This window comes from Mirounga angustirostris, unplaced genomic scaffold (genome assembly GCF_029215605.1).
Source record: "Mirounga angustirostris isolate CCGP_5_RB_7025 unplaced genomic scaffold, mMirAng1.0.hap1 SCAF_7, whole genome shotgun sequence".
NCBI lineage: Eukaryota > Metazoa > Chordata > Mammalia > Carnivora > Phocidae > Mirounga > Mirounga angustirostris.
In genome coordinates this window covers 1,776,382-1,919,146 of record NW_026991715.1, presented here as the reverse complement: position 1 = coordinate 1,919,146, position 142,765 = coordinate 1,776,382, and the positions used below count along the sequence as shown (strand labels likewise).

Below are 142,765 nucleotides of genomic sequence, written 5' to 3'. Positions count from 1 at the left end.
AAATGGATAGATCCCTAGAAAGGGGTGAACTATCTAAACTGACCCCAGTAGAAATAGAATGTCTGAATAGACCTATTACAAGAGATTGAATTAGTAATTTTAAGATGTCTCAGAAAGAAAAACCTAAGACCAGATGCTTTTGGGGGTAAATTCTACCAAACATTTAAAGACGTAATACTCATTCACAGACTCTTCCAAAGATAGAAAATAAGGGAGTGTTTTCAATTCATTCCTTAAGGCTAGTATTTTCCAGACCAGACAAAGACCACAGAATAGAGATCTACAGACCACTATCTCTTATGATATAGAAACAAAAGTCTTCAATAAGCTACTATCCAACTGAATCCAGCAACAGAATAAAAGCATTATACACCACCACCAAGTGGTATTTGTGCTAAGAATGGAAGGTTGGGTTAAGATGCAAACTTCAATGTAATAAACTATATTAAATAGACTAAGGACAAAATCCACATGATCATCTCAATACGTGCAGAAAAAGCATCTGAAAAAATCAACACCCTTTTACAATAAAATACTCAACAGACTAAGAATGGGAGGGACTTCCTTGACCTGATAAAGAGGATCTACAAAAACCCCACAGCTAACATTACTGGTGAAAGACTGTGCTTTTTCTGTAAGATGAGGAACAAGACCAAGATGTCTGACCTCACCAATTCTATTCCACTCAACATTGTGCTCGAGGCTCCAGCCAGAGAAATTAGATAAGAAAAGAAATAAAAGACATCCAGATTGGAAAGTAAGAAATCAGATTATCTCTACCTGCAGATGACATGACCTTGTGTATAGAAAACCCTCAGGAATTCCACTAAAAAATAATTAGAATTTGTAATAGTTGCAGGATACATCGATATGTAGAAATTAATCAATTTCTAGCAATGAACAGTATGAAATGAAAGTAATAAAACTATTCCATTTACAATAATACCAAAAAGAATAAGATATTTAGGAATAAATTAAACAGAAGATGTGGAAGCTTTGTGCACTGAAAACTACAAAGCATTGTGGAAAGAATTAAAGAATATCTAAAAAATAGAAAGAGGTTCAATGTGCATAGATCAGACGCTTAGTATTGTCAAGATGGCAAGTTGATCTACAGAGTCAGTGAAATCCCTATAAAAATGCCAGCTGCCCCCCTTTGCAGAAATAAACAAACTGATCCTAAAATTCATATGGAAACTCAAGGAGTCCAGAGCTGCGAAACCAATCTGGAGAAAGAACAAGGAAGACTTGTATTCCTGATTTCAAAGCTACTCAGTTACACCATGACAGTGTGGTGTTGGCATAAGGATATACATAGAAATCAATGGAAAACAAACCCAATTATCTGTGGTCAAGACAGTTTAATGGGAACAGAATAATCTTTTCAATAAATGGTGCTGGGACACTGAATATCCACCTGCAAAAGATGAATTGGACCCCTATCTCACACCATGCTTAAAAATTTTAATTCATGGATCATAGGGGTGCCTGGCTGGTTCAGTTGGTAGGGCAAGCAACTCTTGATCTCGGGGTCATGAGTTTGAGCCCCAAATTGGGTGTACAGATTACTTAAATAAATAAACTTTAAAAAATGGATCATAAACCTAAATGTAAGAGCTAAAACTATAAAACTCTTAGAAGAAAACATAAGGGTAGATCTTTATGATTTGAGATTAGGCAATGTTTTCTTAGATAGGATATAAATCCCACTTCATCATGGTATATAATCCTTTTCATGGTTCCCTTTATTAAATGCTTTTTGGATGCAAACTCGTGCAGCCACGGTGGAAAACAGTGTGGAGGTTCCTCAAAAAGTTAAAAATAGAGCTACCCTAAAATCCAGCAATTGCACTACTAGGTATTATCCAAAGAATACAAAAACACTAATTCAAAGGGATACATGCACCCCAATGTTTCTAGCAACAGTGTCCACAATAGCCAAACTGTGGAAAGAGCCGAGATGTCCATCGACAGACGAATGGATAAAGAATATGCGGCATATACATACAATGGAATATTACTTGGTGATCAAAAAAATGAAAGCTTGCCATTTGCAAGAACATGGATGGAACTAGAGGCTTTTATGCTAAGCAAAATAATTCATTCAGAGAAAGACGAATACATATTATTTCACTCATTATGTGGAATTTAAGAAACAAAACAGGTGAACATACAGGAGGAGGAAAAAAGAGAAGAGGGAAGCAAACCATAGAGACTCTTAATTATTGAGAACAGACTAAGGGTTGCTGGAGGGAGGTGGGTGGGGGATGGAATAGTTGGGTGATGGGTATTAAGGAGGGCACTTGTTATAATGAGCACTGGGTGTTGTATGGAAGCGATGAACCACTAGATTCTACTCCTGAAACTAATACTACACTGTATGTTAACTAACTAGAATTTAAATAAAATTTTGAAAAAGAAGAAAAATGCTCCTTGTGTCAAAATTTTGATTAATTCCTAAAGTTCTGAGAAAGTTGGTTTTGACAACTTTCGAAGTTGTTTAATGGAAAAGTGGATTTTTGGGGACGTGTGATTCTAAAGGGGTGGTGTGTGGTGATGGGCAATGGAGAAATTCCACACTGTTCATGGGATCTAGCTGCACAGAGCTGCACATATGTAGGTTTTTAAAGGTAAAAACTTAGTAAGGACCAAGGTGCATGGGGCTCTCTGTACTTTGCAGTTTGCACCTTCTTGCACGTTTATAATCATTTCAAAGTAAATGTCTTTTTAAAAATGCCTGTGTTAGAAAACAAAGTAAAAAAGTGAACAAAGGGAATATTTTTAAATTTGCAAAATATTTAAAGTTCATAAAGTGGCATCAGCTTAAGCTCATACTATTTGTGAGATTAAAAGAGAATTTGGTTAAATTCAGAGCAAAAAAACATGATCTCTTATGTTGCCAACATGTGTGCATAAAATACATAAAATAAGCAGTTTTTATTCTGATTTTGGGTTTTTTACCTGTGGATCATAAGCATATAGGCTAATTGCTAAGGGGGGGGGGAGGATAACCCGAATTATATAAAAACTTGTGCTTAATTTCAAGAACTTAAAGTAATCCCATAAAATTAGAAAATCCTTCCTATTAAAAACGAGGTACCAGTAATAGGAGAAATCATGAAATCTTTATAAAGAATGTGGAAGCATAAATGCCATTGGAAATGGCAAATGATGCTTTTACGGCTCCTTCCTGCCCTGTAACAGTCAGTACGTCATTGTGTGTTTTCCCGCCGTTCATTGCTTCATGTGTAGGTAGATCGGTACAGATATTTTTTTTTTTAAGATTTTATTTATTTATTTGAAAGAGAGAGAATGAGAGAGCACATGAGAGGGGGGAGGGTCAGAGGGAGAAGCAGACCCCCCGCCGAGCAGGGAGCCCGATGCAGGACTCGATCCTGGGACTCCAGGATCATGACCTGAGCCGAAGGCAGTCGCTTAACCAACTGAGCCACCCAGGCACCCTCGGTACAGATATTTTAATGCTGCAGGTCCTGTCCCAGTGAATGTTGGTGCCGTATGCCGAGTGGTGAAGCACACACGACATGCCGTGTGTCCTTTTAGCCCCATGTAAGTGTACTGCATGGAAGTGCCGTACCCACCGTCACCACCATCCACGTCCAGCCCGCCTCCTCGCCCCACAGGGAAGCTGTGTGCCCACTGACTGGCACCCACTACCCTCCGCAGCCCCCAGCAACCTCTCTCCTGCTCTGCGTTGAGGCATCAGGCTCCCTCAGAACGCCATGGACCTGGGCTGATACCGCGCTTGTCCTTCTGCGTCCGGCTTATTTCCTGGAGCATCGTGTTTCCAAGCACGGGATCTCCCTCCACGCTGAGCTCGTTCCCTGGGGTGTGTGCAAGCTTCAGCTGTGCCATAAACGAGTGCACGGACACCTGCTTGTTTGCCTGTTTCAGGCCTTCTGGGCACACACCAAAAGCAGAAGCGCTGGCCACACCGTAGTTCTAGGCTCGATGTTTTGGGGAGCCACCGGAACGTTTCCACAGCAATGGCCAGCAGTGCACTGGGCCCCAGTTTCCCTGAATCCTTGCCAACACTTGCCAGTTTCTGTTGTATTTTTCATAAAAGCCATCTGCTGGGTGTGAGCTGCCTCTCATCCTGGTTCTGATCGTTTCCCTGACGATCCGCGATGGAGAGTGTCTTTCCGTGTGCCTACTGGCCACCTGTGTGTCTTCTTTGGAGAAATGTCTGTCCAGGACAGGCCAAGCTACAAGGACATCTAGGACATGTGTGGGGACAGGGAGATCTAGGACAGATCTTGGGGACAGGGAGATCTAGGACATGTGTGGGGACAGGGAGATCTAGGACAGATCTTGGGGACAGGGAGATCTAGGACATGTCTGGAGACAGGGATATCTATAACATGTCTGGGGACAGGGATATGCAGGACAGGTCAGGAGACAGGGAGATCTAGGACATGTCTGGGGACAGGGAGATCTAGAACAGATTGGGGGACAGGGACATCTAGGACAGATGTAGGGGACAGGGACATCCAGGACATGTCTGGGGACAGGGAGATCTAGGATAGGTCAGGGGACAGGGACATCTAGGACAGGCTGGGGGACAGGGACATCTAGGACAGATGTAGGGGACAGGGACATCCAGGACATGTCTAGGGACACGGAGATCTAGGACAGGCCAGGGAACAGGGACATCTAGGACAGGCTGGGGGACGGGAACATCCAGGTCAGGCCTGAGTGGTGGCAAGGGCTTGTGTTCGGTTGGAACTGACAGAGAGCGGCAGGAAGGGTTGGGACCCAGGGCCCTCAGCCCTGTCCTCCTTTCCGTCCTTGCACCTAGAGGGGACACTTGATAAAGTCTGGGTTTTGTGGGCAGGACTATGGAGGCTGGAAGTCTGAACGCTAGGTTCCCAGGGAAGTTAGAGAACTTTCTCCAAGAAGCAGAGGCTCCAGCCGGAGTCGCAGGAGGCCCAAGTGCGGGTCAGCCAGGAGCCGAGTCTGCCCAGACCAAGAAGTCCTGGTGTCCAGCTGAGCCAGAGCCACTCCAAGCAGCTTGGCACCTAGATCCTGTCTGCTGCGGAGGTCCCGTGACCGCAGGACTGGAGGAGGGTCCCCGGGGGGAGTTCCCTGCTGGGCTAGGGCAGAGCTGAGCCCCTCCCATCCCAGGGGCCGGGAGCCAGAAGCAGCAGGGGAAAACAGGAGGCCCAGACCTTGGTGGAGAGTGCCTGCTGGTGGGGGCCGGCCAGCTTGCCCCTGGCGCACTCACCTCCATCCCATGGGGTAGGGGGGGACCTGCAGGGCAGGGAACACACCTGACCCACACCATGTGATTGCAAGGGCAGCGTCCCACTGGCCCCTGTTCCTGGGCACGGCACCCCACCTCCCTCAGGACACCCTCCATGTGCTCAGGGTCCCCTGGGGGCCACTCTGTGACACAGGCAGGGCCCGCCCCACTGGGGCTCCTCCCCTGAGCCCTGCAGGTGGAGCCGTCCCTGGAGAGTGTGATGAGAAGGAGCAGGGTCAGCCAGCGGCCTCCCCCAGGAGAGGGTCGCAGCACAAAGGGATGTTCTGATACAGCCCCCCGCGGCGGGGCACCCGAGGTCAGCCCTGCACCCGGCCCTGGTGCATGGCTGTGGGGGCCTGCCCCTGGCCAGGGACTTCCAGCAACACTGCCTGCTGCTGGGACTGTCCGTTCTCCTGCGGGACTGGTCCCACCTCTCAGGCCCACAGCTCTGGGGATCTGGGGAGACCCCTGTGGAAGTGGTAAGTGCCACGGAGCATGCACAGGTGTGCTCAGGATCCCTCCACGGACGTCCACCTGCTCGGTCACCCCAGTAAAGTCATCAATGCCACGTCTACAAACAGAGCCTCATTCTGCGAACCAGCTGCTAATATATGAGCTTAACTGACCCTACAGGCCTGTTCCTTCACCCCCGTCCTCCTATATCCCCTACAAGACTGTCCTCACTGACCTGCTCCTTCACCCCACGTCCTCCTGTGACCCCTACAGGGCTGTCCTCACCGACCTGCTCCTTCACCCCACGTCCTCCTGTGTCCCCTACAGGGCTGTCCTCACCGACCTGCTCCTTCACCCCACATCCTCCTGTGTCCCCTACAGGGCTGTCCTCACTGTCTTATTCCTTCACCCCACGTCCTCCTGTGTCCCCTACAGGGCTGTCCTCACTGACCTGCTCCTTCACCCCACGTCCTCCTGTGACCCCTACAGGGCTGTCCTCACTGTCTTGTTCCTTCACCCCACGTCCTCCTGTGTCCCCTACAGGGCTGTCCTCACTGACCTGCTCCTTCACCCCACGTCCTCCTGTGTCCCCTACAGGACTGTCCTCACCGACCTGCTCCTTCACCCCACGTCCTCCTGTGACCCCTACAGGGCTGTCCTCACTGTCTTGTTCCTTCACCCCACGTCCTCCTGTGTCCCCTACAGGGCTGTCCTCACTGACCTGCTCCTTCACCCCACGTCCTCCTGTGACCCCTACAGGGCTGTCCTCACCGACCTGCTCCTTCACCCCACGTCCTCCTGTGTCCCCTACAGGGCTGTCCTCACCGACCTGCTCCTTCACCCCACGTCCTCCTGTGTCCCCTACAGGGCTGTCCTCACCGACCTGCTCCTTCACCCCACGTCCTCCTGTGACCCCTACAGGGCTGTCCTCACCGACCTGCTCCTTCACCCCCACGTCCTCCTGTGTCCCCTACAGGGCTGTCCTCACTGTCTTATTCCTTCACCCCACGTCCTCCTGTGTCCCCTACAGGGCTGTCCTCACTGACCTGCTCCTTCACCCCACGTCCTCCTGTGACCCCTACAGGGCTGTCCTCACTGTCTTGTTCCTTCACCCCACGTCCTCCTGTGTCCCCTACAGGGCTGTCCTCACTGACCTGCTCCTTCACCCCACGTCCTCCTGTGTCCCCTACAGGACTGTCCTCACCGACCTGCTCCTTCACCCCACGTCCTCCTGTGACCCCTACAGGGCTGTCCTCACTGTCTTGTTCCTTCACCCCACGTCCTCCTGTGTCCCCTACAGGGCTGTCCTCACTGACCTGCTCCTTCACCCCACGTCCTCCTGTGACCCCTACAGGACTATCCTCACCGACCTGCTCCTTCACCCCACGTCCTCCTGTGTCCCCTACAGGGCTGTCCTCACTGACCTGCTCCTTCACCCCACGTCCTCCTGTGTCCCCTACAGGACTGTCCTCACCGACCTGCTCCTTCACCCCACGTCCTCCTGTGACCCCTACAGGGCTGTCCTCACCGACCTGCTCCTTCACCCCACGTCCTCCTGTGTCCCCTACAGGACTGTCCTCACCGACCTGCTCCTTCACCCCACGTCCTCCTGTGTCCCCTACAGGACTGTCCTCACCGACCTGCTCCTTCACCCCACGTCCTCCTGTGACCCCTACAGGGCTGTCCTCACCGACCTGCTCCTTCACCCCACGTCCTCCTGTGACCCCTACAGGGCTGTCCTCACCGACCTGCTCCTTCACCCCACGTCCTCCTGTGTCCCCTACAGGGCTGTCCTCACCGACCTGCTCCTTCACCCCACGTCCTCCTGTGACCCCTACAGGGCTGTCCTCACCGACCTGCTCCTTCACCCCCACGTCCTCCTGTGTCCCCTACAGGGCTGTCCTCACTGTCTTGTTCCTTCACCCCACGTCCTCCTGTGTCCCCTACAGGGCTGTCCTCACCGACCTACTCCTTCACCCCACGTCCTCCTGTGTCCCCTACAGGACTGTCCTCACCGACCTGCTCCTTCACCCCACGTCCTCCTGTGTCCCCTACAGGGCTGTCCTCACTGACCTGCTCCTTCACCCCACGTCCTCCTGTGTCCCCTACAGGGCTGTCCTCACCGACCTGCTCCTTCACCCCACGTCCTCCTGTGACCCCTACAGGGCTGTCCTCACTGTCTTGTTCCTTCACCCCACGTCCTCCTGTGACCCCTACAGGACTATCCTCACCGACCTGCTCCTTCACCCCACGTCCTCCTGTGTCCCCTACAGGACTGTCCTCACTGACCTGCTCCTTCACCCCACGTCCTCCTGTGTCCCCTACAGGACTGTCCTCACCGACCTGCTCCTTCACCCCACGTCCTCCTGTGTCCCCTACAGGACTGTCCTCACCGACCTGCTCCTTCACCCCACGTCCTCCTGTGACCCCTACAGGGCTGTCCTCACCGACCTGCTCCTTCACCCCACGTCCTCCTGTGTCCCCTACAGGACTGTCCTCACCGACCTGCTCCTTCACCCTCATGTCCTCCTGTGTCCCCTACAGAACTGTCGTCACCGACCTGCTCCTTCACCCCACGTCCTCCTGTGTCCCCTACAGGGCTGTCCTCACCGACCTGCTCCTTCACCCCACGTCCTCCTGTGACCCCTACAGGGCTGTCCTCACTGTCTTGTTCCTTCACCCCACGTCCTCCTGTGACCCCTACAGGACTATCCTCACCGACCTGCTCCTTCACCCCACGTCCTCCTGTGTCCCCTACAGGACTGTCCTCACTGACCTGCTCCTTCACCCCACGTCCTCCTGTGTCCCCTACAGGACTGTCCTCACCGACCTGCTCCTTCACCCCACGTCCTCCTGTGTCCCCTACAGGACTGTCCTCACCGACCTGCTCCTTCACCCCACGTCCTCCTGTGACCCCTACAGGGCTGTCCTCACCGACCTGCTCCTTCACCCCACGTCCTCCTGTGTCCCCTACAGGACTGTCCTCACCGACCTGCTCCTTCACCCTCATGTCCTCCTGTGTCCCCTACAGAACTGTCGTCACCGACCTGCTCCTTCACCCCACGTCCTCCTGTGTCCCCTACAGGGCTGTCCTCACCGACCTGCTCCTTCACCCCCACGTCCTCCTGTGTCCCCTACAGGACTGTCCTCACCGACCTGCTCCTTCACCCCACGTCCTCCTGTGTCCCCTACAGGACTGTCCTCACCGACCTGCTCCTTCACCCTCATGTCCTCCTGTGTCCCCTACAGGACTGTCCTCACCGACCTGCTCCTTCACCCCACGTCCTCCTGTGACCCCTACAGGACTATCCTCACTGACCTGCTCCTTCACCCCACGTCCTCCTGTGTCCCCTACAGAACTGTCGTCACCGACCTGCTCCTTCACCCCACGTCCTCCTGTGTCCCCTACAGGGCTGTCCTAACCGACCTGCTCCTTCACCCCACGTCCTCCTGTGACCCCTACAGGGCTGTCCTCACCGACCTGCTCCTTCACCCCACGTCCTCCTGTGTCCCCTACAGGGCTGTCCTCACCGACCTGCTCCTTCACCCCACGTCCTCCTGTGACCCCTACAGGGCTGTCCTCACCGACCTGCTCCTTCACCCCACGTCCTCCTGTGTCCCCTACAGGACTGTCCTCACCGACCTGCTCCTTCACCCCACGTCCTCCTGTGTCCCCTACAGGACTGTCCTCACCGACCTGCTCCTTCACCCCACGTCCTCCTGTGTCCCCTACAGGACTGTCCTCACCGACCTGCTCCTTCACCCCACGTCCTCCTGTGTCCCCTACAGGACTGTCCTCACCGACCTGCCTCTTCACCCCACGTCCTCCTGTGTCCCCTACAGGACTGTCCTCACCGACCTGCTCCTTCACCCCACGTCCTCCTGTGTCCCCTACAGGGCTGTCGTCACCGACCTGCTCCTTCACCCCACGTCCTCCTGTGTCCCCTACAGGACTGTCCTCACCGACCTGCTCCTTCACCGCACGTCCTCCTGTGTCCCCTACAGGACTGTCCTCACCGACCTGCTCCTTCACCCCACGTCCTCCTGTGTCCCCTACAGGGCTGTCCTCACCGACCTGCTCCTTCACCCCACGTCCTCCTGTGTCCCCTACAGGGCTGTCCTCACCGACCTGCTCCTTCACCCCACGTCCTCCTGTGTCCCCTACAGGGCTGTCCTCACCGACCTGCTCCTTCACCCCACGTCCTCCTGTGACCCCTACAGGGCTGTCCTCACCGACCTGCTCCTTCACCCCACGTCCTCCTGTGACCCCTACAGGGCTGTCCTCACCGACCTGCTCCTTCACCCCACGTCCTCCTGTGACCCCTACAGGGCTGTCCTCACCGACCTGCTCCTTCACCCCACGTCCTCCTGTGACCCCTACAGGGCTGTCCTCACCGACCTGCTCCTTCACCCCACGTCCTCCTGTGTCCCCTACAGGGCTGTCGTCACCGACCTGCTCCTTCACCCCACGTCCTCCTGTGTCCCCTACAGGACTGTCGTCACCGACCTGCTCCTTCACCCCACGTCCTCCTGTGTCCCCTACAGGACTGTCGTCACCGACCTGCTCCTTCACCCCACGTCCTCCTGTGTCCCCTACAGGACTGTCCTCACCGACCTGCTCCTTCACCCCACGTCCTCCTGTGTCCCCTACAGGGCTGTCGTCACAGACCTGCTCCTTCACCCCACGTCCTCCTGTGTCCCCTACAGGACTGTCCTCACCGACCTGCTCCTTCACCCCACGTCCTCCTGTGTCCCCTACAGGACTGTCCTCACCGACCTGCTCCTTCACCCCACGTCCTCCTGTGACCCCTACAGGGCTGTCCTCACCGACCTTCTCCTTCACCCCACGTCCTCCTGTGACCCCTACAGGGCTGTCCTCACCGACCTTCTCCTTCACCCCACGTCCTCCTGTGTCCCCTACAGGGCTGTCCTCACCGACCTGCTCCTTCACCCCACGTCCTCCTGTGTCCCCTACAGGGCTGTCCTCACCGACCTGCTCCTTCACCCCCACGTCCTCCTGTGTCCCCTACAGGACTGTCCTCACCGACCTGCTCCTTCACCCTCATGTCCTCCTGTGTCCCCTACAGAACTGTCGTCACCGACCTGCTCCTTCACCCCACGTCCTCCTGTGTCCCCTACAGGACTGTCCTCACCGAACTGCTCCTTCACCCCACGTCCTCCTGTGTCCCCTACAGGACTGTCCTCACCGACCTGCTCCTTCACCCCACGTACTCCTGTGACCCCTACAGGGCTGTCCTCACCGACCTTCTCCTTCACCCCACGTCCTCCTGTGTCCCCTACAGGGCTGTCCTCACCGACCTGCTCCTTCACCCCACGTCCTCCAGTGACCCCTACAGGGCTGTCCTCACCGACCTGCTCCTTCACCCCACGTCCTCCTGTGTCCCCTACAGGGCTGTCCTCACCGACCTGCCTCTTCACCCCACGTCCTCCTGTGTCCCCTACAGGACTGTCCTCACTGACCTGCTCCTTCACCCCACGTCCTCCTGTGTCCCCTACAGGACTATCCTCACTGACCTGCTCCTTCACCCCACGTCCTCCTGTGTCCCCTACAGGACTGTCCTCACCGACCTGCTCCTTCACCCCCACGTCCTCCTGTGTCCCCTACAGGGCTGTCCTCACTCTCTTGTTCCTTCACCCCACGTCCTCCTGTGTCCCCTACAGGACTATCCTCACTGACCTGCTCCTTCACCCCACGTCCTCCTGTGTCCCCTACAGGGCTGTCCTCACCGACCTGCTCCTTCAACCCCACGTCCTCCTGTGTCCCCTACAGGGCTGTCCTCACTGTCTTGTTCCTTCACCCCACGTCCTCCTGTGTCCCCTACAGGACTATCCTCACTGACCTGCTCCTTCACCCCACGTCCTCCTGTGTCCCCTACAGGGCTGTCCTCACTGTCTTGTTCCTTCACCCCACGTCCTCCTGTGTCCCCTACAGGGCTGTCCTCACCGACCTGCTCCTTCACCCCACGTCCTCCTGTGACCCCTACAGGGCTGTCCTCACCGACCTGCTCCTTCACCCCACGTCCTCCTGTGACCCCTACAGGGCTGTCCTCACCGACCTGCTCCTTCACCCCACGTCCTCCTGTGACCCCTACAGGGCTGTCCTCACCGACCTTCTCCTTCACCCCACGTCCTCCTGTGACCCCTACAGGGCTGTCCTCACCGACCTGCTCCTTCACCCCACGTCCTCCTGTGTCCCCTACAGGGCTGTCCTCACCGACCTGCTCCTTCACCCCACGTCCTCCTGTGTCCCCTACAGGGCTGTCGTCACCGACCTGCTCCTTCACCCCACGTCCTCCTGTGTCCCCTACAGGACTGTCCTCACCGACCTGCTCCTTCACCCCACGTCCTCCTGTGTCCCCTACAGGACTGTCCTCACCGACCTGCTCCTTCACCCCACGTCCTCCTGTGTCCCCTACAGGACTGTCCTCACCGACCTGCTCCTTCACCCCACGTCCTCCTGTGACCCCTACAGGGCTGTCCTCACCGACCTTCTCCTTCACCCCACGTCCTCCTGTGACCCCTACAGGATTGTCCTCACCGACCTGCTCCTTCAGCCCACGTCCTCCTGTGTCCCCTACAGGGCTGTCCTCACCGACCTGCTCCTTCACCCCACGTCCTCCTGTGTCCCCTACAGGGCTGTCCTCACCGACCTGCTCCTTCACCCCCACGTCCTCCTGTGTCCCCTACAGGACTGTCCTCACCGACCTGCTCCTTCACCCCACGTCCTCCTGTGACCCCTACAGGGCTGTCCTCACCGACCTGCTCCTTCACCCCACGTCCTCCTGTGTCCCCTACAGGACTGTCCTCACCGACCTGCTCCTTCACCCCACGTCCTCCTGTGACCCCTACAGGGCTGTCCTCACCGACCTTCTCCTTCACCCCACGTCCTCCTGTGTCCCCTACAGGGCTGTCCTCACCGACCTGCTCCTTCACCCCACGTCCTCCAGTGACCCCTACAGGGCTGTCCTCACCGACCTGCTCCTTCACCCCACGTCCTCCTGTGTCCCCTACAGGACTGTCCTCACCGACCTGCCTCTTCACCCCACGTCCTCCTGTGTCCCCTACAGGACTGTCCTCACTGACCTGCTCCTTCACCCCACGTCCTCCTGTGTCCCCTACACGACTATCCTCACTGACCTGCTCCTTCACCCCACGTCCTCCTGTGTCCCCTACAGGGCTGTCCTCACCGACCTGCTCCTTCACCCCCACGTCCTCCTGTGTCCCCTACAGGGCTGTCCTCACTCTCTTGTTCCTTCACCCCACGTCCTCCTGTGTCCCCTACAGGACTATCCTCACTGACCTGCTCCTTCACCCCACGTCCTCCTGTGTCCCCTACAGGACTGTCCTCACTGACCTGCTCCTTCACCCCACGTCCTCCTGTGTCCCCTACAGGACTATCCTCACTGACCTGCTCCTTCACCCCACGTCCTCCTGTGTCCCCTACAGGGCTGTCCTCACTGTCTTGTTCCTTCACCCCACGTCCTCCTGTGTCCCCTACAGGGCTGTCCTCACCGACCTGCTCCTTCACCCCACGTCCTCCTGTGACCCCTACAGGGCTGTCCTCACCGACCTGCTCCTTCACCCCACGTCCTCCTGTGTCCCCTACAGGACTGTCCTCACCGACCTGCTCCTTCACCCCACGTCCTCCTGTGTCCCCTACAGGACTGTCCTCACCGACCTGCTCCTTCACCCCACATCCTCCTGTGTCCCCTACAGGACTGTCCTCACCGACCTGCTCCTTCACCCCACGTCCTCCTGTGTCCCCTACAGGACTGTCCTCACCGACCTGCTCCTTCACCCCACGTCCTCCTGTGACCCCTACAGGGCGGTCCTCACCGACCTTCTCCTTCACCCCACGTCCTCCTGTGACCCCTACAGGATTGTCCTCACCGACCTGCTCCTTCACCCCACGTCCTCCTGTGTCCCCTACAGGGCTGTCCTCACCGACCTGCTCCTTCACCCCACGTCCTCCTGTGTCCCCTACAGGGCTGTCCTCACCGACCTGCTCCTTCACCCCCACGTCCTCCTGTGTCCCCTACAGGACTGTCCTCACCGACCTGCTCCTTCACCCTCATGTCCTCCTGTGTCCCCTACAGAACTGTCGTCACCGACCTGCTCCTTCACCCCACGTCCTCCTGTGTCCCCTACAGGACTGTCCTCACCGACCTGCTCCTTCACCCCACGTCCTCCTGTGTCCCCTACAGGGCTGTCCTCACCGACCTGCTCCTTCACCCCACGTCCTCCTGTGTCCCCTACAGGACTGTCCTCACCGACCTGCTCCTTCACCCCACGTCCTCCTGTGTCCCCTACAGGACTGTCCTCACCGACCTGCTCCTTCACCCCACGTCCTCCTGTGACCCCTACAGGGCTGTCCTCACTGTCTTGTTCCTTCACCCCACGTCCTCCTGTGTCCCCTACAGGACTGTCCTCACCGACCTGCTCCTTCACCCCACGTCCTCCTGTGACCCCTACAGGGCTGTCCTCACTGTCTTGTTCCTTCACCCCACGTCCTCCTGTGTCCCCTACAGGGCTGTCCTCACCGACCTGCTCCTTCACCCCACGTCCTCCTGTGTCCCCTACAGGACTGTCCTCACTGACCTGCTCCTTCACCCCCACGTCCTCCTGTGTCCCCTACAGGACTGTCCTCACTGACCTGCTCCTTCACCCCCACGTCCTCCTGTGTCCCCTACAGGACTGTCCTCACCGACCTGCTCCTTCACCCCCACGTCCTCCTGTGTCCCCTACAGGACTATCCTCACTGACCTGCTCCTTCACCCCACGTCCTCCTGTGTCCCCTACAGGAATGTCCTAACCAACCTGCTGCTTCACCTGCACGTCATCCTGTGTCCCCTACAGAACTGTCGTCACCGACCTGCTCCTTCACCCCACGTCCTCCTGTGTCCCCTACAGGACTCTCCCCACCTACCTCCTCCTTCACCCCCGCATCACCCTGCACCCCTACGTTCCCCTGCCTCCCCTGCTCTCTCCCTGTCCTGGAGACCCAGTCCACCCACACTTGGTCTTTGCCCCTTACCCAAGCGTTGCTCTGGGAAGGTCCTAAATTAACAGAGCCAGGCCACACTTAGGCGATCAGGAATGGGGGCCTGGCCCTCACCTGGGCCTAGGGTGTCCGCCGTAGATTATGGGGTCCTGAGTGTAGGCTCAGCTCACGCATGGTCATCACTGTGCTTCGTGCCTGAGCTTGGTCTAGTCTATGCTCTGGCCCTCCCCTGCCTCCTCTCTGCAGCCCCCTCAGGCCCAAACCACCCGTCAAGCCCTGGGCAGCCTCTGTGGCTCTCACCCCAGGCTCCCCCATCAGCCGAAGTTGAATCCTGAGCTGCAGCCCTGTCCTGATCCAGCACCCCAGGCCCTGCAGAAAGCTGGGTGAGGCCACCCTAGCATCCAGCTCAGCCCCTGGGTCATGCGAAATGAGGCTTGCTGCTGGTTCAGCGCCCCAGTCGGGGGGTGGGCGTCATGCAGCAACAGCTGACTGATGGGTACTTAGTATCAGCAGCAGGGTACCCTGTGTCCCTGGGTTGGACTGGACTCCCGGGCCGCCGTGGTTCACTGCCCACACCACGACTGCCATCCTTCCTGGAGTGGCCCTATGTTGACAGCCCGAGAATAATCCTGCACTACAGGACGGTGTCCCCTTGAGACCCGGGATGGGGAGGAATGCACAAGCCCCAGCGGAGGCTGAGGGCACCGGGAGACATGGGGCACGTGGGGCCAGACACAGACAGGGGGGAGGCCTGCGGACTCAGGGCCAGCTCAGCCTGCGTGGAGGGGCCCGGGACGCGGGGCTGCCCTGGGCCTCAGTTTCCCCTGCTATAAAAGGAGGGGCTCACCGGGTCTGCCCTGGGAGGTGGTATGAGCAGGGAGTACGTGGCCTGTTCTTCCAGGCAGCCTCCCCCTCCCACAGCTGGTTCCCATTAGAGCAAGGCTTGCTCCCCCAGCTAAGTGAACTTGTCAGGCAAATGAGGAAACCGGATCCCCCCAGGCTCATCCCACATTCCAGCCCTGGGAGCAGGCAAGCAGCTCCTCCTGCCTCTTCAGCCCCGCCGACCTCACTCTCAAGTGGCTCTAGAAGGCGGACAGGGGCTCCTGGGAAGAGAAGGCCGGAGGTGGCCGTTCCATCAGGAGAATTGTTTACAGAGACCCTATTGCACCGCCTGGCTTACGGGCTGCTGGGGCCCTGAGCGGGGCCAGGGAACTCCACCCCTTTCCAGGGCCAAACACCAGCCCTTCCCGGATCCCCCCTTGGAGGGCAGGGTTCCCAGGGTGCTAGAAGTCCCCCACCCCTCACCCTTCAAAGACCCACCCAGCGAGAAGGAAGAGCAGAAACTGCCCCAAGACTCCCAGCAGCCCACCCTGCCTGTGTGCCTGGGGCGAACCCTGCATGCTAGGACCCCACATCTCCACCTTCCCCGTCTGTGTCCTGCGCACTGGGCCGGCTTGGCCCATGTCTGCCCCTGGCCTGGCCCAGCCCTGGGGCCCAGTCTCTTGACCTCCTCTCCCCAGTGGCTTTGCTGTGTTGGGGGCTCCTTGGCATCAGACAGACCAAGGTTAAAGGGACAGAGAAGGACGGATCCTTGGGGCGCCCATGTGTGTGTGTGTGGGGGGGAACACGCCCTGTGTGCTCTTCCTGGGGGCACCTCAGACGGACCAGGAGCGCTGAGGCCCTGGTTCTCTCCCCCTTGGCTGATCCTGAGGAGGGGGAGGCTGACACAGTCTTGCCCCTCCTGCAGGCAGAGGCCTCAGCCCACTCCCGCTTAGGCCCATGAGGGAAGCTGCCATGAGTCTTCACTCTCCAGAGCAGGAAATGGAGCTTGTGTTCCCGGCTGGACAGACAGCCCACCCTGTGGACCTGGCCTGGCTCCTGACCCTGGACCCTCTTGGTGGGGCCTGCTGGGAGAAGGGTGGGCAGGGGAGGGGGCACTGGGCTTCTGCTCCAGGCCCAGACTCACACCAGGGTCTACTCCTCATGTTCCCTCCTGCCCTGCGGTGCATGCCCTGGGGCTTCCTGACCTGGCAGGGCTGGTTGGGGTGGCACCCTCCTCCTCCTGGTCCCTGGACTCTCGCGATTGGAAGGGGGGCCCGAGGCAGCAAAGGCAGGGAACCTGGTGGGCCTGCGACCAGTGCCAGCCATGCTGGGCAGGCAGAGTGGCCCAATGCCAGCCAAGACCAACAGGGACCCTGGAGGCTGCCCTGGTTTGGCCCACCCTGCTCCATGCTCTGGGAGCTGCCAGGACCCCTTCTGGAGCAGGACTGTCCTGCCCAGGTCCAGCCCAGTCTTGGATCTTTGACTGCAGGATACCTGGAAACAGGCAGGCAAGGTCTCCTATCAGGTCCTGCTACTTCCCTACCCCGCCCACCCCCCCACACCCCCGCCGCCAAGGGTCCAGAGGACTCTGGGGTCCTGGGCCCAGGAGGGGGGGAGCAAGAAAGACAGGGCCCAGCCCCTTGAGGCAGTAGGTCACCCACCACAAGGGCAGCCACCCGAGGTCACATCACAGAAGTGGGTGGGCTTGGGTCTATGCCCAGGGCTGGGTGTCAAAGCTGGGCCTTCACACGGGCACACACAAGCTCCCCATCAAGTGCTGCATGCCCGGAGCTGGGGCTGCCCCACGACCCCAGGGCTCTGATGCAGCCACACTCCTGGATGGGAGGCCCAGGGATGAGGGGTGGTGCACCTGGGCTTTGGGCTGTGGGCATGCAGCAGGGGCTCAGGCCCAGCCCCTCAGGAAAGGACTTGTTGCATGGAGGTGGGTGGAAGACAGGAGGAGAAGGACCCAGTGCCCCACATCAGTGGGGACACCGCCCGGGACAGACCCAGGTGCGGCCCACAGCTGCAGTGCCTTCAGAGTGAGGCTAAGCCCCCATCCTGCAGATGGGAGACTGAGGCCCAAGTAGGGACAAGGAATGAGAGGGAAAGCTGAGCGGGGCTCGGACCCAGACACCCAAAGGGGAAATGGGGGTCAAGGTGAGGCCAAGGGAACAGTGTGGTGGAAATGCAGGGGCGGGAACATCCTGGTGGAGCTGGAGTCCAGGGACACATCCAGGCATCTGGAACTTTCAAGAGAAAGGAACAGTCTCACCCAAATGGTGCTGGAGCGACTGTGTAGACCCCTGCCTCAAATTAATGCCCCAGATGAACCAAAATGCATCAGAGACTTAAAACCGTAACACCCTTAGAAGAAAATCTTCTAAGAAGGGACAAATCTTCATGACCTGGGATTTGCCAATAGATTCTTGGATGTGACACCAAAAGCACAAGCAATAAGAGAAGAACAGGCCAGTTCGGCTCCATCAGACTGAAAGCTTTGTCCATCAGAAGACATAATCAGGGGAGTGAAAAGACAATGTACAGAATGGAAGAAAATGTGTGCACATCATATATCTGAAGACTCTAGTTTGCAGAATATAAAAAGAATTTTTACAGAGCGACAAGAAGACAACCCAGTTTCAAATGGGCCAAGGACTCAACAGACATTCAAAGACGTAAATGGCTAGCAGGTGCACGGAAGGACGCTTGTAACGATGGGTCTGATGGGTCGTTAGGGAAACGTCAGAACCCCTTCGCACCTGCTGAGGTGGCTGGGCTCAAACATGCCAGTGGGAGGGCGCGCTCACTGGTAGGAGGACGACGAAATGGTACGTCCACGGTGGACACAGTGGCAGTTTCCCAGAAGGCTAAGCACAGAATTACCAGAGGACCCAGCAATCCAATGCCTCGGACGGAGCAGAGTCGCAAACAAACACGTGCACAGCCCTGTCCACAGAAGCCAGAAGGTGGAACACCTGTCCAGCAGGGCATGAATGGAATGGCACTCCTCCACCAGAAGGGACGAAGCGCTGTCACCTGCCGAATGAAAGAAGCCAGACACAAAAGGCCACGTTGACATGGCATGTCCAGAGTGGACGAATCCAGAGCCTGCAAGCGGGTTGGTGGTTGCCAGGGGCTGGGGAAGGGGGCCAGGATATGGGGTTTTGTTTCAGGGTAATGGAATGTTCCTGGGCTAGACAGACATGGTGATGTGAATGCACCAAATATTGCTTCCCTGTCCACTTAAAAACAGTTGATTTCATGTTTCGTGAATTTTGCCATCCCCCATCTAGGCCTGCCCAGCCCCATCCCCCACCCAGGCCTGTCCAGCTCCACCCCCCTCCCAGTCTGCCCAGCCCCATCCTCACTCCAGGCCTGTCCAGCTCCACCCCCCTCCCAGGTCTGCCCAGCCCCATCCTCACTCCAGGCCTGTCCAGCTCCACGTCCCACCCAGGCCTGCCCAGCCGCATCCCTCACCCCAGGCCTGCCCAGCTCCATCCCCCTCCCAGGTCTGCCCATCCCCATCCCCCACCCAGTCTGCCCAGCCCCATCCTCACTCCAGGCCTGTCCAGCTCCATCCCCCTCCCAGGTCTGCCCAGCCCCATCTTCACTCCAGGCCTATCCAGGTCCATTCCCCACCCAGGCCTGCCCAGTCCATCCTTCACCCCAGGTCAGCCCAGCCCCATCCCCCGCCCAGTCTGCCCAGCCCTATCCTCACCCCAGGCCTGTCCAGCTCCACGTCCCACCCAGGCCTGCCCAGTCCATCCCTCACCCCAGGCCTGCCCAGCCGCATCCCTCACCCCAGGCCTGCCCAGCTCCATCCCCCTCCCAGGTCTGCCCATCCCCATCCCCCACCCAGTCTGCCCAGCCCCATCCTCACTCCAGGCCTGTCCAGCTCCATCCCCCTCCCAGGTCTGCCCAGCCCCATCCTCACTCCAGGCCTGTCCAGCTCCATCCCCCACTCAGGTCTGCCCAGCCCCATCCCCCGCCCAGTCTGCCCAGCCCCATCCTCACCCCAGACCTGTCCAGCTCCACGTCCCACCTAGACCTGCCCAGTCCATCCCTCACCCCAGGCCTGCCCAGTCCATCCCTCACCCCAGGCCTGCCCAGTCGCATCCCTCACCCCAGGCCTGCCCAGCTCCATCCTCACTCCAGGCCCCTGTAAGCTCAGTGGTGCTATCTCAGTGCTTCTGACCATCCCTCAAACTTCAGAGTTGTCCACACTGGACAGCACCCTGAGGCCCTCCTCTACTCCCAGCCCCTGGACACACTGCAGTATTTACCACTGCCTTCCTCGAGCCCTCTGCCACGCTCCCAGGCCCTCAGCCATGCCCTCCAGACCCATACATGAGTCCTGGGCCAGGATACAGTGCTGTGACAGGCAGCCACTCCCCGGGTGTGTGGGTCCTGTGGAATGGCCGCACTATCTGGTCGGGGGGAGGGTCTCAGTAGCCAGATACAGTCTTCTGGAGAAGGGTTCACATGTCTACAGGCTTCAGGGTCATCGGGCTACAATGCACACCCCGGGCTCCCCGGAGTTCTGGCCCCAGCCTGTTGGAGGGCCCGGGAATCTGGATTTGTACCTCGCAGTCCAGGTATAGTGGGGAGTGGTCAGAGTCCAACCAACCCAAAAGGAGTGAACCCAAGGGGCTGGAGGGGGTCTGGCCTGAGGGGGACCCACCTTCCCTGAAGCCCCCTCCCTCTGTGACCCCCACACCCCCTGCTGACATGCTGGTCCTGCTGAACCTCCTCCCTCAGCTGGCTCTTGGGTGGAGGATGCCCAGAAAACCACCCCTCACCTGGAGACATGCCCTGAAGCCCTCCCGGGCCAGGCAGACCCTCTGCAGGGGGCCCCTTGCAGCAAGTCAGACCCGAGCCTTCACGCCCTCACACAGGTTACTTCTGGGAAAATCTTTTGCAAAAAGAGTTGTCTACCCTTGGTTTTCAAATCAGTAGTTTCAACTTTCTTTCTGTATTTAGAGGCCACGATGTGCATTTGAGGGTGTCAGGCAGGGTGTAGGAAAAGCACTGTGGGGCAGGGCCTGACCTGGCAAGGCCTGTGCTTGGAGATAAGGTGCCTCCGGCTTCCAAGGAGCTTTGCAAGTGGGCTGGAAAGCACATTCAGATGCAGACACAAGCTTACACGTGTGTATCCAAATACCATGCACATATGGGTCCACGCACACACAGATATCCACACACTGCTGCAGGGTCACTCTCCTCCTTCCTGAGCTGGGCCCTCAGGAAGCCCACACTCTGAATCCCAGCTACCCTGCCCTTGAGGCCTGTTGAGGATGTCTAAAGTCACCTACTTTGAGACCCCACCACTCAGGACTTTGAAGAACTTCCAAGTGACAGTTCAGAACCAGAGGCAGCAGCCCTGGATGAGACCCTGCAAACCAGCCAATTTCTTTCCAGCCCTTCCAAGGGATGGAGCTCTGGGGGCCAGGGAGTGGGGAGGCTCTGTGAAGGAGCAGCCTGAGCTCTGAGAGAAGGAGCCATCCTGGTGGTCTGGGGTGTGTGCCAAGCACGGATGGCAGGAGAGGACAGGAGCAGGGGGCCAGGAGCCAGCGGCGGAGAGAGGCAGGGCCCCTGCTTGAGAGGGGTTGAGCATTTGGGGGATGGGGATCCCAGGCAAGCATGGGCAGGGCCTGGGCAGGACATGGTGGCCCAGCTGGGGCCGCAGGACCACCTCAGCCAAGGATACAGACTCTGGGGGCGCCTGGTAGACCCCAGCCCCTGGCTGCCCCAGGCCTGTTCAGGCCTCTCTTCTGCCTGTATGTGGGTGGTGCTCATTCATGTGAGACTCACCCATTCAGTTCAGGAGACTGACCCCTGTCCAGGGACAGTGCAGCCAGCCTGGGGCAGGGGCACGGGGACCCCTCTAAGAGAAGGGGAGGCAGGTTAAAGGAAGTGATGGGTGCGTCAGGCCCAGCCAGCTCAGAGGTTGCCAACCTGTGCAGAAATCCCCAGCTGCAAGGCCGAGGCCTGACTGCCCTGGAAAGTCCATGTCCCGGGGCCCAGGACATCCAGCAACCAAAGGTGGGGTTGGCTGCAGGCCCTGGTCGACCCGCCCCACCCCGTGAGTGACCTCTGATGGCCGGTGCTGGGGGGACAGGACGGTAGCTCCATTCTTCCTGAAAGCAGCAAGGCCAGTCTAGCTCTGGGGACGCCGTGAGGATTTTCTAAACTATGCTTCCACGTCCAACACGTGGGTCAGAGCAGGTCATGATGGGGAGGGGGAAGGCCCCTGTCCTCCCCCTGCGTGCAGCCCAGAGCCCAACATCCCACCCCTGCTTCTCTGCCCCACAGGGCTCTCATCTGGAGGCCCCAGTCTGGATCCTGCCAAGAGGACCTGGGGTTCAGGGCAGCCTCCCGCACCCGGGGCCAGGCTCCCCTCCTGCCGCCGTCCACAGGATCTCCCGCACGTCCTCCCACACTGAGATGCCCCTGCCATCCCTGCCCAGCCCATCATGTCCCTGGGCCTTAGCAACGCTCTGTGGGCATATGGGGCTGTGTGGTGTGATAAGCAGAGCATCCTTCAGTGCCGGCTCAGAGCCCCACCCAGGTCTGGACACCCCAGGCTTCCCCTCCCCGGAAACAGAAACCCCGTCACTGGAGAGAACACGGCTGGGAGTGTGTGCAGAGCCCCGGCTGACTGTGGGCCTCGGTACAGAGACAAGCATGCCCTGCACCTGGTACTCGGGCTGTGGGCGCTGCCGTGTGGCAGAGGGTGCACTGTGTGCCGCAGGGGTGAGTGAGCCCTCCTTGCGCCTCACACACAGATCTTACGTGTCAGTGAGCAGTGGGGCACGCGTGTCCGGGGCTGGGGGGTGCCTGGCGGTGGGAGCCACAGCGGGTGTCTCCTGGAGGAGCGGTAGCTGGAGAGGGCTGTGGGGATGTGGGGAGGGGGCCGCTGGTCTGTCCGAAGGTGGAGAGCTTAGGGCGTCTGTGCAGACTGACGAGAGGGTCTAGGACAGGGGAGGGCGAGCGAGGTGGCCCCGTCTTGTGCATGAGGGCAGCCACACCCCTTTGTTTCTGCGCGGTGGCTGTCTGCTCCCGCCGTTCGCCGGCAGGGTTGCGCTCTTGCAGCGGGGACCCTAATCAGCTAGACTAGACAGGGGGGCTATTGGACAGGGGATGGGAAAGTTTACATGACCTGCCTCCGTTGCCGCGAGAGGAAACGGTGCAGTTGGGCAGGCTTCGGCAGACTCCACCAGGTGGGACAGCTGAGCTTGCTTCCACCCGTCCCCGGGAGGCCGGAGCTGTGACCCCCACACAGCCTGCCGATGCTCAGACTCTGAGCTGCCCCTCTCTGGGGATGAGGTCACATGTGAACCCATGCAGGCCCTGGCCCTTGTCCTCTCCTGGGCTGCTCCACTCCCTGGACTGCTCCATCTCCCTGGGCTGCTCCACTCCCTGGGCTACTCCACCTCCCTGGGCTGCTCCACCTCCCCTGAGCTGCTCCACCTCCCCTGGGCTACTCCACCTCCCCTGGGCTGCTCCACCTCCCCTGGGCTACTCCACCTCCCCAGGCTGCTCCACCTCCCCTGTACCAACCTGAGGCTGAGTCTCCAGCTTGCTCATCAAGTGCTTCTGGATAAAGTCCCAGGGCTTATAGGTTTTACATTACGTTGTTGGATGAGGAAAATAGGATGCAAGAAACCTCAGATGCTATGAGTTCTATAAAGACTGTGGTTGGGTCCTGATCATGCACCTGCCCCACGAGCATCCTGGTCACTGGGTGGGGTTGCTTCCCTTCCTCTTCAACTTTGCCTGCTGCTAGGTGGCATCTATCAGGCAAGTGTGGGCACTTGTTCTGGTCTGAGATCCCGGCTGTGGTTTGCCTCCCACAGTATGAATGTGAGGCTGGCCTGTGACCAGCACAACAGCTCACTTACAAGAGCTTCCCCTTCACGGGACAGATGGCCAAGGTGGGAAAGGCCTGGAGAGGCAGGGAGATGCCTGTGGCCACATGTCCACACAGCTGTGACCGTCTCTTGGCTGCCAGCCCTTCTTCTGTCCCAGCAAACGGCTGAGATGGTGACACCAGGGGGGTCCAAACATGAACCCTCCACCCGTCTCAAAGTACTCTCTCTGATCCCCAAACCACATTTGACCCCAAAACAACAGACCCCATGGCCCAGCGATGGTCCTGGTAAATGCCAAAGCCACAGCAGTCACCTGGGGGCATGAGAGACGCCAGTCGCAGGCTGTGGGGGCAGAGTACACCCACAGAGGCCTCAGGAGGGAAGCCCGTTCCATCACCCAGAGGCACCACCACGTGCCGGGCATTGTCCTGTGCACTCACAAATGTGGCTCAGAGGGGTCCTGTGCTTCGCATGGTGATGCCGTCCAAAGACGCCAGACAGGAGCCTGCAGCCGCACTGCCCACCCGTGAAATGCGGGATAACCACACATCCCACAGCCCAGGCACATAGCGAGTGACCTAGGAGCATCATCACTGTTTTCTATTAGCTTTTTTTCCTACCTCCACCTGATGTCACTGTCCTTTGCTTTGCTTTCTTGTAGTTCATTCTCAGAGATATTTTATGCATTCTTTAGAGACTCGGGTCATAGGAAGACATGACACTGACCAGCAACCCACGTGGAGATTGGAGGCCCAGGGCATGCATGGCTCTGGGTATGTGGACTTCTGGACTCACACTCTCTGTCTGCAGTCACAGTGTTGCCTGAAAACCACCTCTGTTTCCTTATGTAGATTAAAAAGTAACTAGAGGGGTGCCTGGCTGGACCCGTTGGGTAAGAATCCAGATCTCAGCTCTGGATCGCTGCTCAGCTCTTGATCTCAGGGTCATGAGTTCAAGCTCCACGTTGGGCTCCTGGCTGGGTGTGGAGAGAAGAAAACTACTTTCCAACGTGAATCCCCCCTCCCCCACCCTCGCAAATAGGCCCACTAACGTACTTTTGGGAATGCCACCCCAAGGTGTAGTGGGAAGCAGACATCAGCTCTGGAGGGAGGCTGCACCCTCGGGGCCCCCAGTGAGAATGTGTCTGCCCAGGAAGTGCTGAAGGCAGTTCTTTGGTTATTTCTTGCAGACATCGAAGTTGCACTGTAGACCCATCCATCAATATAATAAAAATGCAGAACAATCCCAGAGAGATCTGGCGTTCAAACTGGATTTCAAGTAAGTCTGTGTGAGGAGACACTTACTACTGTGTGTTTACGCAGCCTGGGGAGGAAGAGGCTGCTTCATGGCCCAGTCTCGGCTACAACTTACTCGGAGGTCATACAGCAAATTCAGCTCTTGAGCTCTCCTTGCAATATTAAGACACATTTTAATCATCCAGAAGCTCCAGAGAAAGGACAACTCCTGCCGGCCCACAGAGAATGGGGGGCTGCAGAGGCCGTCCTTCCAGGACAAATCCTTTGGGGGTACCGTCGGGGTCTGCGTCCCTGGACACGTCAGAGGGTCATGTACCGTGTCTGCCCTGGCGCCCCCGCCCTTCTCACCTGTCCAGGTGCTGCTTCACGGGGGGCCACATGCCCTTCCAGGCTGAGCTTCGGAGCAGTCTGGTGAGCCACAGTCCCTTTCCTGTGGAATCTAACGTGAGATGCTCCCACTAAGGATGGGTGTGGCCGTGCTTGAGACGCACAGGTAAGGCTCTGAGCCTCTTTGAAGGTACTTGGCTGATGCACTGCTTCTTTACTGCTCCCTGCAGACCCTGCTCCCACTAGCTGTCCTTGGGTCCGCGGGCTGGGCACTGGCTAGGGCCAGGTGGCCGGCCTTCCGCAGGCACCGACCGCCTGGCCCACGGCTCGCACTGCTGGGCAGCCCGTGGACCCAAGGCTGTGCTCCGTGCCGACGGGGTGCAACTGGCCTGCTGCGTGGGGAGTGCTCAGAGGACAGCCTCCGGTGCCACCCAAGGGTGGAAGGGCTGCTCACCCGCATGTGAAGCCAGAGCCTACAAGCACCTGCACACACACCACGGCTGGCTCGGGGAAGGTGCGAGGCGTGACCACCCAACTCCCATCCTGCTGAGTTCCCTCTCCTGAACCACCCCCAGCAAGCAGCTGACAGGAATGTCTGCTCCATGGCTGGGGCGTGCCACCCAGACATGCCCACGCACACGCATATACTGGGATGCACATGGACGCCACACACCCAAGGCCTCACACACACACCCCTGCACACACACACTGGTAAACCCATGTACACACGTCCACACACACACATCCATGCACGCACTCATCATACATCTGTGCACCCACACACGTCCACACGTCCACACACACCCACACACATCCATGAACACATTATACACATTCCCGTGCACACACACACATACACACTGCACACACCCAAGCCCTCACACACACTGCACACACACACATCCATGCACACACTCATCATACACACACTCGTGCACACACACACCCATGTACACACGTCCACACACACCCACACACATCCATGAACACACGTCCACACACACACCTCTGCACACACACACTGGTAAATCCATGTACACACATCCACACATACACACACCCATGCACACACACACACTGTGCACACACACAAATCCATGCACGCACTCATCATACACACATCTGTACACACACCCACACACCCCCATGCACACACACACCCCTGCATACACACACGTGCAAACGTGCACACACCCATGAAAACACACACTCCCACAGACCCAAACCCGTGCACACACAACCATACACATTCACACAAACACCATGCACACACACCACTTGTCCTGTGATATGTCTCCACCCAGGACTGGGAACCCTGCTGGGAACAGCACTGAGGGAGCCGGTGAGCTACGGGGCAGAACACTCTCTCTGACTGACCCCTCTGTCCTGGAGCCATGCTAGCCCTCCCTTTCCCAGCCATGCTTCTGTCCCCATTGCACCCACAGACAGCACCAGGCATGTGTCCCTGACCAAACCAGCTCTGGAGTTGAGGGGGAAAGGCCAGACCTGGTCAGTCCCCTGTGCAGACACCGGTGACTGAGGCCCAGGCAATGGAGGTCAGGATCTGAGGAGGCCTGGGTCTGGTCAGAAGGTGGGACCCTGCATGAGGGGTCGGGAGCCTGCCCTGGTCGGCTGATGCCCACCTGGGCCGCAGGCAGGCTGTGTGTGGGAACGCTGGTCTGGAAGGCTCCCCAGTGTGGGCAGGTGCCTCTGTGTCGCTCTGTCTGTTTCCAGATCACCCCTCAGGGCTTGGAGGCCGGAGAATGTGGGTCCTTTGCTCCCCCACCCTGATGCTTACTGAAGAGCTCCCTCATATAGTTCAGCACCCATCCCCTTCATGCCTTCCACTCATGCTGGGTTCCGGCTGCTGGGGGATGTCACTGGAGATCTGCACGACCCACTCCAATCCCTGTGTGTCCCTTCCTGGACGCCCTCTGTCCACTCGGGCCCGAATCCGTGCCGTGCACCCACTGCTCAGCCCACACCCCTCTGCCCCTTCCCACTGTGGCCGTCAGCTCACTCCTGCACCTTCCCAGGGCTCTGCAGGGCAGGGTCGAGGTGTGTCACCCGCAGAGGCGTGCGGTCCACAAATGAACGAGCCAATCACTTCCTCCAGCACAGAGCGTATCTTGGCCCTTCAGCCCCACATACATAGCAGAGCTCCATTAGCCTCAATCTGCCTCCCGTTTTTATCAGACTCTGAACATAAGGAAAGAATCAGGCTTGGGAGGAGGTATCATTTCCAAATCTAAGCAGAGATTTTTGTTTTGGAAACTTCTCCTTTGAAAATCACTGCAAGCCAATGCTGACAGGCATGCTTTCCTCTGAACTGCGGAGCGGTTTATTTATTCAAGCCGTGCGCTCTCTGGGAAGGCGTCTGCAGATAGACATCTGCTTTTGGTGAGAGTGTGCGATTCCGCCGTGCCCAGCACACAGCTACGTCAGCCTTCCTGAAGTGGGAGGCTGGTGAGGGGCAGGCGCCCAGGGTGGGGCCCTCCTCCGGGGACGGCTGCACCCCCTCACTGGCCTCTTCTTTACAGGAAGGGGACCTGGACACGGCCACCCCTCCTTTCCCTGGGGCCCCACTCCAGGCTCTTGACTCTCTGCATCCTGCACCGTCCCTTGAGGCTCAAGCTGGGGGCTGCAGGGTTTAGGGCAATCCCAAGTCACTTCTCCCAGGGGCACAGGCCTCGGGAGCTGGACATCATGCAGCCACAACCCTAGGCGGGGTGTGCACCGGCCATGCGCCCCGCAAGCCCTTGTGGGTACGGACAGGCCCCTCTGGAGGGTGGAGGAAGCCGGCTGCACGTGGGCTTTGCTGATGCCCTCAGACTCTGACCAGCGCTCCGTGCCATCTCTGGGCCTGCTTGGGCCCCACGCTGGACACTGATGTCCTGCAGCCACCTGCCCTGTCTTGCAGCCTCCAGCCCGTCCTCGCCCATGGGAGAGGCCAGGCAGTGGGCAGGCCCAGAGGCTGGGGTGCTCAGGACTTGGTCTTCGTAGGCACCGCGGCCTGCATTAGCCCATGCGTCTGCAGGGCTGAGGGACCCTGTGCAGCAGAGCAAGCTCTAGAGAGACCCGACCCTTTTCTCCCCATGCACGGCTGTGCCCGCACACAGTCGCAAACTGTGATGTCCCCTCTTGGACCCAACTCACTCCCCGTGCGTGCTGAGGGGAGGCCCGGGCCCACAGTGACCTCCTGTCTGTCCTCGCTTCACTGCTGTAAACACCATGGCCACGATAGAAACCATTCCATTGAAAACACGCCAAACATGTGGAACACACTGGCACGTTTCCATGGATGGGGCTGGTGTCCCCCGGCCTTCCAGCGTCAGCTGCTGGCCGCACCTCCCTGGCCTGCTGCAGGTTCTGGTCTGGCTGTCAGCCTGCAGGCAGCTTGCCTGGAAACACAGGAGGGGGTTCCAGCAGGGCCCCCTCACCCCCCAGACCGCTGCCCCCGTGATGGGCTTCTCACGCTCCTGCTGTGTCCTCAGACACACAGGGGGCGGGCGGAAGGCAGGGGACGTCTCCAGGGATGCGGTACTAAGGGGGTCCTAGAGCAGGACAATGAGCAGAGAGGCTCTGCCCGGTTGGGACGTGGGTCCTTCAGGATCTCTACAGTACAGATGCAGAAATGGATGTTCAGAGGTGGGAAGTGACTTCCCAGACGGCAAGGAAGGGTTGCTGAGGGTCGGGGTGTCCACCCCCTGTGGGTACATGGGGAGTGAGAGCCAGGCCACAGCTCTCCTGGAAACAGGGGCAGATCCCCAGGTGCTCCCAGCACCCCTGCGCTGCTCTGCACACGGCCACTCCCAGTAACTGAACACCAATCAGATGGGGATGTGGCAGGGTTCTGCAGGTGGAGTCAAGGTCCCAGATCAGTGGACCTCCGGACACTGATGGTGGGCCTGACCTCATCACGTGAGGTCCTTTACAAGCAGACTGTTCTCCTGCTGGTCACGGGAGGGGAGTCTGAAATTCCCAGCATGGAAAGGATCTGGCTGCTGGTGTGGATGGAGGGGGCCCTGGGGTGAGGAATGCAGGTAACCTCCAGGAGCTCAGAGCAGCCCAGCCGACAGCCAGAAAGGAAAGCGGGACCTGGGCTAGAAGCCGGATTCTGCCAGCAACCTGGATGTGCTCGGAGGAGCCGGGAGGAGCCCCAGGGATGCAGCCCGGCCCACACCCTGGCCTCAGATTCTGGCCTCCGGAGCCATGAGAAAATACATCGCTCTTGCTTCAAGACCCCAGTTTGTGCTGCTTTGATCCAGCAGCCCCAGGAAGCTAGTACAGACCTCTTAGCAGGGCGTGGGGCCCCAAACTGTGGAAGTGGCTTTGGAACTGGGGAACGGCTTGAGAATCTTGAGACACACGAGAGGAAAAGCCCGGGCTGCCTTGAACAGCCCGCGGTCCAAGAGCCAATGGGCACTCAGACAGAGTCTGGGGGCCTTGTCATGGCAGCAGGGGCCTCGGCTGAACTGTGGCCTCCTGTTGGGCACAGAGGGGGACCTGGGAGCCACGGCCCCCCTGGGAGATTCCTGAGCCAGGGGTGGAAGGAGCGACACGGAGGCAAACGGAGGAAGACGCCCAGAGCAGCTCCTGATGTTTGGGAAGTTCCCCGCCCATCCGGGTCGCAGGGCTCCGGGTTGGGAGCTCTCGCCCCACAGAGACCCCGCACGTGGCTCGCGGGCACCCCCGCTTCTCCGCGGCGGAAACCAGGAGCAGTGCGGCCCTGAGGCCATGAACGTCGTCTTAGCACAAGTCCTGTCTGCTTAGATGGAAAGGGACCGAGGGAAACAGGCTGTGGACACGCTCTTCCTTCAAGAAAAGACAGTGGCTCCGAGCGGAGAGCCAAGCCCTGAGTCACAGGCCTTGAAAGCCGCTGGAGCTCGCCCTGCTGGACTTGATCTTTCCTTTCCTCCCCCGACTCGCCGCCTTCTTCAGGAGGCTCTCTTTCTCAGAGCCGTTTCAGGTCCATAGCAGAACTGAGTGGAAGGGACAGAGAGCTCCCACATATGCTCTGACCCCGCAAAAGCACAGCTATTCCCGCTGCCGATATCCCACACCAGAGGCGTGTGTTTATTCAGACAGAAGCGCCCTGTGCTAACACAGCATGGTCACCCCAAGTCCACAGCGTCCGTCGGGTGCAGTCTTGGCGCCGAGCGCTCTATGGGTTCAGACAAGTATGCCCACATTGCAGCAGTATGGTTTCACGGCCCCGGAGCTCCGCTGGGCCCCCTGAGTCCCCCAGCGCCCACCGAGGGGCTCTGTCTCGTCTCCACAGCCCCGCCTTCTCCAGAACGCCGCCGTCCACTTGGAGTCACACGGCGAGTAGCCTGCTCGGATGGGCTCCCTTCGCCCAGTAATACGGCTTCCGCCGCGTCTTCTCGTGGTGGGAGCTCGCTTCTGTCCAGCGCTGACCCCTGTTCGCCGTCTGGGGGGACCACAGTTCATTGATTCATTCGGTCCTTTGGATAACAGTCCTTTTTCAGGTATGCCTTTTGCAAAAATTCTCTCATTGTCTTGACAGAGTTTTTCCCAGAGCAGAAAATTTACATTGTAATGAAGTCCAGCTTATCCATTCTGTCTTTTGCAGGCCGTGCCTTCAGTGTTGGGTCTAAAAGGCTGTCTGGGTTTCCCCCACGTTGTCTTCCAGTTTTGTCATTGTAGGGTTTGCATCTGGGCCCAGAATCTATTTTTGAGTTAGGTTTTGTGAAGGATATAAGATCTCTGCCTAGATTTTTTTTTTTTTTTTTTGGCATGTGGATGCCCAGCACACTTGGTTGTAAGGACTGTCTGTGCTCCGTTGTTTTGCCTTTGCTTTTTTGTCCAAGATCTGTCGGCTGTATGTTTGTGGGTGTATGTTTGGGCTCTCTGTTCTGTTCCAGTGATCTACTTGTCTGTTCTTTCACCGATACCATACTGTCTTGATTATGGGGCCTTTACAGTGGGTCTTGAACAATCTCTGACTGTTCTTCTCATTCAACATTGACTTGCCTATTCTGAGTCTTTTGCCTCTAAAAATACACTTTATAATCAGCTTGTTGACATCCTCAGAATAACTCGCTGGGATTTTAATTGGGATTGCACTGAATCTATAGATCAAGGTTGGGAATGCTTACATCTTGACAGTATTGAATCTTCTTATCTGTAAACAAAGACAGTTTTCTCCCCTTTCCAATCTGTATACTTTTCCTATCTTATTGTGTTAGCTAGGACTTCCAGTATGACATTGAAAAGGAATGGCAAAAGGGAACACTTTGCCTTGTTCATGATCTGAGCAGGAAATTTTCTGGTTTCTCACCATTAAATATGATGTTAGCTATTGATGTTTTATAGATGTTCTTTATGAAGTTGACAAAGTTTCCCTCTGTTCTTATTTTACTGGAAGTTTTTTTTTTTTTTTTTTAACATGAATGGGTGTTGGATTTTGTCAAATGCTTTCTCTACATCTATTAATATGATCATATGGTTTCTCTTTAGTCTGTTGATGTGATGGATTCTATTAATTGGTTTTTGGATGGTGAACCAACCAGCCTTGCACACCACTTGGTCATGGCGTATAATTATTTTATGCACTGTTGCATTTGATTTGCTAACATTTTGTTGAGGATTTTTGCATCTATGGTCATGAGAGATATGTGCCTGTAGTTCCCTTGTAATGTCTTTGCCAGATTTGTATTAGGGTAATGCTGGCTTCTTAGAATGGGTTAGGAAGTATTCTCTCTGCTTCTATCTTCTGCAAGAGATTGTAGATAATTACTATAACTTCTTCCTCATATGTTTGGCAGAATTCACCAGTGAACCCATCTGGGCCTGGTGCTTTCTGTCTGGGATGACTATGAAATCACAGATTCATTCCTCCAGTAGATATACTTGTCTATTCAAATTTGTGGGCACAATTATTCATAATATTCCTTTATTATCATTTTAATGTCTATGGGATCTGCTCCTCTATAGGCAAGGTAAGGTGATTTTTCCCTTTTGGCTTGTTTCAAGATTTTTTTCTTTATCTTTAATTTTCTAAAGTTTGATTGTGATATGCCTAGGTTTAGGGTTTTTCACTGTTGTTTTGTTTTTGCATTGATCCTGTTTGGCGTACTCTCAGCTTCCTGAATCCGTAGTTTGGTGTCTGGAATTAATGCGGGGGGAGATTCTCAGTTGTTATTACTTTCAAATATTTCTTTTGTTCTTCTCTTGCTTCTTCTGGTTTTCCCCTCAAATGTATACTTCACCTTTTGTAGTTGTCCCACAGACCTTGGAGAATCTGGGTTCCTTGTTTTCTGGTTTTGTTTCTCTTTGCTTTCATCTTGGAAATCTCTGTTGACACATCCCCCAGCTCACAGAATCTTTCTTCAGCTGCATCCACTCTACAGATGAGCCTGTCAAAAGCATTCCTCTTTTCAGTCATGGTGTTTCTGATCTCTAGCATTTTCTTTTTATTCTCTCTTAGCATTTCTATCCCTCAGAGCACATTGCCCATCTGTTCTTGGGTGCTGTCTACTTTATCCACTAGAGTCCTTAGCTGTTTTAAATTCCTGGCTGATAATTCAAACACTACTGCCTTGCCTGGTTCTGATGCTACGGTCTCTTCAAACTGTGTTGTCTTTTAGTGTGCCTGGTGATTTTTTTCTTGATAGCGAGACATGATATACCAAGTGAAAGGAACCACTGTAAACAGGCCTTTAGTGATATAGTGAGGTGTGGAGAGGTCTCGGGCTTCAGTGAGCCGGTGCCTCCACTGTGACCTTCATCTGTGCTTCTCGGTCCCACTCGCACCCCCGCTGGTGGGGCAGATGGCTACCACAAGCTGCAGGTTATTTCCCTTCCAAATCTGATCCCCGTTGGGAAGACAGGCGGGTGCTCTGGCATATTTCACGATGGCTACTCCCCCTCCCTGCCAGGAACATGAGGGGACGCTTTCTCTAATCTTTCCTGTGAGAACCTGGTATGGCTCCCCACCCCTGGAGTCTTAACTCTCAGACTGGTCCACACTGAGCCTCCAGACACCTGTCTGTTAGAGTGTAGGCTCTGGTTCCCAAGGGGGGGTCTGTTCTAGTAGGTTGTGATTCTCTGGGTTCACCTGTGAGGTCTGTGCACGGTGAGGGGTGGGTGAGGGGGAGACCCCACCCAGGCTGTGAGGTCTGTGCATAGTGAGGGGTGGGTGAGGGGGAGACCCCACTGAGACTGTGAGTCTATGCATGGTGAGGGGTGGGTGATGGGGAGACCCCACTGAGACTGTGAGGTCTGTGCATGGTGAGGGGTGGGTGATGGGGAGACCCCACCCAGACTGTGGGTTCTGTGCACAGTGAGGGGTGGGTGAGGGGGAGACCCTACTGAGACTGTGAGTCTGTGCATGGTGAGGGGTGGGTGATGGGGAGACCCCACTGAGACTGTGAGTCTATGCATGGTGAGGGGTGGGTGATGGGGAGACCCCACTGAGACTGTGAGGTCTGTGCATGGTGAGGGGTGGGTGATGGGGAGACCCCACCCAGACTGTGGGTTCTGTGCATAGTGAGGGGTGGGTGAGGGGGAGACCCCACTGAGACTGTGAGTCTGTGCATGGTGAGGGGTGGGTGATGGGGAGACCCCACCCAGACTGTGGGTTCTGTGCACAGTGAGGGGTGGGTGAGGGGGAGACCCTACTGAGACTGTGAGTCTGTGCATGGTGAGGGGTGGGTGGTGGGGAGACCCCATCCAGACTGTGGGTTCTGTGCACAGTGAGGGGTGGGTGAGGGGGAGACCCTACTGAGACTGTGAGTCTGTGCATGGTGAGGGGTGGGTGATGGGGAGACCCCACTGAGACTGTGAGTTGGTGCATGGTGAGGGGTGGGTGATGGGGAGACCCCACCCAGACTGTGGGTTCTGTGCATAGTGAGGGGTGGGTGAGGGGGAGACCCTACTGAGACTGTGAGTCTGTGCATGGTGAGGGGTGGGTGATGGGGAGACCCCACCCAGACGGTGGGTTCTGTGCACAGTGAGGGGTGGGTGAGGGGGAGACCCTACTGAGACTGTGAGTCTGTGCATGGTGAGGGGTGGGTGAGGGGGAGACCCCACTGAGACTGTGAGGTCTGTGCATGGTGAGGGGTGGGTGGTGGGGAGACCCCACCCAGACGGTGGGTTCTGTGCACAGTGAGGGGTGGGTGAGGGGGAGACCCTACTGAGACTGTGAGTCTGTGCATGGTGAGGGGTGGGTGATGGGGAGACCCCACCCAGACGGTGGGTTCTGTGCACAGTGAGGGGTGGGTGAGGGGGAGACCCTACTGAGACTGTGAGTCTGTGCATGGTGAGGGGTGGGTGAGGGGGAGACCCCACTGAGACTGTGAGGTCTGTGCATGGTGAGGGGTGGGTGGTGGGGAGACCCCACCCAGACGGTGGGTTCTGTGCACAGTGAGGGGTGGGTGAGGGGGAGACCCTACTGAGACTGTGAGTCTGTGCATGGTGAGGGGTGGGTGATGGGGAGACCCTACTGAGACTGTGAGTCTGTGCATGGTGAGGGATGGGTGGTGGGGAGACCCCACCCAGACGGTGGGTTCTGTGCACAGTGAGGGGTGGGTGATGGGGAGACCCCACTGAGACTGTGAGTCTGTGCATGGTGAGGGGTGGGTGAGGGGGAGACCCCACTGAGACTGTTAGTCTGTGCATAGTGAGGGGTGGGTGATGGGGAGACCCTACTGAGACTGTGAGTCTGTGCATGGTGAGGGATGGGTGGTGGGGAGACCCCACCCAGACTGTGGGTTCTGTGCACAGTGAGGGGTGGGTGAGGGGGAGACCCTACTGAGACTGTGAGTCTGTGCATGGTGAGGGGTGGGTGGTGGGGAGACCCCACCCAGACGGTGGGTTCTGTGCACAGTGAGGGGTTGGTGAGGGGGAGATCCCACTGAGACTGTGGGTTCTGTGCACAGTGAGGGGTGGGTGAGGGGGAGACCCTACTGAGACTGTGAGTCTGTGCATGGTGAGGGGTGGGTGAGGGGGAGACCCCACTGAGACTGTGAGGTCTGTACATGGTGAGGGGTGGGTGGTGGGGAGACCCCACCCAGACGGTGGGTTCTGTGCACAGTGAGGGGTTGGTGAGGGGGAGATCCCACTGAGACTGTGAGTCTGTGCATGGTGAGGGGTGGGTGAGGGGGAGACCCCACTGAGACTGTGAGGTCTGTACATGGTGAGCGGTGTGTTCCTATGCTGGGCAGTGTAACAAGGGAGGACCGAGCATTTTCATGGCAGCAGATCTTGGACTGTAGGCATCCTAGGGTCAGGGTGTGAATACAGAAGGGTGGAGCACTTACTTTGCCAAACCCAAAGGTCAGAGTGAGCTTGGACAAGATGCCATGATCTCTTTTCTCATGACCTGAACACTCCTGCAAGCACATGAAGCAAGTAGGCTGCAAGTCGGGCACCTCTGGATTTGGATTGGTCTGGAGGGATCAGGACACTTGCTACCAGGGCGTCTTGTTCTGCTCCCCCAGTAATTTCTCCAACCCCCTCAGTGGCACCCTTTGTCAGGGTCATGTCCTGCATGGATAAGCCAGTCAGGAAGAAAGCTGGTCTGTGGGTTTAGCAGGCAGCCACTGACTCCAGAAGGAAACCAATTTCTTATGGGATGAGGCATACAAGGGTGGGTTTGGCTCTGCACCCTGAGCAGCCCTGGTGCCTCTGGGCCCCACCCTGCGATCTGAGCCACCTTCCCTTCCCTTCCCTACACACTGTCCTCCCTGCAGCCTCGCTCCTATTGGCCAGTTGTCACTGAGGGGGTTGGAGAAATTGCTGGGGGAGCAGAACAAGACGCCCTGGTAGCAAGTGTCCTGATCCCTAGAGACCAACCCTAACCCTAACACTAAAGTGCAGAGTGGACAGTATCTGCCAGAGGTGTCAGAGCAAGACCACACACGGTGGCAGACGTGAGTGTCTGATTCGTGGATGAAGCACTCACTCAGCACTTGGGGATGGTGCCGGGGCCTGACCTCCTGCCTGACCCCAGTATCTCATTCCCTGGCAATGACTCTCAGAGCTATTGCCACATTTGGAACCAGAGTGTCATGTCCACTGGAAAACGCAGCCTGAGGTCCCAATGGCGATATCCGAGGGATGTCATGAGGCTATACGTTCCCTGCTTTTCCTTGTTAACCTTAAAAATAAAAGTTATTTTTTTATTATGTTATGTTAGTCACCATACTGTACTTCATCAGTTTTTGATGTAGTGATCCACGATTCATTGTTTTCGTATAACACCCAGTGCTCCATGCAGTACATGCCCTCCTTAATACCCATCACCGGGCTACCCTACCCCTCCACCACCCTCCCTTCTGTAGCCCTCAGTTTGTTTCTCAGGGTCCAGATTCTCTCATGGTTTGTCTCCCTCTCTGATTCCCCCTTCATTTTTCCCTCCCTTCCCCTAATGTCCTCCATGCTGTTTCTTATGTCCCACAAATAAGTGAAACCACATGATAATTGACTTTCTCTGCTTGACTTATTTCACTTAGCATAATCTCCTCCAGTCCCATCCATGTTGATGTAAAAGTTGGGTATTCATCCTTTCTGATGGCTGAGTCATATTCCACTGTATATATGGACCACATCTTCTTTATCCATTCATTTGTTGAAGGGCATCTCGGCTCTTTCCACAGTTTGGCTATTGCGGACATTGCTGCTATGAACATTGGGGTGCATATGGACCTTCTTTTCACTATACCTGTATCTTTGGGGTAAATACCCAGTACTGCAATTGCTGGGTGGTAGGGTAGTTCTATTTGTAACGTCTTGAGGAACCTCCATACTGTTTTCCAAAGTGGCTGTACCAGTCTGCATTCCCACCAAAATTGTAAGAGGGTTCCCCTTTCCCCGTATCCTCGCCGACACTTGTTGTTTCTTGCCTTGTCAATTTTTGCCATTCTAACTGGTGTAAGGTGGTATCCCAATGTGGTTTTGATTTGATCTATAAAGAACTTCTCAAACTCAACATCCAAAAATCAAATAATCCAGTCAAAAAATGGGCAGAAGACATGAACAGACACTTCTCCAAAGAAGACATACAAATGGCCACCAGACACAGGAAAAAATGTTCAACATCACTAGCCATCAGGGAAATTCAAATAAAATAGTTATTTTATCAGCAAGAATTGGTTTATTCCGGGATAACAGAGAATTGCAATTCTGGACACTCTAACGGTTTCTCATCAGCTGGACTGAAGGGGTAGTCAATTTCTGATAGAACATGTAATGCACACCGTTTCCTTCTGGGGCCTGTAACTGATGACTCTTTCTGGTTGGGCATGCTTCCCTTGGGGTCTGTAATGACAGCTCTTCATGCTCCCCCTTCTGGCCTCCCTGGCTAGCATTGGAGTCCACTTTAGGGAGGCTCCCCTTAATTTTCACCTCCTTGCCTTAAAGTGTGGGACCAGCGCCTGTGGCTGTCCCCCCACCCAGGCCATCTGCCCCAGTGTCTCAGAACAAGGGTTCTGAGCCTCACCAACCTCCTGAGCCAGCTGCATGGCCAGGCCACTGTGGGTGGGTGGGGCGGCCCCAAGGGCAGTGGTGGTGGGCTGTTTGAGCACTTTTGGGGAAGCCTGTGAGGCCCTGACCCTCCTCCGCATCCAGCTGGGTTTCTGCACCCTGCAACCAGACGGACACGAGCCCTTTGCTCCTTCTAGGAAAGATGCCCTTTTCCTAACCTTCCCGCCTGCTCCAAGCAGAATCTGAAGGACCCTGGGGAAGCTGGTGGGGGAGGATGCCAGAGGGTCAGTGTGGAGCCACTGCCCAGGACAGCAGTTGTGCATGACGGGGCACCAACCATGCTTTGAGGACATGCTCATCCACACCTGCTGGAGCCCTGGACGTGCAGGCCAGGCCAACAGGGCACAGTCTCCACTCTGGTCCTGCAGCCCGGGGCTCCTCACCTAGCACCAGGGCCCTCCACCCCGGATACCGAGTGTGACCCCTGTGTGGCTCTCCCGGGCTGGGAGGAGCTCCTGGGATCTGCAAATCGATATCTTCGCTCTGCTCCTGTCTGCCTACGTGTGCTGAGGAAACCAAGGGACGAGACTGAGCAGCCCTTCTGGGAAGCAGGACCACCCCTGCCTCCAGCCCTGTGGCTTTTCACTTTCAAAATGAATCAGGGAAAATTACCTCCTCGACAGGCTCGCTGCTGTCCCAAGTTTCCAGATGGGTGCCAAAAGTCTGAAATATTATGTGGATGTGGAAATCAGTTGCAAATGTGAAAACTGACTACAATTTGCGTGTCTTTCAAGTTTTACTCAAGCCTATAGCTAATAATTAAACTGGCAGCAGGTGAGGATGGAGGGGGCTCCTCGCAGGTGAGGCTGATGGTCTTGTGCCAGGGTTGACGTCCCCACCAACAGAACTGCCTCCGAGAGGGCATTTTATCAAACTCCAAACCCAACCAAGAGCCCCCACCCTGACTGCATATAGTCGAGGCTTTTTGTGTGTGTGGTGTTTGCAAATGTCTCAAGGATGTTTGTTTTTTCCTCTCCTAAAATTCCTGCGTGTGCGGATTTGGGGCCTGTAGGGAAAGTCACTTGTGGAAACCAGCACCAGTCATTCCTCCCCTCTCTCCACCCCCTCCTAGGTCTGCCTTTTAAAGGGACAGGACTGACTATGTGACATCACTGCAACCTCTGAAGCTCGGGGCAGCCGAGCACAGCCCGGGAACGGGGTGGGGATCTCCCAGCTGCGACCCTGGACTCAGCTTTGCAGTTGGCTCAGGCCACACTCAAGTTTGGGGCTGAAGAGGGCAGTGTGTCGCCCTCCAGGACAGAAGGCCAAGTGCAGCCTCCTAAGGAACGCACATCCCTGGGTGGGTGGTGGGCCTGCCGCCTGTCCTACAGCTTGCCTGCTAGGACGTGTTTAAACTTCAGTTAGTTCAAAGAACAGCATCAGAACAAGAATAACATTTCATGACACACTTGAAGGTCGCAGGCGGCTTTATCCGAACACTTCAAGCCCCTTTGCTCACAAGTCCAGGCTGCTGTCTTGGAAACAGCATACCCCAGATGCTGCAACGGACATCCTACGGCTCAAAAGATGAGGTAGTTGCTTCTGGGCCTTTTATAGAAGAAGTGCGCCCACCCCTGCCCCGAACAAACTGATTAGCTCAGGACTGTTAGGTCCTGACTGAGAATCAGCAGTTTCACGTCAGCACAATGCCTGTTCCACAGCTGCAAGAGTCTTGCTTTTGGCCCACAGGTATGTCGAGTAAAAAAGAGCTCAAATCACCTTGTGTTTTAGCGAGTGCAAACACCTCGCAGGGTGACAACAGACCAACATAACCCAACCCCATCAGTTCAAGGGCAAACAGATTTTGGTGCAGGAATAAAGCACATGGGTGACCTCAGCCCCATATACAGAGTTCCAGGTCCACATTAGGAAAGTAAAACAGGAAGGAGATGCCATAGGCCCCATTCCAAACAGCGAGCTACTGCTGACCATAGTCCCAGTGTGGTCCTCCTCACACTCTCCAGAGAATCTACTCACCTGATGCAGAGAACTTAGCTCCAGCCATCACACCAATGCCTGGGCTACCGGAGGATCACAGGAGAGATCACGAGCCTGACTGCTCACCCGCTTCCCCTTGTCCAGCTTCCAGGAGCAACTCAGTGTCCACTCTCAGTTATGTTCTCTGTAGAGTCCAAAATGTGGAGGCAGAGCCAGTCCACCCAAACTAGGGAATAGTAGGAGGTGGAGTGAGCCCACATAAAGGGAAGAGTAGTAGGGATAAAGTTAGAGCACCTGGAAGGGGAGCAGTGAGGGGTGCAGTTAGAGCACTTGGGGTGCAGAGCAGAGGGGATGGAATTAGAACACCTGAGATGGGAAACAGTGGGAGGTGTGTGCAGTTAGAGCACCTGGGGTAGAGAGCAGTGGGGGCTGGAGTTAGAGTACCTGGGGTAGGGAGCAGTGGGGGGTGGAGTTAGAGCACCTGGGGTAGAGAGCAGTGGGGGCTGGAGTTAGAGCACTTGGGGTGGGAAACAGTGGGGGGTGGAGTGAGAGAACCTGGGGTGGGACAGTGAGGGGTGCCATTAGAGCACCTGGGGTGGGAGCAGTGGGGGGTGGAGTTAAGAGCATCAGGGGGGAAGCAGGGAGGGGTGGAGTAGGAGCACCTGGGTGGGACAGTGAGGAGTACAGTTAGAGCACCTGGGGTGCAGAGCAGTGGGGATGGAATTAGAGCACCTGAGATGGGAAACAGTGGGAGGTGGAGTTAGAGGACTTGGGGTGGGAGCAGTGGGGGGTGGTGTTAGAGCACCTGGGATGGGAAGCAGTGGGGGGTGGAGTTAAAGCACTTGGGTGAGGAGCAGTGGGGGGTGGAGTTAGAGCACTTGGGTGAGGAGCAGTGGGGGGTGGAGTTAGAGCACTTGGGTGAGGAGCAGTGGGGGTGGAGTTAGAGCACTTGGGGTGGGAGCAGTGGGGGATGCAGTTAGAGCATCTGGGGTCAGAAGCAGTGTGGGGTGGAGTTAGATCACTTGGAGTAGGACGGTGAGTGGTGTAGTTAGAGCACCTAGGGTAGAGAGCAATGGGGGCTGGAGTTAGAGTACCTGGGACGGGAAGCAGTGGGGGGTAGAGTTAGAGCACTTGGGGTGGGACATTGAGGGGTGTAGTTAGAGAACCTGGGATGGGAAGCAGTGGGGGGTGGAGTTAGAGCACCTGGGATCGGAAGCGGTGGGGAGTGGAGTTAGAGCACCTGGGGTGGGGAGCAGTGGGGGGTAGAGTTAGAGCACCTGGGGTGGGACATTGAGGGGTGTAGTTAGAGAACCTGGGATGGGAAGCAGTGGGGGGTGGAGTTAGAGCACCTGGGATGGGAAGCGGTGGGGAGTGGAGTTAGAGCACCTGGGGGTAGAATTAGAGCACTTGGGTGAGGAGCAGTGGGGGGTGGAGTTAGAGCACCTGGATGGGAAGCAGTGGGGAGTGGAGTTAGAGCACCTGGGGTGGGGAGCAGTGGGGGGTAGAGTTAGAGCACTTTGGTGAGGAGCAGTGGGGGGTGGAGTTAGAGCACTTGGGGTGGGAGTAGTGGGGGGTGGAGTTAGAGCACCTGGGATGGGAAGCAGTGGGGGGTGGAGGTAGAGCACTTGGGGTGGGACAGTGAGGGGTGTAGTAGAGCACCTAGGGTAGAGAGAAATTGGGGCTGGAGTTAGAGTACCTGGGGTGGGAAGCAGTAGGGAAGTGGAGTTAGAGCACTTGGGTGAGGAGCAATGCAGGGTGGAGTTAGAGCACTTGGGGTGGGAGCAGTGGGGGGGTGGAGTCAGAGCACCTGGGGTGGGAGCAGTGAGGGGTGCAGTTAGAGCACCTGGGGTGGGAAGCAGTGGGGGGTGGAGTTAGAGCACCTGGCGTGGGAGCAATGGGGGGTAGAGTTTGAGAACCTGGAGTGGTCAGCAGTGGGGGGTGCAGTGAGAGCACCTGAGGTGGGAAGGAGTGGGGGGTGGAGTTAGAGCACTTGGGGTGGGACAGTGAGGGGGTGCAGTTAGAGCACTTGGGTGGGACAGTGAGGGGTGCAGTTAGAGCACTTGGGGTGGGACAATGAGGGGTGGTGTTAGAGCACTTGAGGTGGGACAGTGAGGGGTGTAGTTAGAGCACCTAGGGTAGAGAGCAGTGGGGGCTGGAGTTAGAGTAGTTGGGGTGGGACAATGAGGGGTGCAGTTAGAGCACCTGGGGTGGGACAGTGAGGGGTGTAGTGAAAGCACCTGGGATGGGAAGCAGTGGGGGGTGGAGTTAGAGCACTTGGGATGGGAAGCAGTGGGGGGTGGAGTTAAAGCACTTGGGGTGGGAGCAGTGGGGGGTGGTGTTAGAGCACCTGGGGTGGGAGCAGTGGGGGGTGGTGTTAGAGCACCTGGGATGTGAAGCCTTGGGGGGTGGAGTTAGAGCACCTGGGATGGGAAGGAGTGGGGGGTGGAGTTGAGTACTTGGGGTGGGACAGTGAGGGGTGTAGTTAGAGCACCTAGGGTAGAGAGCAGTGGGGGCTGGGGTTAGAGCACCTGGGGTGGGGAGCAGTGGGGGGGTGGAGTCAGAGCACTTGGGATGGGAGCAGTGGGGGGTGGAGTTAGAGCACCTGGGATGGGAAGCAGTGGGGATGGAGTTAAAGCACTTGGGTGAGGAACAGTGGGCGGTGGAGTTAGAGCACTTGGGTGAGAAGCAGTGGGGGGGTGGTGTTAGAGCACCTGGGGTGGAAACAGTGGGGGGTGTAGTTAGAGCACCTGGGGTAGAAGCAGTGGGGGCTGGAGTTAGAGTACCTGGGGTGAGAAGCAGTGAGGGGTGGAGTTTGAGCACTTGGGGTGGGAGCAGTGGGGGGGTGGAGTTAGAGCACCTGGGATGGGAAGTAGTGGGGGGTGGAGTTAGAGCACCTGGGGTGGGACATTGAGGGGTGTAGTTAGAGAACCTGGGATGGGAAGCAGTGGGGGGTGGAGTTAGAGCACCTGGGGATCGGAAGCGGTGGGGAGTGGAGTTAGAGCACCTGGGGTGGGGAGCAGTGGGGGGTAGAGTTAGAGCACTTGGGTGAGGAGCAGTGGGGGGTGGAGTTAAAGCACTTGGGGTGGGAGCAGTGGGGGGTGGTGTTAGAGCACCTGGGGTGGGAGCAGTGGGGGGTGGTGTTAGAGCATCTGGGATGTGAAGCCTTGGGGGGTGGAGTTAGAGCACCTGGGATGGGAAGGAGTGGGAGGTGGAGTTAAGAGTACTTGGGGTGGGACAGTGAGGGGTGTAGTTAGAGCACCTAGGGTAGAGAGCAGTGGGGGCTGGAGTTAGAGTAGCTGGGGTGGGACAATGAGGGGTGCAGTTAGAGCACCTGGGGTGGGACAGTGAGGGGTGTAGCTACAGCACCTGGGATGGGAAGCAGTGGGGGTGGAGTTAGAGCACCTGGGGTAGAAGCAGTGGGGGCTGGAGTTAGAGTACCTGGGGTGAGAAGCAGTGGGGGGTGGAGTTTGAGCACCTGGTATGGGGAGCAATGGGTGCGGAGTTAGTGCAGCTGTGGTGTGGGAACAGTCGGGAGGTGGTGGTGTACAGCTGAGATTGGGAGTAGTGGGTTTTGGAGTTATTGCCTGGTTTCATAGGGTTTTTGCACTTTTGCCTCTGCCTTGGAGACTAGCAGTCAGTTCAACAGGTAGGTTTCTGCGCTTAGGCTCCAGGCAAATCAGTTTGGCAATGGATTTTTTGCTACTGGAAGGGTCTAAGGTGAACAAGCTAAGTCTGGGGTCAAGGTTAGTAGGTACCATGAAAAGATCCTGATGGACCTTTCTTTCTAACACTCTAATTCTGCAGAGAAAGACCGTAGTCTCTATCATTTAAGTATTTGTGGGAGAGAATGGCCTAGAGACTAGTCCTCTAAAAATGCTACAATGCCTTTGGTCCCACATACCTTCATGCCCAGTGCCGGGGGTTTTAAGCATCCCCAGGTGCTGGAAAAGGAGGCTTGTTCCGGGCAGAGTCCTGTCACTGGCCCAAGTGTGTGCAGCCCCATGCCATGCAGGTGCTGGGCAGTGCGTGTCCTCAGGACAAGTGGACGCTGGCGGGACTTCCCTAGCAGCGCCCTCCTGGGATTCAGAACAGCAGCAGGGTGGGGCAGGTCTGCTTTCCCTTTGGCTGCTCAGGGCCCTCCACAGACAGATATGGAGAGAGAGCAGGCCTGCTGGCAGTAAGTCACCTGGCCTGCTCCTTAGAAACACTCGAGAAGCATGCATACCCATAGAGATTCTGACTGAGGAACCTGGGGTCGGTGGGCGTGTGTGCGTTTTCTGAGTCCCTGGTGCAAGCCCAGAATGCGGCTGTGGCTCAGAACCGTATGTTCCACCTCTGGGAACGTCGCCATTCCTCGAGGGCTATTGGGACAAGCTGCAGCTTCTGGGCACACGGCTTGCCCCCTGCACTCGCCCTGGGCCCGGGGCCCGGGCTGCCTCTCCTCCGGCATCATCCCCCGCGCCAGGGGGTACGGTCCAGCCACCGCCTCTGGGCCCTGTGTGAGCTCTCAGTGACTGTCCTTGCTGCCGCATCCGCACACAGCGGTGCTCTCCCTGCCCTCCCCAGCGCTGGGCCTGAGCGGAAGCAGCTGCCAGGGGCTGCGACCTCTGCGATGGCTGTGCTGGACCCTCACTGTGCCAGGGAAGGCCAGGAGCAGCCACTCACACACCAGCACTGGAGTCGGAAACCCTGAAAGGACAGGCGCACTTCTCATTTGGAAGGCTGGCAAGTACAGAGCAAAGAAGGCAGCTGGAGACTAGGACCAGAATTCAGCACATTCAAAGAGTGAAGAATTAGAAGGCCCCTGGGAAGGTTCTTCTCTGGAACTGCTCCTTCCTGTGTCTTCTTGAACAGGTCAGCCTCCAGAAAGCTGAGCACTCCTAGGGGACCCCACCAAACCTCGGAATGCGACCTAGCGGAAACTGTCGCACAATGCAAAGGCTGACCTGACGAGAGAAGGGAGAGGGGGATTTGAGACGGCCACGCAGTGGCAGAGGCAGAGACTGGGGAGACGCGGCCACGAGCCCAGAACGCCTGGGTCCCCCCCTCCAGCTGGGAGAGGCAGGAGGGAGCCTCCTGGAGCCTTCAGAGGGAGCACGGCCCTGTGACACCTTGACCACAGACTCCTGGCCTCCAGACCCGGAGAGGACAATGCCTGTTGTCCTAAGACGCCCATTTGTGGTCATTCATTAGCAGCCCCAGAAAACTAGCACTGCGCCTGTGCATTTACTCTTCAAACCACCCGGGACTCAGAATGCCAATATAGGGCCTGCCAGAGGAGATCCAGAGGAAAGGCGCCTCAAAGGGACACTTCGACAAGGCCCAACGGCACCTCTCTGCGCACTGCCCTCTGGGCCGCTATTCCAAAGCAGTCTGGAGGTGGCCTGTTCTGCTATGACAAGGGAAGGGGTCATCCACTTCTCCACTCTGCCCCCATCCGTCCTTCCCTGAGGGGCCCTCCCACTAACGCACCCAAAACCAAGCAAAAGGCAGCATGAATGCCTATCTTCAAAATATATTCTAAAACTATGACTTCTCTCTTGTTTCTGGATAGAAATGGGGCAGTTAAAGAAAAAAATCAACACTTTTTAAATAGGTGCTGTGTGTATTATTTTTACACTTGGCTACAAACTGGGCAGTGAAAAGAATATTCCCAGTGTTCACAGGATGACCTCGAGATGTACTGGACTTCAGGTAAAAAGTCACAGTACAACCAAAAAGAAACCGGCCTATCAGAGAACAAAACAAGTCACAGAACAAAGTGACTATGGAGGGGCCCATGCAGAGCAGCCCCCAGAGGGGAACAGGCTCGGGCCTGTCTGTGGTCCCGGAGAAGGGGTTCTGCTGACACAGGATGCAGGGTTCAGGAGCGCAGACTCAGAAATCAGCACATTTCTGTCATAGGGATTTAAATGGCCCCTTTACACCTAGCAAGAACAGAGAGAATAAAAATTCCGCTAGTGGCCATGCTAAGCATGCAAAGCAGCCACCGAGCACTGGGGACAGCCAGCCTTGCAGGGAAGAGCCTTCCTGCTGCTGGGGACGCTCTGAAGGGCTCAAGTATGTGTGGGGAGCCGGGGACTGAGGGGAGGGAGGGGAAGAAGGGAGCCAGGGGAGAAGGCAGCGGGGCCTGTGGGGAGTGGGGAGCGGGAGGGAGGGGAGCTGGGGCCACCACGGCAGGGGCGGTGCTGGGGGTGCTCGCCGGGTCTGCAGGCAGAACTCCCCTCTCCTGGAGCTCCTTCTTCCTGCATGTGCAGTGGTCGGGATCCTCCACCCTGAGGCAAGCCTGCACCTCCTGGCCCAGGGCCTCCAACTACTAACCCGCCCTTGGAATGACTTTCCAGGTTTTTATGTGAAGGACATGTGCAGGTGTTGAGAACAAAGTACTCAGGGGAGTGACTGTCATCAAAACCAGGCACCTCTCTGCTCTTCTGTCCTAGGTCAGTTTTTTGGCACGTCGGTTATGCTTGTCGATGGTTAAGGTGGTCCGGTCGACAGCTGCAGTGATGCCGTCCAGGGCCTCGTCCTGCCTCTCCAGCTCCATCTCGGTGTCCAGGGCGAGACTCTTCAGCTTCCTCAGGATCTGCAAGAGTGGCACACAGAGCGGGAGAGGTTGCCCTTTCTTAAACTCTCAAAAACAGATGCTATTTCTTTCCATCACTTTTACAGTACTTAGGAAATTCTGTGAGTCAGTGGGGATGACAAACACTCTGTCCTCCCATCCTGGGTTTGGGTCTCAGCTCTGCGGCTAACCAGCACTGATCGCCAGGGAGCTCTGATCCCCAGGAGCATTGACCCCCCAGGGAGCACTGACCACCCCCAGGGAGCACTGACCCCCCCCAAGGGAGCACTGACCCCCAGGGAGCTCTGACCCCCCCCAGGAAGCACTGACCCCCCAGGGAGCACTGACCCCCAGGGAGCACTGACCCCCCCCAGAGAGCACTGACCCCCCCCAGAGAGCACTGACCCCCAGGGAGCTCTGAACCCCAGGGAGCACTGAACCCCAGGGAGCTCTGACCACCCCCAGGGAGCTCTGACCCCCCTCAGGGAGCTCTGACCCCCCCCAGGGAGCACTGAGCCCCCCCAGGGAGCACTAACCCCCAGGGAGCACCGAACCCCAGGGAGCTCTGAACCCCAGGGAGCACTGACCCCCCCCCAGGGAGCACTGAACCCCAGGGAGCTCTGACCCCCCCCAGGAAGCACTGACCCCCCAGGGAGCACTGACCCCCAGGGAGCACTGACCCCCCCAGAGAGCACTGACCCCTAGGGAGCTCTGAACCCCAGGGAGCTCTGAACCCCAGGGAGCACTGACCCCCCCAGAGAGCACTGACCCCCAGGGAGCACCGAACCCCAGGGAGCTCTGAACCCCAGGGAGCACTGACCCCCCCCAGGGAGCACTGAACCCCAGGGAGCTCTGACCCCCCCCAGGAAGCACTGAGCCCCCAGGGAGCATTGACCCCCAGGGAGCACTGACCCCCCCCCCCAGAGAGCACTGACCCCTAGGGAGCTCTGAACCCCAGGGAGCTCTGAACCCCAGGGAGCACTGACCCCCCCAGAGAGCACTGACCCCCAGGGAGCACTAAACCCCAGGGAGCTCTGAACCCCAGGGAGCACTGACCCCCCCCAGGGAGCACTGACCCCCCCCAGGGAGCTCTGAACCCCAGGGAGCACTGAACCCCACCCAGGGAGCAGTGACCGCCCCAGGGAGCACTGACCCCCCCAGAGAGCACTGACCCCTAGGGAGCTCTGACCCCAAGGGAGCACTGACCGCCCCCAGGGAACTCTGAACCCCAGGGAGCACTGAACCCCAGGGAGCACTGACCCCCAGGGAGCTCTGACCCCCCCCAGGGAGCACTGACCCCCCCAGGGAGCTCTGACCCCCCCAGGGAGCACTGACCCCCCATCAGGGAGCTCTGACCCCCAGGGAGCACTGACCCTCCACCAGGGAGCTCTGACCCCCAGGGAGCACTGACCCTCCACCAGGGAGCACTGACCCCCAGGGAGCTCTGACCCCCCCCAGGAAGCACTGACCCCCCAGGGAGCACTGACCCCCAGGGAGCACTGACCCCCCCAGAGAGCACTGACCCCCAGGGAGCTCTGAACCCCAGGGAGCACTGAACCCCAGGGAGCTCTGACCACCCCCAGGGAGCTCTGACCCCCCTCAGGGAGCTCTGACCCCCCCCAGGGAGCACTGAGCCCCCCCAGGGAGCACTAACCCCCAGGGAGCACCGAACCCCAGGGAGCTCTGAACCCCAGGGAGCACTGACCCCCCCCCAGGGAGCACTGAACCCCAGGGAGCTCTGACCCCCCCCAGGAAGCACTGACCCCCCAGGGAGCACTGACCCCCAGGGAGCACTGACCCCCCCCAGAGAGCACTGACCCCTAGGGAGCTCTGAACCCCAGGGAGCTCTGAACCCCAGGGAGCACTGACCCCCCCAGAGAGCACTGACCCCCAGGGAGCACTAAACCCCAGGGAGCTCTGAACCCCAGGGAGCACTGACCCCCCCCAGGGAGCACTAACCCCCAGGGAGCACCGAACCCCAGGGAGCTCTGAACCCCAGGGAGCACTGACCCCCCCCAGGGAGCACTGAACCCCAGGGAGCTCTGACCCCCCCCAGGAAGCACTGAGCCCCCAGGGAGCATTGACCCCCAGGGAGCACTGACCCCCCCCCCCAGAGAGCACTGACCCCTAGGGAGCTCTGAACCCCAGGGAGCTCTGAACCCCAGGGAGCACTGACCCCCCCAGAGAGCACTGACCCCCAGGGAGCACTAAACCCCAGGGAGCTCTGAACCCCAGGGAGCACTGACCCCCCCCAGGGAGCACTGACCCCCCCCAGGGAGCTCTGAACCCCAGGGAGCACTGAACCCCACCCAGGGAGCAGTGACCGCCCCAGGGAGCACTGACCCCCCCAGAGAGCACTGACCCCTAGGGAGCTCTGACCCCAAGGGAGCACTGACCGCCCCCAGGGAACTCTGAACCCCAGGGAGCACTGAACCCCAGGGAGCACTGACCCCCAGGGAGCTCTGACCCCCCCCAGGGAGCACTGACCCCCCCAGGGAGCTCTGACCCCCCCAGGGAGCACTGACCCCCCATCAGGGAGCTCTGACCCCCAGGGAGCACTGACCCTCCACCAGGGAGCTCTGACCCCCAGGGAGCACTGACCCCCCCCAGGGAACACTGACCCCTCCCCCCAGGAAGCTCTGATCCCCAGGGAACACTGACCCACCAGGGAGCACTGACCCCCAGGGAGCTCTCATCCCCAGGGAACACTGACCCCCAGGGAGCTCTGACCCCCCCCAGGGAGCACTGACCCCCCCCCCCCGGGGAGCTCTGACCCTCTGAGCCCTGGGGGGTCAGAGCTGAAGCAGATGAGGCATCAGCCCTCTGGCCCCGCTCCAGGCCACAGCCCCCACACCTCCTGACAAGGCCCCTGAGGCACTGCTGTTCCAGCCACACAGCATAGCAGGGGGCGGGGGGTCGGCTGGCCCAGGGACCATCCAGGACCCAATCCCTGTCTTCATTACCTGTCTGCACCCACGTACCTAGCTGCAGACGGAAGTGGAAGAAAAGCCAAACCCCTGTCCTGCCCATCTGTTGGAAACACTTCACAGATCCCTCCGCAGCTCGAGGTGACGAATCAGCTACCACAGCACAACCCTGTGGGCGCACCTGGGGCTCCTGGAGGCCAGGCCCCTTACCCCCTCTCTGGGACTCACATCACGCTTCATACGTCTCACGCACTGCTGAGAACAGCCACTTGACTGCAATCCTATCGAGACTACTCGCATTGTGAAATGTACTTTAACCACATGCGTGGTGAGCGGGCCTTTAAAAATTTAGTATCCTCAAGCTGACAACAAAAAGGAACGATTTTAAGAGCAATCTTAATGACCAACTACTTGCAATAAATGTTAATGCCTCTTTTAGGGAAAGTTTCAGATCCCTGGTTAGGTCAAGACAAAGGAACTGCAGACTGTGAATCATCAGAGGAGTCCTGGGTGCCCGTTTACCAACTCGCAGTGGATCGACCGTGTACGGCCGTGCTCCTAGTCCTCTGTCCCGTGGGAAGGATGTCAGCAGCGAGGGTCCCAGCTCTAACTGAGCTGGCAGCGCACCACGCTGCACACGGAGATCAACGTCATGGGCACGGCCAGGGGACGCTGCAGCCTGGGAGCGGCCCCAGGTCAAGGAGAGCACGCGGCACCCAGAGGAAGCGAGGGAGGGCGTGGCCACGGTGTCCGTGCGCTCAGCTCACACGAAGCAGCCTGGCACTGCCCACCACCACGTGGGCGAGCTGCTTCGTCTGGCACACGAGGACCAGAATGGAGGCAGGGAGGTGGCCAGAGGATAGTAAGATCAAGTCCGTCCTCAGGAATGGGGAGGCTCGAATGAGTTCACAAATGTGAACAAGCTGTGAAAACTATAAAGTGTGATGTGAGGTGCCCCCGCCAAGTCCCGGAAGGCTCAGTGGCAGGAGTCCCGCGCCGCACCCATGCTGGAGAGGGACCCGAGGCCATCTGCAGTCACACGTGCTTGTGACAGAGGCAGGACGCAGCCCACATCTCTCTGCAAACAACGGCATCATCCCCGGGAGCTCCGTCCAGGCGCCGAGGAAGAAATCCTGGCCCAAGGTAGCAGGCTCAGACACCAGCCTTTTGCGCCCTCCTCTGGGGGCCGCTGAGTCACTGGAAAAACTGGACGGAGCTCTGGAAAGTATACTGTGGGGTCAGTCGGCTCCGAGGGACGGGCTGGATGACCTCATACAGGAGGTCTTTTCCACCGCGTTCCTATGACCTATTATGGCTGAGGCCCAAACGGCACAATAAACAGTCGCAGCTCAGCACGGTGGGACGCAGGTCCTTGAGCGCTCCTCTGCTCAATGACCCCTCCCAGCTGGCCTGCACTTTTCCGGGCACTCACGGGGCTGCTCTGCCAGGCACGGGCACACCACAGCCCCGGGGAGACCAGCCTCTGCCGCCCGCTCGCCCCTGACGTCCCAGCCACGCGCGGCCCCCCGCCCTGTGTGGGGCAATCAGGCCACACGCGCTGTCTGCAACCTCTGCGCCCTTCTCAACTACACCAAGTGTCCTTTGGGCCCAGCAGGCTCTGAGCTGTGTCCTGTGTGGATGGCCCATCGTCCATCCACAAGTAGACAGTCAGGACACAGGACCGGAGAAGAAGGGAGACGTTGTCCCGAGCCGCATCCAATCCGTGCCCATCAGACAAGCACGGCTGGTGGCACGGGGGTGCCGTGTGCCCAGCTTCCCTCCATCGCGTGCCCATATGCTGGTACGGGGACGTGACCCTGGGGGTGGAGGCAGGCATCCACGCAGCTCTGCCTCCTGCTTCCCGAATGAGGGGGAGGCCCGTGGGGCGCCGTGAACCCGCAGACCGAATGCTTCACACATCAGGCTGACAGGACGCGCCCGAGAGCCCCAGCTAGCAGCCAGCTCACAGTACGGCCCGGACACGATGAGCCCGTGGATGACGGGCGCCACTGTGCGACGGTGTGGACAGGGACTGCACACGTTCCTTAAAAAGGCCAAAGGGCCTTCACAGGGATCAGCAAGCCATTCAGCCCCGGGCAGAGGGCGGGAGCCCGGGCCTGCTCCTGGAGCCCCGAGTGGCTATGGCAAAGGTGCCCTGTAAGGAGAGCCACACCTGCGACTTTCAATTTTCTAACGCTCACATCCTCAACAGTAAAAACAATAAGCGTTTCTTTTTTTTTTTTAAAGATTTTATTTATTTGACAGAGAGAGAGAGAGCACAAGTAGGCAGAACAGCAGGGAGAGGGAGAGGAAGAAGCAAGCTCTCCACTGAGCAGGGAGCCCGACGTGGGGCTCGATCCCAGGACCCTGGGATCATGACCTGAGCCGAAGGCAGCCGCTTAACGACTGAGCCACCCAGCGCCCCAACAATAAGCATTTCTTAAAGTTTCATTTATTTAAGTAATCTCTACATCCTCACATGGGTCTCAAACTCAGACCCCAAGATCAAGAGTCGCACGCTCCTCCGACGGAGCCAGTCAGGTGCCCCGTAAAAAATGACAAGCATCGTTAATCTTAACAGTGCCTCTTGTTTAACCGAACCAAATAAAAATATTATCGTTTCCCCATGAAATCAACATGAAGGATAAGGACCCAGATCTGTTCTTTGATAGCTGGTGAACGGTATACTCAGGGCACATCTCCGCACGGCTCTCCCACCGAGGGCCACGCTCCGTGACGGCCCCTACCGTCTCCCCGCCCACAGGAGCAGCGGCACCGGGAGGAATTCCTACGGTCCTGAGTCTATGCTTCGTACGCACAGAAGCACGGCGATAACAGGCACAGCGCTTACTTTGTGAGCAAGACCAACTGACGTAGCTACGAAAGCCGAGCATTTTATGGAGTCCGTAGCGCACACTCGGGCTCGTTCCTATGGGACTGATTGTGAAAATGTCTCACTGAGACCCCCTCCTTCGCAGCTTCAAATGCTTCCAACTGCGCTTGAAATGAGCTAATACTGCAAAAACCCGAGTGATCTGCACAGCTACCAGTCTGCAAAGAAAGTTACTGAGTAAGCTTCGAACTAGGAGTCCCTCTGGAGTGTTGGTCCAGTGTTTTTCCCTTTAAGGAAGGGACTGGACACATTAAATGCCATCATGTGCATTCCACAGAACACGGGGTGGAAAGACTGCGGAACACGAAGTCTGGCCAGACCTTCACGCAGTTGTGACTTCTGCGGCCCAGGATGACAAGCTGTCTAGTCATCAGTGTGTCACCCCGCCAGGCTCTGAAATATCAGCTGGCCGCCCAGAGGAACCTCCGACCAGGCTCCGCGCTTTCTTCCTCGAGCCCCTGCCACACCAGTAAGTAAGCCCGGTGACCAGCCATCTCGCGGACACGTCTGCCCCTACACAGAAAGTGCACCGAGCCGAGGAGAGAGAAGCACTCCTGCACACAAGCGTAGGCGAGACACCGTCTGGGAGCAGCCTCTGGAAAGAAACCGCAGAAATACTCAGCGATCTGTAGCCCGGAGGGCTGCAGGCGCTCAACCAAGTCTGCACAGGAGGCCCCGTGCCCCGCGGGCTGGGTGCGTCAGCGACTGGAGGGGGTGGGGACACACGGCCCAGGCGACCCCGGCTGGGGGCAGGGGCGCCATGTGGTTCCCAGGGCCGAGCAGACACTCCTGTGCTCTCTGCTGCTCTGGACTCAGCCTGTACCTCCTAACCCTAATCCTAACCTCCCCGAGACCACAGACACAAGCAGGTACGGAGATGTTTCCATTTTGTTTATACCAACGGAAAAACAGCTCATCCAGCAGAGGAGGTCCGCTCACCAAACACCTGTGCTTAAATGTGTGCACCTCATGCGAGCCATCACGGTGTGGGAATCGGGGAATCAGAGGCCCCGGAGCGCCCGGCTTCAGGCGTTCACCACCTAACGCGTGGGCACGGAGCCTCCTGTGCAGACTTGGTTGAGCGCCTGCAGATCACTTGGTAGCTGTGCAGATCGCTCGGGTTTTTGCACACCCTCCTCTGCTGCAGGGGAGGACGCGGGGCGCAGAGGCGCGGGCCTTGATGTCTCCAGAACGTCTGTAATGTGCTGGTGGCCTCACTTAGGGTCTGAAAGAAGAAAATGTTTTGTTCTACTTCACGATGAGACTCCAGGACTCAAGGTATTACTGTATTCACATGAAACACCTAAAGTGAGTTTAGTATTAGCTAGCCTGTCTGCCCTGATCTTGTTATTAAGCTGACTCACTGAAAAGCTGTGAATTTTCTTGCAGTGAGAAATTAGCAACCATTTAAGAACAGAGCTGGGATAAATCAAGCTGTCTGCAACTCCAAATAGTTCTACCAGTTGGGACCATTAATATGCTATAGAGAAGGTAAAGAGGGAAAAACTGGCTTCCAGCACAGCCAAAGCTCTGGAGGCTGTAAAGAACATTCTAGGCTACAATCTGTCACATTCAGCACTCACAGACCACCCCCGCGTCCCACCCGTCCCTTCTGCTGCATTCCTTGAGGCCCCAAGGGCTACCTGTGGACAGCAGCACAGGGTTGTCTTCTAGGGAGGCCCCTGCCGCGGCCCCCTCCTCCAGACCCCCTCTCTGCAGTGCAGTGGGGGGGTCTGGGAGGGGGGAAGCCGACGCACCCGGTCCCCACAGTGCTGTCCCCACAGGAAGACTCTGAGAGCGGAGTCTCCAGGGATCTGTCAGCCCTCACTCCAGTTCCCAGTGGCCTCTCAAGGTCCAGACAGGGTCAGCACATGGTAAGCACCTCCCAGGGCTAGAGGGGGACCCTGAGGACCAGCTCACTCGCTATCAGCTCACGACGGGATTCAATAGGACTCATCCCAGAATACAAGAAAACAGACACAAAGGCCTAAAAACCACACACCACACTGAAAGAAATTAAAGAAGTCCAAAATAACGAGGGATGTTCGGTGTTCCTGGACTGCAAGACTTAATACTGGCAAGACGGCAAGACGCCTCCAAGTGACCTGCACATTCAATGCAAATCATATCAAGTTTCCAGCAGCCTCTTTATTCCCCCAGAAATGGAAAAATGGATCCTCAAACCCATATGGAATTGCAAGGAGCCCTGGAGGGCCAGAGCAATGCTGAAAAAGAAGAATGAAGTTGGAGGACTCACTTCCCCTCACCCGTCACCGGCAGGATTATAAAAGGGTGAAGCCATTACGGAGAACAGCCTGGCAGCTCATCAAAAATCTACATGTGGAATCATCTAGGACCGAGCAATTCCACGCCTCGCTAGGTATATGCCCCCAGGGAGCAGAGACAGGACCCACACAGATGTCTGCGTGTGTGAACGCTCAGGGAAGCACCACGCACAACAGCTGTGGATGAACGGACACACGATGCGGGCCACCCGTATGGCGTGCACCACTCAGCTGTGAAAAGGGAACACAGATCCGCCCGAAGACACGGTAGGGAGTGAGGACAGCCAGGCGTGGAAGGACACGTGCATGACAGACAGAAGACCGCAGGGGCCGGTGCTTCACGGGACCGTGTGGGATAGCGGCACGGCAGGGCGCCCCGCACATAAGCAGTGGGTGAAATGGCAATATTTACGTTATATACATTTACTACAATAAAAACACCATTCTAAAAGATAGCCAGGCACTCAGTAGTAGACGACCAAACACCCGACGGTAACCCTTCAGGCTCACTTGCAGGCTGACTGGGACAACAGGAAAGCATCGGTTCCCCGGCCCTCGATGGGCCTCGCGCCCCTCCCTCCGCACAGCCCAGCAGCTGCTCTGGAAGGTGCGCGGTGAGATGCGGCTCGCTCTGCAATCCCGTCCGCAGTACCAGATCCTGGTGTCCTTGTCTGGCACTCCCACCCTGTTCACCTTTCCGGGACAGCGGAGGGGACAGAATGTGGTCCAGATGGACCACAAGGGAGCCGTCCCTTCACGTGGCCCATGGTCGTCCCAGCTTTCTCAGCACTGCCCCAGAGAGCACACGGACCTGCCCTAGAGTGCTGGCCACAGCCGGCAGGATGTGAGCCCCGCGGGCTGTCCAGAGATTGCGGAGGGCAGCCCGAGGGGGGTGGCACATGGAACCACGGAGGGGGCCCGGGGCAGGGGTCTGTGATGGCAGGCTCGTGGCTACCAGTGAGCAAGGCAATAGCAGAACAGACGGGCAACACCCGGGCGCATCTGGAAGGTACAGCACGACGCTGTCCCGAGAGTCAGCTTGCGTTACTCGGGTTGTTTCTGCAGCAGGCGGTGACCAGGGTCAAGGGAGGTGCGCAGGCCACCCGGGCTGTGGGGTCGACAGGGCAGGGCCACACCAGTGCCTGGACCCCAGTTCCCAGGCCAGGGCTCGTCCTGTGACGCATGTCCTCTCACTTGAAATGTCAACTGTCATGGACGTCAGAAGTTACTGGGCACCTCTTCCCCGTTACCAAGGCTCTTCTCCTGGTTTAACAGATGACACAGGACATGACGAACACTTGTTAATAATTTACAAAGTAACAGATACTGAGATGAGTGGCCTAACTCATGGCTCGTATCTGGACTGGTATCAAAGCCATAAATACAAACATAACCTCCTCCCCTTTGTACTGCGCCCCGTAAGTAACGAAAGGAATGAACAACCTGAAAAAGGGCAGCAAGAGAACCTGAGGACAGTGGGCAGAAATCCAGAATTACATCATCTGCAGTCCTTCCAAATGGCTCATGGGACCAAATCCAGCCTCCCCGGCCTGGCACGCAGGTACCGGGGGGTTCACGGACAGGTAACACGCGGAGACCAGCGCTAAATCCTGAACTGCTAAGACACGGATTTGGGCTGAAGAAATGCGCCGATTCTGTATGGAAGAAATGACAGAGGAGGAGACACGGGAACTATGACAAGCGTAAACACCACACCAGAGAAGGGACAGAAGGGCTGAGCATGAAAGGTGCTCTGGTCTTCCTACGGGAAAGAGACGGTTTCTGCAGAGTGCCACAGAACTCAGCCGGGACCAGCTCAAGAAGGCACAGGCGGGCGGCAGAGGGGACACCGCACTCCACAGCCTCCTGCCCAGCCTCCCGCCACGACCCCACCGCCTGAGTCCGCTCGGAACAACCCACCCTCACCTCGGTTAGTTGGCGAGCTCTGTGACTGCTGTTTATGAGGAATCACACACCCCGCCGAACTCAGAAGGAGCTCAGAACCGTGACCTCACACCCCGAGTCCACATGCTGCACCCCGCCGTGGGGGACCGTGACCTCACACCCCGAGTCCACACGCCGCACCCCGCCGTGGGGGACCGTGACCTCACACCCCGAGTCCACACGCTGCACCCCAGCTATGGAGAACTGTGACCTCACACCCCGAGTCCACACGCAGCACCCCCGCCGTGGGGGACCGTGACCTCACACCCCGAGTCCACACGCTGCATCCCAGCCGTGGGGGACCGTGACCTCACACCCCGAGTCCACACGCTGCATCCCAGCTGTGGAGAACTGTGACCTCACACCCCGAGTCCACACGCAGCACCCCCGCCGTGGGGGACCGTGACCTCACACCCCGAGTCCACACGCTGCATCCCAGCCGTGGGGGACCGTGACCTCACACCCCGAGTCCACACGCTGCATCCCAGCTGTGGAGAACTGTGACCTCACACCCCGAGTCCACACGCTGCACCCCGCCGTGGGGACCGTGACCTCACACCCCGAGTCCACACGCTGCACCCCGCCGTGGGGACCGTGACCTCACACCCCGAGTCCACACGCTGCATCCCAGCCGTGGGGGACCGTGACCTCACACCCCGAGTCCACACGCTGCATCCCAGCTGTGGAGAACTGTGACCTCACACCCCGAGTCCACACGCAGCACCCCCGCCGTGGGGGACCGTGACCTCACACCCCGAGTCCACACGCTGCATCCCAGCTGTGGAGAACTGTGACCTCACACCCCGAGTCCACACGCAGCACCCCCGCCGTGGGGGACCGTGACCTCACACCCCGAGTCCACACGCTGCATCCCAGCCGTGGGGGACCGTGACCTCACACCCCGAGTCCACACGCTGCATCCCAGCTGTGGAGAACTGTGACCTCACACCCCGAGTCCACACGCAGCACCCCCGCCGTGGGGGACCGTGACCTCACACCCCGAGTCCACACGCTGCATCCCAGCTGTGGAGAACTGTGACCTCACACCCCGAGTCCACACGCTGCACCCCGCCGTGGGGACCGTGACCTCACACCCCGAGTCCACACGCTGCACCCCGCCGTGGGGACCGTGACCTCACACCCCGAGTCCACACGCTGCATCACAGCCGTGGGGGACCGTGACCTCACACCCCGAGTCCACACGCTGCATCCCAGCTATGGAGAACTGTGACCTCACACCCCGAGTCCACACGCTGCACCCCGCCGTGGGGGACCGTGACCTCACACCCCGAGTCCACACGCCGCACCCCGCCGTGGGGGACCGTGACCTCACACCCCGCGTCCACACGCTGCATCACAGCCGTGGGGGACCGTGACCTCACACCCCGAGTCCACACGCTGCATCCCAGCCGTGGGGGACCGTGACCTCACACCCCGAGTCCACACGCCGCACCCCGCCGTGGGGGACCGTGACCTCACACCCCGAGTCCACACGCCGCACCCCGCCGTGGGGGACCGTGACCTCACACCCCGAGTCCACACGCTGCATCCCAGCTATGGAGAACTGTGACCTCACACCCCGAGTCCACACGCCGCACCCCGCCGTGGGGGACCGTGACCTCACACCCCGAGTCCACACGCCGCACCCCGCCGTGGGGGACCGTGACCTCACACCCCGAGTCCACACGCTGCATCCCAGCCGTGGGGGACGGTGACCTCACACCCCGAGTCCACACGCTGCATCCCAGCCGTGGGGGACCGTGACCTCACACCCCGAGTCCACACGCTGCATCCCAGCCGTGGGGGACCGTGACCTCACACCCCGAGTCCACACGCTGCATCCCAGCTATGGAGAACTGTGACCTCACACCCCGAGTCCACACGCAGCGCCCCGGCCGTGGGGGACCGTGACCTCACACCCCGAGTCCACACGCAGCACCCCCGCCGTGGGGGACCGTGACCTCACACCCCGAGTCCACACGCTGCACCCCGCCCTGGGGGACCGTGACCTCACACCCCGAGTCCACACGCTGCATCCCAGCTATGGAGAACTGTGACCTCACACCCCGAGTCCACACGCTGCACCCCGCCGTGGGGACCGTGACCTCACACCCCGAGTCCACACGCTGCACCCCGCCGTGGGGACCGTGACCTCACACCCCGAGTCCACACGCTGCATCCCAGCCGTGGGGGACCGTGACCTCACACCCCGAGTCCACACGCTGCATCCCAGCTGTGGAGAACTGTGACCTCACACCCCGAGTCCACACGCAGCACCCCCGCCGTGGGGGACCGTGACCTCACACCCCGAGTCCACACGCTGCATCCCAGCTGTGGAGAACTGTGACCTCACACCCCGAGTCCACACGCAGCACCCCCGCCGTGGGGGACCGTGACCTCACACCCCGAGTCCACACGCTGCATCCCAGCCGTGGGGGACCGTGACCTCACACCCCGAGTCCACACGCTGCATCCCAGCTGTGGAGAACTGTGACCTCACACCCCGAGTCCACACGCAGCACCCCCGCCGTGGGGGACCGTGACCTCACACCCCGAGTCCACACGCTGCATCCCAGCCGTGGGGGACCGTGACCTCACACCCCGAGTCCACACGCTGCATCCCAGCTGTGGAGAACTGTGACCTCACACCCCGAGTCCACACGCTGCACCCCGCCGTGGGGACCGTGACCTCACACCCCGAGTCCACACGCTGCACCCCGCCGTGGGGACCGTGACCTCACACCCCGAGTCCACACGCTGCATCACAGCCGTGGGGGACCGTGACCTCACACCCCGAGTCCACACGCTGCATCCCAGCTATGGAGAACTGTGACCTCACACCCCGAGTCCACACGCTGCACCCCGCCGTGGGGGACCGTGACCTCACACCCCGAGTCCACACGCCGCACCCCGCCGTGGGGGACCGTGACCTCACACCCCGCGTCCACACGCTGCATCACAGCCGTGGGGGACCGTGACCTCACACCCCGAGTCCACACGCTGCATCCCAGCCGTGGGGGACCGTGACCTCACACCCCGAGTCCACACGCCGCACCCCGCCGTGGGGGACCGTGACCTCACACCCCGAGTCCACACGCCGCACCCCGCCGTGGGGGACCGTGACCTCACACCCCGAGTCCACACGCTGCATCCCAGCTATGGAGAACTGTGACCTCACACCCCGAGTCCACACGCCGCACCCCGCCGTGGGGGACCGTGACCTCACACCCCGAGTCCACACGCCGCACCCCGCCGTGGGGGACCGTGACCTCACACCCCGAGTCCACACGCTGCATCCCAGCCGTGGGGGACGGTGACCTCACACCCCGAGTCCACACGCTGCATCCCAGCCGTGGGGGACCGTGACCTCACACCCCGAGTCCACACGCTGCATCCCAGCCGTGGGGGACCGTGACCTCACACCCCGAGTCCACACGCTGCATCCCAGCTATGGAGAACTGTGACCTCACACCCCGAGTCCACACGCAGCGCCCCGGCCGTGGGGGACCGTGACCTCACACCCCGAGTCCACACGCAGCACCCCCGCCGTGGGGGACCGTGACCTCACACCCCGAGTCCACACGCTGCACCCCGCCCTGGGGGACCGTGACCTCACACCCCGAGTCCACACGCTGCACCCCGCCGTGGGGTACGGTGACCTCACACCCCGAGTCCACACGCTGCATCCCAGCCGTGGGGGACCGTGACCTCACACCCCGAGTCCACACGCTGCATCCCAGCCGTGGGGGACCGTGACCTCACACCCCGAGTCCACACGCTGCATCCCAGCCGTGGGGGACCGTGACCTCACACCCCGAGTCCACACGCTGCATCCCAGCCGTGGGGGACCGTGACCTCACACCCCGAGTCCACACGCTGCACCCCCGCTTGGGAGAACCGTGACCTCACACCCCGAGTCCACACGCTGCACCCCGCCGTGGGGGACCGTGACCTCACACCCCGAGTCCACACGCTGCACCCCGCCGTGGGGGACCGTGACCTCACACCCCGAGTCCACACGCTGCACCCCGCCCTGGGGGACCGTGACCTCACACCCCGCGTCCACACGCTGCACCCCCGCTTGGGAGAACCGTGACCTCACACCCCGAGTCCACACGGTGCATCCCAGCTGTGGAGAACTGTGACCTCACACCCCGAGTCCACACGCTGCACTCCGCTGTGGGGGACCGTGACCTCACACCCCGAGTCCACACGCTGCACCCCGCCGTGGGGGACCGTGACCTCACACCCCGAGTCCACACGCTGCACCCCGCCGTGGGGGACCGTGACCTCACACCCCGAGTCCACACGCTGCACCCCGCCGTGGGGGACGGTGACCTCACACCCCGAGTCCACACGCTGCATCCCAGCTATGGAGAACCGTGACCTCACACCCCGAGTCCACACGCTGCACCCCTGCCGTGGGGGACCGTGACCTCACACCCCGAGTCCACACGCTGCATCCCAGCTATGGAGAACTGTGACCTCACACCCCGAGTCCACACGCTGCACCCCGCCGTGGGGGACCGTGACCTCACACCCCGAGTCCACACGCCGCACCCCGCCGTGGGGGACCGTGACCTCACACCCCGCGTCCACACGCTGCACCCCCGCTTGGGAGAACCGTGACCTCACACCCCGAGTCCACACGCTGCACCCCAGCTATGGAGAACTGTGACCTCACACCCCGAGTCCACACGCAGCACCCCCGCCGTGGGGGACCGTGACCTCACACCCCGAGTCCACACGCTGCATCCCAGCCGTGGGGGACCGTGACCTCACACCCCGAGTCCACACGCAGCACCCCCGCCGTGGGGGACCGTGACCTCACACCCCGAGTCCACACGCTGCATCCCAGCTATGGAGAACTGTGACCTCACACCCCGAGTCCACACGCTGCACCCCGCCGTGGGGGACCGTGACCTCACACCCCGAGTCCACACGCCGCACCCCGCCGTGGGGGACCGTGACCTCACACCCCGAGTCCACATGCTGCAGCCCTCGTCACGGGAAGGACAGGAGGGCTTCTGGAGTCCCCGTCGCAGTGCTCACTGGTTATCCCCGTCTGGGGTGCTGTAAGGCCGGGCGGGGCCGGACAGCGCAGTGGATCCGAAGGAGTCGGGAAGAAAAGTCGGGGATGCAGGATGCCCTCAGGGCGCCAGGAGCTGCCTCCACCAGGGAGCCGACACAGGTCCCTAACAAACAAGCAGCAGCCTGCGACGGGAAAGGCCAGCACCTCAGATGTGAGACGGTTCAGGGCGCTCTGCCAAACCCATCCCAGGAATCCGCTTCCCTTCCTGGCCGCCGCCACCTCACCACCTCCCTGTGGACGGTGGACGCTGCAGTTACGGCCACCCCGGGGGCCCTGGGGGTGCAGTGAGAGCTGGCACAGGGCGCGGAGCCCACTGGCCCCGGGGAAACCACAGCCGGTCGTCTCTCAGCATGCCACTGCAGGGTAAGTCACCAAGACCCATTTCCACGTAACGATGGTAATCGCATCTGCCACAGAAACCACAGCTGAACGGGGGGGCTGGTTCTTGCATTTCTGTTTTCCCCAGAAATTTACCTCATTCCTACTTACGCTGGAGCTTCAACTCCACAGCTAAGAATTCTTCTCCAAATATGAAACATGTGTTTTACCTCCAGAAGACGATCTCTGGTGGAATTGGGCTGTCCCTGCAGGGAGGAGGACCGGCAGCTGGCTGTTGCGGAGCCTGCTCTCCTGCGGCAGCTCTCCCCAGCCCCACCACTCAGGGGTCACCACTTCCCTGCCCTGCGGCCAGCATCCTGACTCACGGCATCCGCTGTTCCCAGCACGGACACCACAGGGCTCGCTGACCTGCTGAGGACGCTCAGGACCGACCCCACAGTCACACACTCTCATGGAGAAGGAGGGTGAGGAAGCTTGCTCCCCACACAGCGGCTCATGTCTTCATCATCGTGACCTCTAGCACCTTGGCTAGAGGGCAGAGACTGCTGGTTTAAAACCGAAGGGCCCTCTCCAACTACATGGCCACCACCAGAATTAACAGACAAAATCGTGACGTTTCCCATCCAAAAGCCACGCTGTTGCCTTGGCCTTGACACAGCGGTGGGACGCCTTTGTAGGAGGGTGAGACAAGGGTCCCAGATCCCGTCAACCTGAGGCATGTGGGCTCACATCCACCCTCAGGAGAAAGGGAGCGTTTCCTTTATAGGATGAGGGTTTCATGTTCTGGGGTCAACACGAGCATCCAAAGCTGCAGTCAGTAACCTGCAGAATTTGCTGGTTGCCGCTAGAATGCAGCGTTTCTGTGGGTCATTACTCAAAGTGACTAAGTTAGACCAGGGGAAAGAGTGACAAATCATGCATATTTAAAATATCCCATAGCAAGGATGAACGCTTTTTTCCAGAAAGGAAATGGCTAAGCTTAAAGGAGGCTATGCCTATGTGGACACGTCAGTAAGACGACTTCTTTAAAAACAGGTTTGAGAGACACACGGTCTTCCTGTGCGCCTGGTGGGGGTGTGGTGCCATGGACAACACAGCCTCTCCAAAGCAGAGCCTGGATCCAGAGACACCTTGAGCTAGGAACCAGGGAAACCAAGTCAGGCAGCTGCAAACCAAAACCTCGACAGAGAAACAACGGAGTGTTTCCACAAATGCACTGTGAAGCCAATGGAAAGCGCAGAGCGAAGCCATTCCCTAAGAGGCCCTTTGCTGAGCGGCTGGTACAGGCCTCAGGCAGGTCGTGAGCTGAACAAACATGCAGCCCAAGTCCCTGAACGAGACGGCGTATGTCTGACGAACCGGGGCGAGCACGGCGCGGCGTGGGGCTTTCTAACAGTGCTTACGTTCTAAAGGTGTGCACAGAGATGTCTGTGAAGGATGGGACACGACGTCTATGGCACCTGCTTCAAAATGACTTAAAAGGAGAAAAAGAAAAAACACTGTACTGTCCAGCAATAACACAGGAAGACAACCTAAAAGTATTTCTGTCAGATGCCGTTTAAATTTCGACTTGCCGGACACGAAGCGGCAAGCATCCTCAAGAATCCAGTGTGAAGGCCTTGAGAGAGACTTGGGGGAGTGAGCACGCTTGGTTGTACACACATCTGTGGAGTCATGCACACGCACGGACAGACTCACGCACAAGCATTCACAAAGACACAGATGAACACACGCCCAGCACACACATGAACACACATACACAGAGCACACGCATGTACACACAGACACACAGCACACACGCACATCACACTTGTACACGCGGATGATCTCACAGCACACACATGAACACACACACAGCACACGCACATACACACCAGACACACAGCACACACGTGCACACACGCACATCACACATGTACACGTGGCTGATCTCACAGCACACACATGAACACACACAGAGCACACACACATACACACAGACACACACTGCACACGCACATCACACATGTACACACGGATGATCTCACAGCACACACATGAACACACACACAGAGCACACGCACATACACACCAGACACACAGCACACACGTACACACACCGCACATGCACATCACACTTGTACACGTGGATGATCTCACAGCACACACATGCACACACACACAGAGCACACGCACGTACACACCAGACACACAGCACACACATACACACACCGCACACACACATCACACATGTACATGCGGATGATCTCACAGCACGTGCACCCAGAGCACACACACGCGTATGCACAGAAAGCCCACATGTGCCTGCACGTCCCGCACACGCACAGCCCACACGGACACGTGCATATGCACACGTTCAACACACGGATGCAGCCAGCAGGCCAACTGCGTGTGCACAGGCACACGGGATGCGTGCATGCCACGGAACACAGGTAATTGGACCGGGCACCGCTCTTTCTCTGTTCTCCAGCCCCAGAGAGCAGAACAAAGTGGCTGGGCACACGGCAGCCCCCGTAGGCGAGGGGCCAGCATCAAGCAGGGGGGAGCTGGGTGCGGCAGGGGCGAGGCGGCCCCGTGAGCGCACGTTACCTGTCTCAGTTCCCGGGCGTCCCCCTCGGAAACCAGCGGCTCGCTCATCTGCAGCGGAAGCGGCTGGCCCTCCTGGCTCCCCGGGCAGGGCTCGCAGTGCGTGGCATGGTCCATCAGCCCAGACGCTGGAACGGAAAACCAAACAGCAGTGACACCTTCCCGGAGGCGTGAACAATGCAAGAACATTCCAAACTTCACGAGGAGTGATGTGTAAGACCGTCAGGGCTCTCTGAGCAGACGCAGTGTTTTCAACTCACGCACCAGTCTGTGGCCTCCGCGCCTGCCGGGGCGGTGGAGCTGGGGGGTCCGCCGCCCGAGCTCTGCTACGCTGAACTGGGGTGGGGGCTTGCCGAGCTCACTCCGACCCCGGCCCAAGCTGTGTCCTTACCCCGCTCCGATCAGAGAGGGCACCACTGACCGTGCTCTGGGTCTGGCTCTGTAACTGCTCTCTCAGGAAAGGCCCTTTATCCGCGTGCAGCCACTTTTCTTCTCTGGGGGAGACGGCTACACGTGGGGAGATTCAAACACGCCACTTGTGGGACCTGGTGAAATGCACATAAAGCACAGTGCTGGAAGCCGCAGCAACAGCTCGCCACCCCACAGAGCGCTGTGGTTCTCCAGAGCACAGGAAATGGCCAGCTGGTCGGGCCAAGCAAAGCTGGCTGTGTGGCCGCACGGAGGTGGGGCTGAGTCAGAGCGTAGCACGTGGCCGGGCCCTGCTCCGGGGTGTTCCTAGTCACACAGCACCTGTGCCTGGGCAGGCTCCCCGAGGAGCGGAAAGGTAGCCTGGAGACGTGGTGATAGCCGAGGGGGCCTCGCACGCCCCCGTGGCGGGCCACCTGTCCTTTGTTTAAAGAGCTGACTCCAACCACAGGCCTGGCACCACAGGGCCCAGGGAAGGGCATTGGCCAGGGTCTGCTGCCTACGCTTCCCCATGGTGCAAGGCACCTCAGTGACGCAGCACAGCGCGTTCGCGTATTGGGATGCTAGAAAGCGGACAGCTGTCTGGGTACCAGCACCAGCTCCTCTGGGCATTTCTCCGCTTCCGGGGAGTGGGGGGCACAGAAGGGCCAACAGGACCCTGGCGGTGCTGAGCAGAGCCGCCCGATGAATGCGCCGTCAGGAAGGGGGAGGGACAAGGAATGCGGTCTGGGCCACAGCTCCCCACTGGGCCCGAAGAGCAGGAGCCCGGCTGGGCACCCCCCCACCCCCCAACTAGCACACACAGAAATACCGCCTCTACTCTCATTTCCCAAAATAATCTGTACAAATCAAGATTCCCTGAGGACTGCCTGGCTGAGCAACGGAAGCATGGCCTCGTCCAGGATAAACGCAGGCTGCAGCGAGGACGAGGACGAGGACGAGGACGAGGACGAGGACGGCACAGGGTTCTCAGGGTCCTGGAGTGGAACAGGGCCCAGGCCAGACGGAGGGAGCTCAGGAACCAGTGCGCGAGCCAGAGCCGCACAGAGGCAGGACGCTGGGTCCCGGCCGGCCTCTGCTAGAGGAGGCTATGTGCAGATGCCCCCATGCTCTGTGCTCCTGTGAGGGGTGCACGCAGGAGGCCAGAGAACCCCTTAGTGTGCACCGTGCACACGGACGTCTGGTTTTCTAGGTTCTTCTTTAAGAACAGCCAAAGCTGACTGCAACCCATCAGACTGATCCCACCACCGGTGGTCTACAGTCTCAAAGCCCCATCCTACTCCAGCCTCCTAAAGGCTTTTACTCAGCAAGGAATTCTCCACAGCACGCCTCACGTGCTCTGAAATGTCACCACCCAAAATGGCAAATGGTGACAAGCACTTCCCTCAGATGGCTGCAGCAGAACACCGTCAGAGCTAGCTGGAAGATACGACGGCAGAAACAGCAACGCAAACGCGTTCCACCGGCTATTATTAGCCTCCAGGAAGTCATCAGGGCTAATGCGACGACACACACTGGTCCCAGGCCCATGCACTCCTGATCCAGCCACCCTGGCACCCCGTCCTTGGACCCCTGGTATGCCATCCCCGGGGTCCCCCATCCTCGGCACCCCATCCGCACACATCACACGCACAGATGTCCTCCACTCCGCCACCCCATCAGCAACAACCTTTGCTCATCGGTCCTGGCATCGTTCCTCTTGCACACCTTTGGTGTTCATGTGCTTGGTGACGCACTGCTTCTCTGAGGCGAAGGCCCACATCGGATTCACACCGGTGCCCGGCCTGGGCTCCTTCACCACTGCTGGTTTCCATTCCAAGACCTACAGCTATCTTCTGGAGGGACAGGCTGACCTTTTTTTGAATGTTTAGCAAAGTGAGTTTTACTTAACCAGAAAGCCAAAATAGAGAATTTTTCTTCCTGGAACACACTACGTCAGGGGTGTTTTTCACAACAAGCTGTGGGGTCAGCAGGATCGTGCATAGCACAGAGCTCGGCACCTCTGGTGCTCTGTGTTGAGACCTGAGTCACTGACTCAGTTTCTTCAATGCTTTGAAACATCTTCAAAAAAAAATTAACTTCAGTAAAAAATGGTTTGTGTCTCTAAAGTCCTTAATTATCACAGTTAAACAAAATCAGCACAAATTGTTCAAGCTACAAGGGAACTTACGGATGATTTCACTTTCCAGGAACAACAGCTGGGCTGGTAGGGGCAGCTGTGGATGCCAGTGTCCTTCATGTTTCAGACGCAGACCCCGGCCTCACCAGAAGTTCAGAGCACGGACCACCAGCCCTGACCTGAGAGCAGAAGGAACCCCCCGCCAAGCCTGTCTGGTCTTGGGCACATCTTTCTCCTTGTCCCTGGGACCCAGAAGCCTCACTGATGACACAGGGAAGGAAATGCCTACTCCACCCAGGGACGGCCCCAGAAGCTTACACAACTGGGGTGGGAAGCCCTTTGCAAAAAAATCACGAAATGCCCAAGCAGGAAACCTAACAGAGAGAGGGCGATGTCAACTAAGCTCAGCTAAAGCAACGTACTTGGCAAATGTGCCTTGGGCTTGAGGGTCCTTGGAAGACATCAAGTGGGTGAGAGCCACACAGGTCCCAGGGGGCATGCGGGAGTCAGGGGGTGCCTGTATCCTAGACCCAGTAGGGGTCTGTGAGTGGTTAAGTGTGGTGTCAGCGTCCTAGTGACCACACAGGTGGAGGGTCTGTCTGTGGTCAGCGTGGTGTCCGTGTCCTAGTGACCACATGGATGGGGATGTCTGTCTGTGGTCAGCGTGGTGCCCGTGTCCTAGTGACCACACAGGTGGGGGGTCTGTCTGTGGTCAGTGTGGTGTCCGTATCCTAGTGACCACATGGATGGGGGTGTCTGTCTGTGGTCAGCGTGGTGTCTGTGTCCTAGTGACCACTCAGGTGGAGGGTCTGTCTGTGGTCAGCGTGGTGTCCGTATCCTAGTGACCACATGGATGGGGGTGTCTGTCTGTGGTCAGCGTGGTGTCTGTGTCCTAGTGACCACTCAGGTGGAGGGTCTGTCTGTGGTCAGCGTGGTGTCTGTATCCTAGTGACCACACAGGTGGGGGGTCTGTCTGTGGTCAGCGTGGTGTCCGTGTCCTAGTGACCACACAGGTGGGGGGTCTGTCTGTGGTCAGCGTGGTGTCTGTCCTAGTGACCACACAGGTGGGGGGGTCTGTCTGTGGTCAGCGTGGTGTCCGTGTCCTAGTGACCACACAGGTGGGGGGGTCTGTCTGTGGTCAGCGTGGTGTCCGTGTCCTAGTGACCACACCAGTGGTGCATCTGTCTGTGGTCCACGTGGTGTCCATGTCCTAGTGACCACACAGGTGGGGGGGGTCTGTCTGTGGTCAGCGTGGTGTCCATGTCCTAGTGACCACACAGGTGGGGGGGTCTGTCTGTGGTCAGCGTGGTGTCCGTGTCCTAGTGACCACATGGATGGGGGTGTCTGTCTGTGGTCAGCGTGGTGTCCGTGTCCTAGTGACCACACAGGTGGGGGGTCTGTCTGTGGTCAGCGTGGTGTCCGTGTCCTGGTGACCACATGGATGGGGGTGTCTGTCTGTGGTCAGCGTGGTGTCCGTGTCCTAGTGACCACACAGGTGGAGGGTCTGTCTGTGGTCAGCGTGGTGTCCACGCCCCAGTGACCACACAGGTGGGGGGGTCTGTCTGTGGTCAGTGTGGTGTCCGTGTCCTGGTGACCACATCGATGGGGGCGTGTGGTGTCCGTGTCCTGGAGACAACACAGGTGGGGGGGTCTGTCTGTGGTCAGCGTGGTGTCCGTGTCCTAGTGACCACACAGGTGGGGGGTCTGTCTGTGGTCAGTGTGGTGTCCGTGTCCTAGTGACCACACAGGTGGGGGGTGTCTGTCTGTGGTCAGCGTGGTGTCCGTGTCCTAGTGACCACACAGGTGGGGGGTCTGTCTGTGGTCAGCGTGGTGTCCGTGTCCTAGTGACCACACAGGTGGGGGGTCTGTCTGTGGTCAGCGTGGTGTCCGTGTCCTAGTGACCACACAGGTGGGGGGTCTGTCTGTAGTCAGCGTGGTGTCTGTCCTAGTGACCACACAGGTGGGGGGGTCTGTGGTCAGCGTGGTGTCTGTCCTAGTGACCACACAGGTGGGGGGGTCTGTCTGTGGTCAGCGTGGTATCCGTGTCCTAGTGACCACACAGGTGGGGGGTCTGTCTGTGGTCAGCGTGGTGTCCGTGTCCTAGTGACCACACAGGTGGGGGGTCTGTCTGTGGTCAGCGTGGTGTTCGTGTCCTAGTGACCACACAGGTGGGGTGTCTGTCTGTGGTCAGTGTGGTGCCCGTGTCCTAGTGACCACACAGGTGGGGGGTCTGTCTGTAGTCAGCGTGGTGTCTGTCCTAGTGACCACACAGGTGGGGGGGTCTGTGGTCAGCGTGGTGTCTGTCCTAGTGACCACACAGGTGGGGGGGTCTGTCTGTGGTCAGCGTGGTATCCGTGTCCTAGTGACCACACAGGTGGGGGGTCTGTCTGTGGTCAGCGTGGTGTCTGTCCTAGTGACCACACAGGTGGGGGGGTCTGTGGTCAGCGTGGTGTCCATGTCCTAGTGACCACATAGATGGGGGTATCTGTCTGTGGTCAGCGTGGTGCCCGTGTCCTAGTGACCACACAGGTGGGGGGTCTGTCTGTAGTCAGCGTGGTGTCCATGTCCTAGTGACCACACAGGTGGGGGGGTCTGTCTGTGGTCAGCGTGGTGTCCGTGTCCTAGTGACCACATGGATGGGGGTGTCTGTGGTCAGCGTGGTGTCCGTGTCCTAGTGCCCACACAGGTGGGGGGTCTGTCTGTGGTCAGCGTGGTGTCCACGCCCTAGGGACCACACAGGTGGGGGGGGGTCTGTGGTCAGCGTGGTGTCTGTCCTAGTGACCACACAGGTGGGGGGGTCTGTGGTCAGCGTGGTGTCCATGTCCTAGTGACCACATGGATGGAGGTGTCTGTCTGTGGTCAGCGTGGTGCCCGTGTCCTAGTGACCACACAGGTGGGGGGGGTCTGTCTGTGGTCAGCGTGGTGTCTGTCCTAGTGACCACACAGGTGGAGGGTCTGTCTGTGGTCAGCGTGGTGCCCGTGTCCTAGTGACCACACAGGTGGGGGGTCTGTCTGTGGTCAGCGTGGTGTCTGTCCTAGTGACCACACAGGTGGAGGGTCTGTCTGTGGTCAGCGTGGTGTCCGTGTCCTAGTGACCACATGGATGGAGGTGTCTGTCTGTGGTCAGCGTGGTGCCCGTGTCCTAGTGACCACACAGGTGGGGGGTCTGTCTGTGGTCAGCGTGGTGTCCGTGTCCTAGTGACCACACAGGTGGGGGGTCTGTCTGTGGTCAGCGTGGTGTCCGTGTCCTAGTGACCACACAGGTGGGGGGTCTGTCTGTGGTCAGCGTGGTGTCCGTGTCCTAGTGACCACACAGGTGGGGGGTCTGTCTGTGGTCAGCGTGGTGTCTTTCCTAGTGACCACACAGGTGGGGGGTCTGTCTGTGGTCAGCGTGGTTTCTGCGTCCCGGGATTGGAACTCCCCCGCCTGAAGCCCAAGTCTTAAATGAGCAGTCCTGCACAGGGACGTCAGGGTCCCAGATGTGTACTATTGTCACGCAAATGTGTGTGCTCCTGGATGCCTGGGCCTGTTCTGGGTGGTGGAGATGGGGTCATCAAGAGACAAGTTGGGGCTGGTCTGGACGCGGTCCCAGTGTGAGAGCATGGCAGCCTACAGCACCCGAGGGCGAGTGTTGTCTCTTAAATGAGTTGGTCAGAGAAGGCTTCTCTCAAAGGTGGCCGTTGGCAAACAACAAAGACAAAAATAAGTACCCAAAATACCATAAATTGCTAAGCATGGGCCATGCTCTGAAGTCTTCTTCCTTTTTTTTAAAGATTTTATTCATTTATTTGACGAGAGAGAGATAGCGAGAGCAGGAACACAAGCAGGGGGAGTGGGAGAGGGAGAAGCAGGCTCCCCGCCGAGCAGGGAGCCCGATGCGGGGCTCCATCCCAGGACCCTGGGACCATGACCTGAGCCGAAGGCAGACGCTCAACGACTGAGCCACCCAGGCGCCCCTGAAGTCTTCTTCCTAAAACCCATCACCCCAGGACCATGAGATAACATGAGACAGAGTGCAATCGCGAGACAGTGTACAAAACCTCAGCACTCCTCCAAGCCATCAAGACCTTCAGAGTAAGGAGAGCCCAGGGAGACACCACCCGTCATGTGGGACTCCAGATGGGGTCCTGGAACAGCAAGCACGAGGAGATCTGGACAGAGCTCAGACAGGCTCGTCAGCTGTGACAGTGAAGATGGCAGCCATGGGGGACACTCCTCCCAGCTCTTCCTCAAGTCTGAAACCATGCTAAGATGTAAACAGTACCCTAAAGATGCTGTGCAAGAAAACAGCCATTTTCCACTGCTTTCCCCAGGGTGGATGCGGCCCACCTGTGTCATTCCCAGCCCCCGAAGCCCAGGAGACCCCCGGGGCCAGTCGCTGGCCGGGCCACCTACACTGCACAGGACTGCGGAGGTCTCTGGAAAGTTCTTCCCCACACTGACGCGAGGCAAACCCGGTCCTGTGGCGACGCTGCCACCTGCTGGCCACGCAGCCTACCAACACGGCTTCTGGAGGAGAGGGTGAATTTCTGAGATGTCAAGTCATGGTTTCCACCCCCACCGCTTCTGCATTTTCCACCGTGGGACAGGGAAAACACAGGTGCTGGAAACAACAGCAGAGGTGACAGAGAGGGCCCGCCCAGCCTCCCGCGAGTCCCCAGCAAGCCAGACGCCATCCTGCTGTTCTGCTCCCAAGCCCACGTGCTGGCCTCCCCCCGGCTCCCCTCCTCACCACCTGCGCCCTCATCCACTCCCAGGGCAGGGTGGCCTCACCGAGGGAGCACGGCACCTCTTGCTCCATGCAGATGCAGACACGCTGTGGGAACCCCTCCACCCCAGAGGCTGAAGTGAGCACCAGGATGAACACCCATCGTCATCGTGGATGTGGTCCCACTCCTTCCACACACACACCGTCCGTGACTGACAGGCGAGGCCACACACCCTGAATCTAGGTGCTGCTGGGAAGGTGTCTGTGGATGTGGCGAAGGCCCAGCACCAGCTGACTTTACGTGAGGCTTCCCTGAGGAGGAAGACATGCGGCCTGTGGTCAGCAGCCTTGGCCCGTGCCCTTCCTGATGGCAGGCCCTGCGGAATCCGCACTCACCTAGCTTCCTGCCGCTGGACCACGGCCGCAGAGGCCCTGGCACACACTTCCTGCTCCTCTCCAGCCCTGTCTGCACCTGGACACTCGGGGTCAGAGCAGGCCCGGCAAGCCTCTTCTCCCCTGTATGGCGTGTGCTGGCATCTGCCACCTGGCACGCGACACTCTCTCCAAAACCACCAGGTACACAGAAAACCCACGAATGTGGTGGAGCTCCATGAGAACACGGGCTGTGGAGGCCGGGCACTGTGCCTGGCACAGGGAGTTCTCCATCAGCGCTGGCAGAATCAACGGCTGAAGGCGCTCTGCGTCGGGCCTGCCAGCCCCGGGTCCCCTCACTGCCCAGCCCCACCCCCCAGGGGAAAACCGCAGGGTGGGGGCACTGACGGCCTAGCCTGAGGCCTCCCTCATCAGGGTCTTGGGCTCGTGGGTACTGCCCACCCTCCTTGGCCCCTTTACGGGCTTCCCAGTCCTGCCTTGAGAAGGGCCAAAGAAAAATCTGGAAATGCCAAGAAATTACCTGTTTAAATTAGCACTTCCAAAATTTTGGTGCTTATGGGACAGATCTATTTTCAGGTAAATTTCTTTTGAAACGAGAAGCCATGTAGAATAACATCAAAATATTCATGTGTTAGGGAACCAGGTTACATATTAGCACTGAAATCAATCACTTCAGAGTAAAAAGAAGCAAACATATCTCTTACTGTAACAGACATCCAGCAATCAAAGTCAACAGGAATGACTACTAGCCTGTTAGAAAAATCACAGTAACACAGACGTAAGATCATCTAAGGGAAAATAAGGTATTTTATGACTTTGGGATTTCTTAAGATGGTGCAGAAACAAACTTAAGGGGAATTTGCCCAATTAAGGATTTCTGTAATGGAGAATGACAGTCTGGCAGAGCTGGTAGCTTCTAAAGCCAACAAGGGATGCATACCTACAACATGGAACAAACAAACAGCACAGTAGAAGAAGAAAAAAAAACACCACAGCACAGGCAAGCCACAGAGAAATGTGTGAAGGCCAAAAGCAAATAAGGAGCATCAGATGCTCCACGTCACAGTCAATCAGACATGAAAATAAAGACACCAGCAAGATGCCACCTGACAGCATCAGGGTGGCAAATCTGAGAAGTCAGATGACCCCAGGCTGCTGTGGGCGGGGCCGGGGCTGGGACCTGGGACTCCTGCGACCCCCAGGGCCATGCCCAGCTCCGTGCTCCCCAGAGACACGCCTCACCGCCAGTGGAGGCCTGCAAGCCCACAAAAACTGTGCTGCAGTTTTCAGAGATTCTGATTCCTAAACATGTCCCTGGAAGGCGGGCTGGGATGACCCAGACTGACACCAAGGTCGGGGTGGAGGGACTGGACACCCACCAGGGTGGGCAGGTAGTGCCCTGAGTCACACAGAGGAAAGGGGAATCGCCTAACGCGGAGCCTCCCTCTGTTCTGAAAGGGCCACCAAGCCTTGCTGAGCTCAGGGGAAACCCACACAGCCCTCTAGGGTGTGATACACCCGCGCTCTGGGGCGGGACTCAGGCTGTCTGAGGTGGCAGGTACTGAGGAAAACGGTCTGAAGTGTTCTCGTTTACAAACAAACGGACAGTCTGCACCGGTGCACAGAACCAGCAGATGCTCTCAGTGACGCAGCACGTGAACGGTGTACCACAGGCCGCGGCCCTGGAGACCGACACGCACTTACCCGCCTGCCAGACAGAGCAGCCCTTCTCTGCTGGGGAAGACACGCTGGCACTTCCGGGTGTCAAGCCGCCTTCTAACAACTCCATCTTCTTGCTGAACTGCACCTCCAAAATGGGGACAGCCTCGGGCATCTTGGCGGATATCAGGCGATAAGCTATGTCTGGCTTCCCAATGAACCGTTGGCGGACGCTGATTTCATAAGGTGTGTGAACCTTAATGTCATCTATATCTTCTCTTTCAAATCTGTGCATGAGCAAAGAACTCGAATCACGGATTTCCAACCCGGACACAAGAATGGTAAGACTTCCTGCTTTAACATGAGATGCTGTCCCCTGGGAGATAACAGCAGGAATTCGGACCACTACCCCTTCTTTCCCAAGAGCTTTGGGACTAGCCGTTGAAGTGCCCCCCTTGGGCTTTGTTTCTGCTGGCATCTTCCAAAGCTTGGAGCTAAAGGGCCACCAAGAAGGGGACTCCAGCTCCGTCAGCAACCTAAAAGACCAAACAAAACACAGAAACACAGTCAACTGAGTTTTAATGTTTTCTTGAACACTGTTAACCATTTTGTAGTGTTCTTTTCCACAAGCACTCTGTGAAGCAGAAGAGCAGGAATTCCTATCCGTGTGTTTTAGAAAAGAAAACTGAGGCTAAGAGCAGGATCTCGTAGGCCTACGGACACAAAGCCCATCAGTAGTAAACACACAACATGAACACACATCTTCTGACTAGAATGTTGCCCTTTTCACACTGGACCCTGGATAATTCTGACTCAAAATAAATCCTGACCTCAATCTGGAACTTCCTGCAGTTATCTCTCCTTTCCAATGTGGTAACAAGCATATGTGGCTACTGGCTGATATAATGAGGGACTGAATTTTCAACTTAACTACATGTGGCTAGTGGCTACCACAGTGGATGGCACCACTGTAAAATATCCACGAATACAAAGAGATCTACCTTGTAGCAAAAAAAAAAAAAAAAAAAAAAAAAGGAACCAGGAAAGGAAAAGCAAAGGAACAAAGATGAAACGGTATCAACAAAAAATAAATATCAAGATGGTGGAGTTAGACTCAACCATATTAGTAATTATACTAAATGTAAATAGACTAAATCCTCTAATTTAAAGGCAGATTGTCAGCCTGGATTAAAGAATAAACCACCAAGACACAGCTATGTCTTGTTTATAAGAGACACTGAAATATAAGGACACAGAAACATCAAAAGCAAAGGGACTGGAAAAAAGATATATTGTGCCAAAAGTAAACTCTAAGACAGGGAGTGTTACCAGGGATAAAGACAGACAATACATAAAAATAAGAGAGTCAATTTGACAAAAAGACTTAATACTAAACATGTATATCTAACAAAATTTCAAAATTCATTAAGCAAAAATTAACAAAACTGAAAGGAGAAATAGACAATCACAGTTGTAGATTTCAACAAATTTCTCTCCATAATTAACACAGCAAGAAGACAAAAATGGTTAGTAAGAATATAAACACTATTTAATCCACTCAGCCTGACTGATATTTAGGGAAACATCATCCAACCGCTGAATGCACACTCTTTTAAAGTGTATTCAGAACATTAAGAAAAGAGTATAACACATCTCAATAAATTTCAAGTATCGAAATCCTACAGAGCATACCATCTGTACCCAAAGAAATGAAATTTGAAATTAATGACAAAAGACTAATAGAAAGTCCTCAAATATTTGGAGATTAAGCACAATTCTAAATAAAGGGAATTGGAAAATATCTGAAGTGAATGAAACAAAACAATATGCAGGAAATGGCATGATGCAAACAGAGCAGTCATGAGGAAAATTTATAGTTCTCAATGCATGTATTTGAAAACTTCTTAGAAAGGTTTATAATCAGTGACTTAAGCTTCTGTCGCAAAAAGTTGTAAATTAAACCCAGAGTAGAAGAACGGAAAAGCAGAAATCAATGAAACTGAAAACAGAAAAAAAGAAAATATTAACAAAGCCAAAAGTTGGTTCTTTGAAGTAATTTTTAAAAATTAAACCCTTACAAGAAATGAACAAGAATAAAACAAAGAGGGGCGCCTGGGTGGTTTGGTTGGTTAAGCGTCTGCCTTTGGCTCAGGTCATGATCCCAGGGTCCTGGGATCGAGCCCCGCATTGGGCTCCCTGCTCAGTGGGGAGCCTGCTTCTCCCGCTCCCTCTGCTTGTGCTCTCTCATTCTCTGTCAAATAAATAAATAAAATCTTAAAAAAAAAAAAAAAGAATAAAGCAAAGAAAATGCACATTACCAATATCAGGAATAAAAAGGGAGGCATCACCATAGATCCCTTTAGCCCCTGAAAGCCTTCTAGGGGATATCATACCCAACTTTACACCAATAAATGGGACAACTTATATGAAATAGACAAAATACTCAAAACACCCAACCTTCCAAAACTGAAGCAAGAAGTAGTTTAAGAATATGAATACCCATAACAAAGTGGCAGCAAGAGAAATTTAGAAAAAAAATCCCACTTACGAATGTACCAAAGATAATAAAATACCTTAGGGATACACTTAACCAAGGAAATGAAAGACTTGTACTCTGAAAACTATCAGACCTTGATTAAAAACAAACAAACTAAAGACAACACAAACAAATGGAAATACATACTATGCTCATGGACTGGAATAATTAATACTGTGAAAATGTCCATAATTCCCAAAGCAATCAACAGATTTAATGCAATCCCTATCAAAATACTAAGAGCATTTTCCACAGAACTAGAATAATACTAAAATTCTATGGAACCACAAAAGACCTCAACTAGTCAAAGTGATCTTGAGAAATAAGGACAAAGCTGGAGGTAGCAGAATCCCTGATTTCAGGATATACTACCAAGTTGTAGTAATCATAACAGCACAGTACTGACACCAAAGCAGACACACCGATCAAAGGAAGAGAACAGAGCCCAGAAATACACCCACACTTACACTGTCAATTAATCTATGACAAAGGAGGCAAGAATATACAACAGGGAAAGGACAGTCTCGTCAACAAACGGTGGTGTGAAAACTAGACAGCCATATGCAAAAGAATGAAACAGGACTCTTTCTTACACCATACACAAAAATTAGCTCAAAATGGATTAATGGATTAAATGTGAGACTTGAATCCATAAAACTCCTAAAAGTAAAATCGCCTTGACATCCGCCTTAGTAACATATTTATGGATATGTCTCTTTAGGCAATGGAAACAAAAGTGAAAACAAACTGTTGGGACTACATCAAAATAAAAAGCTTCTGCACAGCAAAGGAAATCACTGACAAAACAAAAAGGCAATCTACTGAATGGGAAAAGTTATTTGCAAATGATACATCTGATAAGAGGTTAATATCCAAAATATATAAAGAACGTATACAATTCATTACCAAAACAAATAAACAATCCAATTAAAAAATGGGCAGAGGATCCGAATAGGCCTTTTCCCAAAGAAGACATCCATGTGGCCAAAAGACACATGAAAAGATCTCAACATCACTCATCATCAGGGAAATACAAATGCAAACCACACTGAGATATCACCTCACACCAGTCTGAATGGCTAAAATTAACAACACAGGAGACAACAGGCGTTGGTGAGGATGCAGAGAAAGGGGAACCCTCTTTACACTGTTGGTGGGAATGCAAACTGGTGCAGCCACTCTGGAAAACAGTAAGGAGGTTCCTCAAAAATTAAAAACAGAATTACCATATGATCCAATAATTCCACTACTGGGTAGTGGAATTCACCCAAAGAAAATAAAAACACTAGCGATAAAGATATCTACACCCCTATCTCTACTGCATTATTTACAACATCCAAAATACGGAGATAACCCAAGGGTCTCCCTAGATGGATAATGAAGATGTGACACACACACACACCCACACAGTGGAATATTACTCAGCCACAAAAAAGAATGAAGTCTTGCCATTTGCAACCATGTGGATGGAGCTAGAGGGTATTATGCTAAGTGAAATAAGACAGAGAAAGACAAACACTACATGACTTCACTTATATGTAGAATCTAAAAAACTATGCAAACGAACAAACAAAAAGCAGAAACAGACCCATAAATACAGAGAACTGATGGTTGCCAGAGGGGAGAGGACTGGGGGAGGGGCAAAATGGATGAAGGGCAGTGGGTGATACAGGCTTCCAGTATGGAACAAATAGATCATGGAGATAAAAGGTACAGCATAGGGGATATGGTCAATGATATTGTAATACCAATACAGATGGTAGCTACGCTTGTGGTGAATGTAACATTAACTTGTCAAATCACTATGTTGTGCATCTGAAATTAACAGAACATTGTGTATCAACTATACTTCAATTTAAAAAGGGGGGGGGCATGGATATCCACCCTCAGTTAGCTATACTGTGGTGTGCTTTCCCCTAACTGGAGCAGTGTCAGAAAAGGTACGTGAGGAGCCTCGACATCCACCCTTACCTGGCTGCACTAAGGGTCCTTCCCCTAAGTGGGACGGTGGTAGAGAAGGCCACATGAAGAGCCATCGGTAACAAGGGAAACCTTACTGGCTCAGTAGAAGGGGATGGTAACAAGACCCCCCCAATTCTCCCAGCTAGGGCACAGTTATGGGGAAGCTTGAAATCCCACTCCCAGCCAGCAGCAACAGGTGTCTGTTCCTACCCCAAGGCACAAACAAGGGCCAAGTGGGAAATTGGGGCTCTCATCCTCACATGGCAGTGAGAAGAATCAGTTTCCCTTCCCTTCTTTCTTTCTTTCCTTTAAGAGAGAAAGAGAGAGAGTGGGGGAGGGAGAAAGAGAATCTCAAGCAGTCTCCATGCCCAGCATGGAGCCCGACATGGGGCTTGATCGCACCACCCTGAGACCATGGCCTGAGCCGAGATCAAGAGTCAGGTGCTTAACCCACTGAGCCACCCAGACGCCCCAAGAGGAAACAGCTTCTTACTCCTGGGCACTATGTCAGGGAAAGCTCTGCTAAAACAGAAAAACAAGATTCAGAGTCTTAATACCCAAAATGTCCAGGATACAATGAAGAATCGCCATGCCAAGAACCAGGAAAATCTCTTTTTAAATAAAAAATACAAGCAAATGCCAAAACCAGGATGAAACTGATGGAATTACTGGACAGGAATTCTAAAGCACCATCATAAAAGTGTTTCCACAAGCAATTATGGACATGCTGGAAATAAATTAAAAACCACAAAGTCTTAGCAGAGAAACAGAAGACACAATAAAGTATCCGGGAATTTTTGAACTTAGAAATACAATAACTGATATAAAAAAATGGGTAAATGTAGACTGCAGCCTGAGATGAGAGATAAAGGAATCTGTGAAATTAAAGATCAAAGAATAGAAATTACTCAATCTGAACAACAGAGAGAAAATACTAAAAACAACAATGACAACAAACCCAAGGGTCCAAAAGAAAAGACTGAACACTCATCACCACCACTCCAGCAGGAGAAGAGAAAGAGTGTGGGGCTGGAAAAGTATTCAAACAAATAATGGCTGAACATTTCCCAAGTTAGGCAAAAAGACATAAGCCCGTAAGGTAAAAAACAAACCTAATCAGACCCACAAAGCATAAAACCAAAGAAATTACCGTGAAGTCATGTTAAACAAAGAAAAGATCTTGACAGTGGCACGAGAGACCTCACCTACAGGAGAAAACCAATTCGAATGACAGCGCACTTCTCATCAGAAACCATGGAGCCAGAAAGAAGTGGCACAAAGGTTTTCAGTGCTCAAAGAACTCTCAGTTGAAAATTCCACACTGAGTGAAACTTTTCTTCAGGAATAAAGAGGAAATTGAGTTATTCTCAGAGGAAGAAAACCCACAAAGAAATTGCTGCCCTAAAAGAATGTCTCGAAGAAGTCAATGAATCAGAAAGGAACTGGTAAGGGCAGGAATCCTAGAACATCAGGAAGGAGGGTAGAGAAACAGAAAGAGTAAAAATATAGGGAAATAAACTGCACTTGCTTTTTTCTTTTGAGCTGGCTAAAATATGTATGGCACTTGAAGTAAAAATTACAAAATTGATGTGGTTTTCAAATAGGTAAATGAAGTTAAGATAATTAACTTACAGAGGATTTATATGAATCTGGTAGGGTAAACAGACATAAAGACAGTGGTTAGGTTTCTACACACCGCTCAGTTGGGTAAAATGTCAACACCAGGGGCGCCTGGGTGGCTCAGTCATTAAGCGGCTGCCTTCGGCTCAGGTCATAATCCCAGGGTCCTGGGATCAAGTCCCGGATCGGGCTCCCTCCTCTGCGGGAAGCCTGCTCTCCTTCTCCCACTCCCCTGCTTGTGTTCCCTCTCTCTCTGTCAAATAAATAAATAAAATCTTAAAAAAAAAAAATGTCAACACCAGCACACTGTGACCAATTATGCATATACAACGTAATACCTAGAGTGACCAATGAAGAATATATGTAAGGACATACATTCAAAACAGTGTAGGTAAATCACAATGGAATTCTGAAATAATATTCAGGTAACCTACAGGAGGCGGCGGACAAAAGAAATGAGCAACAGAGGGAACAAGTAACACAAAAAATAAAACAGCAGATTTAAGTGTTTTTACACCACACTAATAATTACATTGCTAGGATGGCAAAACTGCTCCAGGTTCAGTCCAATTTCTATCAAAATCCCAGCTGGCTCTTGTGCAGAAACTGGCCAGTTAATCCTGAAATTCATATAGAAATGCAAGGGACCCAGAATAGCCAAAACGCTCTTGAAAAAGAAGAATAAAGTTGGTTGACTCCCACTACCTGAGTGCAAAGCTTATACAAAGCTATGGAAATGAAGATGGTGCGGTACTGCCATAAGATCCACATATGGATCAATAATAGAACTCAGTCTAGAAACAAGCCTTTATGCGTAGGGTCAGCTGGTCTCCAACAAGGACGGCAAGACAATTTAACGGGGAAACACTAAATTGAAATATTGCTGAGACCACTGGATACCCACATAAAAAGAAAAGAAGTTGGGCCCAATTCTCATGCCATGAACTGCAAGTGGATCACAGACCTAAACAGAAAGGCTAAAAAAGAGTTAACCTCTGTGACTTTGGATTCGGCAATGAATCAGATATGACACCAAAGGAAAATGATGAAAGAAGAACAGATACACTTTAAATCTTTTAGGCCTGCACCCAGCCAGGTCTGGCCCAGAGGCATGAGATGCAATCAGGCCCTGGGATGCTGGTATCCCGAGGAGTCGAGGATGTGGCCACGAAGAGGGCCCATAGTTGTCTCCCACGGTCAGACCGCATGCTCCAGGGAGGGAAGTCTGCTTGGCAGTGTCTGAAGAAGGGAAACTGCAAAGCTCTGGAAAGCTCATTTTTTGAATATAAAAGATCAATGTTGGATGCTGGATCAAGATTGGGAGGAAGAAAAGGACATTTGGTACTGTTACGCTGAAACCAAAATGAAAACAACAAAGGATTTTCTCTGGTCCCTTAAAACAGAGAAGCCAAAATAGGACACAGATGTTTTGCTACATCTGTTGGGTTGGACTAGTTTTTCCCACCATGAATACGGAGGAACTGGATGAGTTCTTTTTTGAATATATATATTACATAAGTAAATGAATCTCTTGCTCTAAGTTATTTTAAGAAGAAAAAATTAACTGCACAGTTATGAGCTGGGAGCATTATAACGTGTTTTGAGAATTGTTCTAAAGCACAAAAGTGGGGCACCTGGATGGCTCAGTCCATAGAGCATGTGGCTCTTGATCTTGGGGTCATGAGTTCAAACCTTACATCTGGCACAGAGATTACTGTAAAAAAAATCTAAAGCACAAAAAGTGGAAAGATTGTTATTTTCAAACTTGACTCTTCAACCAAATGACACAATTTGTACATCCTTTGTGAATATTATGAAGGCCACTGATGGGACTTAAAATTGATAACATGCAGTCTGAGGAGAAAATTTCTATTGGGAAAGCTGAGGATAAAACTTTCTTTTACTCAATCTGTCTTATTTAGTTCGAAAATAAATTGTGTTTGATTCCTTGGAGAAAAAAAATTCTCTTGTTTCAAAAAATATCTTCAAGAAAGTAAAATGGGGGCACCTGGGTGGCATAGTTGGTTAAGCGTCTAATTCTTGATTTTGGCTCTTGTTCATGATCTCAGGGTCATGGGACTGAGCCCCCTGGGCTCATGCCTCTGTGCTCAGTGGGGAGTTTGCTTGAGATTCTCTCTCTCCCTCTCCTTCTGTCCCTCCCCACTCCATGTCTAAAATAAATAAATAAATCTTAAAAAAAAAAAAAAGGAAAATAAAATGACAATCCACAGAAAGGGAGCAAATATTTTCAAATCATGTATCTGATAAAGGGACTTCTACCCAGAACTCTATAAGAACATTACAAACTTCTATAAAGAACTCTTATAAACTCCATAATAAAAACACAACCACATAAAAAATGGTCAAAGAATCTGAAAACAAAATATACATAGGGAAAAAAAGCATATGAAAAGATGCTCATTATCACTAGGAAAATGGAAGTCAACCACCCAGTGAGACACGACCTCACACCCACTAGGAGAGTTACAATGAAAAAGACAGATGACGACAAGTGTTGTGAGGTTGTGGAGAAACTGGAGCCCCTCACACATTACTGGTGGGGATGTCAAATAGTGCAGCCACTTTGGAAAACAACTGGTCAGTTTCTCAAACTGTTAAAGAGACCCAGCAATTTCCCTCCCAAGGTAAAGGAAAACAAACGTCCACAGCAGAACTATTCATAATAGCAACAAAGCAGAAACAACAAAATGCCCGTCAAAACTGGTCGATGGATAAACAAAATGTGATAGATCATACAACAGAATATTAGCCAGAAATCTACAGCAACAGGGCGCCTGGCTGGCTCAGTCAGTAGAACATGTGACTCTTGATCTGAGGGTTGTGAGTTCAAGCCCCATGTTGGGCATGGAGCCTACTTTAAAAAAAAAGAAGAAAAAAGAAAAAGTAACAAAGTACTGATGTATCCTACAAGGATGAACCTCAAAAACATGATGCATATGTGAACTCTCTAGAAAAGACAAATCTACACAGAAAGAGTAGATCAGTGGTGACCTGGGCAGGGCAAGAACAGAGTGACTGCCAAAGGGCTTGAGGCAACTTTTGGGAGTGACGGAAATGTCCTAAAATTGGACTATTAGTGATATCTGCACAACTCTGTAAATTTACCAAAAATCATTGAATTGTTCACATACAATGAGTAAATTTTACAGTATGTAAACGAGAAGGCTGTTTTAAAAAAAATCTACGAAGACACCTCAAAATAAAACATCAGACTATCTAGGATAGGGGGAAACCCGTAGCCACAATCCTACACAACTCAGCAATAACATACACTAGGAAGACAATGGAAAAGATCCTCAAAGTGCTGAGCTACATAGGGCTCAACTGTGAAAAGCCAAACTGTCATTCAAGAGTGCCATCTTCCAACACGTGAACACCAAGACCACACTATTTACTCACAGACGCCAATGGAAATACAACCGAACTACTTACAACTAGATTCCAGCAAACTCCTGATAGCAAAACCGGGTTACCAACTTGTCTTCATTTCATTTAAAGAGAAATATGGAATTCCAGGAAGTAGGAAGCGTATAATCCAGATTTTTAGTATATATATACAAGTTTGTTTTCGAGTTCTATGGGGCCCTTTTGCTGCTTTTGATCGCAGAGAGGCTGGCATAGAGGTTTCAACCACCATGAACTGAAGAAGCTTTCCAGCTAGAGAGAATTCAAAGAGACAAGCCCTATTTCCTTTTCCCTTCATGGGAGCCAGATACCTAAGAATGGAGAGACAAGGGAAGAGAAATTTCAACGACCACACACAAGAAAGATATGGTTTACAAAAATAGTTTGGAAAAGACACAAAGGTCAGCCCCAACCCTCAATAAGCAAAGACCACCAATCTCCAAGGAGCAGGAAAATTAGGTTTCCAGACTGAATCAGTCAGCTCGGGCTGCTGTAACAAATACCACAAACCACATGGCCGGACAACAGACTAATTTCTCAGTTATGGAGGCTGGGAAGTTCAAGATTAGGGTGCCAACAGATTTGGTTTTGGGGGAGAGCTCTCTCCCTGGCTTGGAGATGGCTGCCTTCTCATGTCCTCACACAGCAGAGAGAGATCTCCAGCCTCTTCCTCTTATCCCACTGTGGGGGCTCCACTCTCATGACCTCATCTAAACCTAATCACTTCCCAAAGGCCCTGTCTCCTAACACCATCACACTGAGGGGTGACTTCAATATATGAATTTCAGGGACACAAATACTTAGTCTATAACAGAGTTACCACAACATAATAGAATGTGTAGTTCTCAAGAAAACAATTACAAAACATACAAAGAAAGAAGTATGGCCCATTCATAAGGCCCATTCCCATCTCTGAGGAACCTCTAATATTTTAATTATTAGTCAAAGATGTTACACCAAGATCTTAAATATGTCTAATGAGCTAAAGTAAACTGTAACAACTAACTGAAAGAAATCAGAAAAAAATGTCTGAACAAAACAAGAATATCAGTAAGAAAAGGAACCAAAATCTAGAGCTGAAAAATACAGTAACTGAAATGAAAAACTGACCAGAGAGATTCAACAGCATATTTGAGCAGGGAGAACAGATAATCAGTGAATTTGAAGGTAATACCTTTGAAATTACCCAGTCTGAGGGGCAGAAAGAAAAAAGAAGGAAGAAAAATGAACAGAGCTTAAAGGACCTCTGGGATACCATCAAACATCCATAAATGCATTATAGGAATCCCAGATGGACAAGAGAGAGAAAGGGACAGAAAATTTGAGGAAACGATGGTTGAAAACTTCCCAAATCTGATGAAAGACATGAATGTACACATTCAAGAAGCTCAACAACTCCCCCAGAAGAATAAACTTAAAAAGATCCACACGGAGATACATCATAGTTAAAGAGTTGAAACCCAAAGACAAAAACAAGAGTTTTGAAAGCAGGAAGAGACAAGCGACCTGCCACATTCAAGAGATTCACAATAAGAAGTTGTCCAATGTAATCAATCAACCAACCACCAAGTAGCTGGCTGAACAACCTAGAGAATAGAGCCATGCTGGAGACTCAGTGTTGGTCTCCAGATTGGGTCTGCAGCGGTGGCCGTGGCCAGGCTGGCCTCGGTGAGTTGAAGTCCATGTTGCTGAGACCCATCATAACTTCCATCTCTGTCACCACGGTCACTTTGCTCATGGGCCTACTGGGCAACTGCAGGAGATGCTGGGGAAACAGGCTCACTGGTATCCAGAGAAAAGGTCATCCTATCCACTTGATTATCACAATCCTCCTCTGCTGAAGAGACTCTGGTGAGCATTCACACGGGATACATCTTTGCCTTTTGTCCCACTCAGAGAGGTCTATCCATATACTTCTACCCCAGACCTCCCTGTCATGAAGTTTCCAATCATGTTTCTTCCATTCCCCAAACATCCAGCCAAACCACTGGCCACAGCCAATCAGTATGCAGTTGAGCCTCTAGCCATTCCTCCTTCGAAGGAAACTGTTGAGTAGAGTACCACACAACGGTCACCAATCTCAGGGGCCTCCAAACACGTTTTCTCACAGCCATCTTGGAGTTACCACAGAACACAACATGGTCAAGCACTAGATGGAGCAATGCCTTACCCAGCTTTACTCACATGGAGAAGAGACAGAACAAAATCAGGTCCAATAGTAGGCACTGGTACCTCACGGCCAGGAGGTGCCCCTGGCAGCCGATGCAGGACAACTGGCTTATGTACATCCCTCTCATGCTTCAGCTCAAGGACCAACCCCTCCCCCACAACTATGGAGTCTGAAATACGGAAGACTGGGGGTGTGCCTGAGAGCCACTCACATGCATGCTTCTGTAGAACAAAAGAGCACTGATTGAGCCTGTAACAGGGAAAGCCATTTCCCTACTAGGGGATAAGCCTGGCACACGCTATGTGTTCCAAGGCCTAAAACCCATTCTTATGAGGCTGAGAGTGCGTCCAAAGACTTCATGCACAAGACTGCCTTCCCAACACAATGAATTTGCAGGTGCAGGGCTTGAAGTTCGGCCCACTGGGAGGATTTCTGAGTGTTGCCTGCATATTGCACAAAACCATCTGTAAACTAGGCTCCACTATTTTCCTCCTCAGTCAATTACTGTAGGGTGTTCCCCGTGTAGGGAATGTGCCCTAGGTGCAGGCTGGGAGACAGAAGGCGGTATGGCAGGAGTGGGGGCCATGTGACCTAGCCTATGCTTTCAGGGCCTGCTTGAGCCTGATCTCCTGTAGCAGGGCTTTGCTCTGAAGTCCTACAGGCACGCACTGTGACTCCCTATAAAGGTCCGCAAAGGCTCCAAAGAGAACCTCTGTCTACCGCAGATACTTGGGGCGCCGCTGGATCTGCTGGATCATGGGGCCCAGGTGGCACCTGGACCTGCTACAGAGCCTTCTTGTTCCAGGCCCCACTCAAAACTAGCAACTTTTCAAGTCACTTGGTAACTGGCCAGAGTAGCACACCCAAATGAAGAGTATGTTGCTTCCAAAACGCTAAGGGGCTCACTAGGTGCCGTGTCTCCTTTTAGTTTTGTTTTTTCTTTTTTGGATTTTATTTATTTATTTATTTATTTGAGACAGACAGAGAGAGCGCACGCGCAAGCATGTGTGTGAGTGGGGGGGAGAGCAGAGGGGGAGGGAGCGGGAAAGAATCTCAAGCAGGCTTCCAACTGGGTGTAGGGCACGATGTGGGGCTCAAACTCATGACCCTGAGATTGTGACCTGAGCAAGCAAGAGTTGGACGCTTAACTGACTGAGCCACCCAGATGCCCCAAGTGTGTCTTCTTTTTGGTTGTAGGAAGAGCCAGATGCAAAATCTATCCTTCACCGTAAAAGAGATACTTCAGCAAGCCCCACTCCAATGGAGCCCTAGAAATTTCAATGAGGATGAAAGTCCCTAATTTCTGTCAGATTTCTTTCCCACCTCTGACAAGCAAACATCTTTCCAGTGCATCTAGAGTAGCTGCTACTTCTTACTTGATCCAGTCCGCATGGTATCCCCCATGTAATAGGCCAGCATGCTATCCTGTGAAGGGAGAGACAGTCAAGGGCCCTGTGACATAAAGCATGACACAGGGCTGGAGAGCTGGTATACCCCTGAGGTGGGACAATGCGGACGCACTGCTGGCCTTGCGGCTGAAAGCGAGCTGATCTGGTGGCCCTTCCTAAGAGCAGGGTGAGAGAGCATTTGCCAGACAGACCACTGCATAGAACGTTCCAGAGGATGTGTTCATTTGCTCAAGCATCTGCAACAGCAACTGCAATTAAGAGTACCACCTGGTAAGTTTAAGACAATCCATCTTTGTTCTGCACCGTCGAGTGAGTGAGCTGAGTGAGGATGATGCGGGGCTCGCTATCCACGCACCCTTCCAGTCCTTGACGGGGGCACTGATCTCAGAAATCCCTCCAGGAAGAGTTTACTATTCCAGGCAGTCCAGAGGCTCCCACTTGGCTTGGCCACCAGAACAGCCCACACTGCACAGGTCAGGGAACCGTGTGCGATTCTGCCTGCTGCTGGATGATGTGCTCCAGGACTGGGATGGGCTCGGGGCCTACTGGGCCCACTGTGACACTATGAGGCAGACCTGAGTTCGAACTCCACTGATCCCTTGACCCCCAGAAGCCCCTACTCTGACTGGTCTGCTGGCATCGGGTCAGTTCCAGCAGCCAGGGGTCCCGAAAAGTCTGACTGCTTCCTGCTCCCCAGTGCACAGCTACCCTGGTTAAATGCCTCAAGTCCCAAGGGGGAAGGCTGGGAGAAAGAACAAAGGTGTAAACTTTAATTAATTAATTAATTTATAAAGATTTTATTTATTTGAGAGAGCAAGAAGGAGAGACAGAGAGTACAAGTGGGGAGGAGAGGGAGAAGCGGGCTCCCCGCAGAGCAGGGAGCCCGACGTGGGGCTTGATCGCAGGACCCTGGGACTGTGACCCGAGCCGAAGGCAGACGCTTAGCCAACTGAGCCACCCAGGCGCCCCAAGAGGTGTAAACTTTTAGCAGCAAACTGGGGTCCTTCCAGCATCCCCATCATTCAAGGGGTTTCGGACCTGCAAACTCGGTCTTCAAGTCTGGGCGCTGATTCAGGGGCCATGACTGCTTTTTAATTCAAGTTAGAGGCTTGCTCACTTGACCCAGCTGAAGTATGAACTGGGTCAACTGGGACGCCTGGGTGATCCTGGGGTCCCGGGATCGAGCCCCGCATCAGGCTCCCCGTCCCTCTCCCTGCTTGTGTTCCCTCTCTTGCTATGTTTTTCTCTGTCAAATAAATAAATAAAATCTTAAAAAAAAAAAAAAAAAAAGAACTGGGTCAACTGCCCGTCTACTTCTCCTCCAGGGGCACAGGTCTCTCGGAGTCAGACTATTCTAATCACGGCTTTGGCTCTGCTGTCCATTATGGTGACCATCCCCGCTTGTCTTCAGTGGCCAAGGGCCACCGCCTGGAACAGCCACCCCAGAATCTAGTTATCCCTACTGAAGAACCCTCTATGTGGAGAAAGACAGAATACCAGGGACCTCTGAAAACAGGCGTGAAGCTGGGCCTCAAAACCCAACAGGCTGGAAGTTCATTTAACGAGAACCCACCTGGTGCTGCCAGGCCCCACCTCCGTCTGGTCACCACTGAAGGGGGCGTGGTGAGCTGTGAGCAGGAAGTGGGAGCAGAGGCCTCCCCCAAGCTGGGAGGCACACCCCAGGCCCTTATGCAAGAGGCTTTCCAGAAAATCCTGAGAGATAAGAGGACAGCCAACCCACAGAGCAACAACAGGCTGCTATTCAAAAGGAACATTTGGAGATTAAAAAATAAATCTTAGAAATTAAAAATATCCCCAAAATGGAAGGGTAGGAGGAAGATGAAACTCAAGAAACAGTAGAACAAAAAGACAAGGGGAAAAATGAGAACGCCATCAGAAGATCAATCCAGGACGGCTGAGAACCAGACAACGGGAGTTCCAGAAGGAACACACTTCAAAACTGAGAGGCAGAACCACATCACATGCTCACCAAACACCCGTGCCAACGGCCCCCATGAGCCAGGAGACCCCCACGAGGGGCACCCGTTGGCGGCTCTGCGGGAGCTCGCTGTGGAACTGCCGCACGTGTGGCCCTGTGCACGCCCCTCCAGCTCGGGCTTTTGCAGTTCGGTGCTCCCTGCACTCTTCCTTTACTGCTACTTTGCCCGTTTAAAAACTCTTACAAATGGTGCTTTTGTACACATCTACCTTCAACTGGGTTTTGCATTATTAACACTGCTTTGAGGTGGATCCAAGTCAGTCCGTGCAGACCTAACAGGAATCAGTGTATTGAATCCGAGTCAGCAGTGATGTGGGAAACAAAGGCAGAAGGAAAGGAGGCTAAGAGTATTTGTCCTACACCCTGCAGCCTACTGACAAATACTGTGTTACCGTTAATGCCCGGCTACAAGGAAAGACCTCCTTGGTCTAACAGTAGCAAGGGCTGCGGTAGCCCGGTCGTCCTTAGCAGACGAAGATCCTTTTGCAACCTCGCTCATCTTTACTCCCCACCCACCCCAAAGTATAGCTCCTCGTAACCCCAGGAGCAGCTCTTTCCGCCCACGGGCCCTGCCCCGTGCTTTAATAGAACCACTATTTTGGGGCGCCTGGGTGGCTCAGTCGGTTAAGCGACTGCCTTCGGCTCGGGTCATGATCCTGGAGTCTCAGGATCGAGTCCCGCATCGGGCTCCCTGCTCGGCGGGGAGTCTGCTTCTCCCTCTGATCCTCCCCCTCTCATGCTCTCTGTCTCTCATTCTCTCTCTCTCAAATAAATAAATAAAAAATCTTTTAAAAAAAAAAGTACCACTATTTTGCACTGAAGACATCTCAAGAGTTCTTCCTTGGCTGTCAGCTCCGGACCTCACCTCCACTCAAAAACTACATAGCAGTAGTGACTGATGACTGCATCCCCTTGGGGATCAACTGACTATAGCTGCCTCAGTGGATGTGCCCGTCCACACACGCCGGGCTTGCTCATGGGGTCTGTGCACCTTCGGCTTAGCTAGGTCCTGCCGCGGCCGAGCCAAGTCCCATCGGTGACAGCGACACGAGCCGTCTCGTCCCGACCCACACCCTGACGGTCAGTTGGTGTTGTCCCACATCTACACTTGCTGGTTCAATCTACCTTTCTCTAATTACTGGAGCGCCAGTACCTCCCTCTCGTGGGCCGGGCTCATTCGCTTAAAAACAAGGCCATGTGCCCTGGCCTCCCTGTGCCCCCTTCCCACTGGCTGGGAAGAGTGCTGCCAACAGCTTCTGACGCAGCCACGGAGCCACACGGGGCCCCGGGGCGTGACCCAGAGCAGAGCCTTCGACCTGCCCGGGACGCTGACCTTCCTCTGCACCTCTGTGTGGGGGAAACAGCCTCCCAGCTTCTGTATGCCACGGGATCTGCGGCTCTCCGTGACGGCAGCCGACCCTACACTCCAATCAACGGCCCCTGCCCCTTTTTCTACCGAACTGGCTTTTTCTCATTCTGCCATATGAGCTCTCTACCTAGTTGGGTATGAATCCCTGGGTGAGAATACAAGTGGATGCTACAAGCATTTTCTCTAGCCTCAGGTTCATCTTCTCACTTTTGTGGTTTCTTCGGGTTTTTTTTTAAGATTTTATTTATTTGACAGAGAGAGACACAGCGAGAGAGGGAACACGACCAGGGGGAGCGGGAGAGGGAGCAGCAGGCTTCCCGCTGAGCAGGGAGCCCGATGTGGGACTTGATCCCAGGACCCTGGGACCACGACCCCAGCCAAAGGCAGACGCCCAACGACTGAGCCACCCAGGGACCCTATCACTTGGCCTTTGGTTAAAAGAACATCTCTAAATTGCCAGATTGTTCTCCGCAAGGATTAACCAACAGACATTTCCAAATAGCAGTGCGTGAAAGCGCTCATTCACTATCCTCCAGCTGGTACTGTGTATTCCTCCTTTAATTTTTTTTTTTAATTCTTATTAACTAGATCATCAAAACCTAGACTTTTATTATTTTAATGTTGACATAGCCCCCCAGTGGAGGGCTGGGGTCGGGCCTGCTCTGGGATGCCATGTGGTGACCCAAACTCCAGCTCACGTCTGAGTCCTAGGGCGGATTCTCTGCATGCCACCAGCAGGTGAGGGGAAGAGAACACACAGATGGGATGGGAGGCTTGCAGAGACCAGGTCCGGAAGTGACCTACATCACTCCTGCCCAGCACTCAGTCCCATGACCTCCCCCGCCCCAAGATGGCATGGAAGGGTGGAAACTGCCCAGCTCTGTTCCCAGGACCAAAACTCACAGAGGTCTGAGCACCTTCCACCTCAGCGACCACAGGCACCCCTCTTAAGGGTAAGATCTGGGGCCGTTCCCTGCAGCACTAGGCCTTTCACCATGCAGGCACTTAGGAAAGAATATCCCAAAATAGCCACAGGTGGTAACTGCGGACTGGGGTCACTCGGGGCCAGGGGTTCTCAGCACCAGTGGCCACGTGTCCCTGATGTGAGACGGCACTGCCTACGCTCAGGGCCCACCACGAGAGGCTGCCACCCCGTCATGAGCTCTGAGGCAGCCCTCCCAGGCACTAAAACCCCTTTCACATTGCACACGGCTTAGAGTCAGGGCAGTGCTTGGCAAACTGGGGTCTTCGGGACCCTCCGGGGGGGTCTGTTTCTTCACAACAGCACCATGGCACTGCTCGGCTTTCGTCCTCGCTCTCCTGCGTGTGCAGGGAGCGCCCGGAGGCCCCGGGACACAGGATAACCCGGCCGGGGGGCGGGGGGCAGGCTGCAGAATCAGGGGGGAGGACCCGGCCATCTCTTCCCACGAGACACGTCTGCTTTATCAAAGCTATTTCTCACTGACAAGGCTATTCCGTTACTAGGTCACGGGTTCATCACCGCACTTCTTCAACGGACAAATACTTCTTCCATATGTCGGCACACACAGCCACATAAACAAAAGCTCCTCGGGGCCCCCAGTGTTTAGAAGAGCGGGGGGTCCCCGGTTTGGGAGTGGCCATTGTGGCAGCTCAGCCAGCGGCTCCCGGAGCCAAAGAGCTCCAGCTCAAACCCTGCGGCCACGCGGCCACGCGGAACAGCACCTTCGTGCGTGTGACCGGGCCCCTCGGCCTGTTTCCCCCCAAGGACGAAATGAGGCAGCCGTCCTCATTCACACGAGACTGGAGCTCTGCACCAGGCTCAGAACGTGTCCCCCACCAGTGCCCACCCGGCGTCACCGCGCACGGCAGGGGCGTGGCCCGTGTGTCCGAAGCGCCCCTGTACCTGTCAGCGACATCCAGGTCAGATTCCATCTTGTCCAGGCCCCTGGTGATGCTGTCCAGCTGCTCGCCCTGATGGTGGAGGACTCGGGCTGTCTCTTCCAGGCGCTTCTGGGAACAGGCCATCAGACCAGCCAGCTGCTTCCCCTTGGTCACAGGGAGCGGTGCTTCCGACGGAGACAGCAGCAGCTCTCTCCAGAAATGCTCGATGATGCTGAAGACCGCATTCCGATTGGGCTGCAAGGAGCTGAACCAGTGCTTGCGGTGGTCCTTCTCCAGGACGGTGATAGAACTGAAGACAAAGTGAGAAGCCTCCTTCTTGATCTCAATCACACTAGACAGGGGGAAGCTGACCAGCGCCTCCCCGGTTTTATCAGTTGCAAATCTCAGGGAGTGCGAAGTTAATGAAAGCTTTCCAGGAACCCATCGCTTCTCCGGCTCTAAGTAGTAGGAGCAAGGCCAGGAGTGCACGCAGATCTCTCTGCTCATCTGGCTCCCAGGCTGGTCTGCCCCACGGCCACGGCCACTCTGCCTCTGGAGGAGAGGGACAGGTTAGCGGATGGGTGAGGCTGGTGCATGTCAGCACACTTGGACCACAGACAGCAGGACAGCTCGGGGTGCTGAGTACACCGGGGACTCCCACCACCCAGGACAGGCAGGATGGAGGTCCACCCCCCGAACCAGGGTCCACGGCTTGATGAGACTGCCGCCCCAGGATCCTTCAGAAGAACCCTTCTGCTGTGACAGCCCCACCAACACACAGTCCGCACGTGTTCCTACACTAACACTCTCCTCTTGAAATCTTCATCGTAAAGGAAATAAGCCTACAGGCAGACCTTTCCCTTCTTGCATGGCCCACAAATTCATCAAGTTCTACGTAATTATCTAGCTCCACGTACGTATCTGTACGTACAGTTTTATGTGGCGGTAAGGAAGTCAGGCATGATGGATGTGAGACAATCCTGACAGAACACCGCGTGCGCCCCTCTCACTGACCAGATAAGCCCACAAAGCCAGGAAAGGAGGAGGACCTCGTGCAAGGTCAAGCACAAGTATGTGACGAGGACTTGGCTACAACTAGACTTGGGAATGCTTCGTGCACCTCCCGTGTGTGCAGAGGTCCAGCTGTACTGGGGTCTGTCTTCCACTCCCCCCCCGCCACGCCACGCACACACACAGTTACAGCATAACCTCATCTGTAAACGTGGGAGAACAAATCCCTGCTATTACCTCTTACAATACTGAGAAGTGTGGGAGTCTCTGAATCGTGGCCATGGCTTCGAGGCCCCCAGGCCATGCGGGACGGCAGGCACCGAGGTGCCAAAACTGACATCGTCCCTGGCTCCTGAAGCTCAGCGTCCACAGAAACCCTCTGCATTTGTTCACTGAGTTATACTTTAAAGACCCAGACTTCTCCACAATGCCACATCAAGCAACCAAGGCTGGGCAAGACAAGAAAAGAGCCTGCATCGCATGGAGCTTCCTAATTACACGGAATCCAAGTGCCTGGAGAGTCGGCAGCCACCAGACAGCAGGCTCGCCATGTGACCTCAGGAGGGCTCGCTAAAGGGCCAGCCAACCCACAGTTCAGACCTGCTGAACACAACACCGAGTTACCTCCTTGACAGCTTTCACACAAGTCCTACTACCACCTGGGGCACGGACGCAGCACGGCAGCCTCTCCTCTGGGACGAGGTCTCTCACTGGACACAGGGAACCAGAAAGCAAACGTGTCCTGCTCAGACTTCTCTCCCCAGCAAGAGGGACATCCACCCGACACTGAAACAAACACAGACCACTGTGGCCTGCTGGCCTGGGACCTCTACGGGCACAGACCTGCCAGGGCCGCTGTGCCACGGGGCCCCCCGAAGTCATTCCGACCGTGGAGGGTGGGAAGGTCTCTACTCTCAGAACCAGGGAATACTACCCACAGTTTCTGGTGTTTCCCAGTCCAAGACCAAGGTCGGAGGCTGGGTGCCTGGTCAGCACCTGGAGCCGGCCTGACCCTGGTCCTCCCGGCTGAAGGGACCCTCCTGCCATTCAGCCACCCGACCACCACAAACTGTGTCCAAGCCGCAGAGAGAGTCAGGACCTGTGTTGTTCACCACTGTCCAGCGTTGGGGAGCTTGCTGCAGCTGGAGGCTGAGTCCCTACTAACAAGAGCCTGCGCCCCGGGGGACTCCCGAGCTCCAAGCGAGATCAGACACGCATGCTCCAGAGTGACGGAGTGTGGCACTGCAGGGTCTGAGGAGCTCCGCTCTGCCACATGCTTTACACCCATGGAAAGTTCCTTCACCCTCTGGGCCTGTTTACCCACCACTCAAATGACTGAAGACCGAAGGACAACAGCAGCTCTGAAATATGCTAGAATTCAAAGAGAGAAGGACACTGAGGCGCCTGGCTGGCTCAGTCGTTAAGCGTCTGCCTTCGGCTCAGGTCATGGTCCCAGGGTCCTGGGATCGAGCCCCACATCGGGCTCCCTGCTCTGCGGGAAGCCTGCTTCTCCCTCTCCCGCTCCCCCTGCTTGTGTTCCCTCTCTCGCTGTGTCTCTCTCTGTCAAATAAATAAAGAAAAGCTTTTAAAAAATAAAAAAATAGGGGCGCCTGGTTGGCTCAGTCGTTAAGCGTCTGCCTTCGGCTCAGGTCATGGTCCCAGGGTCCTGGGATCGAGCCCCGCATCGGGCTCCCTGCTCTGCGGGAAGCCTGCTTCTCCCTCTCCCGCTCCCCCTGCTTGTGTTCCCTCTCTCGCTGTGTCTCTCTCTGTCAAATAAATAAAGAAAAGCTTTTAAAAAATAAAAAAATAGGGGCGCCTGGTTGGCTCAGTCGTTAAGCGTCTGCCTTCGGCTCAGGTCATGGTCCCAGGGTCCTGGGATCGAGCCCCGCATCGGGCTCCCTGCTCGGCGGGAGGCCTGCTTCTCCCTCTTCCACTCCCCCTGCTTGTGTTCCCTCTCTCGCTTTGTCTCTCTCTGTCAAATAAATAAATAAATCTTAAAAAAAAAACACAAGGAGAGAAGGACAAGGAAAGAGGAACGAAGCAGAAACGAAACACTTCTCACTAAGGTACTGCACGTGAGGACTGTGAGAACAGCACTCGGGTTTGAGGATTCCAGGAAAAAGCAAGCGGAGAAACCTGTGGCCAGCACTTCCTACCACACCTTTCCACGGCATTTTTCCCAACAGACGCAGTGACCAAGATGAAGGGGAGGGCCAGAGCAGGAACAACATGCCCACGCCCTCCCCCGCCCTCAGCTGTGAACTCACCGGCCACACCTGTCCCCGGGTGTCCCGCCTGTGCCCTGCTCCCTACAAGGCCGGCCCTCGCTCTTGTGCCCTCGATCCCAACCCCTTCCAGCAACACCGACCTCTCCGTCCTTCCGACACCGGGGCACAGACGCCAAGTACCTTAGGCTTTGTGAGCACAGGGTCCCCGCTGCAAGAGCGCAACCCTGCCGGCGAACGGCGGGAGCAGACAGCCACCGCGCAGAAACAAAGGGGTGTGGCTGCCCTCATGCACAAGACGGGGCCACCTCGCTCGCCCTCCCCTGTCCTAGACCCTCTCGTCAGTCTGCACAGACGCCCTAAGCTCTCCACCTTCGGACAGACCAGCGGCCCCCTCCCCACATCCCCACAGCCCTCTCCAGCTACCGCTCCTCCAGGAGACACCCGCTGCGGCTCCCACCGCCAGGCACCCCCCGGCCCCGGACACGCTGCTCTGCCCAGGCCTCCAGGTGGCCAAATGCAGTGCCCACCTCTGTGTGTTCTAACCTCTGTCCAACACAGCTGCCCCTCTGGAGAGAGAGCATGCTTCCTCCCTGGTCTCCCACCCCCGACCCGGGTGCCTCAGGGGCGGCCTCTCCTCTCCTGCCCCAGCACCCCACACCCCATGGCCAGCTCCGGGGGCTCCCTTTCCCCTGTAACAGACCTTCCACTGACCACACAGCACTTGCCACAGCTCCCAGGAGCCTACATGTTGACAGGCTCAGTCTACATGCTGGAGAAGGCAAACCTAAGGAGGAGGGTGCCCTGGGCACGATGCCAGCACATCGTGGGCACCAGGTAAACACGTGGAAATAGCGACTGTGTCCACCACGGACGGCTTTCCTCCTCCCACCGCTGACCCGGGTCTCTGATCTATGCTACGTTCCTGGAGGCCTTGTTCGGGCCTCGCCTGTTACAGCCCGGAACCCACGTCGACCTGTGCTGACCCTGGGAATGGAGCTGAATGACGACAGGAAGATCGTGGGGCAGCACCCCAAGGGATGCTCGTGGGGAGACGTGAGCAGGCACGTGGATGGAGTGCACGATGCCCCGCATTCTGTACGAGGCACTGCTGTGTATGGACGTCTTCTAACGCCCGCACCAGGCCTGTGCCCGGGAGTGAGCCTCAGCATCAAGTAAACACCCTATTTTTAGTCCGTTTCCAAAGGAACAGACCCAGCAACGTTTCACACAGGTTCCAAGGACTCCTGAGCACAAGGAGGCCTGGAGGCAGAACAGTGGGAGCAGTGTCTCCCGGCGCCGGCGGCCACCTTTTCCATTACCTCCACCTCCTGCCCCTCAGAGGCTCCACTCTCAACCTGGGAGGCTCAGATGTGCTGCTGTGGGTGTCTCAGGGCCACAACGCGGCCTATTCACGTGGCATGCACCATCCTTCCACCCTCGGAAAGGAGAACGAGGATCGCTCCCGACTCCCGCTGCATTTCCAACCACGCCCCAGCATGAAGGTCTCCTTCAGCTGTGTGGACAGCGCAGTGCTGGGGCACGTCAAGGCTCGGAGCAGGATGCTGCCCCCCACGTCTGACTCAGCGGGTCCGAGTGGGGCCCCAAAAGGACACCTCTCACAGTTCCCAGACGATGCCAGGCTGCTTTCCGGGGGCCCTCGAGGGACTCAGCCCATGTTGTGGTCCAGCTCCAGCACCAGAGGGCCACCGTGTGGACTAGAGGAAGCACAGCACGGAACGTGGGGTCCCCTCTCCTACCCTGGCTGCCTGGCTCAGCTGCCTCAACAATCCTGGGGAGCACGTGGACCTCCTGGTCCAAAGCCTCCCCCTTTTCGGGGAACCTGGTTCAAGAACCGAGCTTCAGGAGCCAGACTCCCAGGACTCGTCCCAGACAACGCCCATCTCGATTTCACATTTCTCCCAAGACACACTTCAAGCCACATTTTCTCAAGCTTCAGACAGTGACAAGCACTCTGCTTCCCACACTTTTCCCAACTGCCTCCCGTCCACCACAACTGAAATCCAATTATTAAGGAGCACCCGTCGATTTGTGGCAAGATGTGGACAATATATGATAAAAAAAAAAAAAAAGCCTAAAAACAGCAGAAGCTTACGTACACAAACTTCCACACATACAAAATACAGATGTGTGTGTGTGTGTGTGTGTGTATGGGGGGGGAGGGGGGAGGCGAGACAGACATAAAATAGGAAGCAATGAAGGAATGCCTGGAAAGATAGCTGCATTTCTTTTTTTTTTTTTTTTAAGATTTTATTTATTTATTTGAGAGAGAGAGAATGAGAGAGAGCACGAGAGGGGGGAGGGTAAGACGGAGAAGCAGACTCCCTGCTGAGCAGGGAGCCTGATGCGGGACTCAATCCCGGGGCTCCGGGATCATGACCTGAGCCGAAGGCAGTCGCCCAACCAACTGAGCCACCCAGGCGCCCAAGGCTGATCAATTTTAAATAGCTTTAAGTCTCTGTTGAAATAATCCTGGCTTCTGCCAGAGAAAGCACAGAAAGCTATTTTTTTTTTAAGATTTTATTTATTTATTTGGTAGAGAGAATGAGAGAGAGCACATGAGAGGGGGGAGGGTCAGAGGCAGAAGCAGACTCCCCGCCGAGCAGGGAGCCCGATGCGGGACTCGATCCCGGGACTCCAGGATCATGACCTGAGCCGAAGGCAGTCGCTCAACCAACTGAGCCACCCAGGCACCCCAAGATAGCTACATTTCTAACTGTCTTGTAAAGTCCGGTGTGGATGGGATTACGGGGGATTCTTCTCCACATTGACCGCCCCACGTGTTCTCCCTGACTTCATGCCACACACTGGCCCAGTGAGGAATTCCACACCTGGCCACCCTGGGCACAGCGAGGCCGCCTGGGAAGGCAGCCCAGCACACACAGGATCACAGAGCCCTTCGCGCTGCTCCACCAGCCCACCTCACTGGTGTGCTCAGCTCTGCCCAGAACCCAGACACTCCCAAACTCATCCTCCTCCCAGTCCCGTCTCCTCTGCCTTTCCCCACCTGCCATCCTCCCTGCTCTCCTTCTGGGTAAGCTTTAGGATACGTGGAAAGAGTCCCCCTCAAGCCCCTCTCCAAAGCTCAGAGTCCCAACTGGGGAGAACGCCCTTATCCCACCCGCAAAAGTAAACAGGGTAGCATCTTCCTCATTTAATAAAGGGGCGACATCCACCCCTCCCCTTCACTCAGTGTCCCCTTTGTTCAGGAACGACATAAAGTGGCATCCAGATTTTACAAGGCACGGTCGCCAACTCAGAGCTGTAAACGCATAGCTCCAGAACTGAGTCAGACATGTCTCACCAGGTGCAAGACTACAAGATGCATCTGCTTCTCCCTCAAAGAGATGACAGGTCTTAATTGCTCCTTCTTGTGCTTGACCATGTATGAGATGTACGAAGCTCTGCCCAGATCTGTACTCTCCCGCACACGCTCCACATACATGTCATCTGCCAAGCTCCCGTGGCAGCGAGCCTGCGTTCCTCCTTTCCAGATTGATGAGGTAGATTGGCGTTCACAGAACATTTTCTCTAACATGCTCAGACCCGGACGTGTCACCCCTACCACGTCCCCACTCAGACAACCCCCCATTTCCGTCCTGCCGGTGTGCAGCCTCAAATACTCACCTGTGATTCTCTACACCTGCATTTCAGGTCCCCTGTTCCCCCACCAGCCCCTCACCCTCTGATCCAGGCCTCCACCAGCCCCTTAGGCCCCAAGCATCTCTTCCAGGTCCCTACAATCCCCCTGGGCCCCCAATATCCCCTCCAGTGCCCCAGCATCCCTCTAGATCTCCAGCATCCCCTCCAGGCCTTCATCATCCTCTAGGTCCCCAACACCCCCTGGGTCCCCAGCATCCCCTCCGGGTCCCCACCGTCCCCTCCGGGCCCCCAGCATCCCCTCCAGGTCCCCAGCATCCCCCTGGGTCCCCACCGTCCCCTCCGGGTCCCCGGCATCCCCCTGGGTCCCCACGTCCCCTCCGGGTCCCCGGCATCCCCTCCGGGTCCCCAGCATCCCCCTGGGTCCCCACCGTCCCCTCCGGGTCCCCGGCATCCCCTCCGGGCCCCCAGCATCCCCTCCAGGTCCCCAGCATCCCCCTGGGTCCCCACCGTCCCCTCCGGGTCCCCGGCATCCCCCTGGGTCCCCACGTCCCCTCCGGGTCCCCGGCATCCCCTCCGGGTCCCCGGCATCCCCTCCGGGTCCCCAGCATCCCCCTGGGTCCCCACCGTCCCCTCCGGGTCCCCGGCATCCCCTCCGGGCCCCCGGCATCCCCTCCAGGTCCCCAGCATCCCCCTGGGTCCCCACCGTCCCCTCCGGGTCCCCGGCATCCCCTCCGGGCCCCCAGCATCCCCTCCAGGTCCCCGGCATCCCCCTGGGTCCCCACCGTCCCCTCCGGGTCCCCGGCATCCCCCTGGGTCCCCACCGTCCCCTCCGGGTCCCCGGCATCCCCCTGGGTCCCCACTGTCCCCTCCAGGTCCCCAGCATCCCCCTGGGTCCCCACCATCCCCTCCGGGTCCCCAGCATCCACTCCGGGTCCCCAGCGTCCCCCCTAGGTCCCTACCGTCCCCTCCGGGTCCCCAGCATCCCCTCCGGGTCCCCACCTTCCCCTCCGGGTCCCCACCGTCCCCTCCGGGCCCCCAGCAGCCCCCTGGGCCCCCAGCATCCCCTCCGGGCCCCCAGCATCCCCTCCAGGTCCCCAGCATCCCCCTGGGTCCCCACCGTCCCCTCCGGGTCCCCGGCATCCCCCTGGTCCCCACCATCCCCTCCAGGTCCCCAGCATCCCCCTGGGCCTCCAGCATCCCCTCCGGGTCCCCACTGTCCCCTCCAGGTCCCCAGCATCCTCCTGGGTCCCCACCGTCCCCTCCGGGTCCCCGGCATCCCCCTGGTCCCCACCATCCCCTCCAGGTCCCCAGCATCCCCCTGGGCCTCCAGCATCCCCTCCGGGTCCCCACTGTCCCCTCCGGGGCCCCAGCATCCCCCTGGGTCCCCACCGTCCCCTCCGGGTCCCCGGCATCCCCCTGGTCCCCACCATCCCCTCCAGGTCCCCAGCATCCCCCTGGGCCTCCAGCATCCCCTCCGGGTCCCCACTGTCCCCTCCGGGGCCCCAGCACCCCCCTGGGTCCCCACCGTCCCCTCGGGCCCCCAGCATCCCCCTGGGCCCCCAGCGTCCCCTCCGGGTCCCCACCGTCCCCTCGGGCCCCCAGCATCCCCCTGGGCCCCCAGCAGCCCCTCCGGGTCCCCACCTTCCCCTCCGGGTCCCCACCGTCCCCTCCGGGCCCCCAGCAGCCCCCTGGGCCCCCAGCGTCCCCTCCGGGTACCCAGCGTCCCCTCCGGGTCCCCAGCACCCCCCTGAGTCCCCAGCATCCCCCTGGGCCTCCAGCACCCCCTGGGTCCCCACCGTCCCCTCCGGGCCCCCAGCATCCCCCTGGGTCCCCACCGTCCCCTCCGGGCCCCCAGCATCCCCCTGGGTCCCCACCGTCCCCTCCGGGCCCCCAGCATCCCCCTGGGCCCCCAGCGTCCCCTCCGGGTCCCCACCGTCCCCTCCGGCCCCCAGCATCCCCCTGGGCCCCCAGCATCCCCTCTGGGTCCCCACCGTCCCCCTGGGTCCCTACCGTCCCCTCGGGCCCCCAGCATCCCCCTGGGCCCCCAGCATCCCCTCCGGGTCCCCACCGTCCCCCTGGGTCCCTACCGTCCCCTCGGGCCCCCAGCATCCCCCTGGGCCCCCAGCATCCCCTCCGGGTCCCCACCGTCCCCTCCGGGCCCCCAGCACCCCCCTGGGCCCCCAGCATCCCCTCCGGGTCCCCACCGTCCCCCTGGGTCCCTACCGTCCCCTCCGGGCCCCCAGCACCCCCTTTGGTCCCCACCGTCCCCTCCGGGCCCCCAGCACCCCCTTTGGTCCCCACCGTCCCCTCCGGGCCCCCAGCATCCCCTCCGGGTCCCCACCGTCCCCTCGGGCCCCCAGCATCCCCCTGGGCCCCCAGCGTCCCCTCCGGGTCCCCACCGTCCCCTCCGGGCCCCCAGCATCCCCCTGGGCCCCCAGCATCCCCTCTGGGTCCCCACCGTCCCCCTGGGTCCCTACCGTCCCCTCGGGCCCCCAGCATCCCCCTGGGCCCCCAGCATCCCCTCCGGGTCCCCACCGTCCCCCTGGGTCCCTACCGTCCCCTCGGGCCCCCAGCATCCCCCTGGGCCCCCAGCATCCCCTCCGGGTCCCCACCGTCCCCTCCGGGCCCCCAGCACCCCCCTGGGCCCCCAGCATCCCCTCCGGGTCCCCACCGTCCCCCTGGGTCCCTACCGTCCCCTCCGGGCCCCCAGCACCCCCTTTGGTCCCCACCGTCCCCTCCGGGCCCCCAGCACCCCCTTTGGTCCCCACCGTCCCCTCCGGGTCCCCAGCACCCCCCTGAGTCCCCAGCATCCCCCTGGGCCTCCAGCACCCCCTGGGTCCCCACCGTCCCCTCCGGGCCCCCAGCATCCCCCTGGGTCCCCACCGTCCCCTCCGGGCCCCCAGCATCCCCCTGGGTCCCCACCGTCCCCTCCGGGCCCCCAGCATCCCCCTGGGCCCCCAGCGTCCCCTCCGGGTCCCCACCGTCCCCTCCGGCCCCCAGCATCCCCCTGGGCCCCCAGCATCCCCTCTGGGTCCCCACCGTCCCCCTGGGTCCCTACCGTCCCCTCGGGCCCCCAGCATCCCCCTGGGCCCCCAGCATCCCCTCCGGGTCCCCACCGTCCCCCTGGGTCCCTACCGTCCCCTCGGGCCCCCAGCATCCCCCTGGGCCCCCAGCATCCCCTCCGGGTCCCCACCGTCCCCTCCGGGCCCCCAGCACCCCCCTGGGCCCCCAGCATCCCCTCCGGGTCCCCACCGTCCCCCTGGGTCCCTACCGTCCCCTCCGGGCCCCCAGCACCCCCTTTGGTCCCCACCGTCCCCTCCGGGCCCCCAGCACCCCCTTTGGTCCCCACCGTCCCCTCCGGGCCCCCAGCATCCCCTCCGGGTCCCCACCGTCCCCTCGGGCCCCCAGCATCCCCCTGGGCCCCCAGCGTCCCCTCCGGGTCCCCACCGTCCCCTCCGGGCCCCCAGCATCCCCCTGGGCCCCCAGCATCCCCGCAGGACCCCACCTTTGGCCCCGGGGCCTCTCTGTCAGAACAGGAGGTTCTCATCGCGGCAGCAGTAGCAGGCGGGACTAAGCCGGGAGAGGGCCGGGAGGACTCTGGCACAGGCCCGAGCGCAGACTGGGGGCGCCGCTTACCCGTGTCCCCGGGGAGATGCGAAGACGGCGAGACCCGGGTCTGGCGCTGCTTCGGACGCCGGACAGACCAGCCGGTCGCTCCAGAGGCGCTGCGGGCCGCTCCCGCGCCTGCGCAGAACGAGGCCCGCAGGCTGCCATGCGCGTGCGCCCAGGGCCCGGCGCGCTGGGATTCGTACTCGGGCAGGAACTCTGGCCGCGTTCTCTTGGTTCCGCTCGGCCGCCCCGGGCCGCTCGCAGGCTCCAGCGGCCTGTGCCGCGCGGTTCTCGCTCCGGCTGGCACGCAGCCCGTGCCGGCCACGGCGTCTGCTCCGGAAGTAGTCGTAGCGAGTACTTCCTTTCCATCGCCCCGCTCGAAGAGCGGGAGGCGGGAGGCCGGAGGCGGCTGCGGCGCCCCCCGCCGCCCTGCGGTGCAGCGCGGGCGCCAAGCGGGCCGGGGATGGACAGGGAGACGCGCGCGTTCGCCGAGAGCCACTTCCGACGCCTCCGCGGGCGGCCCGCGGGCGCGGCGGGCGCGGCGGGCGCGACGGGCGCGACGCCGGGCCGCGTGGACTTCATCGAGAGCCCGGACTGCTTTTCGTACGCCGACTTCTTCAAGGGCTACCTGCTGCCCAACGTGCCGTGCGTCTTCTCCAGCGCCTTCACCGAGGGCTGGGGCAGCCGCAGGCGCTGGGTGACGCCCGACGGGAAGCCGGCCTTCGAGCACCTGCTGCGGAGCTACGGTAAGTGCGGGGCGCGCGCGGGCGGCCGTCGCGGAGGCGCACGGCGTGCCACGGCCTCTCGTTGCAGGGGACGTGGTCGTCCCTGTGGCCGACTGCGGGGCCCGGGAGTCCAATTCCAACCGCAAGGAGCGCATGCGCCTCCGGGACTACATCAGCTACTGGGAGGACTACATCCGGGGGGGCTACTCCTCGCCGCGCGGCTGCCTCTACCTCAAGGACTGGCACCTGTGCAGGTAAAGCGGGCGGGGCGGGGGCGCACAAAGCCGCCTGTCGGCCCCCGGAGGGGATTGCAGGGCGTGCGCGAATCTGGCTCCTGCAGCGCGGCCGGAGGCCCTCCCCGTCGCAGGGCCGGCCGCGCCGCGTCAGGTGGGAAGCGTGTGTCCTGGCTGCCGGAACCGCGCTTGCGGGCTGCGCCGCCTCCGACTGGCCGCACCTGGCTGTGCCCTTGCTGTCGGCTGCGGACCCGGGCCCCGCACCGGCCTGCGGGGCTCACCCCGGCTGCCCCGGGCCCCGCACCGGCCTGCGGGGCTCACCCCGGCTGCCCCGGGCCCCGCACCGGCCTGCTCTGCTCGCTCACGTTCTCGGCGTCTTCCCGGCAAGGCTGTGCCCGACATCACGGACCAGTGACTCGCCCGCCCTGTCCGGGGACGCCTTCTGTGTTCGACCACACCCTCTTCCACCCTGGGAGCTGCAACGACGGGCCTCTGGGACACGACCCACGCTCGCGGGCAGCCACACCCCGTCTGCTTCGTCCCCACGCGCGGAGGGGGTCCCCTGGGAGCTGCAACGACGGGCCTCTGGGACACGACCCACGCTCGCGGGCAGCCACACCCCGTCTGCTTCGTCCCCACGCGCGGAGGGGGTCCTTGGGCTCTGTGTCCATTCCCCTACCCGGCAGTGTGCTGGTCACAAGCAGAGACCGGCCTACGCACACCCCAGCCAGCTGGTGCAGGGCAGAGTACGGCCTCGACGAGTTTTGTATAAATGAGTGAACGACCGAATTCTCGTCTGGCTGAGGTGCAAACTAAGGTATCACGGCGAGCCTCTCCCTTGTGATCCCCAGGACCCATCCAAGAGCACCTCGCACCGGCGTGCCCTGGATGCTCCCAGCCTCACTGCGTCTTGTCCGGCAGGGAGAGCTGGCCCCAGGGGGTGGATCAGGGACGCCCAGACCCTGGTTGTGGCCCCCAGGGACTCTCGATCCAGCAGCACAGCTTAGGACTCCCAGACCCAGTGCTCCCGCTCGGTGGGCGTAGGCTTCAAATGGGCGTCAGTTTGTTCCGGCTGTTACACGGGACGTCCTTGTCCATTGTTCGAAGGTCCGCTTTGACTGAATGTTACGAACTTTCCCTGGAAACCCCAGGATAAACAGAGCAGAGGGAGGCCAGGCAGGCAGCGGCGGCTCTAGGGGACGTGCCGTCTGATTCGCGGGCTAAGTGGGAGTCTGACATCCCGCAGAGGCACTTTTGGGGCAGTACAAGCGACTTGGTGCTCCTCGGGCTCCCTGATCATGGCCTCCGGCCACGAGTGATGCGTGAGCTACTCCGGAAGCTGTTCCAGTGCGTCGTCGGGAGAGCTCACTCTCTGGGGCCGGGTTAGGGCTGGGTTGGGGCTGGGTTGGTGTGCTCCTGTGTGGGGGGCGGGCATTGTTCCGGTTGTGGGGATCAGGCTTTTGGACCAGGAGGAGTGGGGGGCTGTGGGGTAGGGGAGAAGCACCTCAGCGGGCGTGGGCCATAGTGCCTGGGCCACTGGTCGTGCATCCACTCGGCAGACGGCGAGAGCGTGGACGAGGCCCACGGGTTCTGGAGAACAGCGTGATGCCCATGAGGCACTTAGAGCACCAGCTCAACCAGAGGCTGAAATTCCGGACCTGGTGCAACAGGGGTCTGGAGCAGTTGCGGTGCCGCCCGCATGGGTCACCTAAGCGGCGTCACAACACCCCCAGCGTCGTTTCCTCTGTTATGACGGGCGTTCGTTCCTTGCACAGGGCTCAGGTGGGGTCACTTGGGGCTGTGGTCATGTGGTGGCTGGACTAGCGCAGGGTGGCCAGCCTCACTGTGGACGCCGGCTGTGGAAGGCAGCTCAGCGTCATTCGTGTCCTTCCAAACCTCTGGCTGTCTCGTGCTCGGGGCACAGGGGCCAGAAGGTGGCCACTCCTGCCCCAGCCTCTCGTCACTCCCTGCAGGGACGCCTCGGCCGAGGACGTGTTCACCCTGCCCGTGTACTTCTCATCCGACTGGCTCAATGAGTACTGGGACGCCCTGGATGTGGACGACTACCGCTTTATCTACATGGGGCCTGCTGGCACCTGGTACCGTGCGTCCCTCCCAACCTCCTCTCTGCGCCTTGTCCCTGCCCCACACACTCTCCTCAATCCTGTCCACTCTGTCAGAGCCTCTCAGAGACGCCTAGGTGTGGGGAAGGCTGCCAGGCGTCCCATTTCCAAGCCTCTGTACCCACTTTGCCCCTGGGGGCTCTCAGATGGGGGAGTGTGAGCGCTGGGGCCCCTGGGGCCCATGTCCTCGGCCAGGAAGAACCAGACCACCTCTGGTTCAGTAGGCACCAACAGAAGGTTTCACACAGGTCACCGTTCCACGCTGACATCTTCCGCTCCTTTAGCTGGTCTGCCAACATCTGTGGGAGGAAAAAGTGGCTCTTCTTCCCTCCGGGGCAAGAAGAAGCCCTTCGGGATTGCCACGGTGGCCTGCCCTACGACGTGACCTCACCCGCGCTGCTCGACAGCCGCCTGTACCCCACGCGCAAGCAATGCAGCCCACCCCTGGAGCTCACGCAGGAGGCGGGCGAGATGGTCTTCGTGCCCAGCGGGTGGCACCACCAAGTCCATAACCTGGTAGGGTGGGCACACCCCACCGCATGTGCGTGCAGTGTGGCCCAGACAGGTCAGGGAAACGCCCTGGGGTCCCACCGGTCTGACCCCAAGCCCAGAGTGTCCAGCTCCCCGTTCATCTGCCCCTGGCTTACCCAGCACACTCCTCACCCTTCACACACTCTTAGATGCCTTTCCACAGAGAGAGGGCCAGGCGCACCCCTCCTGATCCCACGGAGAGCCCGGGTATGGGATTGCACAGACTGGAGAAGGGCCACCAGCCCGTTTCTTCCCAGCCTCCCACGTTTCTTCCCTGGGCAGCAGTGGGTCCTTGTACACTGTGGAGTTGCCCCAGTTCCCCTGGGAGCCCTGCTCTTGGTTAGCTGTGCCCTCAGAAAGGTCCAGCCCCCTCTTTATGGTAGCACCTACCGGGAGACAGGAGCAGCCCTTCCTGGCTGAGGAGGGTTGCCAGGACCTCAGGACAGGGCTTGGGGATGGTCTGGTGTGGACTCACGGGGGGACCCACACCCCACCCCTTCCAGGAGGACACCATCTCCATCAATCACAACTGGGTCAACGGCTGTAACCTGGCCAATATGTGGCACTTCCTGCAGCAGGAGCTCCGGGCCGTGCAGCAGGAGGTCAGCCAGTGGAGGGACACTATGCCTGACTGGGACCATCACTGCCAGGTAGGCCAGCCTGGGCAGGAGGGAAGGACTGGGAGGGGCTCTCCAGGGCCGCAGTGGGGGCTGGGGAGGGGGCTCACCAGGACCAGGGCGCAGTGGGGGGAGGGCGTGGGCCAGCCCTCAGGGAAGCCTGCATTCTCAGAGGGCTTGGTCCGTAAGGTCAGAGCTGTGGTCTTGGGGACCTGGTAGCCGCCAGCCTGCCTGTGTGAAGGTCGGTGTGGTCCTGGGGCAGGTCGCTGCGGCTTCCGGGTTGCAGGACTCCGACCCATCGCTGGCTGGCTCCCGGGTATCTCTGTTCCCATCCTCAGGGACTGGGCCCTGCCCACAGTCTTCAGACACTTGCCTGGAGCTGCGAGCAAGCCACGCCTCACTGGTGCTCCTCTCTGGCCAGGTCATCATGAGGTCCTGCTCCGGGATCAATTTTGAAGAATTTTACCACTTTCTCAAGATCATCGCTGAAAGGAGGCTGCTGCTTCTGGCGAAGGAGATGGGCCCTGGTGACATGGAGGGCAGTGCGGGCAGCGGGCTGGGCCCCCAGCAGGCTGCTTTTGATGTCAGCCGGATCGCAGAGGTGCTGGCCTCCGTGGTGGCCCACCCCGACTTCCAGAGAGTGGACGCTAGCGTGTTCTCGCTGCAGCCGGGGGAGCTCCTCCAGCAGCTGGAGGAGGTCGTGGCCGCCACTGCCTCTCTTTAGGGCATGAAGCTTGCATCAGGCGGGGCCCCGAGGCACCGGCATGGAAGGCAGGCAGTCTCTTCCACAGCGCCTTCCAGAAATAAAGCTCTGTGCTGCTGTGTGGCATGGGACAGGTCACCTTCCCGCGGAGCCTTGTGGCCTCAGGTGGCCCAGGTGCGGCTCCTGCTCTTGTGGGTGTGGTACTGTCCTGGCTGTCCGCTGGCATCCCTGGGACCCTGCCTATGTAGAGGGTTTGGGCTCCTTGTCTTCATGAGGCTTAGCCAGGGCTGAGTGCTCTGCATCCAGTGGGGGGGTGGGTGGGGAGGCCCTGCTAAGTGAGCTCTGCAGCCAGAAGGCCCGGAGTGTGCTGGGGACTCGGGTGTGGGGGCAGCATGTGGTTGGGATTCCTGGTGCCCCCAGCCTTCCCTCAGCAAGGACTAGCATCCCAGCCCATAGGCCTCCCATCCACAGCAGTGTGAGGCAGCTGGCTTGTCCTGCAGGGTCCCCTCTGCAGTAGGACCACACCCCTGCTTGTCTCCATCTTGCCCTGGAGCAAGCCCCTCCATGTGGGCTGGACGTTCTGGGGCCCAGGACCTCTGTGTCTATCCCGTAGGAGAACCACTACTTAACATAGAGCCTGCCGTCCCTCCACTGGCCTGTGCCTCCCCTGAACCCCCATCCGGAGCCAAAGATGTCCGTACGGTCAGGGCACCAGGCCAGGCCTCATACCTTGTCCCTCATGCAGGCCCCTAGGCATCACAGGTGCAGCGTTCAGGGGCCCCTCAGGGTCGGTTGGCACCCATGATTTTATCTCCCTCTTGTGACAGCACTGCCCGTGCCCCCCAGGCTCCAGTGAGGGCCCGGACCTTCCAGGTGTGCAGAGCCCCCTGTAGTCCCTCTCCCAGCCTTCACGTGTGCTGGCCATCGTAGGCCACCAGCAGTCGGTGCTTGCTCCACAGCCATGCTGCACACCTCTGCACCGTTCAGTTGCCGCTCTGCACTCCATGTGCCCCTCAACAGTGACAGTAATGGGGTTCTCCAGAGAAATGGAGCCCGCAGGATAGAGCGAGAGACGGTGGGGGCTGGTGAGTGAGGTCTGCAGGGCAGGCAGCAGGCCAGGGACTGAGGGGAGAGTGGACTTTGTGGTCTGGGGTCCAAAGTCTGCAAACTCAGGGTTAGCGTGTTGAAGTCTGAGGGCAGCGTTGCTTCTTTGGGAAACCTCTGTCCTTGCCCTTAAGGCCTCCACTGACTGGATGAGGCCCTCCCAAAGTGTGGAGGGCAGTCTGCTTGATCAAGGTCTGCGAAATTCAGAGTTAATCACATCTAAAGGATGCTTTCACAGCAGCATGGAGACTGGCGTTTGAACAAACAGCGGGCACCAGGGCCTGGCCAAGTCAACGGGTCGAACTGACCAACGTGGTCACTCCCCTGTGCTTGCAGGGACTCAGCCGGCACACTGCTCTGTCCCGTGCCCACCTCGACGCCCAGCAACTGCTCCTTTCCCAGCAGCCGCGGGCAGTCCCACAACCTCCCTGTGTGTAGCACCGGCCCCCCGCCCCCACCGCCGTCGGACAGTTGTGTCTGCACACGTCCCTGCGTGCCGTCCAGCCGTGCTGCGCCCCACGCTCACCGCATTATTTTATTTCATTTTTTAAAGATTTTTAATTTATTTATCTGAGAGAGAGAATGGGAGACAGAGAGCATGAGAGGGGGAGGGTCAGAGGGAGAAGCAGACTCCCTGCCGAGCAGGGAGCCCGATGCGGGACTCGATCCCGGGACTCCGGGATCATGACCTGAGCCGAAGGCAGTCGCCCAACCAACTGAGCCACCCAGGCGCCCCACGCTCACTGCATTATTCAGCTGTCACCCCTTGCACACGTGTCCTGTCATATCCACCCCCGGAACCCCTGCTCCACCACGTCCTCGCTCCTCCCACGCACCCCACGCGTCCCTCAAATGCCGGTGCTCACACTACCCTCCAGTCAAGTGCACGGTGTGCACACCTGCCGTGTGCAGTCCAACGCCCTGTGCACACCTGCAGTACCTCCCATTTGCTCCTCCTGTTCTCATCGTCAAGATTTTGGCTCTAGCACACCCACTGGGTGCATTAGACAATGTCGCACTGCACGCTCAGGCCAGGTGCAAACTTGGCATCGTTCCGTTCCTTGTAGTCCCGTCTCCACAGCCGTGCTGTGCCGTCAAGCGGTGCTTGCACGTTCGTGGTGCCAACCCGTGAGCACCGCACCCACGGCAACTCATCAGTTGTTCCTTGCGCGTTCATGCTGTGCCATCCAACCCGCTAAGCCACCCAGAACTCCCATGTGTGGCCAACAGCTGCTGCCCCCCTCTTGCACACCCACGTGCATTCAACAATCTGCACAGTCACTGGGCCTGGGCCTGAGCCATGCTGTGTGTCCAGTTGCAGCTGTTAGGGAGGAGGGGCTGGCTCAGCATTGTCCCCATCATTCACCCGTCTCTTGCCCCTTCTTTTATTTATTTGCGAGAGAGAGAATGAGAGACAGCATGAGAGGGAGGAGGGTCAGAGGGAGAAGCAGACTCCCTGCCGAGCAGGGAGCCCGATGCGGGGACTCGATCCCGGGACTCCAGGATCATGACCTGAGCCGAAGGCAGTCGCTCAACCAACTGAGCCACCCAGGCGCCCCCGTCTTCTCACTTTTTTTTTTTTAAGATTTTATTTATTCGAGAGAGAGAATGAGAGAGAGCACATGAGAGGGGGGAGGGTCAGAGGGAGAAGCAGACTCCCTGCTGAGCAGGGAGCCCGATGTGGGACTCGATCCCGGGACTCCGGGATCATGACCTGAGCCAAAGGCAGTCGCTTAACCGACTGAGCCACCCAGGCACCCCCGTCTTCTCACTTTTTTTTTTTTTTTAAGATTTTCTTTATTTGCGAGAGAGAGAATGAGAGACAGAGAGCATGAGAGGGAGGAGGGTCAGAGGGAGAAGCAGACTCCCTGCCGAGCAGGGAGCCCGACGTGGGACTCGATCCCTGGACTCCAGGATCATGACCTGAGCCGAAGGCAGTCGCTCAACCAACTGAGCCACCCAGGCGCCCCCGTCTTCTCACTTTTTTTTTTTTTTTAAGATTTTATTTATTTGAGAGAGAGAGAGCACATGAGAGGGGGGAGGGTCAGAGGGAGAAGCAGACTCCCTGCCGAGCAGGGAGCCCGATGTGGGACTCGATCCCGGGACTCCGGGATCATGACCTGAGCCAAAGGCAGTCGCTTAACCGATTGAGCCACCCAGGCACCCCCGTCTTCTCACTTTTTTTTTTTTTTTAAGATTTTATTTATTTGCGAGAGAGAGAATGAGAGACAGAGAGCATGAGAGGGAGGAGGGTCAGAGGGAGAAGCAGACTCCCTGCCGAGCAGGGAGCCCGACGCGGGACTCGATCCCGGGACTCCAGGATCATGACCTGAGCCGAAGGCAGTCGCTTAACCAACTGAGCCACCCAGGCGCCCCCGTCTTCTCACTTTTTTTTTTTTTTTAAAAGATTTTATTTATTTGAGAGAGAGAGCACACGAGAGGGGGGAGGGTCAGAGGGACCTCTTCAGGGGAAGATGTTGGCAGTATGTGACCAGGTGCACTGGAGGCTCTCTGGCTTGCCTGGCTTGCCCTTCAGCTCCTCATCCTGGGTAAGGACCTGGAAGGGCACTCCAGCAAGCTCGGGGCGTGTGTGTTTGCCGCCTGGATTGGAACCATTCCAGTGTTTCACTGGTGAGGCAGTGGGCGTGCTGCCTGTGGATCGTCATTTCTGGCAGCACCCCTCTGCTCAGGCTGCATTTTTCTGCCTCCTCATGGGAAAAGTCTGCACCCCCATGACGTAACCAGGACACAGTCGTGAGGCCTCAGCCAGACAGGAGTGACCACAGTGTACCTGATGGGGTGGGCGTTTCTGGGGTGAACAATTGTGCAAGGCATAGTGGGGATGCTGGAACTCCTTGTGTACAGGGAGCAGGGATGCTTATGGACTGAGTTGCAACTGTGGCTCTAAACTCTGCATCACAAATCTTTACCCTGGATAAGAAGCCAGCAGGAAAAGGAGGTCTGAGGTCAGAGACCACCCCAGGAGGGTTTAAATCGAGGTAAAGCCAAAGATACAGACGTAGTGAAAAGAAGGGGCACCTGCCCCCCAACGTTCATAGGAGCAATGTCCGCAATGGCCAAACAGTGGAAGAAGCCGAGGTGCCCTTCCACAGACGAATGGATAAAGAAGATGTGGGCCATATACACAGTGGAATATGACTCAGCCATCAGAAAGGATGAATACTCAACTTTTACATCACCATGGATGGGACTGGGGGAGATTATGCTAAGTGAAATAAGTCAAGCAGAGAAAGTCAATTATCATATGGTTTCACCTATTTGTGGAGCATAAGGAATAGCATGGAGGACCACAGGAGAAGGGAGGGAAAACTGAATGGGAAGAAATCAGAGAGGAAGTCGAACCATGAGAGACTCTGGATTCTGGGAAACAAACTGAGGGTTTCAGAGGGGAGGGGCATGGGGGGATGTGGTACCCGGGTGATGGACATTAAGGAGGGCACGTGCCATGATGAGCACTGGGTGTTACACACAACTAACGAATTGTGGAACACTACATCAAAAACTAATGATGTATTATACAGTGGCTAACTGAACATAATAAAAAAATAAATCTAGGTAAAGGGTTGGCTGTGAGGCCCTTGGGGAGGGTTACGGAGGTCAAGTCCTGCCTGCCCTTAGTCCACTTACTAATAATCTTCCTCTGGCCACGTTGCACATTCTCACCTGTTTCGTTTTTGTTTTGTTTTTGCTTTTGTATGATTTTCCCCACTCAGTGCCGAGGAAATTCCAGAGTTCGGTCTTGAACGCCATAATTTCTCAATCGGTGGTCAGAAGAAATCTCAGCAAGAGAAGCAGAGTGTGTTCCATCTTCCCCAATTGTAGCAGCTACTGTCCTGAGAAAGGACATGGTCCTGACAAGCACTATTTTTAAAGGCTCCCAAGTTTTAGTGGTTGCTGTGCTGAGAAAGTACCTTCAACCTCTAAATGCCAGGATTCTGGGGGGCCGTCTCTGCTCTTGTCCAGGGTCCCAACACTGAAGTGTCCTCCAAGCAAGGGGCATCTGGGTGTATCTCAGCACCCAGAGCAATGTGGCTGGCCCTCCTCGCTTCTCTCACCTAATAAGCTGATAAGCCTGCAAGACTTTCCACTGAGTGAGGAGTGGGCCTGTGTTTCATTTAAACACAGGAAATGAAAGAACAAAATCACAACTCCCAGCTATGGTAGAAAGAGGATTTTGATGTAGTATTCAAGTGTAGCTTTTGCAATTTATGACCAATATTGTCCAAATCAGTAAACATTTTTTTTTTAACCTGTTGTACAAAAATTCAATTACCCTCTCACCTCTTCTGAAATCGTCCCTTCCCACTGGCCGCATCTCCTGTGGTCTCAGACCCCTGGTGCCTGGCATTTGCAGGGGCACCAGAGAGTATCGGTGGGACTCAGCTGCCCCTCCTCACCTGGTGAAGAGTGAGGTCCTTGAAGGGGGCCTCTTCTCTCCTGGGGGAGGGGCGGACAGGACTCTCGCTCACCATTGGCCTTGACGGTAGAATCTGAGATTCCATCTACCCTGAAAAAGGCTGTAGCAGTGCAAAGCAGTGTGGACCCTCGGGAGGGTTGTGGGCAGATGCAGACATGAGGAGGGAACTGCAGTCATCAGACCCAGTGTGTGAGCGAGGGCTCTGTTGTGCCCATGGGCACAGGGGGCAGTGACCCATAGCTGTGCAGGGGTGAGGGAAATGCCTGGCTGCAGGCAGGGCACCATGCCCATTGGCTGTGTTCCTTGGCCAGGGTCAGCTAGTCCTCAGGCTCCTGGAAAGCAAAGTACCTAAGGCAGCAGGTGGTCCACAGAGTTCCAGGCTGGCCTGTCAACTGTCAGGCATCATGCTCAGCTGCAGACCAGAGTCTGTGGTGACCTGTGCTGGCATGCTGGGGGTGGGGTGGGGGGGGCGGTGCTGGCCTGGGCCACTCCAGTCTGTAAGTGTTCAGCTATCTGGTCAGCCATAACCTAGAGATAGTGATCCTGAGGCTGGCATTGCCAGGGGTCAGTTAGATGCACTTCATGAACTAGAACCAGAGCAAAGCAAACCTAAAAAAATGTTAGAGAGTAATGTAGTTGAGAACAGAAAAGCAGTAGAGAAAATCGGCAAAAGTTGTTTTTCTGAAAAATTGGAAAAAAATGTCAAAATAGCTAGATTGACTAAGAGAAATTTAGACAGGACTCAAAAAAGGGTTTATTTTAAGAGACTATGAACAATTGAACAACAAATTGGATTATCTAGATGAAATGTACAAATTCCTAGAAGCTCACAAACTACAAAACATTCTGTTGGTGAATACTACTAAACATTTAAAGAAAAATTAACACCACTTCTTCTCATCCAGCAAATAAGAGAGGAGGGAACACTTTTGATTTCTACAAAGCTAACATTACCCTCATACCAAAGCCAAAGGCCTCACAAGGAAACTACAGACCAATATCCCTCTGATATAGATGCAGAAATCCCACAATAAATAATACCAAACAGAATCCAGCAGCAAATTAAAGGATTATACATCATGACCAAGTGGGGTTTATCCCAGAGATTTAAAGGTTCCGTATATGAAGAACGACCGATCCAGAGTAGTAGCATGAAGTGGAAAAATTCAATCATCTCCACTGCTGCAGAAAAAGTATTTGACAAAATCCAACATCCTTTCACCATAAGAGAACTCAATCAAGTAGAAATAAAAGGGAATGTCCTCAGCATGATAGAGGGCATTTATGAAAAACCCACAAGTAACATCATGCTTAGTTGACTGAAAGCTTTCTCCCGAAGATCAGGAACAAGGCAAAGACATCCACTTTCATGACTCCTACTCAACATTCCACTGGAAGATCCGGACAGAGCAATTAGGCAAGAAACATAAAAGCATCCAAATAGGAAAGTTGGAGGTAAAACTGTCTATTTATAGATGACAAGCTCTTATATGTACAAAATCCTAAAGAATAGCGCCCCCCCCCACCACACACACATATAACTGTTCACGCTAATAAACAAATTCAGTCAGGCTGCCAGATACTAGATCAATGGAATAGAACTGAGATCCAAGAATTAAATCCATATGCATGTGGTCAATGGATTTTTTTTTTCAACAAAGGCACCAAGACCATCCAATGAAGGAAAGCAGTTCTTAAAACAGTAGTGTTGGGAAAAGTGCATATCTACACGCCCGCCAAAGAGTAAAACTGAAGCCTTACCTCACAGCATATGTAAAAATTAACTTAAAATGGATCAAATGCCTAAATTTAAGAGTTAAAATTCTAGAACCATTAGGAAAAAAACACAGGAGCCAATCTTCATGTCATTTGATTTACCAATGGTTTCTTAAATAGAACACCCAAAGCACAAGCAACAAAACCTAAAACAAATTGGACTGCATCAAAACTTTAAAATGTTGTGTATAGGGGCACATGGGTGGCTCAGTTGGTTAAGCATCTGCCTTTGGCTCAGGTCAGGATCCCAGGGTCCTGGGAATGAGCCCCACATTGGGCTCCCTGCTCAGCAGGGAGCCTGTGTCTCCTTCCCTGCGCCCAGCTCATGTTCTTTCTCACCAGCTCTTTCTCTAAAATAAATAAATAGTTCAAAAAATGTGTATCAAGGGACACAAAATAAAACCCACATGATGGTAGAAAATATTGGCAAGTAATAAATATGATAAGGGTCTTGTATCAAGAATACACAGATATCACAGTAACATACCATATTATACCCATCAAGGTGACTATAATTTAACACAAAAAATAAGTGCTGGTAAGGTCAGAAGCCTCATACGTTGCTGGAGTGGGGGGAGATGTACAGTGGCGAAGCTTCTGTCAGAAACAGTTTAGCAGTTTCTGAAGAAGTTAAACATAGACTTGCCATTTGACTAGGCAATTCTACTCCTGCCCAAACAGCTGAAGACAGACACTCAGATGTCTATCTGTACCTGAATGTTCATGTTTGCACTAGTCATAATAGCTGAAAAGTGGAAATAATCCACATGTCCATCAACAATGGGTAAGTCCGTTTACAGATATGGACATGGAATGAGTAAAACTTATTTTATTGCATGTACAGTGGAATATTCAGCCTCAAGAAGGAGGAGTTTTGGAACATGCTACAGCATGGATGGAACCTTGAAAATATGCTCGGTGAAAGCAGCTAGACGCAGAGGCCACATAGGGTATGATTCCACTTACATGAGATGTGCAGGACAGGTAAAGCTGAGGAGACAGAGAGGAGGCGGTTGGTTGCCAGGGTCTGGGGGAGTGGGGGAGGAAAATGGGCTGTTTAAGGAGGGCATGGGGTTCTGTTTGAGGCGAAGTGTTCGGTAACTAGACAGGGCTGACGGTTTCAAGACATTGTGCATGCACTTAATGCCACCGAATTGGACAAGGTGAAATGCTTTGAAGATAATTTTTGTTTTATACACATGTTAAAACAAAATACATGTAATCATCAAGCACATGAAGAAAAAGCCACAAAAGAAAAAATAAGAGAGGAAGGCAGGCCCTGGTTATGGAGCTGACACTGGAGGTGACCTGGCTGTAGCTCTGGGGTTTCCTGTGGGTGTAGGTCTGGCATTAGACGTGGAGGTAGCCCTGGTACTAGGGCTGGCATGGAAGTGGGCGTTAGGCCTGCCTCTATCTCTGGAGCTGGTGGTAGTTGAGCTGCTTCTAACTCAGAGCTAGAGCTGTCAGCGTGCTGGTGCTAGATGCGGAGCTAATGCAGAATCTGGCACTGGTGTGGATTTTAGCTCTGGAACTAGTTCTAGACCTGGTGGTGGAGTTAGCCCTTGCGCAGAACTCGGTGCTGTTTCTAACTCCGGAACTAGTTCTAGACCTGGTGGTGGAGTTAGCTCTTGCACAGAACTCGGTGCTGTTTCTAGCTCCGGAACTAGTTCTAGACCTGGTGGTGGAGTTAGCTCTTGCGCAGAACTCGGTGCTGTTTCTAGCTCCGGAACTAGTTCTAGACCTGGTGGTGGAGTTAGCCCTTGCGCAGAACTCGGTGCTGTTTCTAACTCCGGAACTAGTTCTAGACCTGGTGGTGGAGTTAGCTCTTGCGCAGAACTCGGTGCTGTTTCTAGCTCTGGAACTAGTTCTAGACCTGGTGGTGGAGTTAGCTCTTGCGCAGAACTCGGTGCTGTTTCTAGCTCCAGAACTAGTTCTAGATCTAGAGCTGTCGCTGGAGCTGGCGGTGCCATCCCTGATGATGGAGCTGGTGGTAGCGCAGAAGGCGGTGATGACCCTCACTCTGGACTAGCTCTGGAGCTGGTGCCAGAGCCCATGCAAGAGCTGGGGTTGTGGTTGGCTCCGTCTCCCTGTCTGGTACCAGGGAGAGTGCTAGAGTTGGTTCTGGATCTGGCTTTGAATTTGTTCATTTCTGGAGCTGGCAACGGAGCTGACTTTAACACTGGAGCTGGGGCTAGAACTGAATTGCACTTTACCATTTGTGCTGAAGCTAGGGCTAGCTCTGGAGCTGGATAGCTCTGGAGCTGGTGCTACACTGATGCTATGCTAGCACAGAGCAGTTGCTAGAGCTGGCTCTCGTTCTGGAACTGGTGGGCAGAGTTGGTGCTGGGGCTGGTTCTGCCGTGCAACTGGTGGCACACCTGGCTGTGACTCTGGAAGTGGCCCTGCAGCTGGACCCAGAGGTAGCTCTAGCTCTGCAGCTGGTACCGTGGCTGCTATTTCTAGTGCTGGAGTTGAAGACACAGCTGTCATTAGCTCTAGATCTGGCTGTAGAGCAGACGTGAGCTGCAGGCAGAGGACTGTTTAACCAACATGATTACCTTACCATAGGACTCTCCCAACACAGAAAACACCCCCTTGCCTTCAAGCAAAACCCAAACCAACCCAAGAGATACACCCCAAGAAGTGTCCGCAGATGGCAGTTCACCAGGGGAGTGGGCTGAGGCCACGCTCTGCTCCTGTCTTCGTGGCCCAGCCCCCTCCCCCTCATCACAGCAGCCACCCCCCAGTTCTCCTGACCCTCTGGCTCTGCCTCAGTGGGCTTCAGCTGGGCAAGAGCATCTGGGCGGAGCAGCAGGTCCAAACCAGGCATGTTCAGTTGTGCTGGGTTCACTAGCATCCTAGAGAGGAAGGTATGGAAGCTGACAGAAACCCTCCAGAGACTGGTCCAGCCAGGCACCCAGGATTGAGGAGAAGGTGCTGGGGGAAGGCAGACAGGCAGCAGAGAGGACCCCAGAGCAGTACCCACACAAACACCCACAGCCCATACTTGGAGGGGCAGCCCTTCCCTCAAGGAGGGGATGGTCCTCCTGATGAAGCAGGAAACAGACACAGATGTTCACTTTCCTTCTTTGGCCTAGAAAATCACCACTGGGGAGCAGCCAGGGTAGGGTCTGGAGGGTCGCTCTCTACAGCTGGACGAGCGTCTTGCCAGGGAGTGGAGCTTCCGAGGCCACCAGCTCAGCTGGAAGGGCCTGCCCTCTCCCAGATCCTACTCGCTGCCCCCTGTTCCCCTCAGGGGTTAGGGTCCCCCAGGTCCCCCTCGGGCCCTGCCAGCTTCTGGCAGTGGCAGTAGGAAGCCTGACCTTGGAGGAGAAGCTCTCAAGCACACCTCACTGGAAAGTTCCCGCAAAAGCATGAACCAGGCCCTGACCCTGCCCTCCCAGCTCCTAGGGCCCCCCAAACTTGTGGTGCTGGTGAGAACAGTCGTGAGGGTGGGGCCTGGGTGAGCCCTCAGCGAGTAGAGCTGGCCAGCGCCATTGGCGCCATCTAGGCCCTGTACCCCTAATCTCAGGGCGTAGGACTCCCTGCTCCCTCCCCAGACACGTGGCCTCGTCCTGACGGCTCCCTGCCTTTGTGGCTGTGCTCCTGATTCCCTCCTTGCCACCAGTTCCGGGGCACCATGAGGTCAAGAGCTGGTATGGCCTATGGGTCCAAGAGGCCTGGGGAACTGGGTCACAGGGCTGGCCTGAGCTGGACTGGCCTCCTCAGGCTGCTTGCTTTACTTTCGGGTCCTCTGGCCATTTGGGGTGCCTTGCCTTTGCCCCTCTGCCCTCCAGACTGTGAGCTCCTTGAGGGCAAGGACCCCCCCAGGAGTGTGGCATCTGGGTCTTACTCGTCCCCCACTCAGGAAGAGATGAGAGCATTCAGAGTCCCTCCCAGCTGTGAGGAGGTCACACTTGGGACTCAGATGGTAGTAAGAGGCAGTGTGTGCTGGGTGGGAGCCCAGGACACAGAATGACCATCCCTGCCCCATTGCTCCCTCAGGCCCCTTGGTGGATGGCATCCATACTGCAGGCCAGGTGGGACACCGGGGAATAAAACCCACCTGTGGGCAGAGGAGTGGGTGCCAGGCTCCAGGGCTGTGAGAAAGACTGTGAGCCTCCCCTGTGTACCTGGGTGCCCAGTTAACTCACAAGGCCGTCTCACCAGACCTGGAAAATGACCACGGCCCCACTGCCAAGTGAAGACCCAAGGCTCTTATACGGGTGGTTGCCTGTCTAGACTCTGGCTGGATTCGGAGTCTCATGCTCGGCCACGCTCTGAACCACACCAGCTCCCTGGCCTTCTCAGTCCCCAAGCCACTCTATTAGAAGGACCACCAGGGGTCTCAAACATAGTGGGACATCCCTGGAGGAGTCCAACAGACACTTCTCTGACCATGTGGAACCCCTGGGGTCACCTGCTCCACACACCCAACTTGTAGAGGAGGAGATAGGCCATCTCTCCTGTAGCCCCTCCACATGAGGAGGGGCAGACACAGGACCCCAAGCCCTATCCTCTCCAGGATGCTTGACCGATGGCCCTGACCCAGGCGGGCCCCATGGTCTGTCAGCCTGGCATCTTTCCCCTCCTCTTGCCCTGGGCCTGGGCATGCTGCTAGAAGGCTGGCAGAGATGTCTTCAACCTCTTTCTACTTCCCCCTTGCCACCTCCAGTGCTGCCCCTCTTCTGGCTCCCCACCCATGCTCCCCACCTTGACGTCTGTGTGTTGGGGGGTGGGGAGGGTGGGAGGATGCCCAGAGGAACAGGACCTACACGGGAGGTGGTGGACGGGAGGTGGTGGATGGGGTCCATCATGTTCCTGGGAGATCTCATTCCCAAAGCACAGCCTGTGGGGGCGGTTTGAGTGAGCGTAGCAGGTTGAGATTTAGGAGCAGCGGTCTAGTGTCAGAGACGGGGGTCAAGTGTGCTAAGCCAGACCAGCCATTAGGGAGTAGGGTCCTGGGCTGGAGAAGGGCTGCGGTTTCTAATTGGGTCAGAGTTCAGGTTTGAGTTTGGGTTTAGTGTTTAAGGTTCAGATTTGGAGTGAAATCATGAGATCAATGTTAAATCTACATTTAGCTTTTAGAAGAACTGCCAAACTCTTTCACAGTGACTGAGATATTTTACAGTCTCATTAGTAATGTGCCAGGGTTCCAATTTCTCCACATTCTCCAACTCATGTCCATTTTTTTTTTTAAGATTTTATCTATTTATTTGAGAGAGAGAGAGCATGAGAGGGGGGAGGGTCAGAGGAAGAAGCTGACTCCCTGCTGAGCAGGGACCCTGATGCAGGACTCCATCTTGGGACTCCAGGATCATGACCTGAGCCGAAGGCAGTCGCTTAACCAACTGAGCCACCCAGGCGCCCTCATGTCCATTGTTTTTATAATAGTGCTTCTGATGGGTGTGAGGCGCACACTGTGGTCTTGATTTGCATTCCCCTGACGGGATGTCCACTGCGACCCTGCCCATCTTGCCTCCTATCACCCTACTCTATTCAACTGCCCCATTTACTCTCAGTCACGGCTCTCCTTACCATCTCCGGATGTCTCCTTTTCCATAATGTCATATAAACTGGAACGCACGGTGTGTAGTCTACTCAGCTTGGATTCTTCCACGTAGTAACACGCGGTAAGATCCATCCATGTCCTTGCATGGCTTGAGAGATCATTCTTTCATATTGCTGAATAGTATTCCATTCATGGGTGCTTAGATGTACCTCACTTGGCTATCAGTTCACCTATTGAAGGATACCCTGACTTTTAAAGGTGTTTGGCCATCATGGAGAGAGAGATGTGCAAAATTGCATACTGGCTTTTGCTTGGACGGGAATGTTCAAAGCGGTTGTCCAAATACCCAGGACTGCAATTGTTGGCTTACATGATGAGAGCATGTTTAGTTTTGGAAAACACTGCCACAGTGGCTGTACCCTTATGCATTCCACCTGCAATGAAGGAAAGTTCCTCTTGCTATTTTTTTCCATAAGATCTTGGCTATTTTTAGTAGGCGTGTGGTGTTATGTCACTGTTGTTTTCATTTGCTTTTCCCTCCTGACGAATTACCTTGCGCATTATTTTGTATGCTTGTCATCTCTATATCCTGTTTGGTTAGGTGTGTTTGCAGATCTTTACCAATTATTAATTGGATTGTTTGTCTTGTTTTCTTTTGGAATTTCTTTGTATATATTTTTTTCTTTGTATATTGTTCATAGAAGCCTTCTATCAGATGTGTTTTCCAAATATGTTCTCCCAGTTTGGCTTGTCTTTTGTTCTCTTAATGGGATCTTTCACAGAGGAAGCACTTTACATTTTAATGAAGTAAACACCAGCATTTTTTTTTTTTCATGGGCTGGCTTTTGGTGTCTTATTTAAAAACTCATCAACCACCCCAAGGTCATGTTGATTGTTCCTCTGTAATCTTTCTAGTTTTGCCTTTGAAGCTTTATGTCTATTTTGTTCACTTATGTGTATTTTGAGTGAATGTTTGTGTACATCCCCATGTTCCCATTTCCCAGTGTTCCATCACCTTTTTCCCCTTGACAAATCAATGACTGTATTCACATGGTTCCCCGTTGTCCCCTTTGTTCCCCCTCTGAGAGCACACTCTCATCACTGCTGTAGCTCTATGACAAGTGTTTGGACCCCCACGTGTGGGTTCTTCAACTGTGTTCCTCAGTCTCATGTTGTCTACACTCAGTTTACACAGTTTGACGGGAACTTGATGGGGATCCATGGAATCCGTAGATCAAGGCAGAAAGGACTGCCATGGTAAGAATTTTGAGTGTATTGCTCCTAAACAAGTAATAACTGCATTTACTCGTGTTTTTATTTCTCCCATGTTTCAGTGTTCTCTGAATGCATATTTGTATTCTGCTTGATTTACATTATGAAATTTAAGTTTTGCCCTGGTACTGTAATTTGTTTTCGTTTCAATTTCAATTTGTCCTATACATCATTGCTGATTGTCTGAGTCCGTCTGGGCAGCTCTAACAGAACACTGCAGACTGGGGGGCTTACAAACAGTAGACCCTTGTTTCTAACAGAAAGCACATGGGAAACCTTCACAACATTGGATCTGGCAGTGATTTCTGGGACATGACACCAAAAGCGTAGGCAATATGCAAAGACAAATGGGACTACATCAAACTTTAAAACACTCGTGCATCAAAGGGCACAATCAGCAGAGTGAAAAAACAATCTATAGAATGGGAGAAAATATTTGTAAATCATATAAATGATAAGGGATTAATATCCAGATTTGTACACAGCTCCTACAACTCAACAGCAAAAGATCAAGTAAGTTGATTTAAAAATGATCAAATGATGTGAATAGACATTTCTCCAAAGAAGATATACAAATGACCAACAAGTATACGAAAAGATGCTCAGGACGCCTGGGTGACTTAGTTGGTTAAGCGTCTGCTTTCGGCTCAGGTCATGATCCCAGGGTCCTGAGATCCAGTCCTGCATCGGGCTCCTTGCTTGGCGAGGAGCCTGCTTCTCCCTCTGCCTGCTTCCCCCCTACCTGCCGCAACCTCTGCTTGTGTTCTCTCTCTCTCTGACAAATAAATACATAAAATCTTAAAAAAAGAAAAGAAATAAAAGATGCTCAACATCACTAATCATTAGAGAAATGCAACTCAAAACTACAATGAACTATCACCTCACACCCATTAGGAAGAGTACTATTAAAAAATCAGAAAATAACAAGTGTTGACAAGGATGGAGAAATTAGAAGCTCTGAGCACTGTTAGTGGGATGGTAAAATGGTAAAACCACTATGGAAAACAGTATGGCAGTTCCTCAAAAAAGCAAAAGTAGAACTACCATGTGACTTACCAATTTCACTTCTGGGTATAATCCAAAAGAATTGAAAGCAGGTCTTGGGGAGATATTTGCACACTCATGTTCATAGCAGCATTATTCACAAGAGGTAAACACAAGAAATCCATCAATGGATGAAAGAATAAACAGAATGTGATATATTCATATAATGGAATATCATTCAGCCTTAAAAAGGCAACCCTGTCACATGCTACACAGAATGGACATTAAGCCAAGTGATAGCAACCAGTCACAATATGACAAATACTATATGATTCCAGTTACATGAAGTATCTTAAGTAGCCAAATTCATAGAGATAGAAAGTAGAATGGTGGTTATCAGAGGTTAGGGGAAAGGAGAAGGGGGGTCATTGGTTAACGGGTATAGAGTTTCAGATTTGAAAGATGGAAAAGTTCTGGAGATCCATTGCACAACAACATGAATATACTTAACACCTCTGAGTTATATGCTTATAAATAGTGAATATGGTAGATTTTGTGTAATTTGTAATTTACCACAATTTGTAAACAGATTATTAAAATGCTAAATATTGCAGCGGTTGCAGGGCAACTGCATGCCTACACTGCTGGTAGGAACGTAAATGGTACAGCTACTTTGGAAAGTAGTTGGCAGTTTCTTTAAACACTGAATATACACTTGTCATACAATCCATCAGTTGTAGTCTTGGGCATTTGTCTCAGAGAAATGAAAACTTATGTTTACACAAATACTTGTATACAGTTGTTGATGGTAATTCAAAACTGGTGTTTGTTTGTGATAGCCAAACTGCAAAACAACTGTAGTGTCCGTCCATCGGCAAATGTTAATCAAACTGTGGTCCACTGATATCAGGAATCTTAACAGTAAAAAGGACTTAGCTATTGATGCATGCACAACTTGGATGGATCCAGAGACTAATGCTCAGCAATAAAAACCAAATCCCAGAAGATTATATGCTATATAATTATATGATCATACTTATGTAACAGTCTTGAAATAACAAAATTAAAGTGATGGAAAACAGATATGTGGTGGTGGGTGGATGTGAGTATAAAGAAGCAGCAAGAAGGAATGTGTGTGTGGAAGGAACAGTTTTGTATCTTGATGGAGGTAGCGGTTACACGACTCCACACGTGATAGAATATACATACACATTGCATCACTATCGAATTGCTCTATATTGTGCTGTAATTATGAAAGATGTAACCATTAGGGGAAACTTGGTGAAGGGTTAATGTGATTTTTCTGCCCTGACGACTTCCTGTGAATCTATAATCATTTCAAAATGAAACATTTAAATTAAAAAAATGTAGATTTTTTTTTTCCTATAGTTAAAGTTGTGTAAGTTATATCATGGACCTTGTATTGAAAATTTGGTCATTGAACAAGACAAAGCAATATGCTTGTTTTATATGGAAGTTTCAGAAACTCGAAATTCAAGTCTGGAGGGAGGAGCAAGATGGCAGAGGAGAAGGAGACCTGGATTTCTTCTGGTCCCAGGAATTCAGCTGGATAGGGATCAAACCATTCTGAACACCTACAAACTCAACAGGAGATCAAATAAAAGAATAGCAGCAACTCTCTGAACAGAAAAGCAAGGTAGGACGTGTGGAGAAGTGAATCCGAGGCGATATTCGGGAGGATAGACGGTGGGGTGGGGGCCTCCATCAGCCGCTACTGGCAAGTGATAGAGCCCTGGAGCACAAAATCAAAAATTTTAGAAGTTTGCTCCGCTGAGGGACGTTGCTCCAGTGGCTAAGCGGGGGGGTGGGGGGGGGTGGGGGGTGGAACCCTCGCGGGACAGTGTGGTCTCAGGACCCTCGGGGTCACAGAAAGACCAGGGGTGCCTGAGTGCAGCAGAGCTCCCAGGTATCGGAGCGGGGAAGCCGGCTGCAGAGAGGGAGCCGAGGCGCGGGCTCTCAGCTCGGGGTTGCCATAAACCGTGATCCGCGGCACAGTCGGGCCACTGCTCCTCCAGCAGGGACCCAACAAGCGGCAGATCTGGGGAGACTCCCCTTCCTCCCCCGGGAGGAGCGGCACGGGAGCACACCGCAGGGATCTGCTGGGTTTGGAGACTCCACACGGGGTCGTGTGCCAGAGATAGAAACGCGTGGTCACAGGCCGGGTGAGCACGGAGTGCGGCCGGAGACCAGAGAGACAGGAGTGACTGATGGCTTTTCTCTGGGGGTGCACTGAGGAGCGGGGCCCCGAGTTCTCGGCTCCTCCAGGGCAGAGATTGGGAGGCCGCCATTTTCACTCTCTGCCTCCAAAGCTGTACGGAAAGCTTGCAGGGAACAAAAGCTCCCGAGGGCAAATCCGAGCAGATGACTTAGCCCAGACCGGGTAAGGGCGGGGCAATTCCGCCTCCAGCAAAGACATTTGGGAACCACAGCAACAGGTCCCTCCCCCAGAAGATCAGCGAGAACAGCCAGCCAAGACCCAGTTTACCGATCAATGAGAATGGCAGAACTCCAGCGCTAGGGGAATACTGCACATAGAATTCATGGTTTTTTTCCATGATTCTTTAGTTTTTCAAAGTTAATTTTTTTAACTCTTTTTTTTTTAAATTTTCCTTTTTCCCTTTTTCAACCAACATCTTATCAATCCCTTTTTTAAAAAATCTTTTTTATTTTTCATTTTTTGAGTTATATTCTATCCCTTCATAGTAGTTAACCTTATTTTTGGTATATATATATACATATATATATATAAGTTGTTCTCTCTTTAAAATTTTGGGATACAGTTTCTTCTAACAGATCAAATTATACCCTAAATCTCTAGTGTATGGCTTTGTTCTAGTCTCCTGCCTGATCACATTCTCTCCCTTTTTATTTTTAATTCTCTTCTTTTTTCAACCAACTTCTTATCAATTCCCTTTATAAAATCTATTATAACTTTCATCTTTACACTCATATTCCATGGCTTCATCATATTAACCCTTATTTTTGTACATATATAAGTTTTTCTTTCTTTAAAATTTTGGGAGGCACTTTCTTCTAACAGACCAAAATACGCCCAAAATCTAGTGTGTGGCACTGATCTATGCACCAGTCTGATCATATTTAATCATATTCTGTTTTTTTTTGTTTGTTTTCGTTTGTTGGTTTTTATATTTTTCTTTCTCTTTCTTTTTCTTTTTTTCTTTCTTTCCCTTTCTTTTCCCCTGGTTTCAGGTCTTTTCTGATTTGTTTAGTGTATATTTTCTGGGGATGCTGTTACCCTGTTAACATTTTGTTCTCTCATTCATCTATTCTCCTCTGGACAAAATGACAAGATGGAAAAAATCATCTCAAAAAAAGAACAAGAGGCACTACTGACAGCCAGGGACCTAATCAATATGGACATCAGTAAGATGTCAGAACTAGAGTTCAGAATGATGATTTTAAAGATACTAGCTGGGCTTGAAAAAAGCATGGAAATTATTAGAGAAACCCTTTCTGGAGAAATAAAATAACTAAAATCTAACCAAGTAGAAATCAAAAAGGCTATTAATGAGGTGCAATGAAAAATGGAGTCTCTATCTGCTAGGATAAATGAGGCAGAGGAGAGAATTAGTGATCTAGAAGACCAAATGATGGAAAATAAAGAAGCTGAGAAAAATAGAGATAAAACAACTACTGGATCACGAGGGCAGAATTTGAAAGACAAGTGATACCGTAAGACGAAACAACATTAGAATAATTGGAATCCCAGAAGAAGAAAAAGAGAGAGGGTCAGAAGGTATATTGGAGCAAATTATAGCAGAGAACTTCCCTAATTTGGGGAAGGAAACAGGCATCAAAATCCAGGAGGCAGAGAACCCCCCTCAAAATCAATAAAAATAGGTCCACACCCCAACATCTAATAGTAAAACTTACGAGTCTCAGAGACTAAGAGAAAATCCTGAAAGCAGCTTGGGAGAAGAGGTCTGTAACCTACAATGGTAGAAATATTAGATTGACAACAGACCTATCCACAGAGACCTGGCAGGCCAGAAAAGACTGGCATGATATATTCAGAGCACTAAATGAGAAAAATATGCAGCCAAGAATACTATATCCAGCTAGGCTGTCACTGAAAATAGAAGAAGAGATAAAAAGCTTCCAGGACAAACAAAAACTAAAGGACTTAGCAAACACGAAACCAGCCCTACAAGAAATATTGAAAGGGGTCCTCTCAGCAAAGAGAGAACCTAAAAGTACCATAGACCAGAAAGGAACATAGACAATATACAGTAACAGTCACCTTACAGGCAACACAATGGCACTAAATTCCTATATTTCAAGAGTTACCCTGAATGTAAATGGGCTAAATGCCCCAATCAAAAGACACAGGCTATCAGATTAGATTTAAAAAAAACAAGACCCATCGATATGCTGTCTGCAAGAGACTCATTTTAGACCCAAAGACACCCCCAGATTGAAAGTGACGGGGTGGAAAACCATTTACCATGCTAATGGACAACAAAAGGAAGCTGCGGTGGCAATCCTTATATCAGACAAAGTAGATTTTAAACCAAAGACTGTAATAAGAGATGAGGAAGGACACTATATCCTACTTAAAGGGTCTATCTAACAAGAAGAATCTAACAATTGTAAATATCTATGCCCCTAACATGGGAGCAGCCAATTATATAAGGCAATTAATAACAAAAGCAAAGAAACACATTGACAAAAATACAATAATAGTGGAGGACTTTAACACCCCCCTCACTGAAATGGACAGATCATTTAAGCAAAAGATCAACAAGGAAATAAAGACTTTAAATGACACACTGGACCAAATGGACTTCACAGATATATTCAGAACATTCCTTCCCAAAGCAACAGAATACACATTCTTCTCTAGTGCCCATGGAACATTCTCCAGAATAGATCACATCCTAGGTCATAAATCAGGTCTCAACCAGTCCCAAAAGTTTGGGATCATTCCCTGCATATTTTCAGACCACAGTGCTTTGAAACTAGAACTCAATGACAAGAGGAAAATCAAAAAGAACTCAAATACATGGAGGTTAAAGAGCATCCTACTAAAGAATGAATGGGTCAACCAAGAAATTAAAGAAGAATTAACAAAATTCATGGAAACCAATGAAAATGAAAACACAACTGTTCAAAATCTTTGAGATGCAGCCAAGGCAGTCCTAAGAGGAAAGTATATAGCAATACAAGCCTTTCTCAAGAAACAAGAAAGGTTTCAAATACACAACCTAACCCTACACCTAAAGGAGCTGGAGAAAGAACAGCAAATAAAGCCTAAACCTAACAGGAGAAGAGAAATAATAAAGATCAGAGCAGAAATCAATGAAATAGAAACCAAAAGAACAGTAGAACAGATCAACAAAACTAGGAGCTGGTTCTTTGAAAGAATTAAGAAGATTGATAAACCCCTGGCCAGACTTATCAAAAAGAAAAGAGAAAGGACCCAAATCAATAAAATCATGAATGAAAGAGGAGATCACAACCAACACCAAAGAAATACAATTATAAGAACATATTATGAGCAACTCTATGCCAGCAAATTCGATAACCTGGAAGAAATGGATGCATTCCTAGAGATGTATTAACTACCAAAACTGAACCAGGAAGAAATAGAAAACCTGGACAGACCTATAACCACTAAGGAAATTGAAGCAGTCATCAAAAATCTCCCAAAAAACAAAGGCCCAGGGCCAGATGGCTTCCCAGGGGAATTCTACCAAACATTTTTTTTTTTAAAGATTTTATTTATTTACTTGAGAGAGAGAGAATGAGAGAGAGAGAACACATGAGAGGGGATAGGGTCAGAGGACGAAGCAGACTCCCCGCCGAGCAGGGAGCCCAATGCGGGACTCGATCCCGGGACTCCAGGATCATGACCTGAGCCGAAGGCAGTCGCTTAACCACTGAGCCACCCAGGCGCCCTCTACCAAACATTTAAAGAAGAATTAATACCTATTTTTCTGAAACTGTTCCAAAAAATAGAAATGGAAGGAAAACTTCCAAACTTGTTTTATGAGGCCACCATTACCTTGATCCCAAAACCAGACAGAGACCCCATCAAAAAGGAGAATTACAGCCCAATATCCTTGATGAACATGGATGCAAAAATTCTCACCAAAATACTAGCCAATAGGATCCAACAGTACATTAAAAGGATTATTCACCACGACCAAGTGGGATTTATCCCTGGGCTGCAAGGTTGGTTCAACATCCGCAAATCAATCAATGTGATACATTAATAAAAGAAAGGACAAGAACCATATGACCCTCTCAATAGATACAGAAAAAGCATTTGACAAAGTACAGCATCCTTTCTTGATCAAAACTCCTCAGAGTATAGGGATAGAGGGTACATACCTCAATATCATAAAACCCACAATGAATATCATTCTCAATGATATATTCAGAGCACTAAATGAAAAACCCACAATGAATATCATTCTCAATGGGGAAAAACTGAGAGCTTTCCCCCTAAGGTCAGGAACGCGGCAGGGATGTCCACTATCATCACTGCTATTCAACATAGTATTGGAAGTCCTAGCCACAGCAATCAGACAACAAAAAGAAATCAAAGGCATCCAAATTGGCAAAGAAGTCAAACTCTCACTCTTTGCAGATGATATGATACTTTATGTGGAAAACCCCAAAGACTCCACCCCAAAACTGCTAGAACTCATACAGGAATTCAGTCAAGTGGCAGGATATAAAATCAATGCACAGAAGTCCGTGGCATTCCTATACACAACAACAAGACAGAAGAAAGAGAAATTAAGGAGTCGATCCCATTTACAATTGCACCCAAAACCATAAGATACCTTGGAATAAATCTAACCAAAGAGGCAAAGAATCTGTACTCAGACAACTATAAAATACTCATGAAAAATATTGGGGAAGACACAAAGAAATGGAAAAACGTTCCATGCTCATGGGTTGGAAGAACAAATATTGTGAAGATGTCAATGCTATCTAGAGCAATCTACACATTCAATGCAATCCCCATCAAAATACCATCCACTCTTTTCAAAGAAATGGAACAAATAATCCTAAAATTTGTATGGAACCAGAAAAGACACCACATAGCCAGAGGAATGTTGAAAAAGAAAAGCAAAGCCGGCGGCATCACAATTCCGAACTTCCAGCTCTATTACAAAGCTGTCGTCATCAAGACAGCATGGTACTGGCACAAAAACAGACACATAGATCAATGGAACAGAATAGAGAGCCCAGAAATGGACCCTCAACTCTATGGTCAACTCATCTTTGACAAAGCAGGAAAGACTGTCCAATGGAACAAAGACGGTCTCTTCAACAAATGGTGTTGGGAAAATTGGACAGCCACATGCAGAAGAATGAAACTGGACCATTTCCTTACACCACCCACAAAAATAGACTCCAAATGGTTGAAAGACCTCAATGTGAGACAGGAGTCCATCCAAATCGTAAAGGAGAACACAGGCAGCAACCTCTTTGACCTCAGCCAAAGCAACTTCTTCCTAGAAACATCGCCAAAGGCAAGGGAAGCAAGGGCAAAAATGAACTATTGGGACTTCATCAAGATAAAAAGCTTTTGCACAGCAAAAATCTCTCTATTCTGAGATCTGGATTTCCTGTGTTTGCTGGATGATACAACCAGTGAACACACATCTCAGAGAGCCTCAGGGCAAATTCAGGGCCAACTTTATTTCCTTAGCCTGGCATTTTGGGGATGCTCCACAAGTAATACAGTATTCATGGGAGACCACGCAAGGATGCCACAGACACAAAGGCCCACGATTCACAGAGGCCATTTCTGACCAGGCCCGCAGGACTGGGATAAAACGATGAGGTCTGTCCTCCTAATCACAGGTTAGCTGGCACCCAGGCCCACCAGCCCACTGGGAAACTCAGGGCTGTCCTCCCGAGGCCCACCGGGACCACCCACCTGTCCCCCAAAGCACAGTGAGACCACAATGTGGTGCTGCCTCAGAATCAGAAGTGGGTTTAGGACCTCGGTCTCAGATGCCCAGCACAGCCAGTCCAGGTCTGATTCCACCGGGAATGGAAACGTGTGGCTGTTCAGTATCTCAGAACCTGAGTGTGTTTTTACTAAGAGCAGAGAGTGGCATCTCCAGATCCTCCTCACCCAGAAGTCCTGTGACTCTGAGGCAGGCTCAGGGAAATGGGAAGCCCAGCGTCACTACCGCCACTTGTGCCATCTCTACGTGAAGCTGAGAAGCCAATCCTCCTCTGAGCGCCCACAGCGCTGCCTACAGCTCAGCTAGTGTAAGCAGCAGATTCGTAAGCTGTCAGTTATGCAGTTTCAACTACCTTTAACTTAATTTTTTAATTGTATGCTTCCGTTTTTAATTAGAGCCCTGAAAGTACCAACTAGGCTTTTTAAGGAAAAGTGCTGTTGCCAACAGGAGTAGAGCGTCATTACTACGCCAAGCAGTCTGCAACCCAGCTTCCCAGGAGAAAGGGGGGGCAAACCCAACGCACGGCCGCATGTCGCACGAAGAAATACGGAGCCGCGTCTATGCCACTCTTCCAAACCCCGAAGGACCGCCTCGTTTTCCGGGCTGCGGTCGTTACTGAGATCAACCGAGCTCCAGCGTGCACGTCGGTCTTGGTCCGTTTGGGGCACAAGCCCTTTGTCTTTGGTTCGCCCTCCCGGTTCCCAGCTCACGAGTCGCAAGAGGATGGAGCAGGTGCTTCCAGCCCCGCACCCCCGCCCCGACCCCCCGTCAGACCCCGCCACGCAGGTCTGTCTGGAAGCCGCACGTCTCAGGCATGTTCAGGAAGCTAAGGCGAAGGTTTGCGGGACTGGCCTCTGAGCGCCTGGAAGTCCTGCAGCGGCGGCCGCAGGTGCCCCTCCCCGGCCCCCGGCCGCCGGACCCTGCCTCGGTGCCGGAGCCCCCGTCGGCCGCGCGGAGAGCCGTGGTGGCGCCGCCTGTGTCCGGCCTCGAAGGAAAACGTCCCCGTGAGGGCCACTGTCCCGGCGCCGCGCCCCGCCGGAGCCCGAGACGCGAGCCGGACCCTCCCCGCCCCGGAAAGCGCCCCTCCTCCGCGGGGGCAGACCCTTCCCCCTGCCGACCCCTCCCCGCGGGGCGAGCTCCCTCCCCCGGCGGACCCCTCCCTCCGCGGGGGGCAGACCCCTCCCCCTGCCGACCCCCCCCGCGAAGCGAGCTCCCTCCCCCGGCGGACCCCTCCCTCCGCGGGGGGCACACCCTTCCCCCTGCCGAACCCCCCCGCGGGGCGAGCTCCCTCCCCCGGCGGACCCCTCCCTCCCCGGGGGGCAGACCCCTCCCCCTGCCGACCCCCCCCGCGAAGCGAGCTCCCTCCTCCGGCGGACCCCTCCCTCCGCGGGGGGCAGACCCTTCCCCCTGCCGAACCCCCCCGCGGGGCGAGCTCCCTCCCCCGGCGGACCCCTCCCTCCGCGGGGGGCAAACCCCTCCCCCTGCCGACCCCCCCCCCCCCGCGGAGCGAGCTCCCTCCCCCGGCGGACCCCTCCCTCCGCGGGGGCAGACCCCTCCCCCTGCCGACCCCCCCCGCGAAGCGAGCTCCCTCCTCCGGCGGACCCCTCCCTCCGCGGGGGGCAGACCCTTCCCCCTGCCGAACCCCCCCGCGGGGCGAGCTCCCTCCCCCGGCGGACCCCTCCCTCCGCGGGGGGCAAACCCCTCCCCCTGCCGACCCCCCCCCCCCCGCGGAGCGAGCTCCCTCCCCCGGCGGACCCCTCCCTCCGCGGGGGCAGACCCCTCCCCCTGCCGACCGCCCCCCGCGGGGCGAGCTCCCTCCCCCGGCGGACCCCTCCCTCCACGGGGGCAGACCCCTCCCCCTGCCGACCCCCCTCCCCGCGAAGCGAGCTCCCTCCCCCGGCGGACCCCTCCCTCCACGGGGGCAGACCCCTCCCCCTGCCGACCCCCCTCCCCGCGAAGCGAGCTCCCTCCCCCGGCGGACCCCTCCCTCCGCGGGGGGCAGACCTCTCCCCCTGCCGACCCCTCCCCGCGGGGCGAGCTCCCTCCCCCGGCGGACCCCTCCCTCCGCGGGGGGCGCCCCTTCCCCGCCGGACGGACACCCTCCCCCCGCAGACCCTCTCCCCGAGGGCAGACCCCTCTACTCGGCGGGGGGCGGAGGGGCTGGGAGGGCTGCGGGGAGGGGGCGCCGCTCTCACCTCGCGCAGGCGCACGCAGCGCGCAGGTGCCCTCACCTGGGCGGCAGTGGGGGCGGGGGCGCAGGGCTCCTCCCTCCGAAGCAAGCGGGGGTGGCGGCGGGGCGTTTGCCTTTACTTTTGTTCTCGCAGAGCCTGGGGACCTGGGGTTGTGTTCTCAGACCAGTGGCTGGGGCGCTGCGTCCGATTTCCGCCAGTGTAGACAGACCAGACCCTGATTTTTGCTCGGAAGACCATCAGACGTTGGTTTCCCCCAGTGTAAACAGACTCGTACCTGACTTACACTAGTGTGGACGGACTAGCTTTCACTCCCCCTCCGGGGGAGCACATTGGCCGACGGGGTGCCAGGAGAGCCTCCGTGGGGTGGGGGTGGGGGGCATCTCACAGAAGAACCCGCCCATCCTTAGGTCTCTCACCCAGCACTGTCTTGGCTAGAAACATGGGCACTGGTCCATCCCACCCAGTGCCGGACAAATGTGCTCATTTAGGGATAAAGTTCAATTGTACAGAGAAATAAGCAGCTTTGGAACAGGAAGGCTCCTGGCCACAGGTTACAGAATGAATAAAGTTGAGGGAGGCAGGGATGGGTTGCCCTCCTTCACCCATCTCACTGGCTTTTTTGAATTCTTCTGATTGTCCCCTGCCTCACTCATCCGCTGTGCTTCCTGGAACCTCCAGCCCTGTCTCAGTACTTGGGGACCTGGGTGTTCTTGGTCCCTGAAGTCCCCAACCATCTCTGCCTTTTCCTCTTCTCAGCTACTCTCCCTGTGGGAGTCCTGCCCTTGACGCTCCAGGAATAGGAACCATTCTTTATAAACCTGTGCGGTCCCAAAACACCTGCCAGGAGAGAACTTGGGAATGTTGGCACGCCTCCAGAGCAGGCGACTTTGTCCCTGGTCAGCTCCTCCAGGATCCAGAAGCTGACCTCAGGGGAGGGCAACAGTTGTTGACCTGATGCCAGGTCAGGGTGCAGCCCTGAAATCTCACTCTTACTGGAGATTTTGGGGCCTACAGGGGAAGCCCACTTGCCACATCCTTTGTGCAGAGGGAAAGCAGAGCCTGCACAGGAACAGCCGCAGTTTTTAAGGATCTGGGTCCTTCTTTGCTGTGTATCCATAGAGTCAGGAGTGTTTTCTAAGAAGTTTTCCCCAAAATTTAGACTCCTGAGATGGCTTGATTTATTCCAAAAGTACTTATGAATCACCAACTTTTGGCCAGTCACTGCATGGCCCAGTCAGGGTCCTGGGGGCCTGACATTCCAATGGAGGGAGACAAACAATAAACCAGTGAACAGAGAAAAAAGCAAAAAAAAAACACCCCAAAATAAAACACAATAAAACGGGTGGTGCTGGCAGAGAAGACTATACAGGGACCAGAAGAGAGTGTGGAAGGGATCTGCTTGTTACTTCCATGTGTGCAAAAGCCCTGGGGTGGGAATGGTTCTGGTGTGCTTGAGGAAGGCTTTGTATCCGGGAGCATGGTGAAGGAGGGCAGACGCAAAGCAACCAAAATTGGAAATGCAGCAGGGATAAGTAGGTCATGGCGATGAGCTTTGTTTTATTCTGAGTGTCATGAGAAACCACTGTGGAGAGAGTTTGGGAAGGAAGTGACATTAGCTGATTTACATTCCAAACATGTCACCCTGGCTGCAGTGTGGAGACCACAGCTGGTTGAGGCAGGGAGACCCGTCAGGAAGCAACTGCCACAGTGTCAGTGAGAATGATGGGCTGGGTTGAGGTGGGAGTGACAGAGGTTATGAGAAGCGGCCACAGTGAAGTCAGAGATCTGAGAGAACCAGCTGATAGCTGGATCCCTGGAGAATCAGAGAAAGAACAGCCGAGGAGGACAGTGGCCTGTGCCAGCCCCCAACAGCATACTCTCCCGCATGTAGAAGCTGGAGACTGCAAAACTATGTGCCTCAGATCTCTTGCATCTGAGAGCCGATGTGCCTGGTTTTGCTAATACACGCACCACATAAAATGTGGAAGGAGCCACAGGAAATAGCGACTCTTATAGCAGATTGGCGGTGGAGGTGTTGTTGGTTCATTTGGACAGTTTGGGTCTCATCCCTGGCAGCTGCAGTGCTGAGCAGAAGGAAACAGGGCTGTGGGGAGGTTCCCTAAAACAATTCTCCAGTACGGTTGGGTGTTTTTCTAACATTCCTGGATGTTCCTGTTTACCTGACCTTCACACAGAAGCTATAATCTACCTAATATCTTTTAATACATCCCTTACTGCTTAAATTAGCTGCAGTAGATTCTGGTGTCTGCAGTTGAGAATCAGCACCAAAACAGCAATTCAAGGATTTGGGGCCTGATCAGCAGGTGAGGAGGTTGGCCCCCTTTACTGAAGTGGGAGAGACTTGGGAAGAAGCAGGCCAGGGAGGAGAAGGTATGTTGACATTGAGACATCTGTTAGATGTGTTGGGCTGAGAGCAGAGGTCAGGCTGGAAACAGAGCTGGAAATGCCCACACATGGGTGTGTTTAGAGACGAGGAACTGAATGTGCAGACAGAAGGGAAGAGGGGCCACGATTGACATGGGGAATGTGCCCACATTTAGAGGTTGCAAGAGTAGATGTGCCTCCTCAAATTCTTCCAAAAAATTGAAGAGGAGGGAATACTTTGTAACTCATTCTATGAGGTCAGCATTACTCTGACCCCAAAGCCAGAGAAAGACATCACAAGAAAACTACAGGCCAATATCCCTCATGAATATCCAAAGACGCAAACAATTTCAACAAAATTTTAGCAAATAGAATCCAACAGCAAATTAGAAGGGTTACTCACCATGAATAAGTGACATTGATCCCAGGAATGCAAAGGTGGCTCCACATGAGAAAATTGATGGAGTACATCACCTTAACAGAACAATGGGGGGAAATAAGCTTATCTTGATTGACACAGGAAAGGTATTTCAAAAAATCCAACACTATTTCATGATAAAAGCTCTCAGAAAATGACAATTAGAAAATTCTTCAACATGATAAACAGTATTTATGGAAAACCCAGTTAACATCATTCACAGTGGTGAAAGACTGAAAACTTTCTCCCTAAGGTCAGGAATAGGACAAGGATGTCAGAGGCACCCTAAATGTCCAACAGTGGGGGGACAGAGAAGCACATCGTGCACTTAAACGAAGGAGCGGAGCAGATAAAATGAATGAGCACAGAGAAGCGTTAAGGGCGATGTTGAGTGAAAAAGACCGCAAGTTACCAAAGGATCAGAACGGAGTGGTTCATTTAGGTAAACCCAGAATAACAGCAAGTTACCAAAGGATCAGAACGGAGTGGTTCATTTAGGTAAACTCAAAAGAAGGAGCGGAGCAGATAAAATGAATGAGCACAGAGAAGCGTTAAGGGCGATGTTGAGTGAAAAAGACCGCAAGTTACCAAAGGATCAGAACGGAGTGGTTCATTTAGGTAAACCCAGAATAACAGCAAGTTACCAAAGGATCAGAACGGAGTGGTTCATTTAGGTAAACTCAAAAGAAGGAGCGGAGCAGATAAAATGAATGAACACAGCTGACACCATCTCTGACACAGGGTCTTGAGCCAGTGACGTGAGGTTCCGGTAGCAAGGGTGGAAGTGCCACTTCCCGGATGGACAGCTGTGGGTGGGAAGGCCTGGGGCCCTGGACCGGGTGGACCTCCGCAGGCCCTTCGTGTTCCCCGGGACTGACCTCTGACTGCAGGGCCAGGAGCAGAATGGTGTGACAAGAGGCCTCGCAGTCAGGCCTGAGTGGGTGGTCAAACAGAGGAAGTGGACCCTAACCTGCAGACACACAAGGAGAGCTCAAGTCCCGACTATGCAGACTCAGCTCCCCGAGTCCAAGTCGAGGGTCCGGCTTTGGTTCCTCTTAGTTATTTTTTCTCTTCTATTGTGACATGTCATATGATCCAGAGAAAATATGCATCGGTGCATATCTCCTCTGTTCAGCATCACTCCCTTGAAAGCACCGAGCATCTGAAATACCTCTGAAGCCCTTTTTGTCCTTCATGCCCTCCCCACTCCGAGGCCATCTTTGTCCTGATGGGGGACACTCCCGTGCCACCCACATGCACAGCTGCACCGTAGTTTAGGTCTCCTGGCGTTGAGACCTCCTACGTCGTGTATGTGAGATTCACAGATGGGTGTGGTTCTGGGTTCGAGCGGAGCTATGGCCCCTTCCTCCTGCCATTCCGTGCAGGCCTCCATGGTACGAAACACCACACTTTGTGTGTCCACTGTCCTCGGGCACACAGTTGTGTCATCTGCACTTCTTGGTCACTGAGAATAGTGCTGCCGTGAACGTTCTTGTACCCAGGAGCGTGTCCAGGAGCAGAGCTGATGGCCGTGTGCACCTCTAACTCCAGGGCGAGGCCAAAGTCTTCCCAAAGATGACCGATTTCCAGATGCTTCTTCTGTTGCCATGGAGATGATCCTAGGACTTTTTCTTCTCCTTTAACCTGTTGATACATGGATTGTGTTAACTGATTTTATAATATGAAACTAGCCCTCCTTTTCTGGGAAAAATCCTATTGACCATGATACATTGCCATTGTTATACATTCCCTGTCCCAGTTTACTAAGACTTGAGAATTTCTGTGCCTGTGTTCGTGCATGAGATTGACCCATACTATTCTTTTCTTGTTCCATCATTGTCAACTTTTAGTATCAAAATTTATGCTTATCTCATAAAATAAGGTAGGATATGTTCTTTCATTTTCTGTTCTTTAGAAGAAATGGGAATTGTTTGTCCCTTAGGTGTTTAATAAACTTCCCAGGGAAGCATCTGAGCCTGGAGTCTTTCTAGGCAAATGACTTTTGATGATTGATTTTGTTGTTGTTTTGTTTTTCTACGGTTATATGACTATTTGATTTGCTACTTGTGTTTGAGTTATTTTATTTTTTCTGGGAATTTGTCTACCCCATTCAAAAGTTTTAATTTCTTAGGATAGAGTTATTCAAAATATCCTCATATTTCTAAATATCTACAATACTGGTACTTAAGTCTCTTTTTTTATTCTTTACCAAAATTGGGAAGTTTTTGACCATTATCTATTCAAGTATTTTTCCTGCCTCATTTTATCTCTCCTCTCCCTCAAGAAATCTAATTGTCCATATATACTGTACCACAGGTTCTTTAGGTTCTGTTATTTTTCATTTTCCCTTCAATTATCCCCTGTATTCTTAAAAGTGGATATTTATATTTCTCTGTATTCCATGAATTTGGCCCTGGCCACAGGAGCCATATAGCCGACTGACCCTGTAGTCCTTTGGCCTCCTGATTGTAATATAAACCTTTGACAGGCATATTCATTAAGAAGCAAGGATGTGGGAGCAACTGTGTCTCCCAGTGGGCAGTTTCTCTTTGAGGCTGCATGGTCTCAGAGAGTTATGAGCATGACTCACGATGGTGGCCTGCCACGTGTGGATTCTGTGTTGTGGAATAATCCTTGAGCCTCCCACTGCTTCATTGAGCAATAATTTCCTTACCAGCCTCACATTTGGTCTCTGCTCTTTGTAAAGGAGAGAGAAGAGACTGGAGAATGAGCCAGTTTGTTCTTTGGGGATGGGTGATTAATGGTGTGATTAATGTGTGACTCCTGGGCTCCTCTTCCCAGGGACACGAGTGAGGTCTGTGCGGCTCCCAGTCTCTGAGACACTAGGATCCAATGCCCAAGGCAGGAACCTTGCATTTCCCACCAACAGCAAAGTTGCTTTTTCAGCAATCGGGAGAGTGTCTTGCCATCGTGGGAGAACAACAAGAGCACTGGATGGGCGGCTGCAGCCCCTGACCCTAGAGACCTCTTCCTTCCTTGGGCTTCAGATTCCACAGCCGTGCAGTCAGTCACCAGTGATGCAGATCTGCTGCTTTCCTAGGCTGGCATCTGTTCTCATGTCCAAGTCCAGCACCTCAGCTTGTCTTTGGGAACCATGTCTCATCTGCCTCCCATCCAAACAGATCCAGAGGGCAGACTCCACTCTCTACCCACCTCACAGATGGGCGTATGATTCGAGTCTACCCAAGCCCGTGCTCTGTCCTCTGGGTGCTCTGACGGCTTCAGGGATGAGAGTGTGAACCGAACTAGGCCAAAGACACTCAAAGCCATGGCTTTTCGTGGAACTGAAGAGAAAGAGAAACCCTTCCCAGTAATGGATGGTGAGTGGGTGTCAGCCTGGAGTTGTGGGAGGCCCCATATGCAGTGAGAGAGACTGTGCCTGTGAATGGGGCCACCCCAGAGCCCTTAGCAGGATGGAGGGTTGGAGAGGGTCCAGGTCACATTGTGAGAGTGTGAGCCCCTGGGCCTGCCAGGTCCAAAAACACTCTTCTTTTTTTTTTATTTAAATTCAATTACCAAACATATAGTACATCATTAGTTTTTGATGTAGTGTTCAATGATTCATTAGTTGCGTATAACACCCAGGCCAAAAACACTCTTAACTTGCCTCTTGCAAGTATTAATTTACTTCCACCATTTAAAAAATATTAATTCATTTTACTTTAGTAAGTGTGTCCACTTGCCATCCAGAAAATGCTAGCTGACACATCAGGATCGACAGTCCCTGAGACTCCCCAGCACGCCATCCTCACTGGACGGGGCATAGCGGGGGGAGATAAGACAGTGAGTGGGGCCAGGTCTTAGGGAAGCTGTTCCTTCTCTGTCCCAGGAGAGGAAAACCCCAGAAGTGAGAGGGGAAGCAGCAGGAAGAAGAGGCCCTGCATGGCTAATTGGTCTGTTTGTATTTTTCTTATTTTAGGGTTCATTTTGTTAAAGTGTATTTTTACTGGGAAATTACCCATTTCCTTGAGGTTTCCAGTCTGATGCAATAGGTTTCTCTTATTTGACCTCTAATTTCTACTCTCTTTCTGTTTTTCTACAGAGTTTTCACAAATAACGAACAAATATTGATATGTTATTATTTAGTAAAGTCCATACTTTATTCAGGTTCCCTCTGTTCTGCCTTTTCCTGCTCCAGGATCCGACGCAGGGCACCACATGACATGTGGTCATCATGTCTCTTTAGGCTCTCCGTGGCTGTGACAGTCCCTCAGACTTGTCTTATTTTGATGGCTTTGGCAGTATTGAGGAGACCTGGTCAGGTATTTGGTAGAAAGTCCTGCATTCAGATTTACTGGTTTTCCTCATGATTAGACTGGGATTATGCGTTTTGAGGAAGCAGATCACAAAGGTAAGGTGCTCTGTCATCACTTTATATCAAGGGAACATGCTCTGGAGGTCACTTGTCACTTGTCCGTGTTAACACTGGTCACCTGGCTGAGGCATTGTTGGTCAGGCTTCCCCACCATGAGTTATTCTTTCCCATGTGTATCTTCCTGAGCAGGAAGACACTGTGTGGAGCCCACACACTTTAGGAGAGGGAAGTTAGTTTACCTCCCTGATGGGTGGCTGAGTGTTTACATCTGTTATTTGGAATTCTGTTAGGAGAGGCCTATTCAACCCATTTGTAAGGAAACTATGTAATCTGTTAATAAATCAAGTAATTTAAAAGATCTCAATCCCTTTGTTTTCATTGAACAATTAATGAATCAGGCAGCATCCCATCTAGAAAATACAAAGGAGCTCCTTTGAGCTACAGGGAAGGAAAGGTTTTTAAAGATGTATTTATTTATTTTGAGAGAGAGAGAGAGCACGAGAGGGGGGAGGTGCAGAGGAAGAAGCAGAGACAGAATCTCAAGCAGACTGCACTGAGCGTGCTGCCCACCGTGGGGCTCAATCTCATGACCCTGAGGTTTGCATTGGCTCCACTTTCTCTTTGATATAATTCTATCTTTGTGGGGTTTTTCTTGGTACTTCCTTACTTTCTGATACTTCAAGATTATCCTGGCTCCTATATTTACTGAGTCCTAGTATAAGCAATTTCTTCAAAGAGCCCTGGTTCCTTTTATTAGAGAATGGTATTAAAGTCTCGCCTGTGGGACCTGAATGTGCTCAGCGGACAATGCAAGGCAATATATGCCTGTATTCCCACCTATGTAAACACACCTAATTATAAGGATTTCTGTATGGAACTGTGTCCATATGAAGCTAAAAACAAGTTTATACTGCTGTCTCCAACCTGGTCCGTCACCACATGGAGATTGTGATCTTCTCCCTTTGCTGATCTGTAACTTCCTACTCTAACAGTGAGAAACCTGGCTCTCACCACCGGCCCTTTATTTAATTCATTGCTCTGTTCCAAATTACAGATGTGGTGTTTTCAGAACTGTTAGGTACCACTCTGATGGCAGAGAACTTTATCAAATAGAGTCCACTGTGTACATACAGTACATTTTTTCTTTAATCTACAGATTCCATTCATTTCCAAAGTTACTTAGGTCAGCACCTTTTGTCCTACAACCTACAGTGAGGGTTTCTTCCCCCATATGTTTCTAATACAGTTAGATTATTGTCACATTCTGTATTCCATTGAAGGGGAGGAAGAAATTTTCCTTGGTCCAAGGTTCTTACCACAGGACTAAGAATGAAATCGACATGAGACAGATTAATAGGAGAAAAAAACCCAAAATGTAATGATGTGCACATGGAGACCCAAAAATGAAACTGAGGTGTAAAGAAATGACCAAGGAAGCCAGGTTTTGTACTTTTTGGACAAAGAGAAAATATACCTGTGATGAAATCACAGGACAAGGGAAACTTAACCTTGGGAGCTTCAATTAGTAAGCAAATCTAAACAGAATTTTGGCTGGGGTAGTAAATTAGTAAAAAGTAACAAGGGTTGTTTATACAGCCTTATTGGCTCCAAGTCTCCCATCTCTGGTGACGTCGAAATCTCTTTACCTCCTGGAACAGGGACATCTTCACATGGGAGATAGATTTCCCGCTTCCAGGGGGACAGAGGAGGGTCTAAGTGTCCTCATTGCCTAGCTTGTCTCTTAAGTAACTTTTATTTAAAATGATCTATATGTCAAAGTGGCAGATTTGGGGCAGCCTGCCCTTGGCCCCTACACCATCCTGTGACACTCCCACATCCTAAACAACTTAATTTCAGCAGATTATGATTTACTTTTTGGGGTGTAAAAATGTTTGTTTGTGTTTTTTAAAGATTTTATTTTAAAGTAATTTTCACACCCAACATGGAACTTGAACTCACAACCCCAGGATCAAGAGTTGCATGCTCTCCCGACTGAGCCAGCCAGGTGCCCCAAAAGGTTTGGGTTTTCACAAATGCATAGTGGCAAGTATAAATCATTAAAATATCATGGAATTCACCCCCTGATCTTTTTATCATCTCTAGTTTTGCCTTTTCCAGAATCTCCTACAAATGGGGTCACTCAGTGTGTAAGCTTTTCAGATTGGATTCTTTCACTTAGAAAAATACATGTAAAGTTCATCCATGTCATTGTATGGGGTGATGGTTCATTTCTTCTTATTGCTGAATAGATTAACAGGAAAAAAACAAGTCAAAGTTTAATAGCATGCATATGTCCTTTATTCATGGGAGATACCCAGGAAAACGGAATAACTCCTTGAAGTGGCCCAGCCCTCACCCTAAATGCCATCTTCAGCTAAAGACCAAAAGATTTTGGGTGGTGGGAAGGCCAGTTAGGGGATGTCATCAGATGAGCACAGTAAACGAGGGTATGGTTGTTACCCAGATTTAAGTCTGTGCCTTCTCTTTTGGTAAGAGTTTCTTGAGTTTTAGTAACTCTGTTCCTATACAGAGGGAGACAGGCTTACAAATGGGGCGTTCCTTTATAAGCATACATTTCACTCGCCAAACAGCAACTTTTACCCAGTTTTCAGAGATTCTCCCATGTCTGCTGTTTCTTAAAATTAATCAGCCCAAATAACCCTTGTGCCAAAGGGGCATATTTTGCGTGGCATATTCTGCTTCCTTCACATGGATGCACTCAGTTTGCTTATGGATTCATTTAGGGAAGGACATCCTGGTTTCTTTAAGTTTGTAGCCATTATGAATAGAGCTACTGTGCATAACTGCATGTGAGTTTTTGTTTGGAAATAGTTTTTCAAAGCAGTTGTCTAAATACTAAAAGTGCAATAGTTGGATCTTAACATGAGACTTATGTAGGTTGGGAAAAAATGGCCAAAATGTCTTCTGAAGGGGCAGTTGCTGCCATTCCTCACCTTCCAGCAATTGGTATTCTTGTTTTTGGAGTTTAGTATTTGTGATACGTGCGCAGTGCTGTCTCACTGTTGTTTAAATTTGTACTTTCCTAATGATGATGTCAAACATATTTTTGTATGCTTATTTTGTATCTGTATATCTTCTTTGTCCAGGCATCTGTTCAGATCCTTACCCATTATCAATTAGGACGTCTGTTTCCTTATCATTGATTTCTGATAGTCTTTTGTATTTTTTTAATACAAATCTTTTACCAGATTTGTGCTTTGCAAATAT

At 54.8% G+C, this 142,765-nt stretch overlaps 2 protein-coding genes across 10 annotated transcripts; one reads left to right on the top strand and one right to left on the bottom strand.

The window, feature by feature from the left end:
* Positions 1-37,023: 37,023 nt before the first annotated feature.
* On the bottom strand, positions 37,024-102,566 carry SNAP47 (synaptosome associated protein 47). 8 transcript variants are annotated; one of them, XM_064595657.1, is made up of 6 exons: positions 102,112-102,563; positions 91,769-92,298; positions 73,438-73,928; positions 64,091-64,215; positions 45,879-46,042; positions 37,026-39,685 (listed from the first exon to the last, which is right to left on the bottom strand). In XM_064595657.1, the coding sequence occupies exons 1-5, from the start codon at positions 102,151-102,153 to the stop codon at positions 45,896-45,898; spliced, it is 1,335 nt and encodes a 444-aa protein (XP_064451727.1). In that variant the 5' UTR covers positions 102,154-102,563; the 3' UTR covers positions 37,026-39,685; positions 45,879-45,895. The 8 variants fall into 8 exon arrangements, with proteins under 8 accessions (XP_064451731.1, XP_064451727.1, XP_064451726.1 ...); XM_064595656.1 differs by lacking the exon at positions 37,026-39,685 and adding an exon at positions 45,045-45,386; XM_064595661.1 differs by lacking the exon at positions 64,091-64,215 and having other exon boundaries at positions 37,024-39,685; positions 102,112-102,565.
* On the top strand, positions 102,505-112,521 carry JMJD4 (jumonji domain containing 4). 2 transcript variants are annotated; one of them, XM_064595664.1, is made up of 6 exons: positions 102,505-102,961; positions 103,029-103,194; positions 105,147-105,272; positions 105,545-105,812; positions 106,331-106,477; positions 106,783-107,009. In XM_064595664.1, the coding sequence occupies exons 1-6, from the start codon at positions 102,679-102,681 to the stop codon at positions 106,873-106,875; spliced, it is 1,083 nt and encodes a 360-aa protein (XP_064451734.1). In that variant the 5' UTR covers positions 102,505-102,678; the 3' UTR covers positions 106,876-107,009. The 2 variants fall into 2 exon arrangements, with proteins under 2 accessions (XP_064451734.1, XP_045727384.2); XM_045871428.3 differs by having other exon boundaries at positions 102,566-102,961; positions 106,866-112,521.
* The last annotated feature ends 30,244 nt before the right edge of the window (positions 112,522-142,765 follow it).

Bases quoted from the DNA above. Each gene is read 5' to 3' on its own strand.
- SNAP47 (XM_064595657.1), bottom strand. From the start codon at position 102,153: ATGAGAACCTCCTGTTCTGACAGAGAGGCCCCGGGGCCAAAG. The intron at 92,299-102,111 runs GTGGGGTCCTGC...CCTCTCCTCCAG, and splicing joins GAGAGGCCCCGGGGCCAAAG to AGGCAGAGTGGCCGTGGCCG. The intron at 73,929-91,768 runs GTACAGGGGCGC...TTGGTCTTTTAG, and splicing joins GACCTGGATGTCGCTGACAG to GTTGCTGACGGAGCTGGAGT.
- JMJD4 (XM_045871428.3), top strand. From the start codon at position 102,679: ATGGACAGGGAGACGCGCGCGTTCGCCGAGAGCCACTTCCGACGCCTC. The intron at 105,273-105,544 runs GTACCGTGCGTC...GGTTTCACACAG, and splicing joins ATGGGGCCTGCTGGCACCTG to GTCACCGTTCCACGCTGACA. The intron at 105,813-106,330 runs GTAGGGTGGGCA...CACCCCTTCCAG, and splicing joins ACCACCAAGTCCATAACCTG to GAGGACACCATCTCCATCAA.